A 144,179-nucleotide genomic window follows, 5' to 3' on the forward strand; every position below is an offset into this window, starting at 1 on the left:
TGATCCAGTTGCTGTAGAGACCTTTGTAAACCTTATCAAGGAACAAGAGTGGCAAGATGTTTATAGCGCTGATACAGTAGACGATAAATATAATGCTTTTCTCAAGACTTTTCTCGTGCTCTTTAAAAGTTGCTTTCCGTTAGAACGTTTAAAACAGGGTACTAGCACAAACAGGCAGCCTGGGTGGCTGACTAGAGGGATAAGAATATCTTGTAGAACAAAGTGGCAATTATATCAAAACGTTAGAAACAGTCAAAATCGAAATGCAGCAGCCCATTACAAACAGTATTGTAAGGTGCTTAAAAATGTTATTAGGAAGGCAAAAAGTATGTGGTATGCAGATAGAATAGCTAAGTCTCAGGATAAAATTAAAACCATATGGTCAGTCGTAAAGGAAGTTGCTTGTCTGCAGAGACAGGTCAAGGATATAGAATCAGTGCGTAGTGGGAATGTCCATGTTACTGATAAGTCGCATATATGTACAGTATTTAATAATCACTTTCTGAATATAGCAGGTGAACTAAATAGAAACCTAGTCCCAACAGGGAATCATATAGCGCTCTTAGAAAAAAGTGTTCCGAGACTGTTACCTGAAATGCTCCTCCATGATACTGACAAGAGGGAGATTGAGTTAATAATTAAATCACTAAAGACCAAGAACTCTCATGGATATGACGGGGTATCTAGCAGAATACTGAAGTATTGTTCTATGTATGTTAGCTCAGTTCTCAGCCATATCTGTAACTTTTCCTTTAGGAGTGGTCGGTTTCCTGACCGATTAAAGTACTCGGTAGTGAAGCCAGTTTATAAAAAGGGAGACATTGATAATGTTGACAATTTCAGACCTATTTCTATGCCATCGGTGTTTGCTAAAGTTATCGAGAAGGTTGTATATACAAGGTTACTGGAGCATTTAAATTCACATAATTTGCTGTCAAATGTTCAGTTTGGTTTTAGAAATGGTTTAACAACTTAAAATGCCATATTCTCTTTTCTCTGTGAGGTTTTGGACGGATTAAATAAAAGATTGCGAACGCTAGGTGTTTTCTTTGATTTAACGAAGGCTTTTGACTGTGTTGACCACAAAATATTACTGCAGAAGTTGGACCATTATGGAGTAAGGGGAGTAGCTTACAATTCGTTCGCCTCTTATTTTAAGAACAGAAAGCAGAGGGTAATTCTCCGCAATATTGAGAGTGGTAGTGATGTTCAGTCCCAATGGGGCACTGTTAAGTGGGGCGTTCCCCAAGGGTCGGTGCTGGGGCCACTGCTGTTTCTTATTTATATAAATGATATGCCTTCTAGTATTACAGGTGATTCAAAAATATTTCTGTTTACTGATGACACCAGCTTGATAGTGAAGGATCTTGTGTGTAATATTGAAACAGTAACAAATAATGTAGTTCATGAAATAAGTTCATGGCTTGTGGAAAATAATTTGATGCTAAATCACAGTTTTTACATTTTCTAACTCACAATTCAACAAGAACCGATATTTTGATCAGACAGAATGGGCATATTATAAGCGAGACGGAACAGTTCAAGTTCCTAGGCGTTCGGATAGATAGTAAGCTGTTGTGGAAAGCCCATGTCCAGGATCTTTTTCAGAAGCTAAATGCTGCTTCATTTACCATTAGAACAGTATCTGAAATAAGTGACACTTCAACACGAAAAGTAGTCTACTTCGCATATTTTCATACGCTTATGTCGTATGGTATTATTTTTTGAGGTAATTCTTCTGATTCAAAAAGGGTATTTTTGGATCAAAAACGGGCTGTTCGAGCTATATGTGGTGTAAGTTCGAGAACCTCTTGTCGACCCCTATTCAAAAATCTGGGAATTCTGACACTGCTCTCACAGTATATATTTTCTTTAATGTCGTTTGTTGTTAGCAATATTAGCCTATTCCCAAGAGTTAGCAGCTTTCACTCAGTTAATACTAGGCAGAAATCAAATCTGCGTGTAGAATGCACCTCCTTGACCCTTGTGCAGAAAGGAGTCCAGTATTCTGCTGCATCCATTTTCAATAAGCTACCACAAGAACTTAAAAATCTTAGCAGTAGCCCAAACTCTTTTAAGTCTAAACTGAAGAGTTTCCTCATGGCTCACTCCTTCTATTCTGTCGAGGAGCTCCTGGAAGAGCTAAAAAATTAAGCAAATTCCAGTGTTACATTGTTGATTTTCTTCATTTAAACTTACGACTTGCCACCTGAATGTGTTTTTATATATTTCATTTTATCTGTTTCTAATATCGTGTTATAATTTCATGTATTGACTCGTTCCATGACCATGGAGACTTCTCCTTAATTTGGTCCCACGGAACAATAAATAAATAAATACAATAAATAATAAAGTGAACAGGGGTCGACAAGAGGTTCGCGCACTTATACCACTTATTGCCCGAAATGTTCATTTCTGAGCCAAAAATATCGTTTTAGAATGGAAAGAGTTTCCCCAAAATATAATACCATGTGACATAAGCGAATGGAAATAAGCAAAGTAGACTAATTTTCTTTTCGAACGATCACTTACTACAGATACCGTTCGAATAGTGAAAATGGCAGCATTAAGTCTTTGAACAAGACCCTGAACGTGAGCTTTCCACTGCAGTTTACTGTCTATCCGAACACCTAGAAATTTGAACTGTTCAGCGTCACTAATCATATGCCCATTCTGTGAAATTAAAACATAGGGTTTTGTTAAATTGTATGTTAGAAACTGCAACAACTGAGTCTTACTGTGACTTAGCGTTAGTTTATTTTCTGCAAGCCATGAACTTATAAAATGACTTTTATCTTAATAATATGAATATTTATATATGTGTTTGGAGAGACACAGAGATTGATTTTTGATTGAGATTTTTGCTTTAAGTCGTAACTGTTACCTGATTATTGGTTGCTGCCTCCTTGAATGATCAGCTTCTGCACCAGTTGGTGACGTATTATAATTTGGAGGAAGTTATTGTTCTTTAAGGTTTAAAATACGACTCTGTTAGTTACTTGGCCGTACTGCGGATAGCTTTGAGCCCAAGTTTTCGTAGCTTTTCATGCCTAAGGGACCACTGTTGTAAGTAAATAAAATCAAGCAGCAATCTCCTTTTCATGAGGAAAAGATTCTCTAATACCATCTTCGCGGGGATTGCACGCTAAAAAGTTTCTTGCTGTCCAGCTGCGCTTCACTTCACTTCACGTACGTTTTGAATTACATTTACATTACCGTATTTACATACATTACTGAGCTTCTCAGAATAAAATCAGGCACAAATTAGTTGAAAAAAGCAGTGAGGCACACATAACGTTACAAACTTACGTCATGAACTGCACTGGCTGAAACAGTGCCAATGTTGCACACAACTTTCTTTTACTACCACGCTAGTGTCGTCAGCAGACAGAAATGTTTTAGAATTACCTGTAATACTAGAGGGCATATCATTTATATAAATAAGGAACAGGAGTGGCCCCAGAACTGATCCCTGGGGCACACCCCCCCCCCCCCCCCCCATTTGACTGTACCTCACTCAGACCCCACATCACAGCCATTCTCAACACTGTGAATAATGACATTTTGCTGTATGTCGTTAAAGTAAGAGGTGAACGAATTTTGAGCAGCTCCCCGTATTCCATAATGGTCCAACTTCTGGAACAATATTTTGTTATCAACACAATCAATAGCCTTTGTTAAATCAAAAATTATGCCTAGTTTTCGAAACCTTTTGTTTACAACCACATTAAAAATAGTAATGATTGCTACTGTATCAGACACAGTAAATCACTCGTCACTAAAGTAAAGTAGTTGCGTAGTGTAAACCAGTCCAAGGTGTCCCAACTTTTGTCGTTTGATATCAACGTGATGACGTTCACGCTTGTCCTTTCAGTTCTTCAGTTGGTCTTTAGAGGCTGGTAACGCGTCTTCGTGACCGCCTTCCCTTAAACGTTCGATAAGATGCCATTACTGGAGGTGAGGGCTGTATAGGCGAGTCCACCGTTCTCTCGTGAACAATGAGACGTATTAGGAGCAGGGCGATGCAGCTTGCGCGATCGCAGCGACCCAACCTGGGCTGTGCGGGGTCGTCGGCCGCGCTGCTACGAACAGGGCAGGCGGGTTGCGGGTTGCCGCGCTGCAGGCGACGCACGTCCGCGGGGCGGACCCGCGCAAGGAAAATGAGTGCGTGCTGCGCGCACGGCGGCTCCGTACGTGCTCTGCACTTCACAGCCGCGGCACGCTCGCTCTCCACTGCCCGCTCCCGCCTGGTGCTGGAGTCGGACTGTTGTGTCCGCACTATAACACAACAAATATTCCGTGATAACCAAATTTATTTGACCTTCTGTCACTCAAAACAAAACTTAAGTTCGACTACATAACACTTCGCTGGCTGTAGTGCCAAAGAGAAATCAGAGTCACTAGTAGAGAATACAAGTCTAAACCACTGTCAACCAGTCGATACCGACGCGTCGCAAGTTTCCAGCCAGGGAGGCCACAGCACGGTTCGGTCGTCGTGAATCCAGCAGCCGGGTAGTAAGACAGTCATCGGCGACTGCTCTCATCTATTACTTTCCCCTCTTTGGGGAAGTGTGAGGGGGAGTTTGTAGCCTTTCGGCTTTTACTCCCCTGTGTACTTGTGTGTGTGATTATTTCTGTACTTTTTGGTGTCTGTGAAATGTGATGATTGTTCTGTGTGTGTCTGGTACTTGCCTGAGGTTTGGCGAGATAATTGTAGTAATTTGGGTAGGAACAGGATTTGGGTTGGATCTTGGGATTTTCTCTTCGACTTAGTCGTCGAAGATCGTCATGGGGCGATTGTGCTTATCGCGGGACATGTCATACCGACGTAGGGAGTGGATGAGGGCGTTTCCTGACCTGGAAGAATCTTCATAGAAGGCCCTTGCCAGGTCTTGAAAACCCCCCACAAGACCAGATAGATGAGGGAGACATAGCTACTCTAGGGAAAATTGAAGGCAAACTCATAATAGGGGGCGACTTCAATGCCAAACATCCTGATTGGAATTCTAGAGTAACCTCCAGAGCAGGCGCCAGATTGCAACAACTAGCGCGCAACCACCATTTCGAAACATGGGGTCCAGTCGAGCCCACACATTTTCCAAAAAATGGAGGCAGGCCCGACGTGTTAGACATAGCTCTCACCAGGAGGATTACGGGGTTTGTGACCGCGAGTACAATCAACAGAATGTCCTCCGACCACAACCCAGTGATTCTAGAGGTCGACGTGGGAGAATGGGTAGCACTCCCACGGTACCAGACGTCTTACAAACGTACAAACTGGGAGCGATACCGAGAAACTGTCGCCCCTGATATCGCTCGCGCTCCGCCACCTACTGCCGAAACAGTAGAACAAGCGCTACAAGACCTAACAGGTACCATCCTGCAGGCAGCAGAAGAGGCCACCCCTCCACAAAGGGATGGCCCGCCGCCGCAAACACAGCTCCCGGAACACTTGCTAGCTCAAATTCGACATAAGAACAGAGAGGCAACAGAGAGGAAGATAACCAGAATCCAGGCCACAAGGAGGCTGCTCAATCGTCTACAGAGAGAGTTGAACGTAGCGCTCAATGAGCACAGAAACCAGCAATGGCAAAACCGCCTCACAACCCTTAAAGTAGACGATCACACACTTTGGCAACCAACCAAACAATTCACAAAAAGACGCGCTAGGATGCCTCCGCTGCACGGCGAGCGGGGTCTGGCCTACAGTCATGCTGAAAAGGTCAACGCCCTCGCCGACACTTTCGAGAAGCAGTTCCAAGTGGCAGAACCCCAGGATGATGAGCATGAAAGAGTGGTCCGTCGTCAACTGGCTGTCTTCCTCAATGCTGAGGAGGACCCAGAAGATGAACCCACAGTTTTTGCCCCTGAAGACGTGGCAAAAGTAATTAGGTCTCTCCCCTCCAAAAAGACGCCAGGACATGACAGTGTCACCAACCAGTTGGTCAAAAACCTCCCACCCATGGCGATCGAACACCTAGCGAACGTCTTCAACGAGATTACTCGTACCTGCGAGTTCCCAGCTTGCTGGAAGCACGCGGAAGTGGTCGCGATACACAAACCAGGGAAAGACCCTCTATTCCCGCAGCACTACAGGCCGACTAGCCTTTTGCCAACTTTCAGCAAGATCTATGAGCGCCTCCTGCTAAGACCCATACAGGAACATATTACCAGAGAGCAACTTCTGCCGGATTTCCAATTCGGATTCCGGCAGAACCACTCTGTCCCACAACAGATCATGAGTGTGGTTGAAGCAGCCACGGAGGGCTTCAACCACAGAGGCTACTGCAGGATAGTGCTACTAGACGTAGCCAAAGCCTTTGACTCAGTATGGCATAGAGGGCTACTCTACAAATTGTACACACAAGGGTACCCCGGGAGCATAGTTGAGCAGTCATCGGTGAAGATTGATATGGTTAAATGGGCTCAGGGAGCTCGCTTAAATCCGCAGGTCCGGCCAATAAGAGTGTCGGTAGATGGCGCCCTTATACGGTTGCTCACTCTGGTGGCAAGGGCAGCGCCGCCAGGGTAATCCGTATCGATAGTGGTGTGTACGCTGCCGCTAACCCCGCGACGACGCGTTCACTGGCGCCAGTTGTTGACATCGTGTGCGGCGCCAGCGGTACTCGCTGTGTTGTAACACGCCGTGCCGAGTTGACGGCTGCTGTGCGGCGGCCGATATGACACGGACGAAAATACAGAAACACCAAAAACACGGTGTAGGAAAACCGCTGGCATTCAAAACAGCTTCCGTCGCCTCGCACCGATTTCAATGGAACCTTAAACCATTCTTCCTGCAATACAGTGTGTTTCCCTAAGAGCGTGCAAAAATGTAACAGGACACAGAAACGCTCCACAGAAGAGTTTGAAGTAGGGAACCTGGGGTCCGAGAAGGCAGCTTAAGGGGAGTAGGACGTCAAATGGGCCGACTTGGAGCAGGAGACGCACCACAGGACATTTTAATTTCTACTGTCTGTACTTTTACAAATAAATTCATAAAACTTTGTCACCATGACCAGGAATGATTGAGGACTCACACTCATCGCAGTGGAAGTTCAAAAACGTAGCAAAATACCTTTTTTTATATGTGAAATTTCATCTCTTTCACTTATTACTGGCTGCAATTGTTTCTATAGGTACACTTTTCTTCCTAAGTAAGAGAGATTCTTCGATGAAGTTTTCATAGCATACAAACAGTAGTTACAGGTGTGTGAAACTCTAGAATTTTCCAAATCTATTAAAAAACTGTGGAAAAAATTGAGATAATTAACTATCAAACTTGAATTTTTTCTGAACATGAAGTTTAAAATGTAACAGTTCATTCGTTTTTTCATAAATTAAATAACTTCTAGAGCTTCATACACCTGTAACTATGGTTTGTATTCTGTGCAAAAGCCATCGAAGAATCTCTCTTACTTAGAAAGAAAAGTGTACCTATAGCAACAAATGCAGCCAGTAGTAAGTGAAAAAATGGTGAAATTTCACATGTAAAAAAATGTGTTTTGTTACGGTTTTGAGCTTCCACTGATATGAATATGAATCCTGAATCCTTCCTGGTCATGCTGTTAAAGTTTTATGAATTTATTTGTGAAAGTATAGACAGTGGAAATTAAAGTGTCCTGTGGTGCCTCTCCTGCTCCAAGTCGGCCCGTTTGAAGTCCTACCCCCCTTAAGGAGATATAGAAGTAAACATGTTGTAAGTGGGCTGCTTATGTGTTGGCAGCGCCGTGTAGCGTTTTGCATTGGATCTCTGACTACACTTTCTTCGTAAGAGACTCTGTGGCTGGTTGGACTCGTTGTCGGAAGTTAATCGCCAGTAGTGTTGGGCAGTTGGAAGTTAGTCGGCAGCAGTGATGGAAGTACTGTTAGGCAGTTGAAGGTGAACGCCCAGCAGTGATGGATGTTAGATGTGAGAAGTTAGCATTGATGGAGGGTACAGGTCTGAAGTGTTAGCGTAGGCTAATGATCTTACATGTTCGACTTTGAGATTGAATATTATTCATGATTATATACCTTTTTACTAGATGTCAATGACGATTTATAGCCGACCAGTGTGGCCGAGCGGTTATAGGCGCTACAGTCTGGAACCGCGCGACCGCTACGATCGCATGTTCGAATCCTGCCTCAGGCATGGATGTGTGTGATGTCCTTAGGTTAATTAGGTTTAAGTAGTTCTAAGTTCTAGGGGATTGATGACCTCAGAAGTTAAGTTCCATAGTGCTCAGAGCCATTTGAACCTGCCTATTAGTAGTTAGTGACTTTATTAATTAGAATCTTTTATTTAGCTGACAGTCTTGACACTTTCTGTATTGCAGTAGTTCTCGTAATGAAGATTTTTGTGAGGTAAGTGTAAGTACTTAATGAAATGTAGAGGTTATTGTTAGGATTTCTTTTTAGTCAGGGTCATTCTTTTGAATTAATTATTTGAAGTCAGATTATCCTTTTTTTTTTTTTTTTTTTTTTTTTTTTTTTTTTTTTTTTTTTTTTTTTTTTTTTTGAGCTGTCAGATTGCTTTGCGCTAGAATATTGTGGGTCAGAGTTGACATGATAAGAATAGGTGAAGACAAAGTAGGCTGAAACTGAAAGTAATGTTCAGTTTTACTCAGCAAGAAGCTTCAACTTCCCATTTCATTCAGTAATAGAAGCAGAAAATAATTTTAATAAAGAAGTTTCAATGTCGATCGCTTTGTCTAGCATTACTGTTCTCCAGCTTTTTTACAATTAACATGTGTACAAGTTTACACGTATTGTGCTTTTTATTTACATTTACATTCTTTATTTCTTGCAAGGAAACAAGGCCGAGCTTGATTACTAGGAAGTGATGACGCATGTTTTGTTTACTTTTCTTGTCCACAACGTGGCTCTGCTGTAACGTATTTACATTCCCCAGTGACAGAACGTGCTATAAATCGACGACAGACCCATTCATTATTCAGTGCTGTTCAGAGACGTGCATTACAATACAATGGCGCAGTACCGATACCGTCTCGCAGAGCTCACTGGCGTGCGCCTAGTGTGTGGGGGAGGTACGTTGCCATGCTCTCGCTGCTGAAAGGCTGTACAGGGAACGATTTCCTAACAGGCATCATCCGTCACGACGAGCGTTTATTTCTCTCGATCGATGAATGTGAGAGACTGGTTCGTTAGACAGAAGAAATGAGGGACCTGGCAACATGAGGACTACTCACACACCCGATTTTGAAGAGGAGGTGCTGGAACTCGTTGCAACAGATCCCACTACAAGTACTCGTCGTATTTCCCGTGAATGGGCGCTGCACGTACTAGGGTGTGCCGAGTACTCCACGAACAATAATTACACTCATATCCCCTACAAGGAGTCCATGCAATGCTTGTGACTGACTTTGCGACAAGGGTCGCATTGTGTCAGTCGTTGCTCCAAAAATGGATGGATCGACTAGATTTCCTCCAAATCACGCTGTGTACTGACAAGGACTCACTTGATCGTGATGGTACTTCGAACAGCAGGAATAGCCATGTGTGGTATGAGGAAAACCCTCACGCTATAGTGGAGTCACACCATCAAGCACGTTTTGCTGTGAATATCTGGGCCGGCACTGTAGGCGACATTCTCATTGGGCCATACCTTCTACTTGGCCGTCTGAATGGCCTTCTGTACTTGAGGTTCGTGCAAGCGGTTCTACCTGAGTTGTTGGAGAACGGACCCTTGGCTGATCGTGAGAGAATGTGTGCATGCCGCAGTTATCTCAGAGCTGTATCTCCTGGTCGTTCAATTGGAAGGGGAAGACCTATTCCATGGTCTGCGAGGTCACCTGACCTGTATTCCCTTCTTGTTTCGTATGGGGATATCTAAAATCACTTGTATATGAGACCCCAATGTATATGGAGATGGAATTAGTTTCGAGAATGTACGAGGGCTATCCACAAAGTACATTACGTTTTGGAATTAAAAATAAATAAAGTACTGGAAATTTTTTTATTATATACATATGAAAGCCACACTTAAATACTACTTTTCTACATAGTTGCCATTTAAATTAAGGCACTTATCGTATCGATGGACGAGCTTGGAAATTCCGTCGTGGTAAAATTCGGCCGCCTGCGCCTTCAACCACGTGGTTAATCAGTAACCCGGTAGAAATACGATTTTTGTGGATTTCCTGGAAAGAGGCACTACAATAAACTCTCAAAGGTATTGCCAAACTCTGCACAACCTCAGAAGACCAATACAAAACAAGCGCAGGGGAAAGTTGGGCTCAAAGATCTTGCTGATTCACGACAACGCCCGGGCCCACACGGCAAATGCCACTCGTGAAGTTCTCGAATCTTTTAAGTGGGAGTTGTTTCCTCATCCGCCGTACAGTCCCGACCTGGCACCGAGCGACTTCCACTTATTCCCAGCAGTGAAGAAGTGGTTGGCTATGCAGCGTTTTGATGACGACACACAGCTTCAAGAAGAGGTAACCACGTGACTGAAGGCGCAGGCGGCCGAATTTTACGACGAAGGAATCTCCAAGCTCGTCCATCACTACGATAAGTGCCTTAATTTAAATGGCAACTATGTATGGTTCAAATGGCTCTGAGCACTATGGGACTCAACTGCTGTGGTTATCAGTCCCCTAGAACTTAGAACTACTTAAACCTAACTAACCTAAGGACATCACACACATCCATACCCGAGGCAGGATTCGAACCTGCGACCGTAGCAGTCGCACGGTTCCGGACTGCGCGCCTAGAACCGCGAGACCACCGCGGCCGGCGGCAACTATGTAAAAAAGTAGTATTGAAGTGTGGCTTTCCTCTGTATATAATAAAAAAAATTTCCAATACTTTATTTATTTTTAATTACAAAACGTAATGTACTTTGTGGATAGCCCTCGTAGCTACTTGTGATGTGATGCGAAACACACCAGGGATATTTGTCAAGATGCTTCAGAATCTTGTTCGCCGATGTCACACTTGCACTGAGGCTGATTGCCATCAGCTTCAGCACATTTTTTGAGGTACGGTACAAATGGTACTTCCATTGCGTCAATCATGGTATTTGCAGTTAATTAATGTAAATAAAACAGTACAAGTGATGTGATTTTATTCCTATTATCTCCTTAAGCTGTATTCTCCCCCCCCCCCCCCCCCAGGCTCCCTACCTCAAACTGTTCAGTGGAGCACCCGCAATGTCCTCTTAAATTTTTGCACACTCTTACGGAAACACCCTGTTTAATTGAAAGTTCAAGTAACTATGATGCAGGTGGGTAGCGATTACGCATCCTTCTCTCCAAATTAGACCAAAAAAGCTCAATAATATTGAGATCTGATGACTGTAGTGGCCAGGGAAGACGCGACAATTCATCCTTGTGCTCACAAAACAAGTCCCGGACGTTACGAGCTGCGTGAACAGGAGCCCTGTCGTCTTGGAACACTGCATCGCCATTGGGGAACAAACACTATTCGTCGGATAGACATTATGAGCAGTAATGCCAGCTAGCAGAGTAATTTGGGCCCCATGCTGTAACACGATATGCCTGCCCGAATCATCTCCGAACCCCTCCCCCCCCCCCCCTCCCCCGCGTTCCACTGTTGCGAAGAAGTAAACTCAGCAGGAAATGGAAACAATATGAAACAAGTCTCATCCAACCACATGACATTCTTCCATTGTGAAACGCCTGGTTAAATCCGCAGGACAGGACAGGTAGTTGGAATTGTGGAAATGGGCAAAAATGAATGGCTGCCAGTTACACTCGAACACGTATAACTTTATTCAGTTGCCCAAACATTACAGTGCAAATTTTCGACCTTAACTGTCGACTGAATATGTCACACAATCTTATGGCTTAAGGGCACAACCTCTTTAATTTTTTAAACGTCTGAAGGCCCATGATTTAAAACACAACTACAATAAATTTTCAAAAGGCAGAAAGCGCAAGGTTTTACCCTTAAATGATATTTCAAATGAGGCTGAAGGCCCAAACAATGCAAGACTTGACAAGTAAGGAACTTTCAATTTTAAAACGGCTGAAGGCCTATTATTTAAAACCCAACTGAAAGCATACAAATTCAAACCATCGGCTATGAGCCATTAAAATACACAATCAAACACCGATAAGAAAAGGCAGTATAGCTAGCGGCGTTCAGAAGTTTCCGGGGGTCGGTCTGCACTTGAAATATTAACGTTCGCTTAGGGGAGGCAGGTAGTCGACCCAACTATATCCGATCCGCCGGCATCCCAACCAAGAGACAGTCAACGGACCCACCGACAAGACGGCTTGCTTTCCACCCGACCAGTACCCTAGGAATTCCAATTCCAAAACGTAAAAGGCGTAGCCGCCCACAACCAAGTATGCATAAGCTGTCAAAGCTACACACACGTGCTGGACAGCGACAACACAGTGAGGAAAGGACACTGCCTGAATTTTACGTCAGCGGCCAGGCCAGGTAACCGGAACGATAACGGCCACAATGCAGAAAATTTCGCTGGTGCACTTTGACTTCAAATAACCAAAACACAGTTAAACTCCACCGGATGGTGGCCAAACTTTCGCCAACTCGAACACTCGCTGTTGCTCACGGGAATACCCCCAACAGCCAACCATGAAAACCAACGGCACATTGTGAGCAGACTGGCGTCGGTAATTAAATCACCACTCAACTTTGATGTCCTGGGTAGGTGAGCCACCAACTTCGTAGCGATCGGAACAGCTCCCACACACTCCGACACTGCGTAGAGACCGCCAGCCTGCCCAGCCCACTGCACTGCGCGGAGATTTCCTGGCTGATCCACACCAACCGACCGACTGCCGCACACCGGCTAGCCGGAAAATATAAGCACCAGACCAAAGATAGTACAAGGTGCGAATATCGACACACACCGCTGCTGCCACACGTAGAAAGAGGAAGAACCACGAAATAACCGCAATAACCGCGGGAAACCAAAAGCAGAGTAACAGTCAAGGTTTAAACCATCGCTTAATCTGGGGCCAGCACGACTCACATTGGTCCATAGTCCAGGTTATATGGCTTCGACAGCACGTTTTCCTGTTACGGGCATTTGCATCACTGATGAGTGGCTTCGTAATGCCAGATTGCCCTGCGATTTCCTGCTTCCCTTCGTGTTGCTTTCATCTACATCTACATCATACGCCGCAAGCCACTTAATGGTATGTGGCGGAGGGTAGAACTATCTGATCCCTCCAACTGTGTTCCACTCGCGAATAGTGCGTGGGAAGAATGATTGTCGGTAAGCCTCTGTATTGGCTCTAATTTCTCGAATTTTCTCCTCGTGGTCAATACGCGAGATGTGTGTGGGAGGAAGTAATATGTTGTCCGACTCCTCCTCAAAAGTGCTGTCCCGAAATTGTAATAGTCAATCTCTCCGTGATGCACAACGCCTCTCTTGTAACGTCCGCCAGTGGAGTTCAGTTTAGCATCTCCGTAACGCTCTCTCGCCAGCTAAACGATCCTGTGACGAAACGCGCCGCTCTTTGTTGGATCTTCTCTATATTGGATTTTCCCTATCTCCTCTATCAGTCCTACCTGACAGGGATCCCAGATAGATTAACAATACTCAAGAATCGTGCGAACAAGTGCCTTACAAGACACTTCTTTCGTGGATGAGTTACATTTTCTTAAGATTCTTCCGATGAATCTGAGCCTGCTTTTCCCACTATCTGTTTTATGTGGTCATTCCACTTAAGGTCGCTCTGGATAGTTACGCCTAGATATTTTGCAGCAACGCTGTCTCAAGTTACAAAGGAAGCGGCTACACGGCTGAGTGGAAGGGACTAGGCGATTTTTTAGGTTAGAGGGTCTCAGGTAATCACAGAAAGGTCGTCCATATGAAAGGGGGCAGGTAAAACACAGTAAGATAGTTGTAGAAAAGATCAGTATTGTAGTTGTAAAGTGTCGCAGCTGTGTTGGGAAAGAACCAGACCTCCAAGCCCTAACAGAAAGCACTGAAGCTCCAATAGTTATATGTACGGAAAGCAGACTGACGCCGGAAATAAGTTCAGCCGAAATTTTTTCAAATGACCTAACAGTGTTCAGAAAGGATACATTAAATGCAGTTGATGGTGGAGTATTTGTTGCTGTCAGAAGTAGTTTACCTTGTAGTGAAATTGAAGTACACAGTTCCTGCGAAATAGTATGGGTAGAGATTGTACTTGACAATCGAACTAAACTATTAACTGGATCGTTTTATCAACCCCCTGACTCATAAAATACAGTTTCTGAACAGTTCAAAGAAAACTTAAGCCTCATTTCAAATATGTGCCCCAATCACACAATTATAGTCGGTGGTGTATTGTATTGTATTGTATGGAACTGGGGACCTAGAAACGACGGAGAGGCTCCGTCCCCGCCATAGCCCTCAGTGGTTGACAACCCCACCCCACCGCCGCCCCACACCGAATTCAGGGTTATGGTGCGGTTCGGCCCCCAGTGGAGCCCCCCGGGAACGTCTTACAACACACGACTGTAACCTCACTGTTAGTGTGGTAGAGTAATTATGGTGTATGCGTACATGGAGATAGTATAAACGCAGCAATCACCGACATATTGTAACTGAGGCGGAATAAGGGGCACCAGCCCGCATTCGCCGAGGCAGAGGGAAAACCGCCTGAAAAACCATCCAGAGACTGCCCGGCACACCGGACCTCGACACTAATCCGCCGGGCGGATTCGTGCCAGGGACCGGTAGGCCTTCCCGTCCGGAAAGCAACGCGTTAGACCGAACGGTTAAACGGGCGGGCACAAACGGTGGTGACTTCCATCTACCCTCGGAACGCTGGAAAAATTCTAAGTTTAAATTCGGCGCCAGGCATAATACGTCATCCGAAATTTTACTGAATCCTTACTCAGAAAATTTTTTTGAACAATTAGTTCGTGAGCCCACTCGAAGCGTAAATGCTTGCGAAAGCATACTTGACCTCTTGGCAACAAATAGGGAGTATCATGACGAATGCAGGGATTAGCGACCACAAGGCAGTTTCTGCTAGGCTGAATACCGTAACACCTACAACCACCAAAAAGGAACGCAAAGTACATCTATTTAAAAAAAGCTGATAAAAATGCTCTCAACGCCTTTTTAGACACAGTCTCCACTCCTTCCGATCTGATCACGTAATGATTTCAAAGAGATAGTAGTATCGACGACAACTGAGAGATATATACCACATAAATTAATAAGTGATGATAATGATCCCCCATGGTACACAAAACGGGTCAGATCGCTGTTGCAGAAGCAACGAAAAAAGCATGCCAAATTTAAAAGAACGCAAAACCCCAAGATTGGCAAACTTTAGCAGAAGTTCGCAATATAGCGCGTACTACAATGCGAGATGCTTTTACTAATTTCCACAACAAAAGTCTGTCTCGCAATCTGGCGGAAAACCACGGACCACGAAGGAGTTATCCGAAAGGAATACGAGGGTAATCCCAAAAGTAACGTCTCCTATTTTTATAAGTACATAGACCCGTTTATTTCTACAATAGTTTACATCAGTGTACAGCTTGAATATTTAGCTATTTTTCGACCTAATCACCATTTCTGTCGATGCATTTCTGTAGACGCTGTGGCAGTTTTTGTATGCACATGTCACACCACCTCGCCGCCATGCTGTTCAGAAAGTTATGAACCTCTTCTTTCACCTCGTCGTCGGAGCTGAATCGCTTTTCGGCCAAATGTTCTTTTAACCTAGGGAACAGGTGATAGTCACTGGGCGCCAAGTCAGGACTATAGGGTGGGTGGGTGATTATGTTCCACTGAAACTGTTGCAGGAGAGCAACGGTTTGCCGAGCGATGTTTGGGCGAGCGTTGTCATGGAGAATGTGCACGCCCTTGCTCAACATTCCTCTTCTCCTGTTCTGAATTATTTGAGTTTTTTCGGAGTATCACAGAACCTGTCAGCGTTAATTGTGGTCCCAGTGGGCATAAGTCGACCAACAATACCCCTTTCCGATCCCAAAAAACGGTTGTCATGACGAGCTGCAAACTCTCTACACCCCATTTTTGACATCCATGCCCGATTCACCATACACTTCCGTCAATTGGCGATGGATTTCAATCGGCACAGTGCTCTTTGCATTCAAAAACCGAATAACTGCGCTCAATTCGCACTTGGCGGTAACATCCAAGGGGAGCTCCATTCTCAACGGCAGCCCAAGCCAAGACTGAGCGCCTCAGCGCGGCGTGCGCGTGTTTGCACACAGCCCGTGAAGCACTCTTCATAACAGCGTGATCAACTGCCACACAAACAGAGTTCTGTACTTATAAAAAAATAGGAGACCTTAATTTTGGGATTACCCTCGTAGAAATCGATAGATGAGATGTACATGTGCAGACAACCGCATAATTACAATTTCAGAGAAACAGGATGTTTGTTCAGGAGAAAGAACTTCACAAATTAAGCCAGCCCATAATTCGTTGTTCCACCTCTGACCCTAATGCAAGCAGTTCTTCGGCTCCTGAGGGATTGGCACGTTAGATCGTCTAAACCCCGAACTGGTTGGAGGACCCCGTCCGTAATGCTCCAAACGTAGAAACTTTCACCGTGTGCGGACGGCCATTATCTTGCTTAAACGTAAGCCCGGGATGGTTTGTCACAAAGGGCAACAAAACGGGGGGATACAACATCATCGACGTACCACTGTGCTGTCGGGGTGCCGCGGATGAGCGGGGTTCTGCTATGGAAAAGACGGCACCTCAGACCATGACACCTGGTTGCTGGGCACACTGACAGCACAGCATTTGGTCGACGATATACTACGTCTCGTTTTGTTGCCCTTCATGGCAAGCCAGCCTTGGCTTACATTTCAGCAAGATAATTCCCGTCCGCACACCGCGAGAGTTTCCATTGGTTTTCTTCGTGCTTGCCAAACACTACCTTGGCCAGGTCTCTCCCCAGTTGAGAACGTTCGGAACATGGGCGGAATTTTCAAGATCTAAAGCACCAGTTGGACAGAATTGGGCCTGGTATCCCTCAGGAGGATATGCAACAACTCTATCAACCAATGCGAAGCCCAATCACTGGGCCAGAGATGGACCAACGAGGTATTGACTTGCTCAATTTGTGAAGCTCTTTATCTTGAATGAATCATCCAATTTTTCTGAAAGTCTACTCATTGGTTTCTGTACACGTACTTCGCATCCACCAAGTTCCGTCCAGTTCTGGTAATTCCTTGGTGTTGCGTCGTTTTCTTTTTTCTTAGAGTATATAATGCGAAGAATTTTTTAGTCAATGCAAAACTAAGACATTATGAGACAGTGATCGGTTCTGAACTTTAAAGATAGCAGAAAGTGCGAACGTCGTAAGAGAGTCAGTGTGTGGAACGAAGAATTCTCAGAAAGATATTGAGACCTTGAACAGAAGATGGTCAACAAAGAACTCTACACGCGGATACAGAGGATCCCGAACGCTGTGAGTAAAAGAAGAACCATATTATTCCAACACATCCTTGACATATCAGACAATGAAGCTTATTACCAACAAGGGAGCCCAACTATGGATTTTTTTAAATTTATTTATCGTAGTCAACTTCCTTTATTACAACAATTCACCCTTACAGTTAGCACGAGATGCGACATTGTCGCGAATAAATTTTTACGTCTATGGTCACAAATTTTTTTGTTAACAGATTACCGGTTTCGGTCTAGTAGTTCGGAGTAGTGCTACTGACAACATGACTCGTGCATATGATGTTATTTATATATATTTGACAATGCTGGTGCTGATGCTGCATTTAACATTAGGACTTTGTTTTTATAAAACAGATCTGATGATGGTCATTATAGACCGAAACCGGTAATCTGTTAACAAAAAATTTGTGACTATAGGCGTAAATTATAGGAAACTTATCTTACAGTTAGAATTACATGTGCGTGATTTTTCATGATAACCTACTTACTTTACTATCTCTTTTTTTCTGCTCTATGTCTACGACTAAGGATAGCCGCGCACTAGGACGTCGCTGCCGCTATTAGGGAAACGCGCTGGCTCCAGTTCGAATCAGCAAGGTGTATTAAAGACGACGAATGGTGTGCCGGCCAGCCTGTATGTGATTTTTAGGCGGTTTCCCACATTTGACCAGGTAAATACCAGGCAGTTACCCACAATTCACAATCATATAGAAAACCTTCTCACATTTTAACAGGGGATAACACCAGACAAAGGAAGATGGGGTACACAACATCCGCCAGGGGTTGTGGGGGGTTGTGGGAGAGGGGTGGAGGGGGGAGGGGGACGTTGATGGCGACAAAAACGACATACTTTCCAATATCAATAAAATTCACGGAAAGCAGTTTACTTAAGGTATTATATTTTATTCTGAAACCAACCAGTTTCGGCATTTCATACGAAGACGTGACAGATACTGACCAAGTCAGTATGAAGCAATTGTATAACGATTTGAATACACGATATCCAGTGATATATGGCGCTATACGACAAGTTCGTTTATTTGGATAGAAGCACATGGGGCCTGAAGATGGCAAAATGAAATGCTGAAACTTGTTGCTTTCAGAATAAAATAAAATATCTGGAAGTATACGGCTATCGGTGAATTTTATTGACATTGGAAATTACTTACCAGCCGATGTCCCCTGGCCATGATGGACCAACAGAGAACATATGGTCACCTCCGACCCTGCCAAATCGGGAATAATGTGACAGCCTCGAGTGGATACGGGGTAAGGCTAGGAAAAAGAAGAGGAATATGAATACCAGAAGAAAGGCAGCTGATCCGAATTAAAGTGGTCTTCAGCAGACCAAAACGACCACGACACGGAAAGCTTTGTCGTGCTGAATAGAGAACAAATTTGAGGGAGCTATACAGGACGGAGGAGAACGACCATATAACAGGGCCAGGGCAGATTAAGAAACGCCGAATCATGCAAAATTTTGCATTTAACTATGCATCGGTTCTGCTCCATTGTGGAGCTACGACCATAAACCGACATCCACTCCATTGCGGGCACTTTGAGCCACCGACAACGTTCGGCGGGGAGGGGGGGCGGGGGATTTTTCAGTGCGATTTTCTCTGAGTAAGGTGTTGCTGTGTTACGACTTGTCATTACCGTACTTACCTTAGTTATTTCAACAGTCGAGCTTTATTTAGTTGGTTTCTTTCGACTGTTTAGGGTCTCGGGTGACTCTGCAGTACGTCTTCTTCCTTCTCAATAACTCTTCATCGCCCGCATCTCGTGGTCGTGCGGTAGCGTTCTCGCTTCTCACGCCCGGGTTCCCGGGTTCGATTCCCGGCGGGGTTAGGGATTTTCTCTGCCTCGTGATGGCTGGGTGTTGTGTGATGTCGTTAGGTTTAAGTAGTTCTAAGTTCTAGGGGACTGATGACCATAGATGTTAAGTCCCATAGTGCTCAGAGCCATTTGAACCATTTTTTTAACTCTTCATCCTCTCGCTCCTCCTGCTTCACTCTGCTTCCTTGACCTTAATTTTGCTTCTGATATCAGTCCACCTGTGATCTCCCACTGTATTCCTGCACCTAGGTTTATTCTGCACTGCTGCGTACGGATTTGATTTCGTATATTCCCATTTTTTTCGAATTCCCGCTGTCTTGTTTCGTCCGACTCTGTACAGGTACATTTCTAAAACGCTCAAGATAGTCGGCTGGCTGGTACCGAGCGGCATTAGAGAGACCCTTTGCTGTTTTATTCACGCATGTGTCAATGTTGCACCCCCCCCCCCCCCTCCTGTGATCACACCACACAATGACGTGAAACGGGAGGGCTGAAAAAGTATCAACACTCTTTTCTCCTCCTAATCACTTCCGAACTACGTCGAATGGTTCTGAAAGGTCTCTACTGGTTCCATCGTGAACAACAGAGCAAAAATTGCTGTCGCTTTACACTCCAAAGGGGTGAGATCACGTTCATTGATATTGCAGGTTCTTAATGTCCTTTGAGAAGGGCTCAATCGTTCGGGGGGTGTCAGCACTGTCAAAGGTTACTCGTCACATAGTAAACTGCCATTTTCGATAGCGAAATGTGTGTGAATCAACGCCCCAAGGGAAGGTGTGATTTCATTGACGCCATTTATGCCACCACCTGAGGCGTTTCTGTGTCAGTTCTGAGTGGCGAGGTGTTTGAAATGTTTTCGTCGGCCACCGGTCAGAAAACTGTGTGATTTCAACAATGAGTGTCGTGGTTCTGTCCTCCCTTGCAGAGACGTCAAAAGAGCGGGTGAGATGTGCATAAGAAGGGGAGTGACGACCTTACCATCATGTGACGCGTCCACTGTGGCATTCTGGGCAGAATTATAGTGACTTTTGTTGCCAATGTAACATCATTAACCCACTTTACACCTCACATGCGCCGGCCGCTGTGATCGAGCGGTTCTAGGGGCTTCAGTACGGAACCACGTGACTACTACGATCGCAGATTATAATCCTGCCTCGGGCGTGGTTGTGTGTGATGTCCTTAGGTTAGTTAGGTTTAAGTACACTGCTGGCCACCGTAAATGCAACACCCTGAAGGAAGCATCCGAATCAAGTGAAATTTGCACCATGAGTTTGCAGCGATGAGATATGCAACTGATTAGAATTTCAGCGCAGACGCACATCACGCGCGCCTGTGGCGCCACCTCATAGCGCCATTTAAGGCTTGCCCATTTCGACGAGTGTACGTTCGGCACGTGTGTTTACCTTGTGGTTGTTTCACAAGACGATCAGTTATGCCTCGTAGACAACAGCGAACATCTTTTGATCAAGTATCCGAGTTCGACAGAGGAAGGATAGTGGCTTACCGAGATTGTGGATTATCATACAGAGAAATCGCTAGTCGTGTTGGACGAAACCAAACAACTGTAATGCGGATATGTGACCGTTGGATGCAGGAGGGTACGACGGACCGACGTGGTCGATCGCATTCACCTCGGTGCACCACTGCACGTGCTGATAGGTAAATTGTGCGCATGGCAGTGACGGATCGCTCAGTGACATCCCGAACCATAGCACAGCACATTGCGTCTGTAACGCATCATCCAGTGTCTGCGCGTACCATTCGACGCCGTTTACAGCAGAGTGGTATGTCCGCAAGGCGTCCATTGCTTCGTCTACCATTGACGCAGAACCACAGACGTCTCCGTCGCCAATGGTGGGATGACAGACGGATGTGGACGGCAGAATGGAATGACGTTGTCTTTACTGACGAGGCACGCTTCTGTCTGCAGCACCACGATGGTCGGATTCGAGTGTGGAGACACCGTGGAGAGAGGATGCTGGACAGCTGCATTATGCACCGCCACACTGGTCTTGCACCGGGTATTATGGTATGGGGCGGTATTGGATATTACTCTCGCACGCCTCTAGTACGCATTGCCGGCACTTTAAATAGCCGGCGCTACATATCCGAGGTGTTGGAGCCAGTTGTCCTTCCTTACCTTCAGGGCTCGGCCACAGCCATATTTCAACAGGATAATGCGCGACCACACGTGGCACGCATTGTCCAAAGGTTCTTCGTCAATAACCAGATTGAATTGCTTCCCTGGCCGGCTCGCTCTCCGGATCTTTCGCCGATAGAAAACATGTGGTCCATGGTTGCTCAACGAGTGACCCAGATTACATCCCCAGCTGCCACACCAGATGATCTTTGGCAACGTGTGGAAGCTGCTTGGGCTGCTGTACCCCAGGAACACATCCAACGTCTCTCTGACTTAATGCCGAGACGTGTGGCAGCGGTGATCTCCAACAATGGCGACTACTCCAGCTACTGATTCTGGCAGGAACCACATGTCACAGACGTCTGTAAACGTAATCATTTGATACTTGGTCAACATGTTATCTACAAAATAAATTTTGTTGTGCTACCTCTTGTCTTTCTTGGTGTTGCATTTACGGTGGCCAGCAGTGTAGTTCTAAGTCCAGGGGACTGATGACCTCAGGTGTTAAGTCCCATAGTGCTTAGAGTCATGTGAACCATTTGAACCTCACATGTACTTCTGAGGTCTGACCTTCTTTCGCATGTATGGATCCCCTGCTGTTTGCAGCGTCGGCGACGGCAATTGTGACGTCACAAGGCGCCTTGTTTTTTCACCATTCCAGACGAAGGTTGTAGGCGCCTTTGAGCCAAATTTTAAACTTCTGCCTCGCAATGGGAGGCAATTAAGGGGTTCCGAAAAAGTTACCCTTTAACTGTGTTGTATAGTGCAGTAATTAAGACAACAGAATTAATTACTATAGAGTAGTCACCTGAGTTGTCGATTCCATTTTGTGCACAATGTTTCGATGACCGATCCCATCTTCATCCTCACGTGCTGAGAGCTGAGTTATTTGCGCACTCTGTGTTTAGGTTCCTAACCAGAAAAACCTAAGAGATTACAAGACAACTGAAAACAAAAATACTAGAGGTAAAATAAACGCACGAGCTTGCGCTGCCGACATCGACCCCCGAGGTGGATATGCAGCGTGTGGAATTTGGAAATAAACCTCGGTAAAAATTTGTCCAGAAGAGTTTGCGTTCTCCGGGACGAAGCTATTGTCTGCGCGCCTCAGACATTGCGGAAACGACAGCAGGGGGACAAACGAGGAGAACATAACGCTCTGTGTTCGAGCGTATTGTTTGAGTGGGGCGGCTCTGTTACACAGATTCGGGCAGACCGCTTCCAAAGCAAACAGCGCGAGATGTGCTGTGTTGTTGGAACTCAACGCTCCCGGCCGGTACCCCCTCGACAGGAGCGCCGTGTGGCAGGAAACAGCCAGTCCGTGCCAAACAGTCGCCGCCCTAGGCGCGGGCTTAAAACGGCAGCTGCAGCAGCGGATGTGACACGTGAAGGTCCGCGTGTCGTTCACACCAGTGGCAACGCCTCGTTTACTTCCTCTGAGACTGGCTTGGTGGCGCGTCATTAATGACGAACGCAGTGTTTACGCTGTTCGGTTGTGACCGGAAGTGGCGTGCTTCATGACAGTGGCGATCATTTGTACGTTCCTTAAGGACAGTCTAAGGGCAAAATAGGAGTAGGTATTAAAATCCATGGAGAAGAAATAAAAACTTTGAGGTTCGCCAATGACATTGTAATTCTGTCAGAGACAGCAAAGGACTTGGAAGAGCAGTTGAACGGAATGGACAGTGTCTTGAAAGGAGGATATAAGATGAACATCAACAAAAGCAAAACGAAGATAGTGGAATGTAGTCGAATTAAGTCGGGTGATGCTGAGGGAATTAGATTAGGAAATGAGACACTTAAAGTAGTAAAGGAGTTTTGCTATTTGGGGAGCAAAATAACTGATGATGGTCGAAGTAGAGAGGATATAAAATGTAGGCTGGCAAAGACAAGAAAAGCGTTTCTGAAGAAGAGAAATTTGTGAACATCGAGTATAGATTTAAGTGTGAGGAAGTCGTTTCTGAAAGTATTTGTATGGAGTGTAGCCATGTATGGAAGTGAAACATGGACGATAAATAGTTTGGACAAGAAGAGAATAGAAGCTTTCGAAATGTGGTGCTACAGAAGAATGCTGAAGATTAGATGGGTAGATCACATAACTAATGAGGAGGTATTGAATAGAATTGGGGAGAAGAAGAGTTTGTGGCACAACTTGACGAGAAGACGGGATCGGTTGGTAGGACATGCCCTGAGGCATCAGGGGATCACAAATTTACCACTGGAAGGCAGTGTGGAGGGTAAAAATCGTAGAGGGAGACCAAGAGATGAATACACTAAGCAGATTCAGAAGGATGTAGGTTGCAGTAGGTACTGGGAGATGAAGAAGCTTGCACAGGATAAAGTAGCATGGAGAGCTGCATCAAACCAGTCTCATGACGGAAGACCACAACAACAACAACAACAAGGGCAAAATTCATTCTCGTACTTAAACCTATATTGAAACATGTACGTTTGAAGTAACGTTTGTGGCAGTAGCCTGCAACACATCTGTGACAAAACGGAATGGCATGCGGACGTGTATTTTATCTCGTCGCTTATGCGCTTTGCCCTGTCCTGAACTTTTCTGACTGCGAGAATGTAAACTGTCAATAAGTTTAAACCAAACCAAAACTGCATGAAATTACATAATACAAAAACTGAATCTGATGCAACGCCATTGATTTGAAATTGGCCATGGTAGTAAAGGAAAACTTGATCTATTCGAAAACAATGGTCCCTGTGCTTAATGAATGCTATCCGTGGAATAATAAAATTTCTTACCTTTATCTGCGTAACGGTAACGCTCTTCGCACTGCTGTCTGTTAGTACTTTAAATTGTACAGTTAGCATACATTATACATGGCTGTCGCTTAGCATACAGTTAAATTCACTCTAATATGCCTGAGACAATAACTTCTTGAACAAAATAGTTAACCAAAAACGACGTGAATCTGGGAACTGATATTGATTTGTAGTAAGTACCAATATGGCACTAACTTTAAAACTTGTATTCTGACTCTTTGAAAATTAATAATTCTTACAATTAACACGCAATAAACTGATTATACATTGATAATTAGTTTTATAAAATCATCAGATGTGAGTGCTATACGTTGTCTCAATCATCAATTATGAACACGCGCATTGTATTTCTAACAAAACAACTTTCTTTCAAAAATGTTCAAATGTGTGTGAAATCTTACGGGACTTAACTTCTAAGGTCATCAGTCCCTAAGCTTACACACTATTTAACCTAAATTATCCTAAGGACAAACACACACACTCATGCCCGAGGGAGGACTCGAACCTCCGCCGGGACCAGCCGCACAGTCCATGACTCCAGCGCCTGAGGCCGCTCGGCTAATCCCGCACGGCAACTTTCTTTATCTTAATTATTTTCAGTATGGTATCTTGCAAATAAAAATCATTGCTGGCCATAGCGAGTAAGTATATACCCAGTACACATCACATGCACATGTCTTTACACTTGAGAATCCTCCATACATCTCTCTATCTAAAGTTAGTCTAACACGTTACCCATAACGCCTTGAACCAGCGATCGCTTTTGGGCAGCGACGCTACTACACAATCGATACTACAGTTGACCGTCCCTGGTTCAAAATAAAATTTTCTTACAAAATTTTACCCTCTGTGTATATCTTTCAATATATTTCCAATAATATTACAGCTAAAATAGTAACTATTGTGTGCAATTTTTGTTTGAAAATGCACATCGACAGATTGGAATTTTTAATTACCGTCGTTTCTATAATGTAGCTATTCTCGTAAACTAATCGTACAATGAAACTGGAATTTCACAGTTTACATCTGTATAAGAAGCCAATAAAACGTGTGGAACAAATTTTTGTTTACGGTCATAGCTGCTTTGAAATTAATTTTTCAGTTTTGTGTTACAAGAGACTACTCTATTTTTCCTAAATTTTAAAAGAGAACATTTCTCAGGAAAAATATAACGGAAAAGTGCTGCACAGTATTATTCACTACGTAAATCTCAAGAACTATGGCAAATTTCAGGATGTTAGCTTTTATAGTTCCTGACAAAGGTACATTATAGCTCAAAAAAGCCTATTTGCCGCAATTCGCATTTAAAGATTTTATTTCCATTTTTGACAATATTGCTATACGTCTAGTGAGTAATGCTGTCCATATCCGTAATCTTTATTCTCTCTCTCTTCTTGCTGGAGTAATCTCTTCCCCTGCCTCGTTTGCCTAGCCAAATTTTGCATTTTTTCTTCTGCTGCCTGAGCTTTGTCCAGTCACAATTCATCGATGCTTCTAAATACCTTCAGTGTGAATGCACCTGGTTGGAAGCCTAGTCTCTGCAGGAGCTTAATCCTGCCTACATTTGCACTATTGAACACTAGATAGGCATCATATGCAGCTATCTTAACAGCAATTGTGGAGACAAATACCGTTATTGGACAACGGATCCATATAACGTGATTGTAGCTCTCATTTGTTCACATTTTTCAGCAGTTCAGGATTGGCTATATACCTGAAGGTTGGTTTTATAACATCTAAAACAGCAAGTGGCAAACCATGTTTGTGAATGTATGGCTTTCCACTGGTTTCTGCCTGAAGATATTTGCACCACGATATGTCACAAAGCGAATGTTGAGGATTATAATTTGCTGGGGGTTTGTGAAAGAATATTGCTCACACGGCTTGCTATATTGTTTTCAAAGTTTGTAAGTTATTCCTGATAGCTTTTCCATTATATATTTGTTAAGTTTGAATTTCCTTTTCCGTCAGTCTGTTAACACCTTTCAGTGGCTTTCCATCTTCTACTTTCTTGCCTCTCATTTCTTTCTTCAGTCTGAGAAGTCTACCTCCCATTCGGTTTTGACCATGCCCCACACATTCCAATTTTTCAGTTTTAGTTTGTGAGCCAGAAGGATTGGCACTGTACACAGCATCATCAATTCCTTCACTAATTTTCGTCTTCGATGAACTTAGTGACTTCGGCGAAAATTATTCTTCACACATAGGAACAGCATCTATAATACATTATTTAAATCTCCTGTACTTTTTCCGCGTGATATTGGACATTTCCTCAATTTTTTTAATAAACGTCCACTGTTACGACCTATTTCGAGCAAAGCGTTCTGTTAAAAAAACCACGTTGCAAACAAAGAAGCAAGCAAAGATAATCTTTCTCACAGCTTCCTAGACACATCTGCAGTTCCTTTACATTGCTGTTGTTGTTGTGGTCTTCAGTCCTGAGACTGGTTTGATGCAGCTCTCCATGCTATTCTATCCTGTGCAAGCCTCTTCATCTCCCAGTACCTACTGCAGCCTACATCCTTCTGAATCTGCTTAGTGTATTCGTCTCTTGGTCTCCCTCTGCGATTTTTACCCTCCACGCTGCCCTCCAGTACTAAATTGGTGATCCCTTAATGCCTCAGGACATATCCTACCAACCGATCCCTTCTTCTAGTCAAGTTGTGCCACAAACTCCTCTTCTCCCCAATTCTATTCAATACCTCCTTATTAGTTATGTGATCTACCCATCTAATCTTCAGCATTCTTCTGTAGCACCACATTTCGAAAGCTTCTATTCTCTTCTTGTCTAAACTATTTATCGTCCATGTTTCACTTCCATACATGGCTACACTCCATACAAATACTTCCAGAAACCACTTCCTGACACTTAAATCAATACTCGATCTTAACAAATTTCTCTTCTTTAGAAACGCTGTCCTTGCCATTGCCAGTCTACATTTTATATCCTCTCTATTTCGACCATCATCAGTTATTTTGCTCCCCAAATAGCAAAATTCCTTTACTACTTTAAGTGTCTAATTTCCTAATCTAATCCCTCAGCATCACCCGACTTAATTCGACTACATTCCATTATCCTCGTTTTGCTTTTGTTGATGTTCATCTTATATCCTACATTCAAGACACTGTCCATTCCGTTCAACTGCTCTTCTAGGTCCTTTGCTCTCTCTGACAGAATTACAATGTCATCAGCGAACCTCAAAGTTTTTATTTCTTCTCCATGGATTTTAATACTTACTCCGAACTTATCTTTCGTTTCCTTTACTGCTTGCTCAATATACAGATTGAATAGCATCAGGGAGAGGCTGCAACCCCGTCTCACTCCCTTCCCAACCACTGCTTCCCTTTCATGTCCCTCGAATCTTATAACTGCCATCTGCTTTCTGTACAAATTATAAATAGCCTTTCGCTGCCTGTATTTTACCCCTGCCACCTTCAGAATTTGAAAGAGAGTATTCCATTCAGCACTGTCAAAAGCTTTCTCTAAGTCTACAAATGTTAGAAACGTAGGTTTGCCTTTCCTTAATCTTTCTTCTAAGGTAAGTCGTAAGGTTAGTATTGTCTCACGTGTTCCAATATTTCTACAGAATCTAAACTTATCTTCCCCGAGGTCGGCTTCTACCAGTTTTTCCATTCGTCTGTAAAGAATTCGCGTTAGTATTTTGCAGCTGTGACTTATTAAACTGATAGTTCGGTAATTTTCACACCTGTCAACACCTGCTTTCTTTGGGATTGGAATTCTTATATTATTCTTGAAGTCTGAGGGAATTTCCCCTGTCTCATACATCTTGCTCACCAGATGGTAGAGTTTTGTCAGGACTGGCTCTCCCAAGGCTGTCAGTAGTTGTAATGGAATGTTGTCTACTCCCGGGGGCCTTGTTTCGACTTAGGTCTTTCAGTGCTCTGTCAAACTCTTGAGGCAGTATCATACCTCCCATTTCATCTTCATCTACATCCTCTTCCATTTCCATAATATTGTCCTCAAGAACATCGCCCCTGTATAGACCCTCTATATATTCCTTCCACCTTTCTGCTTTCCCATCTTTGCTTAGAACTGGCTTTCTATCTGAGCTCTTGATATTCATGCAAGTGGTTCTCTTTTCTCCAAAGTAGACAGTATCTATCTTACCCCTCATGAGATAAGCCTCTACATTCTTACATTTGTTCTCTAGCCATCCCTGCTTAGCCATTTTGCACTTCCTGTCGATCTCATTTTTGGGACGTTTGTATTCCTTTTTGCCTGCTTCACTTGCTGCATTTTTGTATTTTCTCCTTTCATCAGTTAAATTCAGTATCTCTTCTGTTACCCAAGGATTTCTACTAGCCCTCGTCTTTTTACCTACTTGATCGTCTGCTGCCTTCACTATTTCATTCCTCAAAGCTACCCATTCTTCTTCTACTGTATTTCTTTCCCCCATTCCTGTCAATTGTTCACTTATGCTCTTCCTGAAACTCTGTACAACCTCTGGTTCTTTCGGTTTATCCAGGTCCCATCTCCTTAAATTCCCACCTTTTTGCAGTTTCTTCAGTTTTAATCTACAGTTCATAACCAATAAATTGTGGTCAGAGTCCACATCTGCCCCTGAAAATGTCTTACAATTTAAAATCTGGTTCCTAAATCTCTGTCTTACCATTATATAATCTGTCTGAAACCTTTTAGTATCTCCAGGGTTCTTCTATGTATACAACCATCTTTTATGTTTCTTGAACCAAGTGTTAGCTATGATTAAGTTGTGCTCTGTGCAAAATTCTACCAGGCGGCTTCGTCTTTCATTACGTAGCCCCAATCCATATTCACCTACTACGTTTCCTTCTCTTCCTTTTCCTACTGTCGAATTCCAGTCACCCATGACTATTAAATTTTCATCGCCCTTCACTACCTTAATAATTTCTTCTATCTCATCATACATTTCATCAACTTCTTCATCATCTGCAGAGTTAGTTGGCATATAAACTTGTACTACTGTAGTAGGCATGGGCTTCGTGTCTATCTTGGTCACAATAATGCGTTCACTATGTGGTTTGTAGTAGCTTACCCGCACTCCAATTTTTTTATTCATTATTAAACCTACTCCTGCATTACCCCTATTTGATTTTGTGTTTATAACCCTGTATTCACCTGACCAAAAGTCTTGTTCCTCCTGCCACCAAACTTCAGTAATTTCCACTATATCTAACTTTAACCTATCCATTTCCCTTTTTAAATTTTCTAACCTACCTGCCAGATTAAGGGACCTGACATTCCAAGCTCGGAAGCGTAGAATGCCAGTTTTCTTTCTCCTGATAACGATGTCCTCTTGAGTAGTCCCCGCCCGGAGATCCGAATGGGGGACTATTTTACCTCCGGAATATTTTACCCAAGAGGATGCCATCATCATTTAATCATACAGTAAAGCTGCATGCCCTTGGGAAAAATTACGGCTGTGGTTTCCCCTTGCTTTCAGCCGTTCGCAGTACCAAAACAGCAAGGCCGTTTTCGTTATTGTTACAGGGCCAGATCACTCAATCATCCAGACTGTTGCCCCTGCAACTACTAAGAAGGCTGCTGCCCCTCTTCAGGAACTACAGGGTTATTACAAATGATTGAAGCGATTTCACAGCTCTACAATAAATTTATTATTTGAGATATTTTCACAATGCTTTTCACACACATACAAAAACTCAAAACGTTTTTTTAGACATTCACAAATGTTCGATATGTGCCCCTTTAGTGACTCGGCAGACATCAAGCCGATAATCAAGTTCCTCCTGCACTCGGCGCAGCATGTCCCCATCAATGAGTTCGAAAGCATGGTTGATGCGAGCTCGCAGTTCTGGCACGTTTCTTGGTAGAGTAGGTTTAAACACTGAATCTTTCACATAACCCCACAGAAAGAAATCGCATGGGGTTAAGTCGGGAGAGCGTGGAGGCCATGACATGAATTGTTGATCATGATCTCCACCACGTCCGATCCATCGGCTTTCCAATCTCCTGTTTAGAAATGCTTCTGCCTTAGCCTTTTCCGTAAGATTTTCCAAACTGTCAGCTGTGGTACGTTTAGCTCCCTGCTTGCTTTATTCGTCGACTTCCGCGGGCTACGCATGAAACTTGCCCGCACGCGTTCAACCGTTTCTTCGCTCACTGCAGGCCGACCCGTTCATTTCCCCTTACAGACGCATCCAGAAGCTTTAAACTGCGCATACCATCGCCGAATGGAGTTAGCAGTTGGTGGATCTTTGTTGAACTTCGTCCTGAAGTGTCGTTGCACTGTTATGACTGACTGATGTGAGTGCATTTCAAGCACGACATACGCTTTCTCGGCTCCTGTCGCCATTTTGTCTCACTGCGCTCTCGAGCGCTCTGGCGGCAGAAACCTGAAGTGCGGCTTCAGCCGAACAAAACTTTATGAGTTTTTCTACGTATCTGTAGTGTGTCGTGACCATATGTCAATGAATGGAGCTACAGTGAATTTATGAAATCGCTTCAGTCATTTGTAATAACCCTGTACATGTTTATCTGGCCTCTCAACAGATACCCCTCCATTGTGGTTGCACCTACGGTACGGCTATCTGTATCGTTGAGGCACGCAAGCCTCCCCACCAACGGCAAGGTCCATGGTTCATGGGGGGTCGTTTACATTATGTGAACGAAAATGTAACACACAAAATATTTCTAGCTTAGAGAAGGTGTGAACCACAGCATAGAAAGTGGAGGAATGGCAGGCGCAGAAGCACAAATAATCTTTTTTAAAGTATCTTTCTAGTCAGAATTAGATTATGAAACTTTGCGATGTTATTCTTAAAGAATTAATCTAATAAATTACGCAATAAAAAATTCGAATTATTTCGCAATTTTCGTCCTATATCAACCCTTAAAGTTCGCAACAAAGCGTGCTGAAGCCTGGCTCACAACTAACGCCGGCGAACAGGAATTCTCTCCGGTGTAAACGGTACCCGAGCGGGAGCGAATTGCAGTCAGTTATGTTCGGTTCGCATTCGGTAGGGTACTCTCGTGTTCCGGTAGTTCGAGTTCTCTCCACTTCGGCGCTAGCAGTACAGAAAGCTTTCGTTTGCTGTCTTATCTAATTTTGCTGTTGTTGGTATGAGCTGCGTAAGCAATGGAGTGCCCGAAGGGAATTTAATTTTGCTGACAGGGGAATGTAGAATTCAAGCGTGCTTCTCGGATCCAAGAGATCGACAGCACAGTTTCGGAATGAAAACAAAGTGTTTCGGTAGTTCGCGTCCTCTCCACTTCGGCGCTAGCAGTACAGAAAGCTTTCGTTTGCTTTCTTGCCTACTTTTGCTGTCGTTGGTATGAGCTGCGTGAGAGATGGAGTGTTCGAAGGGAATTTAATTTTGCTGACAGAAGGATGAAGAATTCATGCGTCCTTCTCGGATCCAAGAGATCGACAGCAGAGTTTTTGAATGAAAACAAAGTCACTGCCAGAAAAAAGTTAGTTCACCCGGAAAGACGACGTCGATTTTGATCCGATGACGAAATATGTAGCTTGGGGAATAGAGATGTATTGACAATGGTTTCAACGTCGTTTGCCAACAGTACAGCCTAGTGGCATAGTTACCAGAGCACTATCTGTGTCTGACCTCTAGCAGAGAATACTCACAGCCAGAAGACTCAGTGTGGTGCAGACGTCTGAAGCAAGCAGGCGACGATGCCACAGAGAGGCACTCGAGCTTCTTACAGCCAACTGAGCGAGTTTGAAAGGGGTCAAAATGTGGCCTTCCGAGTGGGAGATGCTTCTTCCGGAGAATATCCACACAACGTGGACGTGCTGCGTCAGTTGAGGAACTCTGCTGCTATGAGTGGTCACCTGAACGTTCTCAGGCGTACAGAGGAGGTTCTGGACGTCTGCATAGCACAGACGCCTGCCAGAATCGTCGTTTTGTAACGGCAGCTGTGGCAAATCGTACAGCTTCTACAATAATGATAAGGAGGCTTATGAGCCCAAACGTGTCAGCACGATCTGTTGCAAATCGGTTATTAGCAGTGAGACTACTGGCACGCTCACCTCTAGCCACAGCATCAACGTACACAGCACGACTGATGCCGTCAAAGCATCGTTTGGAAAACGGAGTGGCACGCAGTGGTCTTCAGCGATGAGAGCAGATTCTGCCTGCACACAGGTGATGGTCATCTGCGCTTGTGATGCAGACCTGGTGAGTGCTGTCTCGTAGATTGCATTCATCCAAAACACACTGATCGCACAGTGACGGAATTAACTGTTTTTTGCCAGTGGTGTACTTTACATACGACCAGAATCTCTTTGGGTTTTGACACCATGTAACATTGTGGAAACTATTAAAAGCACCTCGCATTGACGTCCGCACTAAATTTCGAGCTTCCGTGAAACTTAGCCAGTCTTGGGGATTTTGCGTTCTTCTGAATTTGGCATGCTTTTTTCGTTGCTTCTGCAACAGTGTTCTGACGTGTTCTGTCTACCACGGTGGATCAGTCCCGTCTCTTATTAACTTATGTGGTATGAATCTCTCTATTGTTGTTGATACTGTATCTTTGAATTTGAGCCATATCTCGTCTACACTTACATAATTAGCTTGGAAGGAATGTAGACTCTCAAATTCGCATCAAGCGATTTTTTATCGACTATTTTAAACAGATAAATTTTGCGTTTATTTTCAGTGCATTTGGTTGATATGGTTTTGAACCTCGCTACAATGACATTGTGTTCACTAATTCCTGTATCCGTCATGACGCTTTCTATTAGATCTTGATTATTTGTGGCTAAGAGATCAAGTGTGTTTTCGCAACCATTTACAATTCGTATGGGCTCATAAACTAACTGTTGAAAGTAATTCTCAGAGAAAGCATTTAGTACAACTTCGGAAGATGTTTTCTGTCTACCACCGGCTTTGAACATGTATTTTCGCCAACAAATCGAGGGTAGATTGAAGTCTCTGCCAATTATAACTATATGAGTGGGGTGCTTATTTGTAATGTGATTCAAGTTTTCCTTGAACCGTTCAGCTATTATATCATCTCAGTCGGGAGGTCAGTTGAAAGAGCCAATTATTATTTTGGTAGGGCTGTTGAGTATAACCACTACCCATTGCAATATGCAGAAACTATCTATTTCAACTTCACTACAAGATAAACTACTACCAACAGACATATACACACCACCATCTACTTTATTTAATCCATCCTTTCTGAACACTGTTTACGCATCTGTAAAAATTTCGGCAGAATTTATCTCCGGCTTCAGCCAGTTTTCTGTTCCTATAACGATTTCAGCTTCAGTGCTTTCTATCAGCGCTTGAAGCTCTTGTACTTTCCCAACACAGCTACGACAATTTACAACTACAATACCGACTGTTGCTTGGTCGATTCTCGTCGTTTCTTTGCCCTGTTCCCTTTGAGACTGGAGCCCTTTTTGATCTTTCCACGCCACACGGCCCCTGCTGCCCGTGTAGCCGCCTCCTGGGTGTTGTGGACATCTGAACTATTTAGCGGAACCCGAAACCCCACCACCACAAGTCGAGGAATCTGCAGCCTACACGGTCACAGAACTGACTGAGCCTCTGATTCAGACCCTCCACTCGACTCTGTACCAAAGGTTCGCAATCGGTGCTGCCGACGATGCTGCAAATGGTGAGCTCTGCCTTCATCTCGCTAGCAAGACCGGCAGTCTTCACCAAGCCGCCGGAAACCAGAGAGAATCTCTTTCGATCAATAGCGACCCACGTCATTAGAGCCGACATGAGCCACCATCTGCAGTTGGCAGCACCCTGTACCCTCCATGGCGTCCGGAAGGACCTTTTCTACATCTTGGATGACTCCCCCCGGTATGCACACGGAGCGCACGTTGGCTTTCTTCCCGTCCTTAGCTGCCATATTCCTAAGGGGCTTCATCACCCGCCTAACATTGGAGCTCCCAATGACAAGCAATCCCACCCTCTGCGCTTGTCCGGACCTCTCAGGAAGACCGACCACTGACGCAACAGGCGAGGCTCTTGTTCACCTTTGGTGTTTCTGAAGGAACACTAACCAGCGCCCGGTACGTTATGAATGTCACTAGAGCCGTTCTTTTGCGGTTCTTAGAACAGGAAGGCGATGTGTTGTTCCAACAGCATAATGCTAGCCTACACACTGCCCTGTAAGGCGTGCAGCAAGTTCCCTGACCAGCACAGTTTCCGGACCTGTCTCCAATGGAGCACATGTAGGATATGGTGGGACGCGATGTGACCCGTGCGACCTTGTGGGGCAGCGGGTGGTGAATTTTGTCTAATATAATGTTGCCGTTCTCAACACAGGCTCTCTATCTACAATGTTGGCAACCAGAAAGTGATTAGAAAAAACGTGATGCCTGTAATTAAAGTTCACTGTGCCCACTTTGATGGAGAAATAAAATTATTGATCATTACGCTGAGGATTTAGGATGATGTCTGGGATTCACGGAAAATGCAGTTTACTACAACAATTGTCACTATATTCTGGAAAAGATAAAGTGTAAAGTTTCAGACAAATGTTTATCCAAGCAATGCTACTATCAGCTATTGTACTATCAGAGCTGTTCAGAGTCTACTGCGCAGATCTTATTGTCCCTAGATAACGAAACTGTTCAATAATCGTTATCGATGTAAATGTTCAAAGTAAGTGCTCGCCAAAATTTGATGTTAATACTCATCAAACGCCACGCTAGTAATGGTAAAACGTCTGTCCTACGGCAACACGTGAAAATACGACGTATGCAAACTAAGAATAAATCACTGAAGTCGTTCCGCAATTAACACTTTACCACAATGCGAACTCATTGTTATGTGCATACCGAGTTACATAATACGGCATCCAAGGCTGTTTCTTGCAACTGCACAGACGCGACGCGGCTTCAGACACGGAGTGAGCGCTGATACGAATCTGGAAGAGAACTGGGGTCTGACTCTAGCTCGCAGCGCTCTTATTTATACAGGGTGTTACAAAAAGGCACGGCAAAACTTGCAGGAAACATTCCTCACACACAAATAAAGAAAAGATGTTATGTGGACGTGTATCCGCAAACGCTTAATTTACATGTTAGAGCTCATTTAAGTTTCGTCAGTATGTACTGTACTTCCTCGATTCACCGCCAGTTGGCCCAATTGAAGGAAGGTAATGTTGACTTCGGTGCTTGTGTTGACATGCGACTCATTGCTCTACAGTACTAGCATCAAGCACATCAGTACGTAGCATCAACAGGTTAGTGTTCATCACGAACGTGGTTTTGCAGTCAGTGCAATGTTTACAAATGCGGAGTTGGCAGATACCCATTTGATGTATGGATTAGCACGGGGCAATAGCCGTGGTGCGGTACGTTTATATAGAGACAGATTTCCAGAACGAAGGTGTCCCGACAGGAAGACGTTCGAAGCAATTGATCGGCGTCTTAGGGAGCACGGAAAATTCCAGCCCATGATTCGCGACTGGGAAAGACCTAGAACGACGAGGACACCTGCAATGGACGAGGAAATTCTTCGTGCAGTTGCAATAACCCTAATGTCAGCGTCAGAGAAGTTGCTGCTGTAGAAAGTTACGTTGACCACGTCACTGTATGGAGAGTGCTACGGGAGAAACAGTTGTTTCCGTACATGTACAGCGTGTGCAGGCACTATCAGCAGCTGATTGGCCTCCACGAGTACACTTCTGCGAATGGTTCATCCAACAATGTGTCAATCCTCATTTCAGTACAAATGTTCTCTTTACGGATGAGGCTTCATTCCAACATGATCAAATTTTAAATTTTCACAATCAACATGTGTGGGCTGACGAGAATCCGCACGCAATTGTGCAATCACGTCATCAACACAGATTTTCTGTGAACGTATGGGCAGGCATTGCTGGTGATGTCTTGATTGGGCCCCATGTTCTTCCACCTACGCTCAATGGAGCACGTTATCATGATTTCATACGGGATACTCTACCTGTGCTGCTAGAACATGTGCCTTTACAAGTACGATACAACATGTGGTTCATGCACGATGGAGCTCCTGCACATTTCAATCGAAGTGTTCGTACGCTTCTCAACAAAAGATTCGGTGACTGATGGATTGGTAGAGGCGGACCAATTCCATGGCCTCCACGCTCTCCTGACCTCAACCCTCTTGACTTTCATTTATGGGGGCATTTGAAAGCTCTTGTCTACGCAACCCAGGTACCAAATGAAGAGACTCTTCGTGCTCGTATTGTGGGCGGCTGTGATACAATACGCCATTCTCCAGGGCTGCATCAGCGCATCAGGGATTCCATGCGACGGAGGGTGGATGCATGTATCCTCGCTGACGGAGGACATTTTGAACATTTCCTGTAACAAAGTGTTTGAAGTCACGCTGGTACGTTCTGTTGCTGTGTGCTTCTATTCCATGATTAATGTGATTTGAAGAGAAGTAATAAAATGAGCTCTAATGTGGAAAGTAAGCGTTTCCGGACACATGTCCACATAACATATTTTCTTTCTTTGTGTGTCAGGAATGTTTCCTGAAAGTTTGGCCGTATCTTTTTGTAACACCCTGTATAGCCGCGGTGCGGACCGCCGAAGGCGCAGCCGAAAACATTTGCCCTACTGACTAGCCGCTGGGGCTAGCAGAACACTTCAAGTTACTAAATAATTAATTGCTTCATTCGCTAAAGGCCAATGAAGCTCCCAATTTAATTGTGCTATCAGCACACAGGTCAGTATCTGTAGTACAATTCTGATGTGGCAAGGTTAAATACTTTTGGAGAGAGAATAATTTTAGTTGCACTGCACGCAATAGATGAGCTCTGAACTTGCCCTTTGGAGAGACGCTACAGCTATAGTTTTATAGCTACCTTTTGGAAACTTCTCACATCTCTTTTACTATAGCGTATCTCCACTATACCATGAATTTTAGCCAAAATATTACTTTGTGAGATCCAGCATACTGTTTCCATTAAATTACAATGAAAAAGGAATCCGAATATAAATTTTGAAGTTTCTATCTCCTTCTTGTTGCGTCGATGATTTTTACGTAAAACGTCCAAATTTCGAAAACCGTTGAAGTTACTAAACTGAAACTTAATACATTATTATTTTAGCATCACTCCTGACATGCTATTAACTTTTCAGATTATTTACTTTACTTTTAAGGTATTGTGCAACATTCGTGATGTCATAGCTAGTTAGAGTGTACTAGGCTGGCACACAATGGAAAGCATATGAATTCTATATGACGTGAGTACGCTGCTTCCCTACAACTCGTCAACCAACAACTGTTCAGAATTACGTGAACAGGTGGATCAGGCGATCCATACAGTGTCTCAGAACAGTATTAGCCATCTGCGCGACCGACTGGACGCCAGAGTCAGCACCTGCATTGCTGCCCATGGGAGCTACACCAGGTACTGGTATGGGTCAATACCTGGTACATCAGAACCGCTTGTGCTATTGATCTGTAAAGGTAACCATTTCAGGTACTCCATATGCACTGTTGCAACAACACATCTTGAATGAATTGGAAACAGTAAAAGAGTGTACTTTTTTTCTCTGGCAGTGTATGACTGGTATGAAAACTGCCAACGCACTGAACTGTTGTAGTGGTATGAAATGGAATGGATTCATTAGCTGCTTCCATCAGGTGGGAACCGAATGAATAACCACAGGCTTTGTGAATCTTTTTATTGAAAAAGAGAATTGCAGTAAATTTCCTTGAAAGTAAAGAAGTGTGAATAGCTGTCTATTATGCGCATGAAAAATAAAAGTGTACAAAAGATTTGATCGTACTCTTTGCTTATGTTGGCAGCTGTGATTGCACGGCTTAAGTGTCACTGTTATGTTTGATATCTTTTGATGACAAATGAGGATGGTTTACCTGGGATCACTTTGTCTGCTCTCTTAACAAGCTTTACAGTAGATTTTATTAAAACATGCAAGACTAATAACGCGGTGTAAGATAGTACTTGAGTATCGCTATTGTGGTTACAGAAGACAGTGGTCTCAACATAACACACAGAAACGTGCCGTGATGAGCACAGCATCGGTCCGTTGCTGCCTGCACGGCATTCAAATCTCTGCGGCTGCGTCAAATGACACCGCCGAGCCACATAAAGCAGGGCTTCCACACGCAACAACAGAGACTTCATTTAGCCGCCACTCGAGTGGTGTCACTGCAGTTGCACATCAAAACACTCAAATTCCTGTGGTGTCACTCGAGTGACGACACTTTTGACCATGCCACAAAAGTTAAAGTCGCCCTAACTTCGTTACGCCACTACCATCTCCCACTGACGACTAGAGTCAGAAACAAAACAAGCAGCCGCCATCTTGATTTCAAGGCTTTAGAAGCTATTGTGGTAACTGATGTTTTTCGTATTAAACCCTGCACATTACGAAAATATGCAGTTTGGGTGATACGCCGCAATAAAGATCTCTCAATAAAGGTTTTTTGTGCTACAGTGGCAGGAAATGGACTTCGGCATACGAAACCTCTATCATTATTAAAGGTTAATTTATGTGGTGAATGTATGTGGTGTTTTTATTATATGATGCTTGCATAAGATTTGTGTGTGAGTACACATTATTGTGTGATTACTGAAAGGTAATTTGCACTTGCACGGCAACTTACTTGATTCTAGAAATGGTGAAACTAATGTAATGCTGCCAGTATATTACGATTCCAGTGCTAGCATCTTAAATATTTGCCCGGTGGATTTGATAAAGAAAGTATGAAGGTTTCCGTTAGCAGTATAATTTCGGATTGACTGTAGCTCTTAATGCAGAACATCAACTATATTACAGTGTGTTTTACTGCATTCGCATGAAGCATAATTGCGAAATTAGGTATAAAATATTTCCTCGTATTTAACTGATGTGGGATGCAAGTGTGAAAATATTAACTTTCAAATGAGACTCCAGGGCGCTTCAAATAGTGCCTCAGACATCGGACAAGAACACTGAAATTGTAGTTTTTGGGGATGTGGCATAACTATAGGTGAGATGACAGGTAATTGCCAGATATCAAATATCAAAGTGTCAGTTGTGCGAGGGTTGACTGAAAAGTAATGCCTCCACATTCGTAACTCTTCAACAGTTGACAGCACTGGTATGCGGCAGGTACTGGCTTGTTCCGTAGCCTCTTCTCTACTGCTCCAGCTGGCGGGAAGCCTTAGCATTGAACGGTTGTGATGATACAGTGTAAAGTATGGAACCCTGCGCAGAAGGTCGGTCAATGCGATTTAAGCAACGTGCAGTCATTGAATTCTTGACAGCAGAAGGTGGCACCCCAAAGGAGATTCATCAGAGAATGAAAGCAGTTTATGGTGAATGTAATGATGTGGTCGACTATGTTTAAAGATGTTGAGGCGGGAACATCTTACCTGTCTGACAAACAAAGAGTTGGACGTCTTGTGACAGCAACCACCGAGTGTCACAAGAAAAATGTTGATGATTGATTCAGGACGATCGTCGTATCACTCAGAGAGAAATTACAAGCACAATCGGTATTTCACAAGAACGTGTGGGTCACATTATTGCTTTGCTTGGCTATCGGAAGATCTATGCGCGATGGGTACCCCAGATGCTGACTCCTGAAATGAAAGCGCACAGACTTGAAATTTTCCAGGAACTCCTCTCACGTTACGAGAATGAAGATGATGACTTTCTCCATTCAGTTGTGACAGGAGACGAAAAGTGGTTACACCATTACGACCCGGAGACGAAACGTCAGTCTATGGAGTGTCGACACAAAGACTCGCCCCAAAAAAATAAATTCAAGACGCAGCCCTCAGCTGGAAAAATCATGGCCAGGGTGTTTTGGGACGCAGATGGTGTTATCCATATTGATTTCCTTGATCGAGGAACAACAACAAGTTCAGAACGTTACATCACAACGCTGCGAACTCTGAAACGACGGCTAACAAGAGGCCGAAAGGAAAAGTGAAATGTTTTCCTGCAACATGACAAAGCCAAACCACACACTTCACGTGCCACTACAGCAGAACTTCAAAGACTGAATCTCACCACATTACGGCATCCTCCACACAGTCCAGATTTATCACCGTCTGACTTCCATCTGTTCGCAATAGTGAAAGACGATCTGCGGAGACATCATTATGCTTCTGATGAGGACGTGGAGAGAACTGTGCAACTGTGGTCGCGGAAACAGAGTGTCGACTTCTTCCGTGACGGCTTCAGGAAAATTGTTCATTGTTGCAAAAATGTATCCAATTGGCTGGTGATTATGTGGAAAAGTGAATATTGGTAACTAAAGATCGCATTCTAAGGATTATTTCTGCGTTTGATTTATTTAACTTTTCCCATTCAAATCCAATTAACGAAGGTGGACCCATTACTTTTCATTCAACCTTCGTAGTTTCACTAGAGCAAGTACTGCCTCTCTAATGCGAGTATCGGATTATTTAATAGAGTTCGATAAGCAGATCAACAGTTACTCGAAATTTACTTCTGCTACGGTCGCAGGTTCGAATCCTGCCTCGGGCATGGATGTGTGTGATGTCTTTAGGTTAGTTAGGTTTAAGTAGTTCTAAGTTCTAGGGGACTGATGACCACAGATGTTAAGTCCCACAGTGCTCAGAACCATTTTTGAAATTTACTTTTGTTATCCAAAATTAGTTCCAGAAAAACTTTGTTTATACGTGTTTTTGATGCAACCGTGCTATTCCTGCACAATGCCCACTTCCAATTTCAACAGTTGCGCTTTCTTATCTTCTTACTGAATTCTTGGATCAGTTCTCACGCCATAAGCTAAACGACACAACACCAATGTCTATTCGAATAATCTCGGTTGACGCCACATTGAAAGCTTTGCAGCTACAGTTCCGACAGGAACGTGTGGAAGCAGCAGCACACTGCGCCACTGCTGTACTAGACGTCAAGTGACTTCCTGCGACGTCATTTTACTTCAAATGGTTCAAATGGCTCTGAGCACCATGGGACTTAACATCTGAGGTCATCAGTCCCCTAGAACTTAGAACTACTTAAACCTAACTAACCTAAGGACACAACAAACATCCATGCCCGAGGCAGGATTCGAACCTGCGACCGTAGCGGTCGCGCGGTTCCAGACTGTAGCGCCTAGAACCGCTCGGCCACCCTGGCCGGCTCATTTTACTTGCTCATGGAGATCCGGCTTAAGATGCAAGGCACCAGGACACACGCAGCTTGGGAGGCTCCTGTTTTATTCTCATGTCAGAAACATACATAGGAGCACAGTTAACACGTCAAATAGTCTTTGACCAAAATTTGGCTACTTCCAGCCCATTTTCTATCGCTAGATGGAGGTCTTCTGCAATACCTTAGGCTGGACACAGCCGACAATGAAGCATGTGCTGTACAGTCTGGACTTCTCCACTATCAGACTTAATATTGTTTTCTGTACTCTAGCCCCATCTTGCCAGATTAAACCTTGATCTACCCACTTATGATCTCAGCCTATTCAGAGATTTGCAGGTCATCCATTCCTCATCACGTCCTGGAGGCAGAGTTTCAGAAACTCTTTGCCAACGAGAGGGAAAGGAAGTCTTATCCCTCCAAAGTTGTAAAATGGTTCAAATGGCTCTGAGCACTATGGGACTTATCATCTGAGGTCATCAGTCCCCTAGAACTTAGAACTACTTAAACCTAACCAACCTGACATCACACACATCAATGCCCGAGGCAGAATTCGAACCTGCGACCGTAGCGGTAGCTCGGTTCCAGACTGACGCGCCTAGAACCGCTCGGCCACAACGCAAAGTAGTAACTTGACATTTTTAGCGTTCGTAGTAAGTACCTTTGATGTTCTAAGGAAACTATTCCTTGACTTAAATCGCTGCGAAGGCGGTTTGTGCCCATACAGGGGATAAGTTTGTTCTTTTTCCACTTTCTTTCCTTGTTTTCAAATTTACTTGACTTCAGTACAGTAGTGAAGCAATAAATTACAGAAAGTTAGGTGACTAGTTTCGGTCAAGCTCAGTCACCATTATCAAATGTAACAAGTATGAAATAATTCTGCTATTAATTATGTTATCATATGACTGACCTACATGATGGATGCTGCCTCCAACCTCGGGTGTATGCGTGTCGTCCAAACGAACAGTTGTTTGCTGCGCACAGTGCTACTGACTGGTGGGTTCAAGATTACAAGACATGTATTTTCAACTTTAAGACTTTGAGATATGGAGATTTTTGTCTCAGAGTTGACCATTTGGTTTGGAGACAATATATGCAGATGATAATATACAGTATTCATGCATAGATGTTGTTATTTCATGAACTTCATAAGGTGCGTTCTGATACTTCAGTTAACGGTTCCACCTCATATTTCAGCGATGTATGTTTCTGGATAACAGCAGAATGTCTAAGATTAATAAGACAAGATTTTCGCTTGTCAGGTTCGTTATGCAAGTAGTTGGACAACGCCCATCATAAACCAACCTATACGACGTCAAAATTTTAATGTTGTATATAGATAAAGGCTTCACAGCGATCAATTGCATTGTGGTGGTGTTTCTGTGCCATTACTGTACAACAGGGTTTAATTTAATATGATATATTCACAGTATTGATTCCTATGAAAAATATGTTGTGATTAGATGTTACTTATATTTCAGGTTCTCATAATTACGTTTCTCTTTTTTTGGTCATCAGTCTTCTGACTGGTTTGATGCGGCCCGCCACGAATTCCTCTCCTGTGACAACCTCTTCACCATAGAGTAGCACTTGCAACCTACATCCTCAATTATTTGCTGGACATATTCCAATCTCTGTCTTTCTCTATAGTTTTTGCCCTCTACAGCTCCCTCTAGTACAATGGAAGTCATTCCCTCATGTCTTAACAGATGTTCTATCATCCTGTCCCTTCTCCTTATCAGTGTTTTGCACATATTCGTTTCCTCTCCGATTCTGCGCAGAACTTCCTCATTCCCTATCTCACCAATCCACCTAATTTTTAACGTTCGCCTGTAGCACCACATCTCAAATGCTTCGATTCTCTTCCGTTCCGGTTTTCCCACAGTCCATGTTTCACTACCATACAATGCTGTACTCCAGACGTGCATTCTCAGAAATTTCTTCCTCAAATTAAGGCCAATATTTGATATTAGTAGACTTCTCTTGGCCAGGAATTCCCTTTTTGCCATTGTTAGTCTGCTTTTGATGACCTCCTAGCTCCGTCCGTAATTGGTTATTTTACTGCCTAGGTACCAGAATTCCTTAACTTCATCTAATTCGTGACCATCAATCCCGTTGTTAAGTTTCTCGCTGTTCTCATTTCTACTACTTCTCATTACCTTCGTCTTTCTTCCATTTACTCTCGATCCATACTTTGTACTCAATAGATTGTTCATTCAGTTGATCAGATCATGTAGTCCTTCTTCACTTTCACTTAGGATAGCAATGTCATCAGCGAATCGTATCATTGATACCCTTTCACCTTGAATTTTAATACCACTCCTGAACGTTTCTTTTATTTCCATCATTACTTCCTCGATGTACAGATTGAACAATAGGGGCGAAAGGCTACATCCTTGTCTTACACCCTTTTTAATATGAGCACTTCGTTCTTGGTCGTCCACTCTTATTGTTCCCTCTTGTCTGTTGTACATATTGCATATGACCCCTCTCTCCCTGTAGCTTACCACTACTTTTCTCAGAATTTCGAACATCTTGCGCCATTTTATATTGTCGAACGCTTTTTCCAGGTCGACAAATCCTATGAACGTTTCTTGATTTTTCTTTAGTCTTGCTTCCATTATTAACTGCAACGTCAGAATTCCTCTCTCGTGCCTTTACCTTTCACAAAGCCAAACTGATCGTCATCTAGCACATCCTCAATTTTCTTTTCCATTCTTCTGTATATTATTCTTGTAAGCAATTTGGATGCATGAGGTATTGAGCTGATTGTGCAATAATTGTCGCACTTGTCAGCTCTTTCTGGCTTCGGAATTGTGTGGATGGTGCCTTTCTGGAGGTCACGCGATATGTCGCCAGACTCATACATTCTACACACGAAAGTCAGTCGTTTTGTTGCCACTTCCCCCAACGATTTTAGAAACTCTGATGGAAGATTATCTACCCCTTCTGCCTTATTTGATCTTAAGTCCTCCAAAGCTCTTTTAATTTCTAATTCTAATACTGGATCCCCTATCTCTTCTTCATCGATTTCTGTTTCTACTTTTATCACATCAGACAAATCTTCCCCCTCATAGAGGCTTTCAGTGTATTCTTTCCACCTATCTGCTCTCTAGTCTGCTTTTAACAGTGCAATTGCCGTTGCACTCTTTATATTATCAACCTTGTTTTTAATGTCACCGAAGGTTGTTTTGACTTTCCTGTATACTGAGTTTGTCATTTCGACAACCATTTCTTTTTCGATGTCTTCACATTTTTCCTGCAGCCATTTCGTCTTAGCTTCCCTGCATTTCCTATTTATTTCATTCCTCGGCGATTTGTATTTCTGTATTCTTGTGTTTCCCAGAACATTTTTGTACTTCCTCCTTTCATCGATCAGTTGAAGTATTTCTTCTGTTGCCCATGGCTTCTTCAAAAAAATGGCTCTGAGCACTATGGGACTTAACTACTGTGATCATCAGTCCCCTAGAACTTAGAACTACTTAAACCTAACTAACCTAAGGACATCACACACATCCATGCCCGAGGCCGCTCTCGAACCTGCGACCGTAGCGGTCGCGCGGTTCCAGACTGTAGCGCCTAGAACCGCTCGGCCACCTCGGCCGGCGCAGCTGTACTGCCAGTACACCTGAAACAGATACCAGCTATCTGCAGCGAGCAGTTTCCTGCAGGCAAACTGTAAGTTGTTTACAGGCCTGTTCAAATAATTCAAATGGCTCTAAGCGCTATGGGACTGAACATCTGAGGTCATCAGTCCCCTAGACGTAGAACTACTTAAACTTAACTATCCTAAGGACGTCACACACATCCATGCCCGAGGCAGGATTCGAACCTGCGACAGCAGCAGTAGCGCGTTTCCAGACTGAGGCACCTAGAACCGCACGGCCACAACGGCCGGCTTACAGGCCTATTATGTCATTTGTAATTTGCAGAAAACTTGTCATGAACCTTGATTTTGTATTTTTCAACTTTTTAATAGTTGGTGGCACTTGATTTTATTCTGCTTTTAACTGGGCCGTGGTGTCTTTAATTATCGTGTAATTTTTTTTTCTTGTACATACTGCGAAGGACAACCTCCATAATCAATACAGTCCTTCCATTCATCTGTCGCTCCACTGAAACAATCACCGGTAGCTAATGCAGCAGTGTGCTAAATACTGTCTGAAAGATATGGCGGTAACTGCGTTTCTCTGAGCCTCTTCTGTGTCAGATTCGTTATGTTTTTATTTCATTTATGAGAATCAGGACTAAACCTTTTATCTAGATTGTAAAGAATGTCTTAGAAACTAAAAAAGACAACTAGTCACATAGAACGTTGCAAGGGAATATCAGTCAACTGAATAACGTAGACTGTTACAGGTTTTTGACTGAGGGAAACTTGTTCCCTCTGATCTGTTCTTTGGCGGTAAGAAGACAGGAGAACCCCCTAGTATATTTGATGGGGTAGGACTCGTAGCATTCACCAAAAGTAGACAGTTCTGTCTGCTGCTTAGACTAGTGCGAGTCGAAAGGCAGAAAACTTCATTAGAAGTATCATGGAGATTGTTTTCTTTCTAGTATTCGTGAATAATTAGGCAAAAGTATTGTAGCAACAGTTGCCATGGCTTTCTGCTTTGCCGGCCGGAGTTGCCATGCGGTTCTAGGCGCTACAGTCTGGAACCGAGCGACCGCTACGATCGCAGGTTCGAATCCTGCCTCGGGCACGGATGTGTGTGATGTCCTTAGGTTAGTTAGGATTAAGTAGTTCTAAGTTCTAGGTGACTGATGACCTCAGGAGTTAAGTTCCACAGTGCTCAGAGCCATTTGAACCATTTGAACCAACCTTTCTGCTTTGATGGACCGTCTCCACCAAGTGACCACCAAACATGTTGATAGACGTTCATCCTCCTTCCATAAGGCATAACGCAATCTCCTCGCAAACACTTACCATTCGAATGCGATTTCTGGATGAGTAATCTGTAGCGTTTTCTTTTAATTATTGTTTCAGTTACCCATGAAGGTGGTCAGCTGGCAGAGGATGAAACCACTAGCAGAAAGATGTAAACCCTTGGTGGGACCTGCTAGTAGTTTTGGTCAGTTTCAAGCTTTGCTTTGCGTGCTGAAGAGTTGAGCATCCCATGTCAGTTTTCTGTGCAGAGTTAGTCGCAAATACTTTACAGAGTTTAACTGACAGATGGGTTGGTTTTAGATGGAGAGGTAGAGATCTGGACGAAGGGAAAGCCAAGATGTGCGACCAAAGAAACTGGCTTGGCTTTTCTGTGGATTTATTTTAAAATTTACACGTGTTACACCACTCGACCAGGAGATTCAAGTGGCGCTGAAGGAAGGCATGAGAGAATTGAAGGGTGTGGCCGGTAGACTGCTCCGTAAGTTTTCGCTACTTATAGAATGTGGATGGCGTCAGTTTTATCTGCTTTGAGTGGCTGCACTGGAATTCCAATCATCTGCGTAACCACACATGTAGCACACTTAATGACAGTTTGGTGCTTTTTGCCTGCTACCTTCGTGGTAGTGTAACTGTAATGGCCAGTTTAAGCTTAAGATATAATTTATGACAAACACTTCAAATTATGTGACAAAACATGCGATGTATTTGTTCTAGCTGTAGTGTTCGCCTGTTATTACAAAGAGCATGTGCTCAAAGGTCCTTGGTATTGGTTTCTGAACCATCTCTGAAAGACTGCTGTTTTGTACGACTACATTGATTGTTTATGTGCTAAAGAACATCACTGCAGAACTAAAAAATTACGAGGGAGGAAGAAAGATTAGGTTATTATGTCCTGTCGATGATGATGCCATTAAAGACGGAGCAGAAGCTAAAACTGGGTAAGGACGGAGGCCATCCCCTTTCGAAGGAACTGTCGCGGCATTCACCTTAAGCTGTTCAGGGAATACATTGGCAACCTGAATGACCGGAGCTGGATCTGAACCCCCTCCTGCCAAATGCCAGTCCAGTGCTCCACCACTTTTCCTCGCTCGCCTACAGACAGTGTACAACAAAGACGACCACAGCGTGCCGCACCGCACGTGAACCAGATCTGCAGGGTGCGTGTAGGCCGAGGCATTGCTCGGTCCTACGGGAAAGCAACAGGCACAGTGCGACATTTCATTTAGTATTGATGTGTGGCACTTTCTGTCCGTCGCAACTCTCTTCATTTCGGCAGGATGGTGGTATCAGAGCTGTTTACCCTTCGCTGTTTCTTCGTGGTACGAAGGATGTTCACAGGTCCAGTGCAGTGACTGTTTCAAGTCTAGCGATCTAGCGTCGCAAGCTTTTAAAGATGAATAGGGATGACATGAGAGAGTGAGGAGAATTCTCAATATGTTATGCACTCGCATAATCGTTGGGTGTTGCAAAGTTGTTATGAAACGATATAGAATCCCAAGCACAAAGAATTTAAGTATTTAGTTGACAATGAGAGAGCAAAACTTAGAACGATTGACAGACGAGATTCATTATTCGGTGCATCTAGAAGCACTTTTGCTGAATTTGCAGCCGTAGAACAAGTGAAGAAATTGGTTGTATGAATAGTACAATTTCTGAAGTCGTGCACATTATTACAGTGTCAGTTGCAGTAGTTTTCAATGGAACTGAACAATGAATACGGACACACTAAATATTACCGCAAACTACGTCTGTTAAGTCAAGGAACATGCCTGAAACGATTTTGTCGATTTAAAACCAGCTATTCTTGAATCTATGAAGAAGAAAGGAGCGCAGGAATCAAAATTAGAACATCCAGAATTGCTTGCAAACCTTGCATTTTAAGTGGACTTGAGTGCACTCTGCTCACAGTACGACACTGCAAGGTGTTGTAAGTAGGCTGTTTATGTTTTCTTTATGTAAGTAGGCTGTTTATGTTTTCTCTATGTAAGTTGGCTGTTTATGTTTTCTCTATGTAAGTAGGCTGTTTAGGTTTTTTATTGGTAACGCCACCTCTGTATGACAATCACTGGCTGTGCTGTGTGCAGTCTGTGGCTGCTTTGCATTGTTGTAATACTCGCCATTGTAGTGTTAGGCAGTTGGAGGTGAGCCGCCAGCAGTGGTGGATGTGGGGAGAGAGATGGCGGTGTTTTGTAATTTGTCATGAACTGCTATATTTATATATGATGATATCAAGGTAAATACATTGTTTGTTCTCTATTAATATCTTTCATTTGCTAACTATCCCTATCAGTAGTTAGTGCCTTCAGTAGTTTGAATCTTTTATTTAGCTGGCAGTAGTGGCGCTCGCTGTATTGCAGTAGCTTGAGCAGCGAAGATTTTTGTGAGGTAAGTGATTTGTGAAAGGTATAGTTTAATGTTAGTCAGGGCCATTCTTTTGTAGGGAATTTTGAAAGTCAGATTGCGTTGCGCTAACAAAATATTGTGTGTCAGTTTAAGCACAGTCTCGTGTAGAATTGTTCAAAGGGGACGTTTCATATGTCGACCCTTAGCCTAGGATACCTCACTGGAATCTTCTAATTTTTTCTTGTAGTTTGTGTAATTAGTGTAGATTTTGTTTATTGCTAGCGCGTAATTGTAGAGAGAATCTCCTTTGTAGTTGTAGCCTTTCATTGTTGTACAGTAAAACAGTTGTGGCATGCATGTAGATTTGCACCAAGTATTTCGCAGCGGCGCTGGCAATTAAGTAGACATTATTTCCATTGCTATGTTATTTTATTTTTGCTCTTCAAATTGTGTTTTTCTGTGTTGTCGTGTGAAATACTGTAACAATAATGGCGTGTGAAAAACGTAATACTAGGCTCCAAAGTAAACTGAGAAATGACAGTGAAAATGAAAGCAGTGTGTTAGCGCCACCGAGTAATGAATTAACTGATGTTCAAAGTAGTAATTTGATAATTGTGCATAGGGAAATGGAGCGGGCGGCAAACAATGGCACGGACAGTGAAACAATTAGTGAAGAGGGAAGCATTATCGATCGATCGGTCGGCAACAGCTCGCCTCAGGAATCCGAAATGACAGGACACAATTTCGCAAATACTGTAGATTCAGGTTTTGGGTTATCACCGTTTTCTCAAATAAGTCAAGACACATTTTCTGCTTGTCAAAATGTGAATGTTGTCGGTGCAAATGCACTGCCGAAAAGCGTAGAGAAACAGATTCCAGACACTAATACATTATTATTGCAATTAATGCAACAAATGGAACAAAATCAGAGACAAATGGGACAAAATCTTAAAAAGTTAGACACAGTGGAACAAAATCTCAAAAAGTTAGACACAATGGAACAAAATCAGAGACAAACACAGCAAAAGCTTCAAAAGTTAGACACAATGGAACAAAATCTTAAAAAGTTAGACTCATTGGAGCAAACTCTTGTCTGAACACGTGAGGATTTAACTGCTGAGTTACATCACATTGAATCGAAATGTCAAAAAGTCTGTAATGACGTAAAAACACAAATTTGTGAGCATTTCCAACCTATTTTTTCGCGTCATGAAAATGCACTACAGAATCACGAAGCAGCTATAAAAGAACTGCAAACTATTGTTCATGAAAATCATGAGACCTTGCAAGCAAAATTTGACTCAGTTGCATCTACCGATACGGTTATGCAACTTGCAAAAACTCAGGAAAACTTAAAGGTCACAGTAGACACGATTGCAACACAAATGGACACTCTGAAACTTGGTTCAGAAAAACATAGAGAGGAAATGATTTCACTATCGGATAAAGTAGCCGAACTTTCAGATCAGTTCACTAACTTATCTACAAAGGTAGATGATGATCTGAATGACACAACACCTGTAGCTTTCATGGACACTGAAGAGTATGAACAAATTAGAAAATTCAAACAAAATCAAAATCAAATCAATACACAGTAGAGAAATCCGGGAAGTGCAAGATCAGTTGGCACAAGTAGTACAAGAATTACGTATTTCAGAGGACACTCGCGCCCCAATACGGGAAGAGGGACATACAAATACGGAACAGACACAAAATAATAACACAGGGCATTTCGGAAGTTATGAAAGAAATTGGCAATGTGCACCGAATTTTGAGATGGAACGGCCGACACGACCTAACAATGACCGATATGCGACTCGCCGACATGATGATTTTGACTATAAGCTGTTCATTACTACACGTAAATTCAAAACATTTAAGAATTCTGGCAACGACATTCATCCACAAGCATGGCTCCATCAATTCTCTCATTGTTTTCCTCCCAACTGGTCGTTAGAACACAGATTAGAATTTATGTGTGGCTACTTAGAGAATGAACCAGGTGTAAGAATGCGATCGGTCATTCACGATTGTCACAGTGAAGGAGATTTTTATCATGCCTTCCTCTCAGCGTATTGGTCTCAAGCGACACAAGACCGTGTAAAACATAGCATCATGATGATGAAACACTTTGAACAATCTGAATTTTCCAGTCTTGTCAAATATTTTGAAGACATGTTGCATAAGAATCAATATCTTTCAAACCCATACAGCCCCTCAGAACTCATCCGCATTTGCTTAATCAAACTGCCTAAACATTTACGACATATTATTTTAGCAGGACGTTGCAAAGACGACATTGAAGCTTTTCAGGGACTGTTACAAGAATTAGAAATTGACACTGACAATCGCGGAACGCGAAAGCAGGAACACAACAATTACAGGTCACATCCGTCGCAATTCCGCGATGAAAGAAGCAATAACTTGACACGACAAGGCTATTCTCACAACACAAATCGTTACCAAAACAGACACCACCCGTATGACAACCACTGGCAGAGTAATAATAGTTACAGAGAAAGATCGCATTTCCGTAGTAATGAATATGACAGAGATAACCATAGAAACAGACAATATGGGAACCAAAACAATTATTACCAGGGGAGACAGAATAACTTCAGACGCAACAGTTCAGCGCGGAGTTACGATTCAGGGAGAAATTCTCCACCACGTGACCGACAAGGAAGAAACTACGGATTCTACCGAAATGACGACAGACGATATGATCATAACGACAGACGTCAATTGCATCAGAACTGGCGGGATTCAAACAGAGCAGGGCCCTCTCGGCAAGGCGAATTTGTAGAAGTTAGGTCTCCTAATCCCAATAACGACGCGCGCCAACAAAGAGACAGACAATGACTCGCACAGCAGGCAGCCGCGTGCGGCCGCTGGCTCAGGGAAAAATAACATAGACGCTAACCTTGAGAAAAATTCCAGTATTCTTTACCGACGTATACTGCATGATAATTGTATTCCAGCGAAACTGTGAGTACTATGAAGAGTAAAGGTTTACACCACATTTCTCATGTAAAACCATTTATTGACAGATAATCTGCCTTTTAACTTTGTCTTTGCCATAAAACGTTTCACTTCACGTTACTAGTATGCTTTAGAAACTGTTACAATGCAACAATGTTTGAAGTTAAATATCCAGCCAAGAACCAAGAGAAATTATTTAAACAGAAATTACGAATGCATTGTTATTGCGAACAGACGACACAGTGTAATTGTGTGTGTACATTCTTGCTTGTTAGTTGCACGATTAGAACATTTACCAGTACTGCTAATGAGATTTTAATGCAACATTTTGGTTTATTTGAAAATACATTCTGAATTTAAAGTGCTTTCTGAGAGATACCAGATGACACAGAGGTTAGTTTATGTGACAGCTACACGATTTTTATCACGACGCTACTAATGAGTGACAATTTACAATGTTGCTTTTGCGGTGTATCTGTTTTATATCTGCACAGTTTTCTGAATTCTTCTGGAAATCAAAACATGTTTTATTAGTAACTTTTGTGGTATAGCTACAAGGAGACAGCCTTTTCCATAGCACAACAATACGTTACAGCACAGTACTTTCATCATCACAACAATAAGCGTAATAACTAAGATATCTCTACGCAAAGCATTTCACTTTTGTTTATCATGAGGTAAGTACATTGGCTTCTGCAGAACTTAGCTTTTGGAGGAAAATAACTACGACACTTTCACAGAGATTATCTTACAACAATATGCACATTTAGCGCTACAGGACACGCATTTCAGTGATTAATTTTGTACTTAAAACATTTATTTTTAAAGATTTTTGAATTACAAAGAAAGTTTTCAGTGATACATTTCATTTCATTGCTGTAATCTGTAACACCTGAGGGTATAATTACATTAATCCTCAGGGGGGTACACGCTTACTTTGTGTACCATGTGTTTGGCAAGCACAAGGAGCCCTAGCTAATATGGTATTTGCTTATACAACTTTACACATCGGTACCATATTTCTCTAACACACAAATTACACAGCTATCTGATCATTTAACTGAGAGATAAACATGTTTTTTACTACGTCAGTGACACATGTTTACGTAATTACACCGTTGGATAACTTCACACTTATGAAACTGTATTTTGTCTGTACTTTGTAAACTGTTCATATTTTTTCGGAATCATTGTGATACTATGAGAGCTTTGAATGATGTATTTGGTATGAGATCATGATTTTTAAAGTACGTTTGAGGCAGCAGACACTTTTGACATGAGCAGAGAATTTTTTTAGGCTTAGAAATTATTGGAGGAAGCTACGACGATTTTGAGATTTGACTGAGGTGTTATGATGTTATTTTTACGACGACGATGTGTATTATGCTGCTGAGGTATGTTTATGATTAATAGGCTGATGCTATATGAGTTATTTGATTATGATACTTATCTGTTATGATGCAATACTGAAGAAGTGTCGACGAATAAGGTAAGGAATAATGAGTAGCGTTTAGGGACTCTGATTTGTGGAAAAGGTTGTTGGAAACCAAGAATCGTACTTTAAGAGTTATGAAATGTGTGAGTCATGTGTGAATGTATCACAATGCCACTGAAAATTTTTTTTGGACACTGTTATATTCATAGGATTTTGTTTCTACAGATTTGCAACGCTAATTCTTGACCTGTGAAATATTTTTATATGAGACTACCACGGTAGTGCTGTCGTAAATATTTCCGTACGAAAGTTAAGTGACCACCTGCACGTAATGCGTCGCGGGCACCCAGCTGTGTCAGACGCCTGGAGAAAAAGCCATTATTGCGAGCCCTTTTCAGCGGCACAGGTAGAAAAAAAAGGGGACGCCATTAACCACATATGATTTTTGTAATGCGTTGTGGGCACACAGCTGTGTCAAACACCTGGAGAACAAGCCATTAGGGTGTGCCTTTCATCGCTAATGCGACACCCTCGTTACTTGAAAACATATGATTACTCGCACTTTGTGCTAATTACTGAAATGCTTATGAATTGATGGGAAATATTCGTACATCTGCACACCTGATTACGACAAGCGTCTTTCTACGAGAGTTGAGAGAATTTCTACTAACTTATGAAATGTCACATGACTATTGAATGATATTTTTATGCTTTGGTTTGCGTAATTGCTTATTTCATTTGATACCTGTTTTTCAGCTGTGTTGCAGCATTGCTTTTATAAAATGAAATGCATTTGCTAATGTGAACACTTTCTGTCAACAGATCTATTAAATAATTATTTTTTGATCCACATTCTTTAAAAAAAGGAGCACTTGGAAAGGAAAGAACAATAAGAAGGAACTAATAATAGTAACACATAATTTTCTTTTCAAGTACTTGGTAATTTCTTTTGTAGAATAAATTGTGATGCATCACTCTAGTGTTAAGATGTGACATAGGTATTAGACATGGCCATTTTTAGTGTAATATTTTTTCTGCTTGCGCTATGTCATGTTTAGGTATAAGTTGCTGCTGTTTGCCAGGCATAGAGTTATTGAATTTGACTTTTGCTCATTTATGCTGCTAGCTTTGCCAATTTGCATTTTTTGCATTGCTGTTTGTGTTGATTTGTTATGTGATGCTGCATTGCCTCGTCCCTTAGTTTAGCATCTGAGCTCAGTAGATTTAAGTTAGCTTAAGAGGGGGTAGCCTCTAAGAGAATGAGTTGCGATGAATTGGAAGAAATGCATTGAGAAAACAGGTTTAGGTAGGATTTTCTTGGAAATAAATGTTGAGGTAAGAAATGTGTGAACATATAAATACAGAAAGCATGCTTAGATAGAATTTTTTTGGTGGAACAAAGGATGAAATAAGAGGAAAGATATATGAAGTTTTGGGTTGGACTGCAGTACCAAATGTTACACTGAAAACGAACCCTGTCCTTTCCTATTGGTGTTATCCCACTATGTGTTTGTGTACCCTTGTGTATTTGTTTTCTTCCTGTCTCTGTGTAGTTTCATAGAATTTTTTCTTCTTTTAATATTAAGCTACATTCACTATGATGAGGACTTGTAAGTTCCATTTCACTGCACACGTTTCTGTTGGTCATAGTATATGGACAATATGTGAGAAGTAGGGACTGTTAGTGTTTGCACGTGTGTTACTAATTCAGCAAGGGACTGGATAACAGCATTGCTGGTTCTAAGGACAATTCCAAATACTTTGTGAGTGCACAAGTGGTGGTTTATGGTCTTGCTATATTGTCCGCAAGACTCTTCGATGGTGATTGTGCACCTGCACAGTCGCAACAGATGGCTGCTGGCCGTCTATACCAGGACTACAGTGGGTCTGCACCTCTGGTGGCCCACCAATACCATTATCTCTACAAGGACTACAGTGGGTCTGCATCTATGATGACCTACCAACGCCATTATTTCTACAAGGACTGCAGTGGGTCTGCACCTCTGGTGGCCCACCAATATCGTAATCTCTACCAGGACTACGGTGGGTCTGCTCTGTGATGACCTACCTATCAATATTCGTCAGAACTTCGAATGACTCTGCTGTGGGTTTGCTCTGTTGTGGACCATTACCTGTATGCATGTCAAGAGTCAGCACTGTTTTTCCGTTGGAAGGACAACACTACTTCTTCAAGACTGCATGGAAATCCACTACTTCTGTGTGCAATTTCTTTTACTAATGAGACTTTGTGAAAAAAAACCTGTCATTACTGTTATGATGAATGATCAGGACTGTCTTTATGGACTGTGAGAAATTTTGATCTTTTGACCAACATAATATTAATAAGTGTGTGCATTTTATATCTTTGTTACTGTAATTGTGAAAAATTTTTGTCAAATCTGTATTGGCCAGTGCCCAACACCATTTGTAAAAATTTTTGTGGGGAGCATGGGGGCTATGTAAGTAGGCTGTTTATGTTTTCTTTATGTAAGTAGGCTGTTTATGTTTTCTCTATGTAAGTAGGCTGTTTATGTTTTCTCTATGTAAGTAGGCTGTTTAGGTTTTTTATTGGTAACGCCACCTCTGTATGACAATCACTGGCTGTGCTGTGTGCAGTCTGTGGCTGCTTTGCATTGTTGTAATACTCGCCATTGTAGTGTTAGGCAGTTGGAGGTGAGCCGCCAGCAGTGGTGGATGTGGGGAGAGAGATGGCGGAGTTTTGTAATTTGTCATGAACTGCTATATTTATATATGATGATATCAAGGTAAATACATTGTTTGTTCTCTATTAATATCTTTCATTTGCTAACTATCCCTATCAGTAGTTAGTGCCTTCAGTAGTTTGAATCTTTTATTTAGCTGGCAGTAGTGGCGCTCGCTGTATTGCAGTAGCTTGAGCAGCAAAGATTTTTGTGAGGTAAGTGATTTGTGAAAGGTATAGTTTAATGTTAGTCAGGGCCATTCTTTTGTAGGGAATTTTGAAAGTCAGATTGCGTTGCGCTAACAAAATATTGTGTGTCAGTTTAAGCACAGTCATATATAAATTGTTCAAAGGGGACGTTTCAGTGTGAAAATGCTTGTTTCTGATTTGATGGGGGTGCATTTGAAAAGAAAATAGTATTCTAAAAGGGAGAAATTGTGAAAAATACAGTCCAGTTCCTTACACTCTCAGGCGTTAAAGAAAACGAGATGTTTGAAGAATTCATTGTGGGCTTGAAAGAATTCCAAGGACAGTGTTCTAATCGTTTTGGCAACACTGGCAATAGAGACCGTTGCCGTTTCAGTAGGAAATCCCCTGTGCAGGTGCAGATGGTTCAAATGGCTCTGAGCACTATGGGACTTAACATCTGAGGTCATCAGTCCCCTAGGACTTAGAACTACTTAAACCTAACTAAACCTAATGACTCCACACACATCCATGCCCGAGGCAGGATTCGAACCTGTGACTGTAGCTTCGTGCGGTTCCAGACTGAAGCGTTTAGAACCGCTCGGCCACGCCGGCCGGCGCAGGTGCAGATGTAACGGATTGACTCATAGTCGTATTCCCATTCTAAAGACAAATCCTTTTACATTAAAAGTGTCCAGGACGTCTACATTGTTTTTCTCAAATAGAATTTCCACACCTCCATAGTGGGGTTGCGAAAGTGCCACAATATTTCGATCATCATACGTGTGTGAAACACCTGATTATTGTTATGTAGCTAAATATATCATGATAAGTGCAAAAAATATCTCAAATTTTCTGCATCTGTCTCTTTGCCGACAGTTTGTACCAGATAAAAAATCTTTTTTTTCAGTGAGGCAAAAATATTTTAATAATACTGAAAATTTTGTTTGTTATCCATTTTGTTGAAAATTACGAAGTATGAAACCAAGTCGTATGCAGTTTGACGCATTGTCACCTAAATATGATACGTTCAGTTTCCTCCTCTTCCCCCTTCTCCCACTCAGACAGCACGGAGTGGCGAAGGAGGAGGGGGGACGGGTAGTGTATGGTGCTGAGCGCTATGGCAGGTGAGCTATGGCACCACTAGCGAGACGAGTTCTTGGCCACCTGGTGCGCAATAATATTATGCAACAGGACGGTGTGGTAGAGACGCTACCCACTCTGCAATTCTCTGCAGACCTGTCTTGCTAAGCTCTGCCCTTTTTAATAACTGACCTTTTGCTCTGCAGAGATTTGTTGTCAAAATTAAGTAACCTCCTGGGGGACGGTATTTTTCTAGCAAGATTTACTGAACATAAGTTATGAGATATAGGACTGATCAGCAGAACAACTGAAAATTCTCAGGGCTTTATTTAAACATAAGACAATATAGGAGATTAATGACAGCAGGATGGTTCCTTGACAATGATATAGAGAAGACAAATACGTACGTGTTATCTCTAAGTTGGCCAACTGGCAGAGGGAGTTACGGGGAGCTGATGAAACAAGCCCGACCCCACACGAAGATCGCCGAGCCGTGCGGAGAATGTCTGGTAGGCCGGGGGGGGGGGGGGGGGGGGTGTTGACAGGCAGTAAGCTTCCCCTGCTTCCCGCGGTGTGGACACATTAACCTATACTCCGTGCTGCTGTGAAAGCAGAGGTGAGGAACGGAGGTAAAAATCGCTTAATTGTTGTCCGTAATCGAAATGGAGTCGTCTTGAACACCGACATGTTCAATGAATGTCGTAACTGCAACAACTGCATACACTTATCACACTGAAAGGAAACAGTACGACACACAGTGAAGTGCAACACGGAAACACAACAGACAACAAACAATGGCTACCTCGCACAGTAGTGTCAGCAAGCTAACATCGGCTGCAACCAAAAACAAAAGACTGGCAGGCGAATCTTCTGATGTCTGCCGACTTCAACTGATTAAGGGCTTGTGACATACAGGGCGTTTCCGTAAGAGCGTGGAAAAAATTTTACAGGTGATAGAGGATGCTCCACTTAACAATTTGAAGCAGGGAACCTGGGTTCAGGGAAGCCATATTAAGGAGATCATAGGAAAAAAATCACATTACTATGTACTTTTTTATTTACATTAGCTACAGTTAACTGCAAATACCATCACTGACGCAGTGAATGTACCATGTGTACTGTACCTTACAAAATGTGCTGGATCTGACGGCCCTAACTTCAATGCAAGCATGACATCGGCGAAAAAGTATCTGACGTATCCTGACAAATATCCCTGGTGTGTTTCGTATTATATCACAGACAGCTACAATTCTGGCAACTAATTGCCCTCAGTATCCACTGGGGTCTCATACGCAAGTGACTTTAGATGCTCCCAAAAATCGATAAATAATAAAGGGGATTCAGGTAAGGTGACGTCACAGGCCGTGGTGTAGGACCTCCACTTCCAATCCAGCAACTAGGAAATACTGTACTGGTACTCCTCTATCATATTGTACTGTACGTCTCTAATTAGCACTGATTACTATAGCAGTCTGTCGTTGAAGCATAGCACGTTCTCTCATGGGACACTCTAAAAGCGATACAAGTGGACAAGTAAAATTAACAAAACCTGCGTCATGACTTCTTAGTAATCAGGCTCTTCTCCCAGTTTCCTTGCAGGAAATAAAGAATATACAGTGTAAATAAACAGCACAGTACGTGTAAACTTGTACGCATGTTAGTTGTAAATAAGCTGGGAAACAGTAATGCTAGACAAAGTGGTAGACAAGTTTACTTCCGTATCTCCTTAAGTTGCGTTCTCCGACCACAGGTTCCCTGCTTCAAATTCTACAGCGGAGCATTCTCTATGTGCTGTCAAATTTTTGAACACTCTTAAGTAAACAGCCTCTATAGCTCTTTTAACTCACCGCACTTTTCATAAATCCGGGATCGTTCGCAACTAGTCGATCTATTTCAAACCTACAGAACGAGATTTTCACTCTGCAGCGGAGTGTGCGCTGATATGAAACTTCCTGGCAGATTAAAACTGTGTGCCGGACCGAGATTCGAACTCGGGACCTTTGTCTTTCGTGGGCAAGTGCTCTACCATCTGAGCTACCCAAGCACAACTCAGTCCCCGTCCTCACAGCTTTACTTTTGCCAGTACCTCGTCTCCTACCTTCCAAACTTTACAGAAGCTCTCCTTTCGCCCGCGAAAGGCAAAGGTCCCGAGTTCGAATCTCGGTCTGGCACACAGTTGTAATCTGCCAGGAAGTTTTATTTCAAATCTATTTGCTACACACGAAACTGTTTTGTTTGGCCAATATACAAAATTGCTTGAATTATCCGTCCCTTTTCACATTGATCCATTTACTTGTTTTTACTTCATCAGCTTCGTACATGCGGTCAAAGTTTTCCTAACTGGTTTCTCTTTTAGAAATTATCCCAAGATTTACTAACACGTAGTTGAAGCCAGAAGCCTTTCTTATTCGCAGTGACATAAAAGGTTGTGTGGTAGATTGCCTCTAACAAATAACCCGGCAAAGTCTGAAATGGGAACACTGCTCATCGTAATTTTGACCCCCTTTTACAAAAGTCTTTTGAAGCAACTGATCTATTTTAGTCGAAGCACGAGGCAAAATTACTCTTTCTGACAAATAGTTTCACTTAAAAGACTATGTTTTAGTTACTATTAGTTAATTAAAGCATTGATACAGACACATCAATAACTTTCATAACACTTTGCCTAGACGAAGTCCTCCGATCAAAAGGAATCGTTTCAAATTTTGTACATGGCTGGAGCAGCAACCGTAGAATGAAATCTCCTTGTAGATATACTAAATAGCCAACTACAAACATCAAAAATGTGTTGCATCACCCCGGTTTGGCGACGAGGATGGGATCATAATACATATGTATTATGTTTTCATTTTAATATTATTGCATATTGTTTACGAATAAATTGAGCGCGATAGGTGCCATTGCAGACCTTTGAGGCACAATATACACACATCAAAAAACGTTTTGCATCACCCCGGTTCACAGAATCCCTGAAGGTAGACGTTGACTGTGAATATTGTATCACAGTCCCTTTGGCTGTTCAGAAATGTTACTAAAGCCGCCAAAAGATGTAAACACCCATGCATTAGCAGCGCCTATTAGACGGAGGGGGACGGCAGCCGATCAGTTCCAGGCATTCCACCAAGGAGGAGGTACACGGCTCGTATTGTCTGTAGTTCAACCATGCCTAAACGGTCAATACCGCGGTTCGATCGCGTTCGCATTGTTACTTTGTGCCAGGAAGGGCTCTCAACAAGGGAAGTGTCCAGGCGTCTCGGAGTCAACTAAAGCGATGTTGTTCGGACATGGAGGAGATACAGAGTGACGGAACTGTCGATGACATGCCTCGCTCAGGTCGCCCAAGGGCTACTACTGCAGCGCTACGGATTATAGATCGGAGGAACCCTGACAGCAATCACACCATGTTGAATAGTGCTTTTCGTGAAGCCACAGGACGTCGTGTTAGGACCCACACTGTGCGCAATAGGCTGCATGATGTCCAACTTCACTCCCGACGTCCATGGCGAGGTCTATCTTTGCAACCACGACACCATGAAGCGCGGTACAGATGGGCCCACCAACATGCCGAATGGACCGCTCAGGATTGGCATCACGTTCTCTTCACCGATGAGTGTCGCGTATGTCTTCAATCAGACAATCGTCGGAAACGTCTTAGGAGGCAACCCGGTCAGGCTGAACGCCTTAGACACACTGTCCAGCGAGAGCAGCAAGGTGGAGGTTCCGTGATGTTTTGGGGTGGCATTATGTGGGGCCTTCGCACGCCGCTGGTGGTCATAGAAGGCGCCATAACGAGTGTACGATACGTGAATACCATCCTCCGACCGATAGTGCAACCATAGGGGCAGCATATTGGCGATGCATTCGTCTTCATGAACGGCCATCGTGCACATCTTGTGAATGATTTCCTTCAGGATAACGACATCGCTCGACTAGAGTGGGCAGCACGTTCTCCAGACATGAACCCTACCGAACATGCCTGGGATAGATTGAAAAGGGCTGTTTATGGACGACGTGACCCACCAATCATTCTGAGGGATCTACGTCGAATCGCCGTTGAGGACTGGGACAATCTGGACCAACAGTGCTTTGTGAACTTTTGGATAGTATGCTCCGCGAATACAGGCATGCCTCAATGCAAAAGGACGTGCTACTGGGTATTAGAGGTACCGTTGTGTACAGCAATCTGAATCACCACCTCTGAAAGTCTCGCTGTATTGTGGTACAACATGTAATGTGTGGTTTTCATGAGCAATAGAAGGGGTGGAAATGATGTTTATGTTGATGTCTATTCCAGTTTTCTGTACAGTTTTCGGAATCCCTTTAAGGTGTTTTAATAATCCTTCCAATCTGCAATTTAAGGGGTTATAATAAACCTTTCAATTTGCAACTGATCAGCTGTTTTACTGTTTCTACAAGAAGAATAGTTTGATGTACACCACCCATCACAAACATGACTTGCATTTAGCAGAACGGCAGTTTGTGAGGGACACTCAGTATGGTTCGGATGCACTGAACTATCTGTTTTATTAATCAAAATATCCACGGGTATGCTGCCGGTCTATAGTGTCCAACGGGCACAATATTTCGGCGATCATTCATGTCGCCATCATCAGGTGAACTGACGGACTGAGCTCCTGTGAACGTGCCGGCACGGAGATCCGTACGGTATGGCTGCTCAGAGGGAACTGGGTTCGGTCGCGACGGCGCACTCTCGGGGAAAATCGCCCGCATTCTGAAGAAACACCGGGTCGGAACTGTGTTTTGTCCTCCAAATAAAACTCGTGCACTGGTGGGGAGCGCCAAAGTTGACCTCGGTTTGAGGAAGGCCGGCGTGTACCAGATTCCGTGTCAATGTGGAAAGTCGTATATTGGTCAGACGATGCGTACCGTCGAGGATCGATGCCGTGAACACCAGAGGCACACTCGACTGATGTATCCGAGCAAGTCGGCGGTCGCTGAACATTGTTTGTCGGAAAATCACGCCATGGAGTATGACCGCACGAGGATTCTGGTACAGACGTCGAGATACTGGGACAGCGTTGTTAGAGAGGCCATCGAAATTCGCACCAATGACGACCTCATAAACCGTGACTGTGGCTATAATCTTAGCAAGGCTTGGGAACCAGCGATCGGATTAATCAAGAGTAAATCGAGCAAACGTATAGTTGTGACGACCACGGCGGACAGAGCCATCACACCGACGTCATCTCAGACGCCGTCGCAATCTGTTCCACCGCGCGACCGTGGTGCGGGGCGCGGACGGCGGGGGGAGCGCGCCGCGGGCGGAGGGCATTTAAAACGGCCGCCGTCGTGACCGAACCCAGTTCCTTCTGAGCAGCCATAGCGTACGGATCTCAAGTGCCGGCACGTTCACAGGAGCTCAGTCCGTCAGTTCACCTGATGATGGCGACATGTATGATCGCCGAAATATTGTGCCCGTTGGACACTATAGACCGGCAGCATACCCGTGGATATTTTGATTATCAAATACGCCGGGAGAAACTCAAGAATCATATCTGTTTTATTAGCTATCACGTTAGTTTAAATTTACACAATACTTAGTTTCAGCCATTAGATATGTCATAATTCTGATGTACGGATGATCTGGGGCTGTGGGAATGCTGTCACCAGCCGCTAGAAACAAAGCTTTAGCCTCAGCTGAAGATGGGTCGTCTCTGGCAGTAGCAGTTGCGTGAGAAGTTGTGGTCAGGTGGTAGATGGCCACATGCTCACTAGATGAAGTCACATTGTTTCGCGTACCTTGCAGATGACAATGCTGACTCACAAATCGTTCATATTATCGATTTCATGTTGCTTATAACCAGAACTGAAATATCTTCGATAACGATAGAAGCTGATGCAATGACTTAAATTTGTACCACGGCCTGGATTTGAACCCTGGTCTCCTACTTACTAAGCAGATGGGCTAGCCATTGCACCACCGTGGCGTTGCGGCTACCACTTCTGCAAGGACTGCGGAAGAGTTGTAATAGCTAGGCCATCTGTCTCGTAAGCAAGAGACTAGGGTTCAAATCCTGGCCATGGCACAAATTTTAATTCATTGCTTCAGCTTCCATCCTTATCAAATATAAAACTGGGACTCATATTTCTCCAGAAAGGTATTATTCTATCAGATCAACGGAACTGAAATAAACGAAGATTATTCGAAGTTTTTGTTTTTAATTTATAATGCCTAAAAATAACAACAAATATTCGTATGAAACCTTGGACCAGCAGCCCTGGACAACAAACGACTACAGTCAAATTCCCGTACTTGGGACAGCATCCTAACTTCGGAGATTTTCTTACCTTTCACAGTTGGCACATCTGTAAGGGAGATTCCAATATAAACAGTTTGTGAAGTGATCCTGCAATGAAGGTGACCCATTCGGTCTAAAATACTTGTTAAAAAATGAAAATTTTTGTATACGTGATAACTTTGTATCTATATGTTACCTCGTACGCATGTAAGTCAAATCAGTACATGATTCCTATCCCTTATGTATTGTAGTGAAGGTCTATCCATGATTTTTTGTTTAAATCTATTTGTGTTTGACATGTATATACTTTTACACTAAAAGTCACACACACTATAGGTTTTCAGAAAGTGACTGCAACAGATCACTCCATGACAGCAATTCTTTGTTTGGTAGAGATTTTTTTATATTATTTAGAGAAAATTTATGTCAATAATTAGAAATGGAAACTCAGCTTGAGTAAAAATTTTTATATGGCTAAGATAGTCACATGAAATGGACGGAGCTGTAAGTGGGTCTATCAATAAAGCTGACACCGTGGTACTTAAGTTCACCTGCACTCAAGGAAAGAAGACAGACCATGAAAAGGTCTTTATATGCAAAATCCTAGATAAGGAAAACAGCGAGTATAAGATTAGTTGTTTAAGAGATTATTAGGGATCAAAAAATATCTTTATCTTTGAAGAAAACGTTCCACTTAAGAGAATTAAAATAACTGACAAGCATGTTAGTGAGTTCAGGGGACGTTATACGTTTAAATTCAATTAGTTTTTACATTTTCCTGTACTGTACTAAAAGTAATTCAGGTTCAGACTAAATGTGTTTAAATAATATTTTACTGAATGCAGTGCAACGTCTGCAAAATGCAGGATGCACATATAACTATGTCTTAACATCCTTTTTTGTGTGTATGTACAGTAATTTGTTTGTTTAACAAGGAGATTAAACCTTTTTAAAAAGTCAACAGTGTCGCAAGTAATTTGAAAGCGTTTCTTATTTGTGACAAAATATGAAATTAAAAACGTCCCAAGTAAGAGGGGGTCCCTAACTTGGGGCAATATAGTTTTTTAATATGTAGAAGGAAAATGGTAACTGAAAAAAAATGTTTATTATTTCATAAAATATTAGACTCATCATAAAAAAGTATGTCATCATATAACACATAAAGTGTGTTATTAATACAGTAATTTTGAAGTTGAAAAGTGTTCCATGTTACGGCATTTGACTGTAGAAGCGAAGTACATTCACAGGAGTTGTGGGCTTGGAGTCACTACGTAATCAACGGGAGTTAGAGTTCATGCCAGTTATAATAAACAATAGGTAGATTCCAGACTAGGGAGCTGATCGGCCAAGTTACAATACCGTGTACCGTGTAAAGAGCTATGTATTCCTCTAAGAGCTACGGGTGTCAGTTTGGCATAGCAGTTATGCCAGGGACACTTAGTAAGGAATGTGCATGGCCGGACTGCAGCGTGTATCTTCCCGAGTCCCACTGGTTGAGAACTATTTCTGGCTTCCTGTAGGCGATTTGTTGTTTCTTCCTCTCTCTCTGCTCCACACAGAAATACGCGGTCGTCGGTATTTATAACCGGCTGTCGGTACTCGAGGAACGCCAAACATTTACTCTGGAGAGCCCAGCCAGGCAGCCAGTTTCTCTGTATTTCTTCGCCCTCCCTCTCACCTCAGTCCCCATCATTGGGTGCCAACCACGCGGCGCCGTTCCCAACGAGGCGTGGAGCACCTAGCTGCAGCCTTGTTGAAACAGGTATTACCTCGGCGTAGCATAAAATTCCCAAAGGACTTAGCGGAAGGACTGGACCTCAGGGGAGGGGAGCATTCACGTTTTATTGTTCACAGTATTTATTAAAGTAAATGAACAGGAATAACAGTTTCATAAACTTCAAGTGAGAACATATGTACATGAAGCCCATCAGTTAGCTTTCAATACCCAACCTCATAAATTAAGGATAATTGCAGAATGTGGTGCCACACAACGTGGCACTGCGCAGAACTGGCGCTAATAGCATAGGCACATAGGGAACACACACGACACAGATCTGTAAGTCCACGGTATTGGTGATAAGTTGAGAAAAACACATGTGCTCCAAAACGCCACTGTTCCTGCGCATGTAACCCGACATAGATATGGGATATGATCACAATACACACGTACACAGACCTCACATCGGGTTGGCATACTCTGATTCAGGTGGTCGAGCAGCTGCTGGGTAATAGCCTCCCATTCTTGCACCAGTGCCTGTCGGAGCTCCTGAAGTGTCGTAGGGGTTTGAAGACGTGCAGCGATACGTCGACCGAGAGCATACCAGACGTGCCCGATGGGGTTTAAATCTGGAGAACAGGCAGGCCACTCCATTCGCCTGATCATCTTCTGTTTCAAGGTACTCCTCCACGATGGCAGTTCGGTGGGGCCGTGCGTTATCATCCATCAGGAGGAAGGTGGGACCCACTGCACACCTGAAAAGGCAGACATCTTGGTGCAAAATGACGTCCCGATACTCCTAACCTATTACAGTTTCTCTGTCAAAGACAAGCAGGGGTGTACGAGCACCAAATCATAATCGCACCCCACACCATCAAACCACGACTTCCATACAGGTCCCTTTCAAGGACATTAAGGGGTTGGTATCTGATTCCAGGTACGCGTCAGATGAAAACCCGGCGAGAATCACTGTTCAGACTATACCTGGACTCGTCGGTGAACATAACCTGGGACCACTGTTCCAATGACCATGTACTATGTTCTTGACACCAGGATTTACGGGCTCTCCTGTGACCAGGGGTCAGTGAAATGAACCTTGCAGTTCCCCGGGCGAATAAACCATGTCTGTTCAGTCGTCTGTAGACTGTGTGTCTGGAGTCAACTGTTCCAGCGGCTGCGGTAAGGTCCCGAGCAAGGCTACCTGCAGTACTCCGTTGCCATCTGCGGGCACTGATGGTAAGATATCAGCCTTCTTGTGGTGTTGTACACTGTGGACTTCCCGTACTGTAGCGCCTGGACATGTTTCCTGTCTGCTGGAATCGTTGCCATAATCTTGAGATCACACTTGGTGGCACACGGAGGGCCCGTGTTACGACCTGCTGTGTTTGACCAGCCTCCAGTCGCCCTAGTATTATACCCCTCATAACGTCATCAATATGTGTTCTTTGAGCCATTTTCAACACACAGTCACCAGTAGCACGTCCGAAAACGTTTACACACTCACTCGCTGCACCGTACTCTGACATGCACCAACACACCTCTGCGTATGTGGACTGCTGCCAGCGCCACCGTGCGACGACCGCAGGTCAAATGCACCGCATGGTTATACCCCGATGTGATTTAAACCCGCAAACCGCCCACCAGAGCGTTGTTTCACCATGTATCAGCGTTATCCTTAATTTATGAGCATGAATGTATAACATTTCTTCAAATGAGAAAGACAATACCATAAAAAAGGTTAACTTTACACATGAACTGTGAATAACTGTATTTTGTATTAACAAAGAGTGAAGAAACACATTTAAAATAATAAACTCACAGTCAGAGAACATTCATACATAAAGCCCATCAGTTTGCTTTAGTTACTAACAAATGTATAACAACTTTTCAAATGAGACAGATAATACCTTTTTATAGAAAAAAACTGCACGCCCGAAGAGCTATGGTAAGTTTGCTTACAGATAGTTTTAGAACCTTGCCCAAATATATTCATTTAAAAGAAAGAGTAAGTTTACATACGGATTCCCAACTACACAGGAAATAATCTACATCAGACACTTCTCTTACAAATAGTTCCCAGCTCATGGCATCTGCCAAGTGCGGACATGAACGTCCTCTGAGCGGCCAACACGGGCCACACCTGGTTGTGCCGTTCGGACCCGGTTTATCGGCCCGGCCGACGGCGCAGAGTACAACAGGTGCGTCCGACTTCACTTCCAAAAAATGTTCAAATGTGTGTGAAATCTTATGGGACTTAACTGCTAAGGTCATCAGTCCCTAAGCTTACACACTACTTAACCTCAATTATCCTAAGGACAAACACACCCATGCCCGAGGGAGGACTCGAACCTCCGCCGGGACCAGCCGAACAGCCCATGACTGCAGCGCCTGAGACCGCTCGGCTAATCCCGCGCGGCACTTCACTTCCCGTATAAATAAAAAATATAAAATAATGACGTGTAACCTTCCTGAAAAGAAAATAAAAATAATGAAATTTTTGTAAATAAATTCGTATGAAAACTGATAAATCTTAACTCATGAAAAACATAAATTTTGACGTAAGCAGCGCTACGCCATGGCCCTGAAGCTCTCCGTCAGAAATAAACTGAAAAATTCTTATCTCGTGATGGTGTCGCTGTCTATATATCTGCTCTTAAATGGCACAGCTTAGTACAATGTTGGCCTATCTAGTAATACTGGATAACATTTGTCTAAGATCTCAGTTACCAGAAAAACTGACTTTGCTTAATGACACAGCTGCACAGCTGGTCGTCTGATTACTAAAGAAAACATGACTATGATCTGACCAAAATTCTGGAATATTTTAATTTAGATAAATAACTGGATCGGGACTGGCAGTGACTTAAGGGGAAATAATACTTTTATAGTTTACTGGTAAAAACAATTATATTCTGAAAAATTCTTTTACGTTATTGATAAACATCTACAATCCATTAAATGGGAAAATTTTATATATTACAAATCTGGGTCAACTGGTGCTGACGATTCACAAAAGAAAAGATTGAAACAAATTCATATTAACATCGGAGACAAGTGACTTATCTACGCGCATGCCAATAAAAATAATAAAATTTACCTTAAAATAGATCGTTGACTTAATTACACTATTGATTTTTCATTATATTAACAAATATTCATTTGTTCATCATCATCTCATTCCGTGGTATCATTTAGCTCCCCCCCATGAACCATGGACCTTGCCGTTGGTGGGGAGGCTTGCGTGCCTCAGCGATACAGATAGCCGTACCGTAGGTGCAACCACAACGGAGGGGTATCTGTTGAGAGGCCAGACAAACGTGTGGTTCCTGAAGAGGGGCAGCAGCCTTTTCAGTAGTTGCAAGGGCAACAGTCTGGATGATTGACTGATCTGGCCTTGTAACAATAACCAAAACGGCCTTGCTGTGCTGGTACTGCGAACGGCTGAAAGCAAGGGGAAACTACAGCCGTAATTTTTCCCGAGGGCATGCAGCTTTACTGTATGATTAAATGATGATGGCGTCCTCTTGGGTAAAATATTCCGGAGGTAAAATAGTTCCCCATTCGGATCTCCGGGCGGGGACTACTCAAGAGGATGTCGTTATCAGGAGAAAGAAAACTGGCGTTCTACGGATCGGAGCGTGGAATGTCAGATCCCTTAATCGGGCAGGTAGGTTAGAAAATTTAAAAAGGGAAATGGATAGGTTGAAGTTAGATATAATGGAAATTAGTGAAGTTCGGTGGCAGGAGGAACAAGACTTCTGGTCAAGTGACTACAGGGTTATAAACACAAAATCAAATAGGGGTAATGCAGGAGTAGGTTTAATAATGAATAGGAAAATAGGAATGCGGGTAAGCTACTACAAACAGCATAGTGAACGCATTATTGTGGCCAAGATAGATACGAAGCCCACACCTACTACAGTAGTACAAGTTTATATGCCAACTAGCTCTGCAGATGACGAAGAAATTGAAGAAATGTATGATGAAATAAAAGAAATTATTCAGATTGTGAAGGGAGACGAAAATTTAATAGTCATGGGTGACTGTAATTCGAGTGTAGGAAAAGGAAGAGAAGGAAACATAGTAGGTGAATATGGATTGGGGGACAGAAATGAAAGAGGAAGCCGCCTGGTAGAATTTTGCACAGAGCACAACATAATCATAACTAACACTTGGTTTAAGAATCATGAAAGAAGGTTGTATACATGGAAGAACCCTGGAGATACTAAAAGGTATCAGATAGAGTATATAATGGTAAGACAGAGATTTAGGAACCAGGTTTTAAATTGTAAGACATTTCCAGGGGCAGATGTGGACTCTGACCACAATCTATTGGTTATGACCTGTAGATTAAAACTGAAGAAACTGCAAAAAGGTGGGTATTTAAGGAGATGGGACCTGGATAAACTAAAAGAACCAGAGGTTGTACACAGATTCAGGGAGAGCATAAGGGAGCAATTGACTGGAATGGGGGAAATAAATACAGTAGAAGAAGAATGGGTAGCTTTGAGGGATGAAGTAGTGAAGGCAGCAGAGGATCAAGTAGGTAAAAAGACGAGGGCTAGTAGAAATCCTTGGGTAACAGAAGAAATATTGAATTTAATTGATGAAAGGAGAAAATATAAAAATGCAGTAAGTGAAACAGGCAAAAAGGAATACAAACGTCTCAAAAATGAGATCGACAGGAACTGCAAAATGGCTAAGCAGGGATGGCTAGAGGACAAATGTAAGGGTGTAGAGGCCTATCTCACTAGGGGTAAGATAGATACCGCCTACAGGAAAATTAAAGAGACCTTTGGAGATAAGAGAACGACTTGTATGAATATCAAGAGCTCAGATGGAAACCCAGTTCTAAGCAAAGAAAGGAAAGCAGAAAGGTGGAAGGAGTATATAGAGGGTCTATACAAGGGCGATGTACTTGAGGACAATATTATGGAAATGGAAGAGGATGTAGATGAAGATGAAATGGGAGATACGATACTGCGTGAAGAGTTTGACAGAGCACTGAAAGACCTGAGTCGAAACAAGGCCCCCGGAGTAGACAATATTCCATTGGAACTACTGACGGCCGTGCGAGAGCCAGTCCTGACAAAACTCTACCATCTGGTGAGCAAGATGTATGAAACAGGCGAAATACCCTCAGACTTCAAGAAGAATATAATAATTCCAATCCCAAAGAAAGCAGGTGTTGACAGATGTGAAAATTACCGAACTATCAGCTTAATAAGTCACAGATGCAAAATACTAACACGAATTCTTTACAGACGAATGGAAAAACTAGTAGAAGCCAACCTCGGGGAAGATCAGTTTGGATTCCGTAGAAACACTGGAACACGTGAGGCAATACTGACCTTACGACTTATCTTAGAAGAAAGATTAAGAAAAGGCAAACCTACGTTTCTAGCATTTGTAGACTTAGAGAAAGCTTTTGACAATGTTGACTGGAATACTCTGTTTCAAATTCTAAAGGTGGCAGGGGTAAAATACAGGGAGCGAAAGGCTATTTACAATTTGTACAGAAACCAGATAGCAGATATAAGAGTCGAGGGACATGAAAGGGAAGCAGTTGTTGGGAAGGGAGTAAGACAGGGTTGTAGCCTCTCCCCGATGTTGTTCAATCTGTATATTGAGCAAGCAGTAAAGGAAACAAAAGAAAAATTCGGAGTAGGTATTAAAATTCATGGAGAAGAAATAAAAACTTTGAGATTCGCCGATGACATTGTAATTCTGTCAGAGACAGCAAAGGACTTGGAAGAGCAGTTGAATGGAATGGACAGTGTCTTGAAAGGAGGATATAAGATGAACATCAACAAAAGCAAAACAAGGATAATGGAATGTAGTCTAATTAAGTCGGGTGATGCTGAGGGAATTAGATTAGGAAATGAGGCACTTAAAGTAGTAAAGGAGTTTTGCTATTTGGGGAGCAAAATAACTGATGATGGTCGAAGTAGAGAGGATATAAAATGTAGGCTGGCAATGGCAAGGAAAGCGTTTCTGAAGAAGAGAAATTTGTTAACATCCAGTATTGATTTAAGTGTCAGGAAGTCATTTCTGAAAGTATTCGTATGGAGTGTAGCCATGTATGGAAGTGAAACATGGACGATAAATAGTTTGGACAAGAAGAGAATAGAAGCTTTCGAAATGTGGTGCTACAGAAGAATGCTGAAGATTAGATGGGTAGATCACCTAACTAATGAGGAAGTATTGAATAGGATTGGGGAGAAGAGAAGTTTGTGGCACAACTTGACCAGGTGAAGGGATCGGTTGGTAGGACATGTTCTGAGGCATCAAGGGATCACCAATTTAGTATTGGAGGGCAGCGTGGAGGGTAAAAATCGTAGAGGGAGACCAAGAGATGAATACACTAAGCAGATTCAGAAGGATGTAGGTTGCAGTAGGTACTGGGAGATGAAAAAGCTTGCACAGGATAGAGTAGCATGGAGAGCTGCATCAAACCAGTCTCAGGACTGAAGACCACAACAACAACAACATCATTTAGCTCTGCGGCTGACCACAATTATTATTCAGTTCCATATAATACAATTTTACAATTTGTTCTGCATTGTGACTTTAACAGCTACTAACTGTAAAGCTGCACTGTACCAGAGACAAACTACAACTACACTGTGGCAGCGAGCGACTGCAACTGCGGGAGAGACATCTCTGACCTGCGACTCTATTGCAGCTCTCTTCTGACAGGGGCAAAAATATTTTATGTCTCAGGCAGCGCCTGTGAGTTGTCGTTCTAGCAAGTGAGCAACATATGGAGATTATGTTTGCCCCAGCAGGGTGGTGAACCCCTTACACCGGATGCTCCTCCCCTCAAGCCGATGATTCAGACGCCTGTTACTGGGTGCTCCTGGGTCTCAACGGATCGTTCAATTCCCTCAGGTTCAAGAACAAGCGAGAACCACACCCACACCCTAGGCACAGGTGTAGAACATCACAGTTACAGTCCAACAAATCGCGTGTGCTGACGCAGCAACAACACGCTACAGTCAAATGCCTCAAACACTGCTATGTTAATAAAACCAAAGTCAATCACTTAAAAGAACTTTAAATAAAAGGGCATAGCAGCAGTATCGCAAGAGTTAAAACAAATTGCGACTGGGCGCTCGGTTTAGGACGCCGTGTCACGGATTGCGCGGCCCCTCCCGCCGGAGGTTCGAGTCCTCCCTCGGTCATGGGTGTGTGTGTCGTTCTTAGCACAAGTTAGGTTAAGTTTGTTTAAGCAGTGTGTAAGTCTAGAGACCGATGACCTCAGCAGTTTCGTCCCTTACGAATTCACACACATTTGAACATTCATTTTCAAATTGTGACTGCTAAATTTACAAAAATTCGAAGTAGGTATTAAAATCCATGGAGAAGAAATAAAAACTTTGAGGTTCGCCGATGACATTCTAATTCTGTCAGAGACAGTAAAGGACTTGGAAGAGCAGTTGAAAGGAATGGACAGTGTCTTGAAAGTAGGATATAAGATGAACATCAACAAAAGCAAAACGAGGATAATGGAATGTAGTCGAATTAAGTCGGGTGATGATGAGGGAATTAGATTAGGAAACGAGACACTTAAAGTAGTAAAGGAGTTTTGCTGTTTGGTGAGCAAAATAACTGATGATGGTCTAAGAAGAGAGGATATAAAATGTAGACTGGCAATGGCAAGGAAAACGTTTCTGAAGAAGAGAAATTTATTAACATCGAGTGTAGATTTAAGTTTCAGGAAGTCGTTTCTGAGAATATTTGTATGGCGTGTAGCCACGTATGGAAGTGAAACATGGACGATAGATATCTTGGACAAGAAGAGAATAATTCTGAAGATTAGATGGGTAGATCACATAAATAATGAGGAGGTATTGAATAGAATTGGGGAGAAGAGGAGTTTGTGGCACAACTTGACTAGAAGAAGGGATCGGTTGGTAGGACATGTTCTGAGGCATCAAGGGATCACCAATATAGTATTGGAGGGCAGCGTGGAGGGAAAAAATCGTAGAGAGAGATAAATACACTAAGCAGATTCAGAAGGCTGTAGATTGCACTGGGTACTGGGAGATCAAGAAGCTTGCACAGGATATAGTAGCATGGAGAACTGCATCAAACCAGTCTCAGGACTGAAGACCACAACAGCAACAACAAATTTAGCTTACAAGTAACAACTAAGCAAACTCAGGATTGAGATATTTTAAGTAACCGAGTGAGCTACCTTCCAAACGTGATGCCCCAGACAAAAAAACCAAATGATAGTTTATCCTTACAATACTCGACTCCTTGGTGGATGCCGACATTCAAACCTCCGCACAAGTGCCTCACGGAGTTAGCGTTCCTTGCTACATCATACAGTCCAATCCACCAGACTATCTGGAACAAACTAAACACCCAGTTTTTAAACATTATACACAATAAGCCCCACGGCTGGGATGGTAAGGCAGAATGCCGACGCTGCTAGACACCAAGCAACAAGAGTTCCATCAAAATGGTACAACAAACTGCGTAGTGTTCGACCACACATGGATTACTAACAGATTTTTCATAACTCACCATTCGCTACTAGTTTGCCTCAGGTGAGGTACACTTGCAATACGGGAGGCAGACGTTGCATAGCCAGTGAAAAACATGAATAGAACGACGTCGCCTTATCAGTCCATCGAAATAGTCGTCCAACAGCATCAGAGAAGCAGGTGGCCACTACAGTCTCCCAATAAGATGTAATCGGTTAACCGCCACCAACTGCTTGCCTGCGCAGACCATCTCCAGACACAGCCGTTACAACCATCGCCAGTACAATCCTATTCAAAACACCGCCGACCGGCTTACCTCCCCTCCTCGGGCAATCGCACCGACTTCTCTCCACCTGCCAACTAAACTCATTCGCGTTCGCCTCTCTATCCGCTCCCTGCCGCGCCACCTGGCGACCAAATCAAGCGCCGGCATGACTCATTTGTCGTTGTCAGTCCACACGCAACACGCGGACATGTTGTATGTCTTCTCGTTTTGGATCTTTGGCTCTGCATTCTACTAAATAATATTTTCAGCAGGTGATGACGCACTGTTCAACCAGCATAGCGTGGGCTTGAATTACCTTCAGAGAAGACTTTTTACAATTGGTTTGCAGAATTCTGTTATGATCGCACTTCCGTCAGCTAGAAGTTTCCTTAAGATCGACCAACATCGCCTGTAGTTCTAAAAGACATCCATCTTGTGCGCATCTCGTTTGGAGAAAATCGGCACGTGACTAACATCGTGATGAAGGCATCGTCAGCCCTGTCGAAGACAACAGGGCATTCGATTTTGCTTGAACATTTAGATTCGGAGTTCATCTGTTCCCGATGGATTCAGTACAGTTTGAGAGAACTTGAAAAACGAACTCGTGCCGGTTAGCATAAGAAAATGCTCAAAAAGTTAGACCTGGATTAATGAAACTAATCAGTGGCTCATCTTTCTTCACGTGCTGTACTTACCGATAAGTTTAAAGAAATGTATTGGTCGATATACTCTATAAATTTACTATACGATACAGGCAGGTTAAAAAATTGCAACTTTCTGGCAGATTAAAACTGTGTGTCAGACCGAAACTAGAACTCGGGACCTTTGCCTTTCATGGGCAAGTGCTCTACAATCTGAGATACCCAAGCACGATTCAGCACCCGTCCTCACATCTGCCTGCCTTCCAAACTTCGCAGAAGCTCTCCTGTGAATGTTGCAGAACTAGTACTCCTGGAAGAAGGGTTATTGCGGAGACATGGCTCACTCACAGCCTGGGGATGTTCCCAGAATGAAATTTTCACTCTGCAAGGTTCTCAGGAGAGCTTCTGTGAAGTTTGGAAGGTAGCAGACGAGATACTGGCGGAATTAAATCTGTGAGGACGGATCCTAAGTCGTGCTCGGGTAGCTCAGATGGTGGAGCACTTGCCCACGAAAGGCAAAGGTCCCGAGTTCGAGTTTCGGCCGGCACACAGTTTTAATCTGCCAGGAAGTTTCAAATCAGCACACACTCCGCTGCAGAGCGAAAATTTAATTCTGGGAACATCCCCTAGGCTGTGCCTACGCTATGTCTCTGCAATATCCTTTCTTCCAGGAGTGCTAGTTCTCCAAGATTCGCAGGAGAGCTTCTGTGAAGATTGGAAGGCAGGATACTGAGTACTGGCGGAATTAAATCTCTGAGGAGAGGTTGTGAGTCGTGCTTGAGTAGCTCAGATGGTAGAGCACTTGCTTGTGAAAGGCAAAGGTCCCGAATTCGAGTCACGGTCAGGCACACAGTTTTAATCTGCCAGGAAGTTTCATATCAGCGCTCACTCCACTGCAGAGTGAAAATTTCATTCTAAAAAATTGTGATCTCGCATTTGGTATAGTTTCAATGACGTCAGTAAAATATTTGTGCTGACGTTTACCCAGAACATGTGTTCAAATATGAATCTAACACAAATGACACTTATTTTTCAATAAATTTAATTATTTTTATATACACGATTTATTCCAAAATTTGGTTATCCATTTTTAATTTCATTTGGAGTCATTTATATTGAAACTTTGCATTATAAATTTCCAAAACAACTTCAAAAAAGGATTATCGGTAAATAACTCATTTGTTATGTATTACTGTTCCTTCGATAGATGTATTATCTTTGTACTTCTTGGTTATAAGTTAGAAGCCGTAGTTGAGAGGAAGTGAGATTTAAAAGCTCGTTTTTGTATTACGCACATGTTGTACTGTGTCTCTAATTGTTTGTTGGGAGGGATAACCATGTGAAGATATGGAATCAAATGTGTCAACAGTGAATGTCAAAACATCTGCTACTTTTATGTGCTGACGAGAAAAAAATCACAACATCAAGAAACAATGTGAGTGTAGAGTAATGAAATTTCAACAATACATTCGTCTAGGTAACACATTTAAGTGATTAACGTTGCAAGATCACAGTTAAAAGTAAGCGGGAGAAAAGTCATTGCAAATGTGAAATGCTGGTACATCAATAATCGTATAGTCGTCAAAATGTCGAATGCAAGCAAGCAAACGTGCATGCGCTGTGTTGTACATGTACCGAATGTCAGATTGAGGGATGGAGCTCCATGCCTGTTGCACTTCGTCTGTCAATATAGGGGCGGTTAATGCTGTTTGGGGATGACGCTGGAGTTATCCGATGACGTCCCACACTTCCTCGATTGGAGACAGATCTGGTAATCGAGCAGGGCAAGGCAACATGTCGAAACTCCGTGGACCATGTTGGATTGCAACAGCGGAATGTGGGCGAGCGTTATCCTGTTGGAACACACCCCCTGGAATGTTGTTCATGAATGGTAGCCCAAGAGATCAAATCAGCAGAATGACGTCTAAATTTGTAGTCGGGCTGCGTGGAATAACCACGAGAGTGCTCCTGCTGTTTTACGAGATCTCACTCCTGAGTGTAACTCCAGTAGTATCTCCAGTGTGTCCAGCATGCAGACAGGTTGGTTGCAGGCTCTCAACTGGTCTTCTTCAAACCAACACACGGCCATCACTGACACCGAGGCAGAAACTTCTTTCATCAGAAAACAGAACAAGCACACTACAGGGCATCTGGCTCGGAACTGTCCTTGACGTAACCGATTTGTAACAGTTCGTTGTGTCACTATGGGGATTGAGGAACGCTCTCGGCTGGCTATTGCTCCGGTAACAGGTTGGTGTCAGAAGACCAAAATGTCTATTGCGCCACAAAAATCACTATATATGCTTATGAAAGGCAAGATAAACAGGGACCCAATAGTCAAAATTAATGGGCAGATAGTATCGCGTCAGAAATATGCCCGCTACTTGGGGGTATGTCTAGATGAGACATGCATTCCGCATATCGAGCAAATGACATCTAATTCCTTAGCTTTGTTCAACAAATTAATATCAATTGGACAAAGAAGATTCCATCTGCCGTCAAAGGCAATCAATATTTATCATAACAGTATATTGGCTCCAATAGTAGGCCACGCATCCAGTGTGTGGGCCCACAGGTTAGCTCTGTGCGGGCAGCCGCTGCTGGCAGGCGAATACAGAGGAATGTTTTGATGAGATGTATTGGGGCATTTAACACAAGTCCCACAGATGCACTATTGGTAATCATGGGGCTATGCCCACAAGACTTGATAATAAGGGCCGGCCACTGTGGCCGCGCGTTTCTAGGCGCTTCAGTCCGGAACCGTGCGACTGCTACGATCACAGGTTCGAATCCTGCCTCGGGCATGGATGTGTGTGATGTCCTTAGGTTAGTTCGGTTTAAGTAGTTCTAAGTTCTAAGGGACTGATGACCTCAGATGTTAAGTCCCATAGTGCTCAGAGCCATTTGAACCATTTGATAATAAGGCAGCACGCAGCCTTCTATTGGCTGCATAAACAAAACACTGACAAAGTGCAAAATATTATGGGCATTCCTCTGATAAGTGTTAAAGCTATTAAAGAAAGAATGCTTGACATTTGGCAGGGAGAATGGGATAGGTCTAATACGGGCCGTAGAGTCCATACGTTTCTACCTACCGTAAGGGAAAGACTAACGGACAAGGTATTGTAGCCCTCGCAGGGCCTAGTTAATTTCCTTACAGGCCATGGCCCCTATCCCACGTACCTACATCGAATATGGAAAAGGCCAACACCAGAGTCTGACTGTGATGCCCGCGAGGGATCGCCTGAACATACAGTGTTTGTCTGTCCAATATACGAACAGGCTGTCTCAGTAGAAAGGCAGCTTTTACAAACAAGAAATGTTGAGGAAATGATGAGGAATGGTGAATTGTTCAACAATTTAGAAAAACTGATGAATAAAATCTCAAAGTAGGCTTAGCGAGCCTACCTTGGGGGACGTTAAATAGCGTGTGCGCGCTCAAGATCTACAGTGCAAAATGTAAATACGCATATATATTATTTGTTTAAGTCTCTGACTTGTAGTAGATTGTAGTTGTAGTGTTGTGGTGGAGGTACGAAAAGAATGTTATAAATGTAGTGGCTTCCTGTTAGTAGCGGCCCGCCTCCCCGTAATTAGGGATGGGCAACTCTCTGGGAAGATTCCAGAGAGGCTAACAGGCCGTTCATTTGATACACATTACTATTTAGCTTATTTGTTCATATTAATAAACCACTTTCGAAAAGCCAGTAGCAAAGTATAGTGTTAATACACGCACTTCAAAGTGTTAGAAAGTGGGATATGTATGTATCAATAGTTGTAGGAAAAAAAAAATTCTTCTCTCACTGAGGTGTCAACTACAAGGTTAGTGTCACGACACGCTGCATTGTTGCCAAATTTATTCAAGATGGCGGCGATGACGCCATCCAAGATGGCAACAGTGCATGACATCATCCAAGATAGTGGCTTTGGGCGGGAAAATAGGCCAATTGTGCTACATCCACTAACCTAATATCAACAAAATATGGCGGGAATTTTAAATTTTGGTGGTAAAATAGACCAATTGTGCTACGTCCACTAACTTTAGCCTCCAGAAGAAAAATTGTCCGGAAGTTTGAATTCCAACACGATAATGCATGCAAAAACCGTACTTGTCTTTATTATTACTGATTATCATTTATTAACATTCATTATCATTTATTATTATTTATTATTATTTATATCATGCATGTGTGTATGCAATCCAACTGTGTTAGTTCATACCCCTGCCACCAGAGAGCGCCACCGTGACGTCATTGAAGCTGAACTACCATTACCGTTCTCCTGGACACTGAGCCTTTGCTGAGCTGTCGTTGCCATGTGTTCGATCATAGAGATGGATGTGGGTGATAGAGCAGCCTTCAATAACTGCATTTCATGTAGACATTCAAGGGAGGACTGTAGCCACAGTTCACTAATGAGGTGTGGAAGCGTATGATTATGCAGGAGTGTCAGAGCAATAAGTACAAGAATTCTGTTTAGCAGATTTCGGAAATGCAGAGGGATGGAGCCAGGATGCATCCCGTAACTAGCATATGCTCATGCGCATGCACAAACTGCAGGCTTATTTACCATCAAACATTCACTCTTCCAAAACGCAAGAGACGTTCAGTTGACACCAATTTGCTTCAGCGTAAGCATATTCGTATACAACGTATATACCATTGAAGACCATCCTGCAGAATGTGTTCAATCGACGAGTTATTGGTGTTTGACTGCGATGAGTTTAACAGCAGTGTAGTTTGCAAGCATACAGCCGAGGACTGCCCCCATAACCTCCTACATGCTGAATGGAAACATGCATTAATCCTGGAACATATGAATAAGAACAAGAACATAGTCCTTCAAATAAACTCCCTCCAACGAAATGCTTTAAAAATGCATTAACCATCTCATGGAAACATCTGCTACTGTCAGAACTGTCTACCTTTTCTAAAGCCCACATATGAGCTCCCAGTCCACAAGAGACGACTGCCCCCGATCCAGCAGAGCGACGAACTGATCTAGTTCACGAGTTCTCCGCTAGGGGGTACTTCGATAGGTCACATGTTCACCTCATTCAACCAATAGCAGCACAGCATCATGATGACGTAGTTGGCTTCTGTATAAGGAGCACTCAGCAGCTCCTCCATCTCTGTTCCAGTCAGTCAAGATGAAGCGTCAGTCACCAGTACAGCAGAATAGGAGGAGGAGCAAGCAGCACCAGAAAAGTAAGTCCCCATTTTATTATTATTTCTTTAATTTCTCAGACGTTAAACTGGTTAAAAATGGAAAGTGACGCGGATCGTGATCAAGCATCACTTCCTTTTAACTGTACGGTATATGTTATATTGCATTTAGGAACTTTCGGGTAATTGAACATGTATGAATAATTACGGATATCTGTAGTTGTATATATAAGTTTGGATGTAGCTGTATTGCATTGATGTACTGGTGGATGTTGTGTGGTATGACTCCTGTAGTTGATAGTATAATTGGTATAATGTCAACTTTATCCTGATGCCACATGTCCTTGACTTCCTCAGCCAGTTGGATGTATTTTTCAATTTTTTCTCCTGTTTTCTTTTGTATATTTGTTGTATTGGGTATGGATATTTCGATTAGTTGTGTTAATTTCTTCTTTTTATTGGTGAGTATGATGTCAGGTTTGTTATGTGGTGTTGTTTTATCTGTTATAATAGTTCTGTTCCAGTATAATTCGTATTCATCAGTCTCCAGTACATTTAGTGGTGCATACTTGTATGTGGGAACGTGTTGTTTTATTAGTTTATATTGTATGGCAAGTTGCTGGTGAATTATTTTTGCTACATTGTCATGTCTTCTGGGGTATTTGTATTTGCTAATATTGTACATCCGCTTGTGATGTGATCTACTGTTTCTACTTGTTGTTTTCAAAGTCTGCATTTATCTGTTGTGGTATTGGGATCTTTAATAATATGCTTGCTGTAATATCTGGTGTTTATTGTTTGATCCCGTATTGCAAACATGAATCCTTCTGTCTCACTGTATATATTGCCTTTTCTTAGCCATGTGTTGGATGCGTCTTGATCGATGTGTGGCTGTGTTAGATGATACAGGTGCTTGCCATGTAGTGTTTTCTTTTTCCAATTTACTTTCTTCGTATCTGTTGATGTTATTTGATCTAAAGGGTTGTAGAAATGGTTATGAAGTTGCAGTGGTGTAGCCGATGTATTTATATGAGTGATTGCTTTGTGTATTTTGCTAGTTTCTGCTTGTTCTAGAAAGAATTTTCTTAAATTGTCTACCTGTCCGTAATGTAGGTTTTTTATGTCGATGAATCCCCTTCCTCCTTCCTTTCTGCTTAATGTGAATCTTTCTGTTGCTGAATGTATGTGATGTATTCTATATTTGTGGCATTGTGATCGTGTTAGTGTATTGAGTGCTTCTAGGTCTGTGTTACTCCATTTCACTACTCCAAATGAGTAGGTCAATATTGGTATATCATAAGTATTTATAGCTCTTGTCTTGTTTCTTGCTGTCAATTCTGTTTTCAGTATTTTTGTTAGTCTTTGTCTATATTTTTCTTTTAGTTCTTCTTTAATATTTGTATTATCTATTCCTATTTTTTGTCTGTATCCTAAATCTTACATTTGTCTGTTCCAAAAGCCATATTTATATCATTGATGAATACTTCTGTTATCTTTAGTAATTGGTTGAGTTGTTGATTTGTTGCTGCCAGTAGTTTTAGATCATCCATGTATAGCAAATGTGTGATTTTGTGTGGGTATGTTCCAGTAATATTGAATCCATAAATTGTATTATTTAGCATGTTGGATAGTGGATTCAGAGCAAGGCAGAATCAGAAGCGACTTAATGAGTCTCCTTGGTATATTCCACGCTTAATCTGTATTGGCTGTGATGTGATATTATTTGAATTTGTTTGAATATTAAGTGTGGTTTTCCAATTTTTCACTACTATGTTTAGGAACTGTATCAATTTAGGATCTACTTTGTATATTTCCAATTTTGTAGTAACCATGAGTGGGGTACACTATCAAAAGCTTTTTGGTAATCAATGTATGCGTAGTGTAGCGACCTTTGTTTAGTTTTAGCTTGATATGTCACCTCTGCATCTATTATCATTGCTCTTTACACCCTTGTGCTCCTTTGCAACAGCCTTTTTGTTCTTCATTTATAATTTTGTTCTGTGTTGTATGTGTCATTAATTTCTGTGTAATGACTGAAGTTAATATTTTGTATATTGTTGGTAGACATGTTATGGGGCGATTTTTAGCTGGGTTTGCTGTGTCTGCTCGATCTTTAGGTTTCAGATAAGTCATTCCATGTGTAAGTGTATCAGGGAATGTGTACGGGTCTGCAATGTAACTGTTAAATAATTTAGTTAGATGTGAATATGTTGAGGTGAACTTTTTTAGCCAGAAATTTGCTATTTTATCTTTTCCAGGGGCTTTCCAATTGTGAGTAGAATTAATTGCTTGGGTGACTTCATGTTGCAAAATTATCACTTCAGGCATTTGTGGTATCATCTTGTATATGTCTGTTTCTGCTTGTATCCACCATGCATGCCTGTTATGTTGTACAGGGTTTGACCATATGTTGCTCCAGAAGTGTTCCATGTCTGTTATGTTTGCTGGATTGTCTATTTTAATGTGTGTGTTATCTATTGTCTGGTAAAATCTCTTTTGGTTTGTGTTGAATGTTTGGTTTTGTTTCCTTCTATTATCTTCTAAGTCGTTTGACCAATGCTTGTAATTTCTGCTTCTTTTCATCTAATTGCTCTATCGCTTCTTGTTGTGAGATTTTACCTAACCTTTTTCTTTTTTTTATGACATTTCATTTCTTATAAATTGTGTTGGCTGTCCGATGTCTTTTCTCAGTTTTTCTATTCTGATCTGTAGCCTGTGTTGCCATGCTGGTTTTGTGGGTTTCTTCTGTGTGTTTGTTGGTTCTGATCTCTGCCTAGTGTGTATATTTAGTGTAGTGAGTGCTCCTATATAAACAAGTAGTTGTAACTCTTTCATAGTTGTGTTTCCATTTATTTTGTTGTGTATGATTGTGTTGATAGTTTTTATTGTTGTTTCGACTTGTGGGTTATTTGGCGGTCTACGCAAGAATGGTCTAATGTCTGTATTCGTGTCTTTGTATTCTATATTTGTCAGCTGAAATTTTTCTTCTATATCTAACATGTGTGTCACTTCGTGTTCTATTTGTGCTTGTTCTAGTGGCTGTCTTAAGATTTCGTTTTCCTCTGATTGTTTAATTGATGCGTGTTGTTCTTTGTTTGTTTGCTCTGGGATGATTGTGTCCATTACTGTATTTTCTTCTTCTTCTTCTTCTTCTTCTTCTGATTGCACATTATTTTGTTCCAGTATCTGTTGTAATTGTTGTTTGATGTTTTCTAATTCTGACTGGGGTATCCTGTTATTTTTGATTATTACACGAATCTGATCAGCTAGTCGTTGTTCTGTTAAAAATTTTAATTCTGGGTATCTGGTAATAAATGTTGTGTATACTTGTGATCGGTATCCAGTTGAGTTGATTCCTAGGTTTGTTGCTTGGTAATAACAGAACATGAGGTGTCGATTAACTTCATCTGACCATCTCATCCTCTGTCTTTGTTTTCCTTCTAGGGTGGTCGCAGGAAGCATATCCAGCAAAACACCTCTATTTGGATTTAAATCATTTTCCAGTTGGCTAGCAATGTCGTTACCATTGTGGGCGGGCATAGGGTTCAAGCGTCGTCCCCGACCATGACGGCGCTTGTCCGAAGCTTCTTTAGTTCTGTCCTGAACCAACTAATCACACCAAAAGGGGGGTTAACCCAATTAGTGGTTTGTTCTTTTCGTCGCCTTTTACGACTGGCAGAACATACCGGAGGCCTATTCTTTTCCCGGGCCTCCACGGGGTAATTATTATTATTATTTCTCTACCAACATCACATCATTTCTTATGAATATTCATCTTGGTCCTCCAGCAGCTCCACCCATGGCGCCAGCATCAGCAGGTCCCAGCATGTCCCGGTCCACGCATGTGAAGGCCTCAGACTCGTCCACGCAGGATCCTGTAGCTCAGCTTCTCAACATGCTGGAGCAGGATAGCCAGGTGTTAATGTCGGTGCCAGAGGCTGAGCTTGACAGGGCTTCACAGTACTGGGATCCTTCGTACGCACCATCCACTGATCATAATCTCACAAGGGACATCCCACCATCAGTGCAAGAACAGCAGGCTAACAGCGCTGGTGTGGATGTCGTGGATGAGAAGATACCGACCGCCGCTTCACCTCAACCTTTACTATTCGCCTCAAGCTATGTGTTAACAGTTAGTGGTTCAAAACGTATCCATGTAGGACTTGAAGTTTCACAATACGGTAGCCTCTCAACTGTGTTAGTGCTGGAAAATGTGCTCAAAAATATTAAAGTGAAATTTTCTGACTATGAGTGGTATGAACTGTGTCGTTTAAAAACACACATCAGGAATCATATGACTACCGAATATTATCTATTCCACTCCTACCAGGACATGTACTGTGGCAGTCTAACTGTGAGTATTCTATCAATGTACGATGATGCTACACTAATAATTAAAAGTGCTGATGGTTATAGTATTTTCATACATCACCCCACTGTTGATAACTTGTTTAATTTAGACATGGCTCTAACTAGTACGATAGAGAGACTAAATAGATGGTGCCCATATGTTCATGGTGTATACACCGACATCATTAACTGGCTTCACACATGTAGCATCCACATAGATGATATAGAACATTGTTTTAGTATGTGTATAACACCAGTGCCCAAGTCTTGTGCTGTTCCTCGAATAACTGATGGAAATGTCGAACTCAAATTTACTGACGGAATACCGGACTATTGTAATTCACCCACAACATTACGAGATATACGTGCTGAATTTCAAGCATACAAGAAGCAGCTATTTTCCAAATACTGTACTTCTGCTGCACAGCTTAAAAAAGAATGTACTGATTTTTTCTCATGCTGATCATATTTGTAAATATTTTAATAAATAAATATATTATTTTATAATATTAAATTTGTCATTGCGTGTTATTTGTCAAGACAAAATGTCACCTATGTTAATCTATATGACAGCCTTCCCTTTAAATGTACCACCTGGAGTTCATTCTCTTATGTAGCCGTTGTAGCTCAGTTGGTAAGGTGACTGCGCTTTAGTGACTACACACAAACACGTATTTTTAATCATATAAAAGCGTATTCCACACCTTGACCTACCACAGTAGGTATCGTGGCGGGCTGGGTGAAACACCCTCGCCTCAAGGGCTTTGTTGTAGGTGACTGGTCCTGTGATGATCACCAAGACCAGAATACCAACAAGAATGGACCACTCCTTCCTGACAGCATACGAGCTATAATTGTAGGTCCATCCAGCTGTGGTAAGACAAATGTCCTCATGGTTCTGTTAACGCACATAGACGGAGTCCGCTTCGAGCACCTTTTCGTCTTCTCCAAAACACTCTTTCAGCCCAAGTACCAGTTACTGAAGAAAATATTAGATGGAGTAGACGGTGTAACGTACAGAGCCTTCAATGAAAGCGACGACGTCTCCCCACCTGAAGAGGTAAAGCCTAACACTGCCTTCATATTTGACGATGTCGCTGTTAAAAAGCAAGATCAAATCCGTAAATATTTCTGCTTTGGCCGTCATATGGGTGGGTGTTGATGTATTTTATCTGAGTCAAACGTATTCCAGGATCGCAAAACAGCTGGTGAGGGACAACGCAAATCTCATTATAGCATTCAAACAAGACAACCTCAATTTAAAGCACAATTACTATGCTCACGTAGGGACCGACATGTCATACAATGAATTTGTAAAGATATGTGCTGATTGCTGGAATCACTCACAATACTGCTTTCTCGTTATTGATAAAACCCGTAAACTGAATGACGGTAGGTATAGCCGGAACTTCCAAGACCTTCTCCATATATAAACCTACGAAAATACCTTACCCCATCAGTTAACACTTCACCATGGACAAATTCGCACGCATGGCGGACGCTCAGTCTGAGAGATTAGGTGTACAAAGACAGAATGCCCGAATGTATACCGATATCAAATTTAAAAATCTTGAGTTCAGACTAGTTAAAGTTGCAAGGGAATTAAAGGACACCCATAAACTTCTTTCCATTAACCAAAACCGGATAGAGAACAGAATTAGCGCAATTTAGGGCCAGATAGAAGCCGAGGCCGTTGTTATTGAAGAAGGTCGTCTAGGAAAAAAGGAGAAGAAGAAGAAGTACAACAAAGCACATATAAAACCACGTGATATTCAGAGCTCTGATTAGAATCCTTCGAGATGTGGACAAAGCATAAAGTCATTCAGGCGCGCAAAGCAGTTCGAGAGAAATTACGTTTGCTGAAGTTGGAACATATAGATCGCGAGAAAACACTAAATGAAACTTTTAAACCTGTTACCGAATCTATCGCCAAGATAGCTTTGCATAATAATGACCCCATCGCAGAATTCACCAACCAGTATCCGACCGTTAAGATAGATAGAACATTTGGTGTCAGCACGGCGAGACCGTACATGCTAGGCTCTCAAACTATAACTTTATCCGATAGCACAATACGCATCGGGGATACAGAGTTTAAAAGAACACCTGGCTTAATGAACCTAATCTTCCTAAAGCCATCAAAAAACTTAAAATACTCTGCCGATGATCGCAAAGTCTATCGGGAAATACTTAATTTGACTGATCTGTATAAAAATCCCGTCGGAACACTGAAAAAGCCTGAAAACTCTAAATACACTTCCATTATACAACCTTTACTCAATGAGCAAGCTAAAAGCGTCGGTGAGGGTGAAGACTTTAAGCATAAAGGAGTGAGCAATTAAGTCCCGCAGTATATATATTACGATGCCCCAGATGAACAAATAGACAGACTTCGACTGTTGATGGCTTCGGCTGCTGCGGGCAATACAGCTCATTCGAATGAGGTTGTATCCATAATCTCCGAGCTTCAAGAGAGAGGTATCATCGAATAAGTATGGAGACCGTGGTTCGAGAACTGCACAAGCCAGCACGCAAAACATACCCTCGTAGGCACGTCATGATTAAAGGGCTGGATGACCTGTGGCAAGCTGATCTTGTAGATATGAATCGATATCCACCTCATATTAATGGATTCAAATACATTTTAATGGTTATTGATACATACTCTAAATTCGCATGGGCATTACCTGTGAAAACGAAAACCAGTAGAGATGTTGCTGTGGTGTTTGAGCGTTTGCTGCAGACAGGAACGAATCGATGCCCGGCCAATCTTCAAACCGATCATGGTGGAGAGTTTTACAATGAACATTTGACCACTGTGATGGAGCGGTATGGCACAGACCACTACTCCACATTTACCCACCTTAAAGCTAGTATCATCGAGCGGTTGAACAGAACAGCCAAAGCTCAAATGTGGATACAGTTTAATCTTCGCGGTTCGTACAAGTGGGTAGATATCCTCCCACAGATAATTGCAAAGTATAATCGAACCAAACATAGTACAATAAAAACGAGACCGATCGATGTTCGCGATAATTCACTCATGGACACAGTATATTTCTGGATTAAAATGCTCGACCCTCGCAAACAGAGGTTCAATCCGACCGTACGTATTTCGAAACACAAGACAGCGTTCGAGAAATCGTACTTACCAAATTGGTCGGCTGAGATATTCACAATATTCAAAGTGCAGCGAACCAACCCTAGGACGTATATCTTAAAGGACGGCAAGGGCGAAGAAACTGCAGGATGCTTTTACACGGAGGAATTGCAGAAGAGTTTTGAACCAGATGTATTTCTCATCGAGCGCGTGATAAGACGTCGTGGGAATAGAGCACTGGTTAAATGGCTAGGATTTCCATCATCATCAGAAAACAGTTGGTTCGAAGCTGACATGTTAGTATATAACAGGGAGAGTAGACCTCTATCTCCTCAGTAGCGCACCATGCACGATGGGAGGCACATCATAATAAGAGGTGGAGGTGGTGTTCTCGACAAGTTGCCTGTTGAATTGCACATTCCCGGATATAACTTCTGTGGGCCTGGAACAAAGCTTCAGAAGCGCCCAGCATGAGGCGATAAAGGTATTAACCTACTAGACGAAGCCTGCCTTGAGCACGACCTCGCATACGCAGCAAATAAGGATCTCCCAGCACGCCACGTCACCGACCTGATATTAGCAGATAAAGCCAAGCAAATAAGGCGGAGAAAAGATCTCCCAATAGGCCAACGCGTTGCTGCATTCGTGGTTGATACAACCATGCGTGGAAAAATTAAGTTGGGCTTGGGTGTGATGAATTTCAAACGAATTATGAAAGCAGCGCGAACAGCTTTGCGAGCGAAGAAGAACAGGAAGAAGAACAACAAACCCGGTTGTTTGAAAAACTGTATTCTCACCTCGATGTCTGCAGCTAAACGTGTGTTGAATGGTGGGAACAAGAAGAAAAACGCGACTTCAATTAGCCCACCTAGGGTCCTACCACTACCAAAGACTTCGGGCGGAATTATCCCGTTCCTCGTTCCAGCCCTTGCAGCCCTGTCCGCTGTAGGTTCACTCACAGGCGGGGCCGCAGCTGTCGCCAAAACGGTCAAAAACGCACAGAATGCACAAGCCCATCTAGAGGAAGCCAGAAGACATAATCGCGCTATGGAGGCAGCAGCTATTGGAACTGTAAATTTAGATGTTGCTGGCGGTCCAGGGACCCATTGCGTTGCGTATGCTAAGAAAAGTCCAAATACAGTTCAATATTTCGATTCATTCGGTTATTTACAGCCGCCTGAAGAATTACAACGCTACTTCACCAGCAAAAGACGCATCTTCTACAATTTCCGGCGATATCAGGACTTTAACACGTATCTCTGTGGTCATCTCTGCGTTATGTTCCTCATCACAGCGACGGCGAACCCCCCCTAGAATGCGTCATCGTCAGATCATGTGCGCGATATATAAAAGAGCTGTCATTCAACACATGACCAACATTTGATGTTTAGATACAATCTCGTATACTCTGACTTTAAAAGAGCGAGGATCAGTATTACGCGCAGATTACTTTCCGCCGATTGATTTAAGTGCAGGGGACTGGAGTATTGCACTGATTGGTCTAGAGACGTATAACAGCATTCCAAATATTACACAGAGCAACAATAAACTACATCTTGAAATTGACGGCCGGAAGGAGATTCTACAAATACAACCTGGTGCCTACGATATTGATGATTTAAACGAACTCTTAAAACAGTCAGGAAAAGATATTGAACTACGGGCAAACATTAATACCCTTAAATCTGAAATACGGACAGAGAGTGCTACGACGCGTGCGTGCCACTAAAAATGCTTATGGGTTAAAATGGTTCAAATGGCTCTGAGCACTATGGGACTCAACTGCTGAGGTCATTAGTCCCCTAGAACTTAGAACTACTTAAACCTAACTAACCTAAGGACATCACAAACATCCATGCCCGAGGCAGGATTCGAACCTGCGACCGTAGCGGTCTTGCGGTTCCAGACTGCAGCGCCTTTAACCGCACGGCCACTTCGGCCGGCCTTATGGGTTATTTTGAGGATATGCAGCGAATAATTATCAACGCTAAACAGGAACCTATTTTGATGAGAAGTGCAAGTGACGCGAATTCATTCTCTCAAACAGCTGCAGATAATGTTCAAATCAAGATTAATAGTATATCATGGAAAATGCCTCACATCACCGTTGCCGACGAGGAGCGCTTGAAGCTCTTAAAAGTTCTGAATGCTGGCCCCTACCTACCACTAACTTTCCGATCATGGGAGCTTTTTGAATATGCAGTTCTACCTACAGCGTCCACATATACTTGGGCTATTAAAACATCACTCAAAGGCGTGCTAATGTATCAAAGGACTCAACTGAATTTGACCACTGCAAGTTAACTAACGCCAGAGTCTACTTGAATTCAGAATACTACCCATATGAGAATCTACATCTACAGTGGGACAGCAATGTATACAGTCTGGCATTTGACATGTATGCGAGATTCTGAGCATTTTACTACAAAGGTGTTGAAAATGAAGGATGCCTACTCAGCTCACAGAATGTCAAGAAGCCAGCGCCAATAATCGTGATTGACTGTTCAGAACAGAATGAGATAATTAAATCAGGGCCTATAGATGTACGGATTGAATTTGAATCTTCAGCAAACTTCCCCGATCTGATTTCGGCATATGCTCTCATTCTGCATGATCATCTCGTTAACTACTGTCTGCTCACTGGTGTAATGCAACGAGTTGTATAAATTAATACGCACTCTGCTAGCTCTAGCGTAGATCACGGTGTTACCTGAAGGTGTGAGGATCGTAGCTGACGTTCAAGGATTTTACTAAGATGAGTGCAGGCGTTTCATAACTAAAGACTGTGCATTAATAGCATTCACGCAAAGTGATGGAGTAATAGGAACATTTGTATCAAGAGTTGAATCGCCAAAACCATTTAAAGACATCAAGTGCAACAAGACAGTCAGAAGCGCGATGTGGCTAACAAAATTCTATCAATGGCTTATGTGGGATGGCCCTGGCATCTCTTATAAACATTTGCTGCAATTGCTGAGAGTATTTGATCACAAGGAGACAATAATCTACGTTAAAGGCGATGAGAAGAGTAGCTGGCTGCGTCGAATCTTCAAATATGCGGCTATCCAGAACCTGGAATACTACGATTGTCCACCTATCCATCAACTTAGACAGCGAACGTGTGAAGAAGAAAAAAATAGTTTTGTGTCTGCATCTGAAAAAGTAAAATTACTTTTAAAATGGCTCACAAATAAATAATTTTTTTTTCTCCATAAGGATTCTTGTTGTTTTCTTTCTGTGACACCTACTTCCATAGAAGTAAGTGTATTGGTGATACTGTGCGTGAAGCGCGTTCCACTGGAGCTGTCAGAGCCAGTTTACCTGCTTCCACCTCGCCGGCGCGGCAATGAGTCAACTGTTGAAAGTGACAGGACCTGAAAGAGAGAGTGCTACGGCCGGCTTCGCCAGATGCCCGGGGTCTGTTTGTGACCGACAGACGAAGTCCAGCACGTGTGATTCAGATTTCATCTCTGTCTTTAAATCAGTAAAAACCTTATAGGTCTCTCTCTGTGCCAGTGCAACGTATATGAATCATCACTGAGGGTGAAATAATAACAAACTCGGGCAATTTTTTTTACAATAAAATAATTGAATTTATTATTCAGTCCAGATTTTTTTTAAACGTTGTTTGCGGCATATCAGTTTACAGTAAAATGATTCACCCTTTTTTTCACATTATATGAGATTACAGATACATTATTTGTCTTCAAGTAAAAATATGAAAGTTCTGATCTTTACAGATAAGTGTTTTTACATTATTCATAAATATATAAGCATTGTGCAGATATATATATATATATATATATATATATATATATATATATATATATATATATATAACTAAAGCAGAGGTACTAGAACGTAATTATAGTATCTTACAAGGTAAATAATATCTCAAGTGAAGTTCCACCGGAAACACTTTTTTAATGGCAAACGTATTTTTAGTTCAAGATAGCGGCTTTATATATGTATTAGCTATATATATTTAATTGGTGGAACTTGCATTCTTAAAAAACTAGTTCTGACTGGATGGCTAGCGGCGGGTGAAACTTACAACTACTAAGATCAAAGCAGACACAAGCTGCGAAAATTGTATTTTCGTCTTCTTCTATTTGATTATAAGAGGTGTAAAATTTTTATCTGTTTTCAGTCATATAGCCATTGACTAGTAATAGTAGCGAAAAAATATACAAATATATATAAAGACTTTTTTTATAAATGGGTTTATTTTAGTTTTCTCTGTTTTTTATGATTTTTTGTTTTTTCTTTGATAGAATAAATAATATTTACACACATGTACACATAACACAGGCTCGCACACATTCACACACACTCAGACATACACGGAAGTATGCAAGCTAATACACACTACAAAACACTCTCATCCAGTATTTACACTACGATAAAAGGGTCATACTACTACTCTGCAGACACTCTCGCCGTCTCTCTGTCTCTCTCTCTCACTCTCTATCACTATCTCTCTCTCCCTCTCAATCAGAGTCCCCCACCCCTTCTCTCGCTACAAGTGAGTAGTGTGAGTACGGGCGAGTTTCAATGCTGTCATCACAGATGACCCTTTTATCGTCATGTGCTGACAGACCGATTTTAAACTGCAGCACAGTGTACACCTCGTGCGCTATCGATCGAATGCTAGTTTGCCGCACCATATGCGGTGGCTGCAGCTCAGCACGGCGAACACCGCCACGTAGGCACTGCAAATAGTCTTAGATAGACAGAGCTCGTGATGCCATCCGTCGTACCCCCTTAGCCCGTCTCTGAGTGGGACCTTCCAATGTGCGATATGCATACATCTTGGACCGAAGACCTACAAGCTCCACAATCGGCAATCCATTCGACTCGTCTTTCATGAGACCGATAACCTTCTTGTTTTGCGGAACAATACCATAAGGATTATCGGCCGCATAAGAAGACGTGTTGAATTCATTGGCATGGTACCTAATTACTTCATATGGATCGCAGTTATTCGCCCAATAGATGAAACTATCTGTATCCATATAAAGTAATTTATGATCTGCAAAATGAGTTTTCGCGAACTCATAATGAAAGCGGTACATGTGGAGTTTGGATAGGTCTAGTATGCACATCCCCACATAGATAGGTTTAGTAAACTCTACTGCAGTTTTAGCCATCTCCACAGCAACAAAATTCTAATTGAAAATGGTGACCCATTTAAATTTTGGTCTGGCAATCCATTTTCGTTCGCCGCAACGACCATCCCAATGTGTTACAATAAAAATTTCACGTCGTTCCCTCAAATTCTCCATAGTTTTTCCGAAAACTGAATTATTCATTAATTTATAAAAATCTTACTCAAAGTCACACGACGCGGAAGTTCTCTGTCTCGTATTCAGATCAATATACTCCTTCAACCAGGGGGACTGCTTGAAGGAGATGGCCTGGGTGGTTTTAACCAGCTCCATACCCAAGCTGAGGCATTGCTGGAGGTTAAGATAGTGAATGATGTACCTCTGCTTGTCCCCCAGCGTTGTCATCAGTTTCGGTGTGCAACCTCCTCGTGGAACTAGTTGCTCTGGACACAGCACCAAATTGGCATGCGCGTCATGCAAACCAATAGGGTATTTGAGTTCTGCCTCCACAACATCCCCTACATCAGAATCGGCGGCCATGCCCCCCCCTGATTTTTCCACCTAATCCATCCCTTGCATTCGTCTTCGGACAGCCACGTAAACTCGCCAATGGGCAGACATTGCTTCATAGCGTGCCTGTATAAGTTATTCACATCGAGATACAACATATAACTTAAATCAAGGGATGCGTTAAACCTGTCACCCATCCGGGGATTATTTGCTTTCGCGTGTCTATGATTACATTGGCAGAGCCCCCCACGGCTACCCCGCTCAAAGAAAAGAAGCATGTCAGGATCGGTCAATAATTCGATACTGCACTTCGTTTTCTTGAGCATCGCATCGCAAGACAACCCAGGTGCTGTGTAATAAAAGGCAGGGTCCAGAGAATATGTGGTCATACATAGACTCCTGAACGTCTCGAAAACGTCCGCAAGCAAGCGCACGTCTGTGTCCATGTAAAGACGTGCGTACTCTCCTAAATTAGAAATATTGAATTCCCGCCAGACATTCACGGCATGCTCATACTCTGCATTCGTTATCGTGTCGGCTGTGAGGTTGCTGGAGAATGCAGTTATGTCGAGTAGCCTGGTTTCGTCGAGTTTGGCCCTACTATTCACATACTCGTATGGAAAATCCCCTTTCCTAGTCACAAGTTGAAACTTTTCCTCGTCGAGAAATGCAGCTCGAGTGTTATGCATATCCGCCAGAGGTAGAGTTTCAACAAGTTTCTGTAGTGGTGTCTGCATAAAACATAGTGTATCGAGGAATCGCAGCGTAATTCTTGGCGTCATTCGTTTCGAGAGTGATATGTACTTCTCGACGCTCTCAGGTAGGACACTGACCTGATTTTTCTCCCAACCGAAATCTGCCAAGTGCTCAACTAGAAAATAAGCGTCATATCCACTTAAATTATGAAAGAAAACTGGTATGTACCTAGGTAATTGGTACTTCAAATTGCACGCATTGTGAGCAGCGCCACAGAATTTCCCTGTAAGATGACAGTGGTCCCTACGAGGAGTTTCCGCTTTTCTGTTCAAATGTCTCTAAGCACTATTGGACTTAACATCTGAGGTCATCAGTCCTCTAGAACATAGAACTACTTAAACCTAACTAACCTAAGGACATCACACACATCCATGCCCGAGGCAGGATTCGAACCTGCGACCGTAGCGGTCGCGCGGTTCCAGACTGAAGCGCCTAGAACCGCTCGGCCACACCGGCCGGCCCGGCTTTTCTGTCCAACGGCAGCCCACAAATATGACACTCGGTGGCTTTATTATAGAAATCTTCATTCTCCTTCGATCTGGTCATTGGAACGTTGCCGCTGTACAGCTTATCAACTTCCAGTGAAAATTTTTCAAGCTCAGAGAGCCATCAAATCAATGGATTATTGCCGACGTAAGATTTGTATCGGTTAAGGTTGGTGTCATATGACAATTTGGTACGCTGCCGCGTAAGGTATGTGTTTTTCTGTAAAGGTGGTGTGGGAGGTCGTAGGATCACCTTCACAACGGGTCACAGGAGCGAGGAGGCACTCAAAGTCGGCGCACACAACAAACGGACACCACTCCTGGTGGTGAGCATTCCTAAACTTTATGAATTTGTTTTCATGGGTAGGCATAACAACACGTACCCCATCCTTGGAAGTACAGTCTACTAGATGCGTAGCTAATAACTGTTCAGAGGAGAAATAATTGAGACACCTTAAACAAATATGTTTTACATTATGTTTAGCTGATAGTTGAGAGGAAAGGAGTCGGGACATGTCCTTGATCCAGACATAGTGATAATTGTCACCTTCAGAAAAGAGAAGCATATTTACATGCAGCTCACGCTCACCGGCAAATTTTGAGAAATGGGGGGTGCTGAATACAACATGCTTGTCTTGCTCGTCTGACTTGCTTTTCTTCTTCTCCAGGCCATAAACGTGTACTGATATTCCTGTATTTTGTGCCTCGAATTTAGGTATGTCCTGGATCTTGACGGGGAACTCAATACTATCAAAGTTATAATATGTGTTAATATGACTGACTTTGTATGTACCCGGACGATGAGGGCAATCTCTATAATTATACTTTCTTTCGCAAGCCAGGATTGACCATGCAAAACAAGCGTGATCTTTTGTATTTTGGTCATTAATGCAAGCCTTCTTGTAAGCTATATCTTGAGGGAGATTAATATAGCTAGATCCTCCATTTAACGGATCGCGGACATGTATATGGATGTCCAGGTGTAGAACTCTGCTGAGTGCCTTAGCTGAGCCGTCGACTTCCATCTCGGAAAACCGGCCCAATATGACACTCAAAGAGGATTTACGAAACCACTCGGCGATTGATGTGCTCCGCGTTATCACGTCATTATCCCCCCAAAGATAGTGGATGCTAGTCTCTCCATCACCAGACTGATCTTTGGGAGGGTGCGATAACTCAATGCATAGCACTGCACTGCACTTAACAGCGGGGTAACGCGGATTATCGACTACCTTGAGGAGCTCGGTTTCCAGGACAGGGAGGCACGCGTTTAAAAATCCAACAGGTTCGCGGTACCCTCCGGCCAGGTTTTCGATCCTAGTGACCGAGATTCGCTCCTCAAAGGCGTCGGCAATCGCCGAGTACTGTAACTGCGGTATGGTGTCACCGACCTGATCTACTTGACTAAAAGGGCGGGAGAGAGAACTGCCTCTAGCCACAGAGTGATCACAAATACTATTGCTATAACTACGCGAGGCGTGGTGTACCTCGCACGATGGTGAGGGGGCGGTGCGCATGCCCCAGTGTGAGCAGCCGGGGGTGGGGTCCGTGACGGCGGCTTACGCACGTAGTGGCCTGGGCGAAGCCGCCGCGACACGCACGCGTGCAACAGGGTGCTGAGGGTATCTCTGTAGAGATAAGGTAAATAAGTACATTGTATACCTACGTGAATTCTAACGATCACACACATGGTTATAAGGAGAGGGACTAATAACCTTTGTGGCACTGCCCTCAAGGCGAGAACAATTCATCGGGGCAGTCTACTGCAACCTCAAAAAACTAATCGAGCCCATCGTCCATTAATTGTGTATAATATTCTAGAACAAACAAACAAGATATTTTATAAATAGAATTTTTTTTTTTTTTTGGTCATCAGTCTACTGACTGGTTTGATGCGGCCCGCCACAAATTCCTTTCCTGTGCTAAACTCTTCATCTCAGAGTAGCACTTGCAACCTACGTCCTCAATTATTTGCTTGACGTATTCCAATCTCTGTCTTCCTCTACAGTTCTTGCCCTCTACAGCTCCCTCTAGCACCATGGAAGTCATGCCCTCATGTCTTAGCAGATGTCCTATCATCCTGTCCCTTCTCCTTATCAGTGTTTTCCACATATTCCTTTCCTCTCCGATTCTGCGTAGAACCTCCTCATTCCTTATCTTATCAGTCCACCTAATTTTCAACATTCGTCTATAGCACCACATCTCAAATGCTTCGATTCTCTTCTGTTCCGGTTTTCCCACAGTCCATGTTTCACTACCATACAATGCTGTACTCCAGACGTACATCCTCAGAAATTTCTTCCTCAAATTAAGGCCGCTATTTGATATTAGTAGACTTCTCTTGGCCAGAAATGCCTTTCTTGCCATAGCGAGTCTGCTTTTGTTGTCCTCCTTGCTCCGTCCGTCATTGGTTATTTTACTGCCTAGGTAGCAGAATTCCTTGACTTCATTGACTTCATGGCCATCAATCCTGATTTTAAGTTTCTCGCTGTTCTCATTTCTAATACTTCTCATTACCTTCGTCTTTCTCCGATTTACTCTCAAACCATACTGTGTACTCATTAGGCTGTTCATTCCGTTCAGCAGATCATTTAATTCTTCTTCACTTTCACTCAGGATAGCAATGTCATCAGCGAATCGTATCATTGATATCCTTTCACCTTGCATTTTAATTCCACTCCTGAACCTTTCTTTTATTTCCATCATTGCTTCCTCGATGTACAGTTTGAAGAGTGGGGGCGAAAGGCTACAGCCTTGTCTTACACCCTTCTTAATACCAGCGCTTCGTTCTTGATCGAATTGTTAGAGAAAAAGAAATAATTATATTAATATTATTATTAAAGATAGGTATTTTAAAAAAATAAAACTGACGAGTGGGCTGTTGTTGTTGTTGTTCTATTTGCCGTTGAATGGCCTCGATCTCACAATCAACGGCCAAAAGATCATCAATCGCGCTTGCTGTAAGAGAAGAAGATAAAAATTTTAGTTATTTTTTTTTAAAAAAAAGGATAGATTTATTTTTCAGTATACTCACGTGAGTGGCGGTGTTTTGGAGCTGGGGGCTGAACCCAATCATGTAGGGGGCTACGTGGGACAGCCCCGAGCTCTGCTTCGAACTCGAGCTGGAATTGCCTTAAGTGATCTAGAAAGAAAGAAAAAATAATAAGAGTTATGAAATAAGAAAATATATATATTTTTAAATGGTTAATATAAATGAGTAGCATATTAAATATTATACTCAAATGGCAATTCCGGCTGTGGCTGGAGCACGGGGGTCTGTTGGACTCCAGCCCGCTCCTCAGACTCGATGATAAAGTCCACGAGTTCAGCTATAACAATGAAATATATAATTAATAAGGAGAATATATAAGATATAAAGGAAAAAGATAATGAAAAATAAAAATTATTTACTTACTTGATAATGGCGAATCGTGGAGTCTAAGTTTCTTCGCAGCAAACTCCTGAGTGTTGTTAACTCGCTTCATCTTAACAAAACAGATACAGCACACACACACGAGAACAAACGCATGATGCGGCTGGCAACTGAAGAGTGAGAAAGATGACCAGGAGGTGACAGAGGAGTCTACCCCCTCCCCAAAGCTGCACGTTGAAACCTGCACATCTCTACAAAAGAAAGAAAGCCATCCCACACGTTGCCCGCCAATTTTCTTCCTGAAGGACACGTTGCACCCTGTCCATACCTACCTCACAACCGCCCTTGTAAAAACTTGTTTTGCTCACAGATGCTGTCTACACGTTGCCCGCCAAAATTCTTTTTTCCTAGCACATTAGTACCTGCCAAGACCAACCGTTCACCATCTACCAGTGTGTTTCTCGGACAAAGAACGCACTGCCACGCTTTTCGCGCCAAAAGCTATTTCCTTAAGACTGGAAACTTCCACAACAGCAAGTGTGTTTGGCCCCAACTTAACTGATCACCCTGTTCTCATTATTCAAACAATATCCTTCCATTACTAACACCTTCCTGTATACATGAGCGATCGCACATCCCTAGTCGAGTGCGCAATCAATTTAATGTAACACAAATTGCCCATCACAACTTAATTAAATCGACCAATTAATTAACCTCTCTCGTCCGAAAATGCAAAGTCCACATCGACCTCGAATCAATTTTTGTCCACCTGGACTTCGAATGAAATAGTTAACCTCTCTACCGACCACTACATCCCCTTACTGATCCATGTTTATTCGCTAACATGTACTAATGTGTACTCCACTTCTAGCAAACAAAGATCCTAACCTAAGTCACCTTTGGCTCTCTCTCTCGTGCCATGAGCTCGAGGCCGCCCACATCACAGTCTCCACCTTTATACTCTCGTCCGACATACTCCTATGTAAATATTCTAACTATGAACCGAATACGGTTGTTCAATCCACGCCATCTAGGACATGGCTAGAGCACGCCTTCCAGTACCTAAGCCGACAAGATCGCTCGCTCCACATGTAGTTAACCGTGACTACTGCAATCCATCGCTCTCTCCTAGCTACTCCCCTCTGCAAATCGATCTAATGCGAAGTTTTCAACTCAAATCCCCATCTGCACACAATAAGAACTCAACCAAATTCTATATATCTGCTCACAAATACTTAACCTTCTCTTTACCAAGATAAAAAAACAGCTAACAATATTCATCTCCAAAAACGTTTCCTTCAGCGCCACTCTTAATACCACCAACATCCAATTACACCCATATAACATACTTTTAATAATAAATCACCCATCCTAACACACTTTATGTGTTGTTGTTGACGAGAACGCTGGACCGGCCGTGACGTGGGGGTATGCAATCGCTCCCTTACCTGCGGCGACCATGGTGGGCAGGAGTAGGTCCCTCTGCTGGCGATGATTTCAACTAAACCAGTTCTTGTGTGAACATCGTGGTGAGCACACTGGGTGCAGCTGCCATCTCCAAGATGTGTGTACCAAGTGACATGCAGAACAAGTGATGACCGTACTTATTGAAATAAAGACTTCCATCCTCTTTTCCTGCCAATTCACAGGAGATGACTTACGTTAGTACAAGTGCAATTTATTATTATTTGACGCGATTTTGATAGGTTAGCAGTGAAAAAAGAAAGTGAATGGGAATGTTAGCAGTGAAAAAAGAAAGTGAATGGGAATGTGGGCTATTTCATACGTGTGATAGATTAGGGTGTTGGAATTTGAAGTTGGGACAGATTTTTGTTGTGGGTGTAAAGGAAATGGTTTTCTGACTGCGGAAATCGATCTTGATTCTGTGTTAGTGGAGGCAGGCTAATAATAATAAATGATAAATAATAATAAAAGAGAAGTACGGTTTTACATGCATTATCCTGTTGGAATTTGAATTTGGCGCCTATTTTTTTTGGAGGGTTAGGTTAGTGGACATAGCCCAATTGGCCTATTTAAATAATAATAAATGTTAGCGAATGTTAATAGATGATAATCAATAATAATAAAGACAAGTGTGGTTTTTGCATGCATTATCGTGTTGGAATTCAAACTTCTCGCCATTTTTTCTTCTGGAGGTTTAGGTTAGTGGATGTAGCACAACTGGTCTATTTTCCCGCCAAAATTCAAAATTCCCGCCATTTTTTGTTGAGGTTAGGTTAGTGGATGTAGCACAATTGGCCTATTTTCCCGGCAAAAGCCGCCGTCTTTGATGACGTCATCACCGCCATCTTGAATAAATTTGGCAACAATGCAGCGTGTCGTGACACGAACCTTGTCCTACTACTAACTGCTGCTCAAATTGCTGCTGCTGCTGCTGCTGATGCAGTACGATGCGTCACAGCCATATGCCAAAAACGGCTGTCTTCCCTCTCGTATTGTGACCGTACCTTCCCGTCACCACCGCTACCAGCAAACATGTACATTGTCGACATTCCTACCAAGTCTTTCTGCATTATCACGGAAGGAACTTCAAGTTTCTCGTAGCCGCACTGCACGTCCTAGTTCAAGCTCAGTGAGTTGTTGATGATGGCGTCTTCATAGTCTTAAAGGTATTCTTGACTAACATCGACTCATTAGTCCAGCCTCGAAGACAAATCACGCTCACGACGCTACAGCACGTATTTGGAGCAAAACCTGATTTACATCCTCATAGTGGCACTACTGGCGTCGCTCTTAGGCTACTGGCATGAGTTATGAATAGACGGCAGCTTTCAGATGGAGAAACACGCCTACCAACAGTCGTTTCGTTGTTGTGGTCGTCAGTCCAGAGACTGCTTTGATGCAGCTCTCCATGCTACTCTATCCTGTGCAAGCTTCTTCATCTCCCAGTACCTACTGCAACCTGCATCCTTCTGAATGTGCTTCGTGTATTCATCTCTTGGTCTCCCTCTACCTGGACTCGCATTCGGGAGGACGACGGTTCAATCCCGCGTCCGGCCATCCTGATTTAGGTTTTTCGTGATTTTCCTAAATCGCTTCAGGTAAACGCCGGGATGGTTCCTTTGACAGGGCACAGCCGACTTCCTTCCTCATCCTTCCCTAATCCGATGAGACCGATGACCTCGCTGTTTGGTCTCTTCCCCCAAATCAACCCAACCAAACCCTGTCCCTCTACATTTTTACCCTCCATGCTGCCCTCCAATACTAAATTGGTGATCCCTTGATGCCTCAGAATATGTGCTACCAAGCGATCTCTTCTTCTAGTCAAGTTGTGCCACAGATTTCTCTTCTCCCTAATTCTATTCAATACCTCCTCATTAGTTATGTCATCTACCCATCCAATCTTCAGCAATCTTCTGTAGCACCACATATCGAGAGTTTCTATTCTCTTCTTGTCTAAACTATTTATCGTCCACGTTTCACTTCCATACATGGCTACACTCCATACAAATACTTTCAGATACGACTTCCTGACACCTAAACTTTATGTCGCACAAATCGTTCTTCGTGTTGCGCCAGTGTATTTCGTATTAACACCCAACATTAGATGATCCCAATATATTTCTGTATCAATTAGGTATCTAATGCACGTCAAGACTGTTGTACTGATAACGGCAAGAAAATGTACAGACTGTAAGACACAAGACAGTGGAAGTAATTACTTTTCGATTTTGCTGCCAGAAATGATATACAGTTTTTAATATGTTACCTCTATCCTTCAATTCTTTAGGAGGTTGAAGAAAAATGACGTGAGCCAGTTCGCTGCAAAACCGGAGTTAGAAAGACACTTTGGTTTTCGGTAATATTTAGTACATTTAGAGATGGCAGGCTTTAGAGGAGGAAATGCAAAACCCATAACAGAAGACGAAACTTGGATTCATTCGTTCGAGCCAGAAATACGAACGCAATCGTGCGTTTTCGTTTTTGTTATTCTTCCACCTGTAAAACGTGTAAAACTTTCACGAGTAAAACTGTGAGGGACGGGAAAAACCCACTGTGGTACAACAACAAAGTTAGGAAACTACTGCGAAAGCAAAGAGAGCTTCACTGCAAGTTTAAACGCAGCCAAAACCTCTCTGACAAACAGAAGCTAAACGATGCCAAAGTTAGCGTAAGGAGTGCTATGCGTGAAGCGTTCAGTGAATTCGAAAGTAAAATTCTATGTACCGACTTGACAGAAAATCCTAGGAAGTTTTGGTCTTACGTTAAATCAGTAAGTGGCTCGAAACAGCATATCCAGACACTCCAGGATGATGATGGCATTGAAACAGAGGATGACACGCGTAAAGCTGAAATACTAAACACCTTTTTCCAAAGCTGTTTCACAGAGGAAGACCGCACTGCAGTTCCTTCTCTAAATCCTCGAACAAACGAAAAAATGACTGACATCGAAATAAGTGTCCAAGGAATAGAAAAGCAACTGGAACCACTCAACAGAGGAGAGTCCACTGGACCTGACGGGATACCAATTCGAAAGTACGCGAAAGAACTTGCCCCCCTTCTAACAGCCGTGTGCCGCAAGTCTCTAGAGGAACGGAAGGTTCCAAATGATTGGAAAAGAGCACGGGTAGTCCCAGTCTTCAAGAAGGGCCGTCGAGCAGATGCGCAAAACTATAGACCTATATCTCTGACGTCGATCTCTTGTAGAATTTTAGAACATGTTTTTTGCTCGCGTATCATGTCGTTTCTGGAAACCCAGAATCTACGCTGTAGCCCGCATCTCGTGGTCGTGCGGTAGCGTTCTCGCTTCCCACGCCCGGGTTCCCGGGTTCGATTCCCGGTGGGGTCAGGGATTTTCTCTGCCTCGTGATGGCTGGGTGTTGTGTGCTGTCCTTAGGTTAGTTAGGTTTAAGTAGTTCTAAGTTCTAGGGGACTGATGACCACAGATGTTAAGTCCCATAGTGCTCAGAGCCATTTGAACCATTTTTTCTACGCTGTAGGAATCAACATGGATTCCGGAAACAGCGATCGTGTGAGACCCAACTCGCTTTATTTGTTCATGACACCCAGAAAATTTTAGATACAGGCTCCCAGGTAGATGCTATTTTCCTTGAACTCCGGAAGGCGTTCAATACAATTCCGCACTGTCGCCTGATAAACAAAGTAAGAGCCTACGGATTATCAGACCAGCTGTGAGACTGGATTGAAGAGTTTTTAGGAAACAGAACACAGCACGTTGTTCTCAATGGAGAGACGTCTACAGACGTTAAAGTAACATCTGGCGTGCCACAGGGGAGTGTTATGGGACCATTGCTTTTCACAATATATATAAATGAACTAGTAGGTAGTGTCTGAAATTCCTTGCGGCTTTTCGCGGATGATGCTGGAGTATACAGAGAGGTTGCAGCATTTGAAAATTGCATCGAAATGCAGGAAGATCTGCAGCGGATAGGCACTTGGTGCAGGGAGTGGTAACTGAACCTTAACATAGACAAATGTAATGTATTGCGAATACATAGAAAGAAGGATCCTTTATTATATGATTTTATGATAGCGGAACAAACACTGGTAGCAGTTACTTCTGTAAAATATCTGGGAGTATGCGTGCGGAACGATTTGAAGTGGAATGATCATATAAAATTAATTGTTGGTAAGGCGGGTGCCAGGATGAGAGTCATCGGGAGAGTCCTTAGAAGATGCAGTCCATCAACAAAGGAGGTGGCTTACAAAACACTCGTTCGACCTGTACTTGAGTATTGCTCATCAGTGTGGGATCCGTACCAGGTCGGGTTGACGGAGGAGACAGAGAAGATCCAAAGAAGAGCGGCGCGTTTCGTCACAGGGTTATGTGGTAAGCGTGATAGCGTTACGGAGATGTTTAGCAAACTCAAGTGGCAGACTCTGCAAGAGAAGCGCTCTGCATCGCGGTGTAGCTTGCTTTCCAGGTTTCGAGAGGGTGCGTTTCTGGATGAGGTATCGAATATATTGCTTCCTCTTACTTATACCTCCCGAGGAGATCACGAATGTTAAATTAGAGAGATTCGAGCGCGCACGGAGGCTTTCTAGCAGTCGTTCTTCCCGCGAACCATACGCGACTGGAACAGAAAAGGGAGGTAACGACAGTGGCACGTAAAGTGCTTGCGGAGCATAAATGTAGAAGTAGATGTTCCTGCAGCTGGGAAGTCACCCGCGCCCGACAGCTAATTGGCTGCTAGCGCACGTAGCGCAAGCTGCCTGAGAACTGCATTCGCGTTGCTGCAGCTGATGGCTGGCAAACCAGCTGAGGGCTGGTGCCATGCCGGCGGCTCGGTCCCCGCAGCGTTTACGGCACCGCGTCGGGAACTTCTGCGGAGCCATAATGCCGCTTGCACTTAATCTCGGTTTTATTTGTGGCGCCCCGCGGCCGCAGATGCGGGCCCTGCGGCAATAAACAGTGAAAGCGGGCCGCTGCCGGCCGCCGACGCTCTATATTTAACGCCTCTCGACCGCCTCCCCACCACCAATACGCCTCCGGTATTTATAATGGGACGGCGGGCCGTTGTTACGGTAACAAACAGCAGGCCGCGCCTACCCGTTCGTCTGAGGGACGCCGCTCCGTAGTAAACAATGGACTCCGACTCTCCTGGAAGTGGTTTACCAGTCACTCCGTGTCCAAACAGTAACGGATACAGTCTCGACGCACACTGCTACGCAAGTAGTTACAGCGACACTAGCGCACCTATCGGAGAGAAAGCCTGCCGCCTTCTACTAACCCTAGGACGCCCAAGCCTTTTTTTCTAACTTGGATGCCTAAGGAGGGGGTTCGGTGAGCCCACAGGTATTAAGTAAGTTTACTGACGAAAAATTACAACTTTCAAAATGGTTTATGTATTTTAACTAAGGCATCGGTTTATAAATGGTGTTAATTGTTATAAATATTGGATTGAGTGAATAAAAAATCTACATATTACAATACAAAATACAGATGTGTTCATATACAATAGTTTACTCTGAGTCCTCAACTTCAAGGCAAGAGGCACACTTCACAATTTTTTCTGAATGTGTGTTACATACATGTTTACGACACTGTCCACAATACCGTTTTCGTTTAACTAGATTGTTGTACTTCTGCTTCTTTGTTTTAGCTTTTCTTACACAAATATGGCACCGAACTTCCCCTGCAGGAGGCTGACGTGTTTCTGTTGTCACCTCTTTGATTTTCTTTTGTAGAATAGTCTCCATTGATTGAACAATTTCTTTCGAAAACCCTCTTGCATTGGAACTTCTTTCTTCTACGTGCAATTTCACTAGTTCCATCCCAGCTTGCAGAAGATGAACTTTCCGTTTGGTGTGTTTCTTTTCATTCCATCTTGGATGTTGCTGGATGAATATGGTGGTTGCATTGATAGCACAAATGTCGATGAGAGAGTAAAATACATATACAGGCCATCTCTTTGTTCCCCTCTTGCAGGTGTAGGCCTACATACGCGCCATTTGATCAATGGTATCAATTCCACCTTTAGAGGAATTATGATATGCATTTATCTCGGTTTTATTCTTCTCTCCTCCAACAGTGCCTTTATCTTGGTGCATTGTTGACAATATGAGTAAGTTTTTACTTGGTTTCGTTTTTGCTGTGTAGGACACCAAAGTTACTGGAGGCCTATATGTTGGGAACTGCACTAACTCACTGCAAGTTTACAAGATAAATAACAGCTGACTGTCATCAACAATCACTTCCCCTGAAAGTAAACCGATTGTTGTGAATATCAAGAATACCAACCAACAAGAAACTAACTTGCATTGTTGTAGAGATGAGAAATACGAAATCCTACTAAGGGAAATTTTCTATAGCATGGAATAAGTTTATTTATTTTTTCTTTCAAAGCAGGAATTTACTGTAAAATATATTGACACTAATGTTTCATAAAATAGCCAACAAACAATAACTCAAAGGGAATATGTAGTATGAAAGTTACTTGGGCAAAAGCAGGGGACATAAAAAAATTGTGGATTCAACAACCCCCCCCCCCCCTTAGGCGTCCTAGGGTTCAAGTCGTATGGGCCGTAAGAATTATTTTCGATTTTATTCTTCTTCTATAGAACTTACGCAGCAGTTATCATACATTGTCGAGTAAAACTAATGTGACCACCTGTCAAGAGACTGAATAATCACTTTTTTAGGGCGGATTGCTGCGATACATGCAGGGAGTCACTGATGTGCCGACAGGGATGTGGAACCATGTCGACTTCAATGCAGTGGCTAGTTGCGCTAGGAATCGTTTCACCCGCAACAAGTCCCGCCCACTTACCCCCGGTTTTCCCGGTCTTTGTTCAGCGCCTGGGCATCGTTTCAGTTGACCCACGTGGTTTACCGCGTCCGGCTACACTTGGAGTGAGTGTTACATTAATATCTTGCTAGGTCTTAAATTTATCCTTTGCTCTATATGTGACATCAATTAGTCGTATGAAAATCTGGTTGTTTCTAACCAAAAATGGTTCAAATGGCTCTGAGCACTATGGGACTTAACATCTGTGGTCATCAGTCCCCTAGAACTTAGAACTACTTAAACCTAACTAACCTAAGGACATCACACGCATCCATGCCCGAGGCAGGATTCGAACCTGCGACCGTAGCGGTCACGCGGTTCCAGACTGAAGCGCCTAGAACCGCACGGCCACACCGACCGGCGTTTCTAACCATATCCTCAGTATACGCTAGAATGTTCAGACATGCTGACCTACAAACACTGCCTCCACCAGGTGCTTGCAAACATGAAATACACAAATAAGTAAATAATAAAATGACAAAGGAAAGTACTAGCTATGAAATGATACACTCAGTAGTGTTAAATTCTTTACTCTTTCGCAATTCACTCTATTCAAGATTACACAGTACGAGCAACATTATAGTTCTGCCTATTCACATTTGGTAATCGCTCTGTCTGGCACTGTCCTGTGATATATTCACGGTCGTTAATTCGAGCGCGGAATACTGACATCAGCTATGGCAATTGCAATTATATTTAGAACTACACTCGCGACTAGCAACGTGAAGCCTCAGCATAGAACGAAAAAGACACGTGATCAGCAATTTACTTTACTTCCCTAACCGCCGTTGCGAATGCACGACCACTACAGTGATCTAACGCTTATCGCAGCAAAGGTTCTCGGCTCAGCGAGATAACATAAATTCTACCTCACCAAAAGCTTCCGTTGGCACCTCCACGGCTGCCGTGGAACACCAGACGATCCTCAGGCTCTCGCCACAAGTACATTGTCCCAGTAACGAGGTCGCACACCTCGCCAGGACCAACCTCTCTCCTCGACGCCCCAGGAACAAGTGTTTCCTAGTCGCTACGCTTTTTCGTAGCTCCTGTTCTTTTTTCTTCCCCCCTTTAATGTGTGTGGCCAATCATGTTGCTGGAAGGCGTTTGTTTCCGAGCGCCGACCAATCTCAGTTTTGCAACCGACCGAAGCTTCTAGAAGCTTCCAGACTGTCCATTATAATTATCCGGGCTGTTATGCCGTGGTCGGTTGATGAATTCTGAGGTGATTCCCAACGTTTCGTCTCCGACTGCGGGAGACATCTTCAAGGGGGTCCGTAGCTTGATGGAAGGTCCAACACAAACACTGGCTCGCTACTGACAGTCAGCAGCGAGCCAGTGTTTGTGTTGGACCTTCCATCAAGCTACGGACCCCCTTGAAGATGTCTCCCGCAGTCGGAGACGAAACGTTGGGAATCACCTCAGAATTCATCAACCGACCACGGCATAACAGCCCGGATAATTATAATGGACATGATATTTCCGGCCGTGAAAGTTTACATTTTAGTAGCTTCCAGACTGTTCCAGAAGCTTTCGCTCCGTCCGTTCGGAAAACCACCTACACGCTGCCACGCGTTTTGTGAGCGAGCCCTTGTGTCTCCTCCTTGTCCTGGGCCACGTGGCTCCCGCTAAGCCGCGGTCCACCCGCCTGTGGTTTCCAGAGTAGCTTACGGGCGCTGTTGTCTTCAGCTCCCAGGCCTGCCTGCCACGCTTGTGTCTTTCCCGTTCTCCTGCCAGCCTCCCATCTCCGTCCGCTTCACTATCGCCCAACGTGCAGATATTCTGCTACAAATTAAGATCCCTAGCCGATGTCAGTATCGTTAATGGTTTCCTGTCTCGATGTTTATACTATTAAAGGTTCTTCTTTCCGGAGTGGTAGTTGTAATGTCGCTCAAAATGATGCCACCTTACAAGTTAAAAGACACGTTACAAAAAACGTGCACAATTGGTCTCAGCTGTGCCAGGTACTTCCACAGCAAACATAAGAGAAAACAATTTAGCACTGAATTCTTTAAATACGAGAACTCAGTGTACAGATGAATAGCCTATGAAGAAACATACTCCTATGTGAGAAAAAGCACCCAAAGCTGAAACAGGAAAAACGTAACCTCAAAGAATAATTCGCTAGGAGAAAGAGGAACCATAGTATACTTGACACTTACGTTTCACAACTCAGACAGTATATGCGAAACAAGCACCAATGTTCACTATACTTCCAGAGAGCATCAAAATTACTTTGACCTTGCTAGATCGATCCAAGCTGTTTTTGCGTGTTTTTCACTGAATAGTTTTGCTGAAAAGTTTTAGGGGTGGAAGAAGAGCTAGCACAGCATGAAGGACGTTTTACAGCCGTGAAACACTGCAGCATATATTTCCTTCATAACTGCTCTGTGACAAACATACACATCATCATTATTGTTTTTAAAAAATGATTTGAATGACATTTACGTAACTGATAAATCTTTTGGTTAAAAACAGAAAGGACAAGGAATTACGACAGATTATTTTCCTGAGACGTTTGCAACAGCACATAGGACACTAATCACACGAAACAGCCACAATTCTGTATAACCTCGTTTATAATGCGCAAGTATGGCACTGGAAGAATTTACAAGTTAAAATTCACCCATTACCCATGCAAATACTAACGAAATATGTCATATAATCAAATATCTTACTGCTTTCATGAGGTATTTACTACTTTATGGCATCCTTATATTCTTTAATTTTCGTGAGCTACTATGAGGGCCGTCGTAAACAAAACGACCTTCCCTTATTTCTATATAACGTTGATTTTAGACAACAGAGTTATTCGACTGTATCCGTGGCTTCACTACCGACATGACAGATTCCAGACCATTATTTTCGCATTCTATGTTTACTCTGCTGTTTCCCTCAAATAAACGTATTATAATAGATGATATGGTTAATAAAAATTTGTCCTTATTGCCCTTAAATAACATCATGTTATTTTTTGTTTTCTATTGCTGGCGATGCTTTCAGTTCTCTATAAATATCTTTATTTCTTTAATAATGCACATTCATATTATATTACTATCCAGAAAAACTTAATTTTCTTATCATTACTGAATTTCACCACAGTGTAACATGTGTTGGACTGTGACGATAACAACTTTGATGCAGCTTCCAGTTTGCGTAACTGGAGGCTGTTTAGGGTAGGGCCTTACACTATGGATGGGCGTGGAGGGGGGTGAATGGGCGGGACTTGTTCCGGGTGAAATTCTAGCGCTAAAGGCACGTAGCTGCGCTAGGTTTCGCGGTTGAGGATCCATCGCGCGAACAACCCGATTGAGGTGGTGCCACAGATCCGAGAGCTTGGTGACTTGGGGATCAAGGAAAACTCGTCCTGGTGTTGATCGAACCACGCACGTACACGTTGCATTGTCCTGCTGGCACATGCCATCGTGCCGAGGAAAAGCGAACTTCATCTAACGTTGGACACGGTATCCAAAAATAGAAGTATACTTGAGTTGATTCACTGCGTCTTCCAAAATGACGGTTTCACCGAACCATGTAAACATTCCCAAGACAATAACACTCCGTTCACGCCAACTGCAATCTGTCCAGTGGAGCATAAAATGTCATTCACCTAAAAATGCCACCTTTCAACACTGAGTCGACGTCCAGTTACGGTATTAGCGTGCAAATCCGGGCCTTCGTCGCCGATCAACTTCCGTCAGCATGGGTGCATGCTGCAGAGGCCCATAGGCAGCAACGTTCGCTGAACGGTCGTTGAGGAGACGCTGTTCGTAGCCCCTTGGTTCATCTGGATGGTCAGTTGCTCAACAGGTGCACGTCTACTTGATACTACACACCTTCGCAGCCCGTCGTGCACTTGCCTCGGTGTCGGTTTTGCATAGGACCATGTACGCTCTACTGTACCCATGGCGCCGGCCGGTCGGCCGAAGTGGCCGTGCGGTTCTAGGCGCTGCAGTCTGGAACCGCGAGACCGCTACGGTCGCAGGTTCGAACCCTGCCTCGGGCATGGACGTGTGTGATGTCCTTAGGTTAGTTAAGTTTAAGTAGTTCTAAGTTCTAGGGGACTCATGACCTCAGAAGTTGAGTCCCATAGCGCTCAGAGCCATTTGACCATTATTTTGGCGCCGGCCGGAGTGGCCGAGCGGTTCTAGGCGCTACAGTCTGGAACCGTGCGACAGCTACGGTCGCAGGTTCGAATCCTGCCTCGGGTATGGATGTGTGTGATGCCTTAGGTTAGTTAGGTTTAACTAGTTCTAAGTTCTAGGGGACTGATGACCTCAGAAGTGAAGTCTCATAGTGCTCAGAGCGTTTTGATTTTTTACCCATGGCGGCACGCAAACAATTTACAAATTTATCTGTTTCGGAAATGCTTCGACCCTTGGTCCGAAAGCCATTGATCGTGCCCTTTTGGACATCATACGAGGGTGAGTCAAATGAAAACCTTAAATATTTTTTTTAAAATATTTTTGTTACTGTGCAGAAGTCGTACAAAGCTGAATCACTTTTCAACATAATCTCCCCTACGCTCAATGCAAGTCCTCTAACGCGTACAAAGTGCATACATTCCTTTAGAACAAAATTCTTTTGGCAGTCTGCGCAACCACTCATGCACCACGTGGCGTACCTCTTCATCAGAACGGAACTTCTTTCCCCCCATTGCGTCTGTGAGTGGTCCAAACATATTGAAATCACTTGGGGAAAGGTCTGGTGAGTATGGTGGATGAGGAAGACACTCAAAATGCAGGTCTTTTATTGTTGCAACTGTTGTACGGGCAGTGTGGGGCCTTGCATTGTCGGCCGGCCGGTGTGGCCGCGCGGTTAAAGGCGCTTCAGTCTGGAACCGCATGACCGCTACGGTCGCAGGTTCGAATCCTGCCTCGGGCATGGATGTATGTGATGTCCTTAAGTTAGTTAGGTTTAATTAGTTCTAAGTTCTAGGCGACTGATGACCTCAGAAGTTGAGTCGCATAGTGCTCAGAGCCATTTGAACCTTGCATTGTCGTGTTGCAAAAGGACGCCTGCTGACAGCAATCCACGTCGCTTTGATTTGATTGCAGGCCGCAGATGATTTTTTAGGAGATCTGTGTATGATGCACTGGTGACAGTGGTCCATCTAGGCATGTAATGCTCCAAAATGACGCCTTTTTCGTCCCAAAAGAGAGTCAGCATAACATTCCCTGCTGATGGTTCTGTTCGAAACTTCTTTGGTTTTGGTGATAAGGAATGGCGCCATTCCTTGCTCGCTCTCTTCGTTTCCGGTTGATGGAAGTGAACCCAGGTTTCGTCCCCAGTAACGATTCTTGCAAGGGAGACATCACCCCTTCGTTCAAAGCGCCAAAGAAGTTCTTCACAAGCATCAACAAGACGTTCTCTCATTTCAGGAGTCAGCTGCCGTGGCATCCATCTTGCAGACACTTTGTGAAACTGGAGCACATCATGCACAATGTGGTGTGCTGACCTATGACCAATCTGTAAAAATGCTGCTATTTCATTCACTGTCACTCGGCGGTTTTCCTTCGCTATAGCTTCAACTGCTGCAATGTTCTGTGGAGTCACAACTCGTTGTGCCTGACCTGGACGAGGAGCATCTTCCACTAATGTCACACCATTTGCGAACTTCCTACTCCATTCGTAGACTTGCTGCCGTGACAAACATGCATCTCCGTACTGAACCTTCATATCGTCGATGAATTTCAATAGATTTCACACCTTCACTACGCAAAACCCGAATAACGGAACGCTGTTCTTCCCTGGTGCAAGTCGCAAGTGGGGGCGTCCATCTTTATACTGATACTGCGACGGTATGTGTGCATCTGCACTATGCTGCCATCTACAGGCCATTCTGCACGCTGTTTATAGCACGCTTACCAACTTACAGGATAATGGCGCGAAATTTCGATTTGTTATTACACATTTAATGTTTTCATTTTACTCACCCTCGTATAAATGTCTCCGTTTTCGCATTACGACAAAGACTGCAGTCTTTTTAGCGTCCCCCCCCCCTCCTGCACCCCCGACACGCCGTATACACTCTCCATTACAAGCGTTGCCACTTTCTGTGAGTGCTTATTGCATTTATGTGACTAACGCCTATGTTCGACATCAACGTGCAATAAGCGTCACATAAACGCAATTGGTCCGTGGATTTACGCGTCCCGAGCTGTACTAAGATATCAAGAGATATGATTGCTTGTAAAACAAGTGAAAACATACCAAAAAATTGTAAATGAAACGACCGTCATCCGAAATTGCATCTGTGCAGCCACACTGATGCGACTATTTTACGCGACAATAGCGCTCCCAGCGGCAGACTCAGGAACCGAAACTCGCCATCATGGGAACTTAATGAGTTTTTCAACACACCAAGAACAAAATATCGTAGACATCTGGCGTAAGTAAATAGCAGTAGCTGTTTATAATCATCGTAAACATTCTGGGACAAGCGGTATTTTCCGGTTCTTCTGTGTGTTGTGGATGCGGACAAATACAAATATTTTGAGGTAAATACACTCCTGGAAATGGAAAAAAGAACACATTGACACCGGTGTGTCAGACCCACCATACTTGCTCCAGACACTGCGAGAGGGCTGTACAAGCAATGATCACACGCACGGCACAGCGGACACACCAGGAACCGCGGTGTTGGCCGTCGAATGGCGCTAGCTGCGCAGCATTTGTGCACCGCCGCCGTCAGTGTCAGCCAGTTTGCAGTGACATACGGAGCTCCATCGCAGTCTTTAACACTGGTAGTATGCCGCGACAGCGTGGACGTGAACCGTATGTGCAGTTGACGGACTTTGAGCGAGGGCGTATAGTGGGCATGCGGGAGGCCGGGTGGACGTACCGCCGAATTGCTCAACACGTGGGGCGTGAGGTCTCCACAGTACATCGATGTTGTCGCCAGTGGTCGGCGGAAGGTGCACGTGCCCGTCGACCTGGGACCGGACCGCAGCGACGCACGGATGCACGCCAAGACCGTAGGATCCTACGCAGTGCCGTAGGGGACCGCACCGCCACTTCCAAGCAAATTAGGGACACTGTTGCTCCTGGGGTATCGGCGAGGACCATTCGCAACCGTCTCCATGAAGCTGGGCTACGGTCCCACACACCGTTAGGCCGTCTTCCGCTCACGCCCCAACATCGTGCAGCCCGCCTCCAGTGGTGTCGCGACAGGTGTGAATGGAGGGACGAATGGAGACGTGTCGTCTTCAGCGATGAGAGTCGCTTCTGCCTTGGTGCCAATGATGGTCGTATGCGTGTTTGGCGCCGTGCAGGTGAGCGCCACAATCAGGACTGCATACGACCGAGGCACACAGGGCCAACACCCGGCATCATGGTGTGGGGAGCGATCTCCTACACTGGCCGTACACCACTGGTGATCGTCGAGGGGACACTGAATAGTGCACGGTACATCCAAACCGTCATCGAACCCATCGTTCTACCATTCCTAGACCGGCAAGGGAACTTGCTGTTCCAACAGGACAATGCACGTCCGCATGTATCCCGTGCCACCCAACGTGCTCTAGAAGGTGTAAGTCAACTACCCTGGCCAGCAAGATCTCCGGATCTGTCCCCCATTGAGCATGTTTGGGACTGGATGAAGCGTCGTCTCACGCGGTCTGCACGTCCAGCACGAACGCTGGTCCAACTGAGGCGCCAGGTGGAAATGGCATGGCAAGCCGTTCCACAGGGCTACATCCAGCATCTCTACGATCGTCTCCATGGGAGAATAGCAGCCTGCATTGCTGCGAAAGGTGGATATACACTGTACTAGCGCCGACATTGTGCATGCTCTGTTGCCTGTGTCTATGTGCCTGTGGTTCTGTCAGTGTGATCATGTGATGTATCTGACCCCAGGAATGTGTCAATAAAGTTTCCCCTTCCTGGAACAATGAATTCACGGTGTTCTTATTTCAATTTCCAGGAGTGTAGATGATAACGTCTCATCTCAAGAACTGTTGACAAGACGATATTTCGAGTATATGCTAAGGAAAGTAAATCTGCATCATAAAAAACGTATTACAGGTCGAAAAATATGTCGGTAACATTCTAAGGTGAATTTAGAGCTCATAATGAAGAGGAAATACGAATAAACAAATCAACACGTAAAATGTTCAAGAAGAAAACGCTACTATAAAATCGAAATAGTTATTAATCCTGGTATCAGTCATTCCGATAAGTGGTTTCCAGTCTGCCACTTTACAGTGTTTTACAGTAACTCTGTGCCTTGGACTTCAACACTGTGGTTGAAGTCAGATGTCACAAGAGTCGATAATTCTCCACCTCAGCGTGTATAAAGCGCTGTTAACCCTTACAGAGCCGGTGCTAGCACGGATTAGAAGAAGGTGTAACGTGGGTGTGCAAATACGACACACTTCCGTCGTGTGAGCGAGGTCCGCCGATCGGGACTGAATTACGAGAAAACGTGCTACGAAAAGTGTGCAACGGAAACCTTCCTTATGATCCGATCCGACTACACGAGTATGTGGCGTGCATTACAAGTTATGTAAAAACATTATTCTCTTTCACATAGGATCTGACTATCTTTCTCATTAATTTTTTTTTTCGCGGGGGGGGGGGGGGGGGAGTAAATATAGGAAGTGGGAAAACGTGATGTAAGATGGAAAGGAGACCAACGAAGAAGGGAAGCAGCTAAGATGAGGTTTCGTTCAAAATGGTTCAAATGTCTCTGAGCACTATGGGACTTCACATCTGAGGTCATCAGTCCCCTAGACTTAGAATTACTAAAACCTAATCAGCCTAAGGGCATCACACACATCCACGCCCGAGGCAGGATTCGAACCTGCGACCGTAGCAGCAGCGCAGTTCCGGACTGAAGCGCCTAGAACCGCTCGGCCACAGCGGCCGCCTAAGATGAGGTTTCTGAGGTTACTTCTTGGACTGACACTAAGAGACAGAGTGCGGAGATATGAGGCAAAAAAAAAAAAAAAAAAAAGAAAAGAAAAACGAGGGAACGTTGCATCGTAATTCTGAACAACACAGCCACTGCAGTATCTTATTTATTCACCGAAAGCGGGCAAGCGATTTTCAATTAAAATGACTCCCCTGGACGGGAATATACATAATGAATGTACAAGTGCCGGTTGTAGACACATGGTTGACGACATTGGAAGTTTGGGTTTCGCCATCGAGCGTGCTCGGATAGCCTGAAGGTAAAGCGACCACTCGCAATGAGCGGGAAATCCGGGTTCGAGTCCCGACACGACACAAAGTTTCAGTGTCGTCATTCCATTATAAGGTTGCTGGTTGTCCATATTCGCAATTGCGAAACATTTCGTGTAACCGAGAAGCATTACTCGAAAAGGCGTCTCCTCTGAGCATGCATTTCACATGAAAATAAACTTCAAAAATTAAATTCGAATGATATAATTTTCTCATTCTTATTGAACACCTGACCACAGTAACCGAAGTAAAGTCATCATAAACCATATTCTGAGGGACAATCAGGTCTTGTCAAGGCAGCATCTGGAACCCGAATGCCGGTTTAAAACGGCAGTCGGAGGCACTGGGCTCTGGGGAGCGGTTTTTAAGGAGGCGGGAGGTTTTGGGGTTGAAGAGGTCTGGATATCTCGAAACGGCCATTGCGAAAATCCAGGAAGCGCTCTGATTCGTGAAGAAACAAACTTGTTAGACTCCTCAGGGGAAAGCTATAAAGCTATCGGTATCGATACTGTACAGCTTAGGGCTCAAAAGACAACCTCTGCTGCCCTCCAAAAATGGTTCAAATCGCTCTGAGCACTATGGGACTAGTGGTGGGGAGCTCGTGAATGAGTCGTTCAAATGAACGCTTCACTCCAGTGAAGTGTGAACTAACCACTCAATTTCAATGAACTGGTACTTCAAACTCTCCACAGATAGCACACTCCACACTTTTTTTCTAGTTCGTTCACTCACTCTCTTCCCCTCTCCCTCTCCCACTACATTGGCGCTACGTCACTCATTCTCCCTTCACTTCAGTCCTCCCTCTACTGCCTGTCGACGAATCGCGCGGTGAAATACACTTACAACAACAGTTGCACTTTGCTTTCCCATCACCTAAATCGGCGAAGAAACCCCAAATTTCACTACTTCTACGCGATCGCGAGTTGCTAGCCATTGTATAAGCGTGAACAGGCACAAAAATTGCTTTCCGAATAAAATAAAGAGGGATTTTACCTGAAATCGTACCAATGACTACAGGTGACAGTTTACGTTTTGAATTTAGAGGGTTATTATTCTCAACAAAAATAAAATCTACAGGAAAACTTCTGAATAATTACTTAACGTAGGTATATAAACTTTGTGACAGTGGTAAACATACTCATTCTATTTTGGATTAAATTTTAAAAGGAACATAAAATTGGACTTAATTTCGTTAGTAGCCCTAGTTTTCAGTCCATAAACACAACAAATAAGGTTTCACTTGGCAGATGAAGACTCTTTTTGGCGCTTCATGAAAAAATGTCGAGCAAGGTTATACGTAATACCTTCTTTATATGTGACAGGCTTCTCTATTTATCTTTCCTTTGTCCCCTTCGACCATGCTGTATTTAAGTTACCTCAGACGCTGTAAGACGCAAAACGTTACGTGGACGTTACTTCATAGTTCGGCCATCTGTTGGTAAAATTATGAAGTATTACGAAGCTTTATTGTACGAGCGAGGCGAAGCGAGCGTAGCCGCGGCTGAGCGGCGAACTGGACAACTTCGCCAGGCTTCCGTACTTCATGAATGAACTACTTCATTTGAACGCTTCACGGCAAAGAGTGAAATGAATGAAGTACTTCACGGGAATGAACGAGTTCGACCCATCTCTATATGGGACTTAACATCTGAGGTCATCAGTCCCCTAGAACTTAGAACTAGTTAAACCTAACTAACCTAAGGACATCACACACATCCATGCCCAAGGCAGAATTCGAACCTGCGACCGTAGCGGTCGCGCGGTTCCAGACTGAAGCGCCTAGAACCGCTCGTCCACTGCGGCCGGCTTGCTGCCCTCCCCTGTAGATTTAAACACACATGCTCACAGATTCTAATTAGGCAGAGATTATCTGTGTAAATTGAGAGAGGCTGGAAATGAATATGCTTTACACACTAAAAAAAATAAACTGAAGAGCGAAAGGAAGTGGTACACCTGCCTAATATCGTGTAGGGCCCCGCGAGAACGCATGATTGCCGCAACAAGGCGTGGCATGGACTCGACTAGTGCTTGAAGTAGTGCTGGAGGGAAATCACACCATGAATCCTGAAGGGATGTCCATAAATCCGTAAGAGTACGAGGGCGTGGAGATCTCTCCTGTACAGCACGTTGCAAGGCATCCCAGATATGCTCAATAATGCTCATGTCTGGGGAGTCTGGTGGCCAGCGGAAGTATTTAAACTCAGAGGGGTGTTCTTGGAGCCACTCTGTAGCAATTCTGGACGTGTGGGGTCTCGCATTGTCTAGATGGAATTGCCCAAGTCCTTCGGAATGGACAACGGACATGAATGGGTTCAGGTGATCAGATAGGATGCTTACGCACTGTCAGGTCTCAGAGTCGTATCTAGACATATCAGGAGTCCCATATCGCTCCAACTACGCACGCCCCACACCATTACAGAGCCTCCATCAGCTTTAACAATCCCCTGATGGCACGCAGGGTCCACGGATTCATGAGGTTGTCTTCTTACCATACAATCTGAAACGAGACTCGTCCGACCAGGCAACATGTTTCCAGTCATCGTCAGTCCAACGTTGGCTCTGACGGGCCCAGGCGAGGCGTAAAGATTGTGTCGTGCAGTCATCAAGGGTACACGAGTGGGCCCTCAGCTCCGAAAGACCATATCGATGATGTTTCGTTGAATGGTTCTCACGCTGACACTTGTTGATGGCCCAGCACTGAAGTCTGCAGCAATTTGCGAAAGGGTCGCACTTCTGTCACGTTCAACGATTTTCTTCAGTCGTCGTTGGTCCCGTTCTTGCAGGATCTTTTTCCTGCCGCAGCGATGTCGGAGATTTGATGTTTTACCGGATTCCTGATATTCACGGTACACACGTGAAGTGGTCGTACGGGAAAATCCCCACTTTATCGCTATCTCGGAGATGCTGTGTCCCATCGCTCCTGTGCCAACTATATCATCAAGTTCAAACTCACTTAAACTTTGATAACATGCCATTGTAGCAGCAGTAACCGATCTCATAACTGCGCCAGATACTTGTTGTCTTATATAGGAGTTGCCGAACTCAGCGCCATATCCTGCCTGTTTACATATCTCTGTATTTGAAAACATATGTCTGTACCAGTTTCTTTGGCGCTTCGGTGCAAATATCCATTCGCACGCTGCGTATTCTCTTCACAGAATAGGAGGTCTCAGAGAAGTTATCTGTGTCATTTATACATCAAGCAATCAGGAATGAATGTTTGTTCGTACAGCCACCTTTCAAAGCCATTAAATAAATATTACTGTCATATTGACATAAGTTTTGTGCAGGCTTTGAATGTCCGAACCAGATTACGTTTCGGTATTTGATTCTTCCCTTGAAATTTCTGTTGTGTCGCCGTCCTGCGGCACGTACTAACGAGAGAGGAGCGTTAAAAAAAATGGCTCTGAGCACTATGGGACTTAACATCTATGGTCATCAGTCCCCTAGAACTTAGAACTACTTAAACCTAATCAACCTAAGGACATCACATAACACCCAGTCATCACGAGGCAGAGAAAATCCCTGACTCCGCTGGAAATCGAACCCGGGAACCCGGGCGTGGGAAGCAAGAACAGGAGCGTTTCAGGATGGCGCACATAGAGGTGCGCATAAATTAGAGATGCGAGGTTTGTTCAAAAGTCTGAGGGAATTTTATAACATCACAGCTTTTGCTCGTCCGATTCGCGCGAATTTTTGTTGTTGTCTTGGTAAACATGACTGGAAAGTCTCTGTACACTGTTAACCATATCGGATATCTAGCCTGTTGTAGCTGTCAAAAAGGTTACATGTATTTTCGTAGTATCACTGATTATTTATTTTGCATAAAAATAGTACAGAGAATTGGTACACTACCGTTTGTGGAAATTGCAACACTCAGAACGAAGAGCGTGAATCACTCCAAAGTCGGAGGACGTGTAGAAGAGTGTAGCGATAATAAGTGATCGAGACAGCAGAGATATGGCGTACACGTAGGGCCAGCAGCGCCTTCTTTTGTGTTAGCGGACAGGTCGGTGTGACGTTACACTGAGTCGGTTCGAGGCCTATGAGAAAGACAGGCTGTGGCGCACACGTCACACCACGTGACACTACAGGTGTTACAAGCGCCAGCAGCCTTCTCCGATAGTGTGTGAGTAACTACTTCAGACAAGTATAATAATTCTTGAATGCACTTTTTAATGCACTCAAGCTGTCAATAGCACACGACAAAGTCAAGAGACTTAGTGGACAACTTTTTAATCACATACTGACCCGGGGTTCCTGCTCGGAGCCGAGTGATCGCGAAGTGCGGCGGACAAGCCGACTAGTGTGACGTCATAAGTTCGTTGCGAGGCCCGTATTTTTCGTAGGCCCCACAGTCGGTGCAGACACTTAAACCAAATGGAAGCGTGCAGGCGTCAGCTGACCTTCTGCACATCAAAGAGATCAATATCAGCACTAACGCAGTTGATAAAATATCGATATATATCAGTAGACTGTTAAGAGAATTGGGTATGTTCCTTTCACTGGCATATCGATATATCTATACCGTTTACAAAATGCATTGATATATGTCGTCGATATCTCTTCCGCAGACGTATCGATATCGGAATTGCAGTAGCAGGTACCGACAATTTTATTTTATATTACATTTCCTTCGCAATTTTCGGTAAATATTTGAAACTGTTCTTTTGAAACTGTAGGAGAACACAATTTTACTTTCACTGTGTGAAGGAGTCTTACTACTTTTTGAGCTTTCATCACGGCCTGTCTTTCTCTTTGACTGTGTGGAGCAGATATAGGTTGCAAAAAGTAATTTTTAACGCAACTAGTGTGCTATTCCTTCACATTGGCAATCTTTCAAAAACAGTTGATGAAAATAAAGTACAAAAATCTAAGTGTCAAGACTGGTCTTTGCGTTGGTCGGAGACGTGTGACGGGAAATGCTGACGTAATGGGCGCTCGGCGCTACCAGAATGAACTGCAACGTTTAACTCCGCAACGTAATTTTGACACAATTGTTAGGTCGCTGGCGTTTGGAGAAATGAAAAAAACATGGAAGTCGACGCGAAGTGTTCCAGAGAACTCCGATACGTGACGAAACCGAACGACGGAACCATCGCACCTTTTACTGTGCCATTTACGTGCAGTTAGCATTGTTAGAAAAGTGGTTATCGCCAAGCGTGAATGTGCATCGTTTTCCACTCAAGTCTTGCTCTACGGCGGAATAAGCACGCTGCTAGGCTCTGAGCACTATGGGACTCAACTGCTGTGGTCATCAGTCCCCTAGAACTTAGAACTAATTAAACCTAACTAACCTAAGGACATCACACACATCAATGCCCGAGGCAGGATTCGAACCTGCGACCGTAGCAGTCGCACGGTTCCGGACTGCGCGCCTAGAACCGCGAGACCACCGCGGCCGGCCACGCTGCTAGCTTGTTCATGTTCAGAATATCTAATAAATAATAATAATGAGCGTATGGCGGTTCGGCCGCCGCACCACAACTTCTATAACGCCACTTCGACGACTTGCGGATGAATGATGATGACAGGCACACAACAACCGGTCATCTCGAGGCAGAGAAAATCTCTGACCCCGCCGGGAGTCGAACCCGGGACCCGGTGCGCGGGAAGCGAGAACGCCACCGCGAGACCACGAGCCGCGGACAGAATATCTACTAATAGGTCTATACTTAAATACACAGGTCTAAATCCGGCAGTAAATTTACAACGTGCGGCCGATATTTTTGTAGGCCGGTACATCTATATTTTTTTCTGTCGATATACTGTTATATCGATTATTTCGGTATGTCGAGCACTAATAAGGACATTTTCTAAATAACGATTTATCGGACTCCCGATATTTTTAAAAATATCAACAGTCCTACTCAGCACGTGAATGAGTTAGAGTGGGACAGGATGTCTGGTCTCCATGAAACGGGCTAAACGTACCGCGACGTTGCGACTCGTACAGGCACGCTGCTACGAGAGTGATGTTCCTATGGAAACAGTGAATAGAAGTGGGACACACACAGCGACGAGCGGCTAGTGGACTACACAATGTGACCACAGCGTGCAGTCCGCCATCTTGTCCGCACTGCTGTAACCGGCAGAACAGCTTCATCCATAGGGTTGGTTCGACATTCGAGCAGTGTAACACGTGTTGACACCTCTGCGCCTACGATCCGACGTCTTGCGCTGAACAAGGTTAGACTGTTGCCACTGAAGCCACTGCGTCAGCTTCCACTGACCAGAAGCCACTAACGTCTCAGAATCCAATTCGGCGAGCGTACGTCGCCTGGCTGAGTGACAAAATGTAGTGTTTTCGGGCGACCCCGCTTCAGCTGGACACACGGTGATGACGCGACTGTACCATACGGAGTCGGGCAGAGTGCGTTGTTGAGCGGTCTAGTGACAAACGGCAAGCGTGATTGTTGAGGCGCAATTGGTTATAACATGTGATCCCGCATCCTACGTGTTGAAGGCAAGCCGGCGGCGGTGGCCGAGCGGTTCCAGGCGCTTCAGTCCGGAACCGCGCGACTGCTACGGTCGCAGATTCGAATCCTGCCTCGGGCATAGAAGTGTGTGACGTTCTTAGGTTAGTTAGGTTTAAGTAGTTCTAAGTTCTAGGGGACTGATCACCTCGGATGTTAAGTCCCATAGTGCTTAGAGCCATTTTTTTTGTTGTTGAAGGCAATCTGAACAGCAAGCACTACATGAGACAGTTTTATAGAGGCCAAGGTACTGCCAAACGGTGCATGAGATCTTGGGTACTTTTCATGAGAGACGTATCAGTGTTCTTCCACTTTTATTAAATGAGCACATTCATTTCTAGTACGGTTAATATTAGATGAGTTTCCTGTTCGTTGCAAAGGCTTCCTTTCATGTGGAAGTAATTGAGCAATTATTGATAGCAAGGATATTTCTGACTTTATGGCACGTCAGGTGGAGGCGATTAACGTTAGACTGATAATACTGTGCTGTTTTTGGAGATGATGGGAACAAGGAGGCTGATAAAAGCAGCCCGACAGGAGGGCGGTTTTCTCGAGAACGGAGATACAGTCTAGTGTTGGGACTTGAGTTTACGGAAAATGTAGGACAGGCGAAGGTGTTCTAGCTGTGTGGAGAGGTGTGGAAACTTTAAGTGGTGGTGTAGTATGTGGGTGACAGAAGGTAGTCATGTACTGAAAGTGAGGCAGAGTGCATATCATTGTATGGTTTTGAGATAGTGGTGAAATGTAGGGACCGAGGGTCATGCACCACGTTCATTCGTGAAGATGGGTTCGACGCAGATCTTATATGCATGGATGATGATCGTAGGATTTTGTCCCTATGTTTGGTGGTTAGCAGTTTTTTGTCTGGCTAAAAGGCGGTGATTCCAGGTTGCTTTTTGAATGAGCGTTTGTGCAAGGTATAAGTGCGTCTCATGGCAGATGGATCGGATGGTTGTTGGCGGTGCAGTGGCACTTTAAATAGCGATAGAGTTTAGAAACAGCTCTTGTCCAATACAGTCCGCTATGGATACTACCCGACCTTCCCCCATTGACTCTGTTCCTTATTTGTATTCTTTTAGTTGTGTAAGACATGCACAGTAAGGCACAATAAAAATCCAAATATATGCCATGCGCGGGGACTGAAGCCTCGACTTTCACTTCCCAAGGTTATGACGTAATTCCAAAGCGACGGAGGGCTTAGTACAGCCTGTGACAGCTCCATGATATAAACTAGCGCTGTTTGCAGTCATGCCGCCAGTGAATGTAGAAGACGTCTAGGTGACAGTACTTACCTTTCAGTTCCTATAGACGAAAATTTTACACAGAATCCACTAAAAGCTTCCTTAAAAGCGGGAGAAGTCTTCGCCTTCGATGACTGTACAGGTTTCTGAGCACATGTAAAGCTGTTGTCTCTCGACATTGAAAACATTTTTGGTTGGTTCAAATGGCTCTGGGCACTATGGGACTCAACATCTGTGGTCATCAGTCCCCTAGAACTTAGAGAACTACTTAAACCTAACTAACCTAAGGACATCACACACATCCATGCCCGAGGCAGGATTCGAACCTGCGACCGTAGCGGTCACGCGGTTCCAGACTGACGCGCCTAGAACCGCACGGCCACACCGGCCGGCGAAAACATTTTTCGGCGTATCACTTGTCATTCATGCAGCAATGATTCAAACTGAGTTAAGCTTCGGTTTCCTTTTTGTTGTTGACATTTTATTTCCATAACGAATGATCGAGAACCTTTTAAGTGCTACAAATGAGCTTTTTTGAAGCTGATACACTGCGCAGAAACATTATTCCTGGATCATTTTCCCTGGAATAATCAATTGCCTTCCAAGGTCGTTAATTTTCATCGCAGCAAGCATCATCTGCCTGTTCTGTCGCTAATAAACTGTGTGCCCACCTATACAGTGATCGATGTCTTCTGGCATTTCTCTTGACACCTGTGGCATTTCAAAGCCGTGACATTTTCTAACACAGATACTCGACGAAACAACGCGTGAAGGGACAAAGGCTAGGAAGGCTTTACACGAAACAGACACGACTTTTAGTGCTCTACATTAAATACGTATATGTCGTAACGTGATACAGGTCTTCCCGCAGGGGAAAAAAATCAGGTGTAGGATCAACTGCTGTTATCATTCACAAAATGTTACATTTTATAATAGTCTCCATTTCTTTCGTAAAGCAAGCAGTTTAATCTGCAATACCTGAACTGAAATTTATGAACGCTGCCGCGCGGGATAGCCGAGCGGTCTCAAGCGCCTTGTCACGGTCCGCGCGGCTCCCCCTGTCGGAGGTTCGAGTCCTCCCTCGGGCATGGGTGTGTGTGTGTTGTCCTTAGCGCAAGTTCGTTTGCGTTAGATTAAGTAGTGTGTAAGCTTAGGGACCGATGACCTCAGCAGTTTGGTCCCATAAGACCTTACCACAAATTTCCAAATGTTATCAATGTTGCTGCATACAAGAATCATGAGCGCGGTGGCAGAGTGGTTAAGAACTGCACTATCTGATCAAAAACATCCGAACACCTATTTCTGGGCATTAATATTGAGTGTGTCCACCCTTCGCCTTTGTGATGGCTTGAACTCTGCTGAAAACAGCGAGGTGTCTGAATGTCTGCAGAGCAATGGCAGTCCATTCTTCCTCAAGAGCTGAAACCAGACAAAATAATGATGTTGGACACTGGGGTCTGGAGAGTAGATGACGTTCTAATGGCCCCAAAGATGCCACGCCTGTCTATTGCAGGAATGTCATTGTTCACAAAACATAGCCTCGCTCATGGCGATTTACGACAGGGTGCATTGTCGTGCTGAAACGATCATCGTCTCCGACCTGTTATCCTGTTGTACTCGGTACACAATGCTGAAAATGGGTTCATATCCTTCCGTATTTAGCTTCCTCTTAAGCACCATAAGTAGACCGCACCATAACAACGAAAAGCACTGTCGTACCGTAACATCACCTCCTCCCTACATTAGCCGGCCGTGGTGGCCAAGCGGTTCTAGGCGCTTCAGTCTGGAACCGCGCGACCGCTACGGTCGCAGGTTCGAATCCTGCCTCGGGCATGGATGTCTGTGATGTCCTTAGGTTAGTTAGGTTTAAGTAGTTATAAGTTCTAGGGGACTGATGACCTCAGATGTTAAGTCCCATAGTGCTCAGGAGCCATTTGAACCATCCCTACATTACACAGGTAACGTTCTACAGGCATCCGCCAAATCCAAACACTTCCATAGGATTGGCGTAGGGTGATCCATCACTCCAGATCACTCGTTTCCAGCCATCCACTGCCCAGAGGTAGAGAGCCTGTATAGGGAGAAAGTGGCCAACCGGACGATACGGCGGCCATTTTTCTGCCAAACTGCGGACGGGACTTTTAAATGGCGAGTAGTGGAGTACACACTCACCGAATCAAAAGCACAAGGCAATATGGCGAAATCATTCGTTAAATGCCTTTCTTTATAGCTATAATAGAATCATAGTAGCCTACTACATACAGCACAGGAAAATTTGATACAGTGGCTGTAAAAATTATTCGTTACTTGCACTTATCTCCTTTAAAGTTCGTTTACTAGACATATTGCAATGAAAGTAACGTAAATTAAAAAAATATATAGTGTATCGCATTTGTTTTGTATCGGAAGTGCATAACGCTAAAGATTTAACGTACCTGTATTACATCAGATGAATGAAAGTCGTAAGCAGTTGTTTACTTGTGACATGCAAAAAGTGTGAGACGTATTAGTACTTCTTGTCACGTCTTCAAATTTTTTGCATGTCACAAGTAAACAACTGCTTAAAACTTTCTTTTCTGGTTTTTGTAATATATATACATATACATATACATATATATATATATATATATATATATATATATATATATATATATATATATATATATATTACAAAACCAGGTAATGTTAAATGTATGTAGGCTACTGTAATAACGACCAAATATAACAAGAAAACTACCGTGTCCCTTCTACCCCACAGTAAGTAAGCCTATCAAAAACTGTCTTCAAGAGTACCTACAATTATTTACTACGAATAATGTTTCAGCAACCACGACAATTGCGGGAAACGTGCTTACAACTTGCCTGCGTCAACAGTCAGGCAATAACACTGAAACCAAAATAATGCCTAGTGTCTGCAGAACGAATTACAGATGTTAAAAACAGTACTGTACAATTACCAGCGTGTTTACTTCAAACATGTAGGCCTACCGACTTCATCACAAAATGCTTCATTGTTTCAACTCGTATTTAAGATCGCAAACGCTAATTACGTACTAAAAACGATATACAACTAAATAGAACATGCTTGCACAACGCATAACAAGTCTCTCAATAATTCAAATACCTTTTAATCGTTTGCAACAGTCCTCTGAGCTTCAAATCAACTCGAAAGCTCGGCGAACATAGGAGGCGCGAGACACGTTTGGCAGAAAAATGGCGCCAAAGCTAATCAACCAATCACGGGCACCTTCACCTATGGCCCCTCTCTCTGTGTACAGGCTCTCTACCCAGAGGCGCCCCTCCGTAACACCATCTCGAGCGTCGCTTAGCTCTGGCCACAGAAATGTGAGCTGCTTGCCTTGCACTCTACCCATTCTTTTTAACGCCTCACACACAGTAATTGTGCTAGTAGGACTGCTGGTAACACTTCCCAACTCACGGGCTGTTCCTTCCGGTGATCCTACGCGATCTTTTACAACCGTCCTTCGCAATGTTCGATGGTCCCCATCCGTCAGCACATCAGATCTGCCTGGTCTTCGTTTAGATGTGGGTGGTTATTCCTTCGAGCTTCCGCTCCACAATGACGTCACCAGCAGCCGATATGCACAGCTTCAAAAAATGGTTCAAATGGCTCTGAGCACTATGGGACTTAACAGCTGTGGTCATCAGTCCCCTAGAACTTAGAACTACTTAAACCTAACTAACCTAAGGACATCACACACATCCATGCCCGAGGCAGGATTCGAACCTGCGACCGTAGCAGTCGCGCGGTTCCTGACTGCGCGCCTAGAACCGCGAGACCACCGCGGCCGCACAGCTTCAGAAGGGTTGAAATGTCGCTGATGGGTCTTTTACTCAGCTGACATCCAGTGGCTAGCCTATTTCGAAGTCACTTAGCTTTTCTTCTCCGACCCTCTCTGCTATTCCTACTTCTCTACTGTCAACACAATACTTCGCACCAGCTGGCTCACTTCAGACGAATTTCGATGCCTAGTGTGCTGCATGAAAGTTGTTACTAATTCTCGAGACGATTCTCCTAATTGTTCAAGTCTGTCGCCATTCACCTACTCGGCACGCCTCTGTACGATTTATTGCAGTCCGTACTCAACGATATTACAAGGGTTGCCCAGAAAGTAATGTTCAAATGTGTGTGAAATCTTATGGGACTTAACTGCTAAGGTCATCAGTCCCTAAGATTACACACTACTTAACCTAAACTATCCTAAGGACAAACACAGACACCCATGCCCGAGGGAGCACTCGAACCTCCGCCGGGACCAGCCGCACAGTCTATGACTGCAGCACCTTAGACCGCTCGGCTAATCCACGCGGCTGGAAAGTAATTCACGGCCTTTTATTTTTCCTCAGCCACTCGAAAACAATGCAACGAATACGAAACGTTACGTATGTATTACTTGAAGACTTTTGAGTTGGCGCGCCAAGTTTACTTCACTTCCGACAGATAGCGTAGTTGCAGGACATTTTCAAAGTGGCGTCTGTAGGTGATGTACGTCACAAGCAACGTGCCGTCTTTCAATCTCTCACTGCAGAGAAAGAAACTATGCGGAATATTCACAAACGCTCGTGCAAAGTCTATGGAGCGTCTGCTGTCGACAGAAGTACAGTTAGTCGCTGGGCACGGAGGGTGGGGTCATCAGAAGGCGGTTTGGCGGAGCTCCACGATTTGCGGCTGTCACACCTGACCTAGCCTCTCGGACTTCCACTTGTTTGGGCCATTAAAGGATGCCATTCGTGGAAGACGTTTTGAGGACGATGAGGAGGTGATTCACACAATGAAGCACTGGCTCTGCCATCAGGACATGAATTGGTACCGACAGGGCATACACGCCCTTGTTTCGCGCTGAAGGAAGGCCATAGAACGGGATGGAGATTACTTAGTGAAATAGGATGTGTAGATAAAACTCCATTCCTTCGTGTGTGAAATTCTCAATATGTTCAGTAAAGAATTATTGAAGACTAAAAATTCAGTGCATTACTTTCTGGACAACCCTTGTATTTCTCATTCCTTTCCCTGTTCAATCTCCTAATTGAATGCGATCAAATTGCCTGGTATCCGATAGTGATTCGCATTCCTCGCCAAAACGTAGTGTCGATGTGGAGTCCGAGGTACTGCGGTTAGCAACTAATAACAGTTCCACACAGACAATGCAAGCAGAAGTGCAGTGGGCACGCCGTCAACTAAAAAAAAAAAATTGGGAATTTTTGTTTTTTTTCGTGTAGTTGGTTGTAAATCCCTTCAGAATAGACGCCATATTATCATTCTGTTTTTTTTTTATGCAACCCTACTTCACTGTTACTAATTCACATAATTTTCTGTACTTACTGAATTTCATTTATAACAGAGAGAATTTTATCTATACTTTACTCAAAACATATTTACTCACTTCCACCTTCCTTTGCCACAAAGAGAGTAATAACATCAAATTAGCCGAGCGGTCTAGAGGGCGCTGCAGTCATGGACTGAGCGGCTGGTCCCGGCGGAAGTTCAAGTCCTCCCTCGGGCATGGGTGTGTGTGTTTGTCCTTAGGATAATTTAGGTTAAGTAGTGTGTAAGCTTAGGGGCTGATGACCTTAGCAGTTAAGTCCCACACGATTTCACACACATTTGAACATTTGAACAATAACATCAAAATCGTTAAGTTTGTCTGAAAATATCTACTTCTATACTTAAGCAAAATTTCATTTCAGCACTTCTACTACATAAATCACACAGTACTCTTGTACTGTATGGAACTGGGGACCAGGAAACGATGGAGAGGCTTTGTGGCCGCCATCGCCTTCAGTGGTTCACAACCCCACAACAGGCTACAGCAGTCCACTCAGCCCACCCCCGCCTCATACCGAACCCAGGGTTATTGTGCGGTTCGGCCCTCAGTGGACCGCCCCCCCTCCCCTCCCCCACTTGCCCCAAGTGGGCAAGATGTTCGAAATTCTGAGAGAAATAGGGGTAATCTATAGGGAGGGATGGGTAATATACAATATGTAAGCCAAGAGGGAATAATAAGAGTAGACGACCAAGAACGAAATAAGGGTGTAAGAGATGTAGCCCTTCTCCCCTACTGTTCCATCTGTACATCGAATAAGCAAGGATGGAAATTAAAGAAATGTTCGGGAGCGGAATTAAAAATCAAGGTGAAAGGATATCAAGTGTTAAGTCTCGCTGATGAAATTGCTATCCTGACTGAAAGTGAAGAAGAATTATATGAACTGCTGAATGGAATGAACAGTTTAATGATTACAGAATAGGGATTGAGAGTAAATTGCAGGAAGATGAAAGTTATGAGAAGCAGCAGAAATGAGAACCGGAAGAATCTTAACGTCAGGATTGATGATAACGAACTAAATGAAATTAAGGAAGTCTGTTACCTAGGCAGCAAAATAACCCATGACGATCAGAGCAAGGAGGACATAAAAACCAGACTAGCACTGGCTATACACTAGTATCAGGCACAGGCCTTAACTTGGGGGAGAAACATTTGGAATTGTATGTTTGGAGCACAGCACTGTCTGGTAGTGTAACATGGACTGTGAGAAAATAGGAAAGAGTTGTTCTGCTAGAGACGAATGTTGCAAATTAGACTGATAACGTAAGGAATGAGGAGGTCCTGCGTAGAATCGGCGAGGAAAGGAATACAAGGTGTGACAATAAACTCAGGAGACTGATTTTCTTTGCAATATATGGCAGCCCTGCAGGCTTGGGTAGGCACAATATCTTTGACCTTGGTCTATAAGCTGCTTCTAGTCCAAGCGGCACATCGATACAACTGCTCAGTCGTGAGCTGTGCTGTAATAACTTACACATGTTTGTGTCTCTCGTCACAGAAATGGAACCGCTTAATATTGCGCAACGGTATGCCATTTCTTTTTGCGTTAAAATGGGTGAAAACGCAACGACAACTTACGGTAACCTTCAGAAGGTTTTTGGGGAGGAGGTTATGTCAAGAACTCAAGTTTTTCGTTGGCATAAAATGTTTAGTGAAGGCAGAACGAATGTTGAAGATGAAGACCGCAGTAGACGACCATCTGCCTCACAGACAGATGTCAACTTGACCAGGTTGCGTGAACTCGTACCAAGGTCAAAGATATTGTGCCTATGCAAGCCTGCAGGGTTGCCACATCTCGCAAAGAAAATCGGTCTCATTACTTTATTGTCGCACCTCGTATATGGAAAACGATGACAAGGAGCGGGGACAGGATGATAAGACATCTGTTACTACATCAGGGAATATCTTTTGTGGTACTAGCGAGAGCGATAGAGGAAGACAGAGATTGGAATACATCCAGCAAATAATTGAGAACGTTGGTTGCAAGTGCTGCTCAGAGATGAAGAGGTTTGTCACAGGAGAGGAATTCGTGATGGGCCGCATCAAACCAGACGAAAGACTGATGACTCAGAGAAAAAGTTTACCCGTTCCTGAGAAAAAGGTTTTTTAACAATGTGGCGGACAGACAGACAGACAGACGCACAAGAAAGTGATCCTATAAGGGTACTGTTTATACTGACTGAGGTGAGGAATCCTATAAGTCGGTTTACCCGTTGTAATATTTCTGACTTAGTCAGCCATCACATTAGGCTCCAAGAAGCTGTTCCCAGAGCAGTGGAGATGCAAGAAGTATATAGATGACGAACTGTGGTGTGAGGTACCTGTGACAGATGTTAGATTCGGTACCATTCCCGTGAGAAAGACCGCCTGCTCTGTGATTGGCTGCTGTGTTCGGAGCAAGGGCGCCAAAACGTTATAGTTATTATTATTAGTTAAACTACTTATCGGAATGACTTCACTTTTTTAAATATAAATATCTCTCAACAGCTGGCTATCAATCAGTTATTAAAAACAATTTAAATCAAAAACAAAAGTCTGATGAAATTTCAGACGAAGCACTTCGGAAGCTTTCGGGTCACGCCTTTTCTGGTATGGCGCGCGAAGTGTTTCGGGCTGTTCGTCACTCTGGATTAGGCAGTCGAGAAGAACAGACATGTTGTCTGTCGTAGGATGTGTTTCCAATTTTTATTTAAGTTCCTGTTCGTCACTCTGGATTAGGCAGTGGAGATGCACAGTCATGTTGTCTGTGGCAGGATGTGTTTGCAGTATTCAGTATTAAAACACTCGCTCCGGTAGTCATGAGGCACAGACACGTGCCACAAATAGTGTAAAGATGCTTTTTCGTAAACATTGTGTTTGATCATATGCTTTACTGTATCAGAAGGTGTTGTATTAAGATCATGTAGTCTTCTCGTGTGGCTATATTAAAATACGCGAGTTGCATCCCAAAGAAGTGATACATTATTTCAGAAGAGAACCTCGCTAAAAGTCAGTTTCAGCCTCAAGATACAGAACCTACGACCTGCGTGCTGTTTTCTGCGCTGGGGACATCAACTTGAAGACAGCAGGTTAGTGAACTATAACAGAACCTTCGTATTCCACACAGTGCAGTGGAAACAACTAGGCGCCTCACGTGTACTGCATGCGCAGAACAAATGTGCTGAGTGACGCGTCATCTGCAGTAATGCAGAGGAGGTAAAGGAGGATGATCGTTATTAACACCAACAATCAATTCATTCTTCCTTTCTTGCCGTAAGGGTTTCACTTTTAGTAGTCTGAGGCGAGCTTTCCCTTTAAAGTCCCCCTTGTAGGGATCTCAAATCCAGAAGGCCTTGGCTTGTTATCCAACGGCGTTAGTAAAAATAATAAAAAAAATAAGACGAGTGGAGAATAATGGGGCCGGCAGAGCAGCACGGTTGGGTAGTCTGCCAGGCCAACGCGGGGTCGATGGCCGCCGGCGAGTTTACACACTGCAGCTCCGTGCCGCGTACGATTTTCCGAGCCGCTGGCAACTGCAGACAGCCCTTCTGGCTTCGTTCCCGGCGGCTGTTCTTTGCTAGCACGACTGCACTGCTGTGGAATACGTTTTGCGTGAAAGTCGCAAGTCTTGTGGTGGAAAGGCGTCCCGGTCGACGCAACAATTCTTGAAATGCCTACGTGTTATTGGGTGGTAGTCGTCTATACCTACAGGAGTTGGACAAAAATAAGGAAACACCACCAGAAATGCAGAAGCTAGTCAAGCTTGCAGGTTGCGCTGTTATATTTAACAATGAACGGCAACGAAATTTTTCGCGACGGCACTTAAATGTAAAACATTCCCGGAATTCTTGCCGCGTCAGTTCTGGATAAAATCTCGAGCTTTCGACGATTACCTCCATCGTCATCGTCAGGAGCAACTAACTGTCTTCACTGCTGCTGTGGTAGCCTTTTTTTTATAGTCCGTGGACGGCTTCTGATTGGTCGGCTGTTATCTACAGTTCTCTCGCCGTTTGACTGGGAGTGGGTCGATATGACGACGGCTGCTCATGAAAGAGCTCATCTTAGCAATACATCGGCTAGACAAGTTAAGAAATTTGAGCGTCTTGCAGCTATGCAAAGATCAGTGCCATCGTACGAAACAGCACGCACGGTCGTCAACCTGTCGGGCAAGAACCTGGACAAAGGAGCCATCTCGGCCCTTAATAAAGGTTTGAATTTTGCTCCTACACCACGTACCATACCCATCGTGGACCTTATCAGTGGAGTAGAACAGGCGGTGCGGCATCTTGCACAGGACGACGCCGACGAAGTGAGACTTGTTACCAGTCGCTTTTTGGCCTCAGCTAAGCCTCCCAGATCTAACAGCAGTAGAGAGGAGAGGGAGGGGCTCCGTTTACTTCGGAAGGATGAAGATCTTGTCATATTACCAGCTGATGAAGGAAATGCCACCGTGGTCCTTAATACTACCGAATATCATAGCAAAATGACATCACTGTTGGAGGACAGTACGTATAAATGTCTTAAATGGGACCCAACTTTGACATACAGCTGAAAAACCGTGAAGTTACTTAAGAATTCCGGGCTGCCAGACGATGTTACAAAAAATATCAAAGTCCGAGCTCCTAGACCGCCCAGGTTGTACAAACTACCGAAGATCCACAAGGATAATGTTCCCATGAGACCTATTGTCAGTGCAGTTGGTTCTCCTACTTATAAGCTGGCCAAATACCTAACAAGGTTGATGACTCCCATAATCGTCCGGTGTGAACTTCACATCAAAAACTCCCAGATGTTCATTGAGAAAATCAAACAGATTAGAGTTGGTCCAAATGACATTTTAGTCAGCCTGGGTGTGGTATCGCTGTTCACAAAAGATCCTGTGGAGGACACTTTGAAAATTCTGGCGGATCTTTTTCCTCCTGAAACTATAAAGTTGTTCCGGCACGTGATGACGACCACCTACTTCTTGTATGGAAATAAATTTTATGATTCCCGGCGGGGTCAGGGATTTTCTCTGCCTCGTGATGACTGGGTGTTGTGTGATGTCCTTAGGTTAGTTAGGTTTAAGTAGTTCTAAGATGTTAAGTCCCATAGTGCTCAGAGCCAAATTTTATGAAATGATGGACTGTATGGCGATGGGGTCTTCGTTGTCTCCATCACTGGCTAACTTTTTTATGGAGAATTTTGAGCAACGTGCATTAAATTCGGCTCCCCTCCGTCCATCCTTAATTTATCATTACGTTGACGGTACATTTATGATCTGGCCACACGGCGCAGAAGCTCTCGAACAGTTCATGGAACACATGACCAGCATACATTCGAACATATCAGTTCACTGTCGAGATGGAGAAGGAAGGTAGACTACCTTTCTTAGACGTTTTAGTACAACGACAGGCGGACGGGCGTCTTGGCCACTCTGTGTACCGTAAGCCGACGCATACCGATTTATACCTGAATGCACAGAGTTTCCATCATCCTGCTCAGAAGAGAGCCGTTTTGAACACGTTGGTATATAGAGCAAAAACTGTTTCTGACGAGGACCACTTAAGGTCCGAGATTAACCATCTGAAGTACGTGTTCCGAAAGAATGGCTATGGTGCACGCGATATAAAGGTAGCGTTCTCCAAAAAAAGGAAACTTGAAAATGCTGCACACTCACAGGATGAAACACCGATTGCGGTTCTTCCTTTTTGTGGCGCAATTTCCAGCAAAATAGGAAGAGTCCTCCTAAGAAAATTAATGTGATGATGCACCCTGTTAAGGACAATCTCGGTCTCAGGGTCCGTGGAGTTTATAATATCCCCTGTGCGTGTGGAAGCAATTATATAGGTCAGACGATTCGTACCGTTTCCGATCGCTGTGCAGAACACCATCGCCATATTAAAAATAGAGAACTGGAGAAATCGGCAATTGCGGAGCACAGCCTCACGAACAAACATAAAATGTTGTTCGATGAAACAAAAATTCTGTCTCATGCCTCCACGTACTGGGATTCTGTTATTAAGGAGGCTGTTGAAATAAGAATGAGCCAAAAGAACTTTAACCGCGATAGCGGATACCATCTGAGCTGTGCGTGGAAACGAGCGCTTGATGCAGAGAAGCAGCAGAGACGTTCCTTCCGAGGTTTACGTTCCAACGGAAGCGGTGGCGCCACCGGCGCACACTGTGACACCGTCTGCGATAGCAATACGTAATCGCTGACCAATCGTAAGCCGACCAATCAGAAGCCGTCCACGGGCTATAAATAAGGCTACCACAGCAACAGTGAACCTCCCGCCACTTTGATCCCCCTCACTCTCTGGTTGCTCCTCTCCTCTCCCATCCCCGCCCCCTGCCATGCCTTCACTGTTGTGTCCCCCCAACCCTCCATCTCTACACCCCTCATCTCCTTTCCCAAGGGGCTTACATCAACTCCCCCTCCTGGATGATGCCTTCTCTCCCTCCATTTATCCCTCCTATCAATTCTGATCCTCCCTCCCCCTCCCTTCCTCCGTCCTTTTCCTGGGCTCCCTCTCCCCCCCCTACCATCCTCTTTTTTCCCCACTTACCCTCTCTCTGCCCCCCTTCTCTCCCTCGAGTCCTCTTGCATTTCCCTCTTCTGCCTTTTCCCATTCCCTCTCGCGTCTGCCCTGCCCCTCCCCCCTTATGAGTCCTCTCCCTCCTTTGGTTCCCCCCTTTGGTTTTTCCTCTCCTCCCTCCTGTCCCCCCCCCCATCTGTCCAGGTCCCCCCCCCATCTGCCCTTGACTATGGTGTGTCATCTTTGTGCCGACATTTTAGTGCAGTGTTTACAGTGAGTGTTCAGTGTTGTGTGTCTTGTCCGAAGTCGCTGGGTGTGATTTTTATATCTCTTGCGAACAGAAACCAGACTGTCGTCATGTTTTTTTAATTGTCTGTCTACTATGTTCCCTGTCTGCTTCCTGTATATTTCATTAGCTTTGCCAACCCTTTGCTTTATGTTTTAACTTTCCACAATTTTCTGCCGTTTTACAATTTAAGTCACCGTTTTATCTACTTCTTACGTCTTAAAAAGTCTTAGGCTGTAACCGTGGTTTAGGGGTAGTGTCTTTGATTCATAATCAAAACGTCTTCGGTCCCGGGTTCGATTCCGGCCACTGCCTAAATTTTGATAAATAATCAGCATTAGCAGCCGAAGACTTCCGGCATAAGAAGTCAGCCTCATTCTGCCAATGGCCTTGTCAAAGAGGGCGGAGGAGCGGATAGAGGTTCAGGGCACTCTCTTGTCCTAGGGATGGGAAATTGCCCCTAAAGGCGGAAGAATCAGCAATGATCAACGACATGAGGATGCAGAAGGCAATGGAAACCACTGCATTAAAGACACGTAACGTGTATCCACAGGACATGTGGCCTGTAATTGAAGAAGTATCATGATGATCTCTCCATTGGCAAAAGATTTCGGAATAGTCCCCCATTCGGATCTCCGGGAGGGGACTGCCAAGGGGGAGGTTACCATGAGAAAAAGATTGAATAATGAACGAAAGGATAACGTTCTACGAGTCGGGGCGTGGAATGTCAGAAGCTTGAACGTGGTAGGGAAACTAGAAAATCTGAAAAGGAAAATGCAAAGGCTCAATCTAGATATAGTAGGGGTCAGTGAAGTGAAGTGGAAGGAAGACAAGGATTTCTGGTCAGATGAGTATCGGGTAATATCAACAGCAGCAGAAAATGGTATAACAGGTGTAGGATTCGTTATGAATAGGAAGGTAGGGCAGAGGGTGTGTTACTGTGAACAGTTCAGTGACCAGGTTGTTCTAATCAGAATTGACACCAGACAAACACCGACAACGATAGTTCAGGTATACATGCCGACATCGCAAGCTGAAGATGATCAGATAGAGAAAGTGTATGAGGATATTGAAAGGGTAATGCAGTATGTAAAGGGGGACGAAAATCTAATTGTCATGGGCGACTGGAATGCAGTTGTAGGGGAAGGAGTAGAAGAAAAGGTTACACGAGAATATGGGCTTGGGACAAGGAATGAAAGAGGAGAAAGACTAATTGAGTTCTGTAACAAGTTTCAGCTAGTAACAGCGAATACCCTGTTCAAGAATCACAAGAGGAGGAAGTATACTTGGAAAAGGCCGGGAGATACGGGAAGATTTCAATGAGATTACATCATGGTCAGACAGAGATTCCGAAATCAGATACTGGATTGTAAGGCGTACCCAGGAGCAGATATAGACTCAGATCACAATACAGTAGTGATGAAGAGTAGGCTGAAGTTCAAGACGTTAGTCAGGAAGAATCAATACGCAAAGAAGTGGGATACGGAAGTACTAAGAATGACGAGATACGTTTGAAGTTCTCTAACGCTATAGATACAGCAATAAGGAATAGCGCAGTAGGCAGTACAGTTGAAGAGGAATGGACATCTCTAAAAAGGGCCATCACAGAAGTTAGGAAGGAAAACATAGGTACAAAGAAGGTAGCTGCGAAGAAACCATGGGTAACAGAAGAAATACTTCAGTTGATTGATGAAAGGAGTAAGTACAAACATGTTCCGGGAAAATCAGGAATACAGAAATACAAGTCGCTGAGGAATGAAATAAATAGGAAGTGCAGGGAAGCTAAGACGAAATGGCTGCAGGAAAAATGTGAAGACATCGAAAAAGATATGATTGTCGGAAGGACAGACTCAGCATACAGGAAAGTCAAAACAACCTTTGGTGACATTAAAAGCAACGGTGGTAACATTAAGAGTGCAACGGGAATTCCACTGTTAAATGCAGAGGAGAGAGTAGATAGGTGGAAAGAATACATTGAAAGCCTCTATGAGGGTGAAGATTTGTCTGATGTGATAGAAGAAGAAACAGGAGTCGATTTAGAAGAGATAGGGGATCCAGTATTAGAATCGGAATTTAAAAGAGCTTTGGAGGACTTACGGTCAAATAAGGCAGAAGGGATAGATAACATTCCATCAGAATTTCTAAAATCATTGGGGGAAGTGGCAACAAAACGACTATTCACGTTGGTGTGTAGAATATATGAGTCTGGCGACATACCATCTGACTTTCGGAAAAGCATCATCCACACAATTCCGAAGACGGCAAGAGCTGACAAGTGCGAGAATTATCGCACAATCAGCTTAACAGCTCATGCATCAAAGCTGCTTACAAGAATAATATACAGAAGAATGGAAAAGAAAATTGATAATGCGCTAGGTGACGATCAGTTTGGCTTTAGGAAAAGTAAAGGGACGAGAGAGGCAATTCTGACGTTACGGCTAATAATGGAAGCAAGGCTAAAGAAAAATCAAGACACTTTCATAGGAAGTTCGACAATATAAAATGGTGCAAGCTGTTCGAGATTCTGAAAAAGTAGGGGTAAGCTATAGGGAGAGACGGGTGATATACAATATGTACAATAACCAAGAGGGAATAATAAGAGTGGACGATCAAGAACGAAGTGCTCGTATTAAGAAGGGTGTAAGACAAGGCTGTAGCCTTTCGCCCCCACTCTTCAATCTGTACATCGAGGAAGCAATGATGGAAATAAAAGAAAGGTTCAGGAGTGGAATTAAAATACAAGGTGAAAGGATATTAATGACACGATTCGCTGATGACATTGCTATCCTGAGTGAAAGTGAAGAAGAATTAAATGATCTGCTGAACGGAATGAACAGTCTAACGAGTACACAGTATGGTTTGAGAGTAAATCGGAGAAAGACGAAGGTAATGAGAAGTAGTAGAAATGAGAACAGCGAGAAACTTAACATCAGGATTGATGGTCACGAAGTCAATGAAGTCAAGGAATTCTGCTACCTAGGCAGCAAAATAATCAATGACGGACGGAGCAAGGAGCACATCAAAAGCAGACTCGCTACGGCAAAAAAGGCATTTCTGGCCAAGAGAAGTCTACTAATATCAAATACCGGCCTTAATTTGAGGAAGAAATTTCTGAGGGTGTACGTCTGGAGTACAGTATTGTATGGTAGTGAAATATGGACTGTGGGAAAACCGGAACAGAAGAGAATCGAAGCATTTGAGATGTGGTGCTATAGACGAATGTTGAAAATTAGGTGGACTGATAAGGTAAGGAATGAGGAGGTTCTACGCAGAATCGGAGAGGAAAGGAATATGTGGAAAACACTGATAAGGAGAAGGGACAGGATGATAGGACATCTGCTAAGACATGAGGGAATGACTTCCATGGTACTAGAGGGAGCTGTAGAGGGCAAGAACTGTAGAGGAAGACAGAGATTGGAATACGTCAAGCAAATAATTGAGGACGTAGGTTGTAAGTGCTACTCTGAGATGAAGAGGTTAGCACAGGAAAGGAATTTGTGGCGGGCCGCATCAAACCAGTCAGTAGTCAGTAGACTGCAGTATACTGATGACCAAAAAAAAAAAAAAAAGGCTGCAGAGCAGCGTAATAAGCTGCTGCCAGCCCGCCCCCCTTCGGGGGGAATCGAAATTCAATAAAGGAAAAAAAAGAAAAAAAAATCTGCAGTGAAGACAGTCAGCTCCTGACGAAGACGATGGAGGTAATCGTCGAAAGCTCGAGTTTTATCCAAAACTGACGAGGCAAGAATACCGAGAATGTTCTACATACAATGAACAGCACCTGTGCTGTGCCCTCAATACATCGGTCGTGGTCAGAACAGTAATACGAGTCGTCGTGAGGGCGTTATGTCGTAGCTAAACGCGGTGCCGAAGCCATAATACCTGGAATATGGAGCAATGGAAGAAAGTCATATCATCGTATTAATCTTGTATCACATTGTTTTCAAGGGAATCTTATACAGTTCTTCTTGCAAAATAGCGCCAAGTTCCGCTAACAATGATGGAGACGGAAAGCGATCGCGTACCCTTCTCTGCAAGGTAGATCTGAAAGGCTCAATAATATTGAGATCTGGGGAGCGTGGTGGCCAGGGGAAACGCGACAGTTCATCCTCGTGCTCACCAAAGCAATCCTGGACGATGCGAACTGTATGAACAGGAGTCGTGTCACCTTGGAACACAGTGTTACCATTCGGCAACAAACACTGTACAACGGGGTGGAATTGATCCCCACAGTCGTTTAATGAACAAAGTAAGAGCATATAGACTATCAGACCAATTTTGTGATTGGATTGAAGAGTTCCTAGATAACAGAACGCAGCATGTCATTCTCAATAGAAAGAAGACTTTCGAAGTAAGAGTGATTTCAGGTGTGCCGCAGGGGAGTGTCATAGGACCGTTGCTTTTCACAATATATATAAACGACCTTGTGGATAGCATCGGAAGTTCACTGAGGCTTTTTGCGTTTGTATATCGAGAGGCTGTAACAATGGAAAATTGTACTGAAATGCAGGAGGATCTGCAACGAATTGACGCATGTTGCAGGGAATGGCAACTGAATCTCAATGTAGACAAGTGTAATGCGCTGCGAATACATAGAAAGAAAGATCCCTTATCATTTAGCTACAATATAGCAGGTCAGCAACTGGAAGCAGTTAATTCCATAAATTATCTGGGAGTACGCATTAGGAGTGATTTAAATTGGAATGATCATATAAAGCTGATCGTCGGTAAAGCAGATGCCAGACTCAGATTCATTGGAAGAATCCTAAAGAAATGCAATCCGAAAACGAAGGAAGTAGGTTACATTACGCTTGTTCGCCCACTGCTTGAATATTGCTCACCCGTGTGGGATCCGTACCAGATAGGGTTGATAGAAGAGATAGAGAAGATCCAACGGAAAGCAGCGCGCTTCGTTACAGGATCATTTAGATAAACTCCAGTGGAAGACTCTACAGGAGAGATGCTCAGTAGCTCGGTACGGGCTTTTGTTGAAGTTTCGAGAACATACCTTCACCGAGGAGTCAAGCAGTATATTGCTCCCTCCTACGTATACCTCGCGAAGAGACCATTAGGATATAATCAGAGAGATTAGAGCCCACACAAAGGCATACCGATAATCTTTCTTTCCACGAACAATACGAGACTGGAATAGAAGAGAGAACCGATAGAGGTACTCAAAGTATCCTCCGCCACACACAGTCAGGTGGCTTGCGGAGTATGGATGTAGATGTAGATGAAATGGTCACATAATCCTTGCCAATTCTCTTTTTTTTCTTATACTTGTAACGATGTACTTTATGGTTTACGTTTTATTACATCCTTCTTAATACGTCTTGTTTTTTGAACATTTTTGTATCTATATTTGTTCTGCCGATCTCCTCCAGCGGTACTTCGTGATACTATCGACAGACACCACCTCGTGGCCATTTTTGTTACCTTGCACGCAACGCTGAATTCGCTTACTCAGTTTTACTCTGAAAATGGTTAATTGTACGTGACGACGTACCTTGTGTATGAAACCCCTTACATCCTCTAGTATGTTCAGTTTAATTCGTGTTCTTTTAAACTTTTATAAATTTATTATTTGGTAACTGTTTTAACTAAACGTGTTATTCATGACTTTTGTACCCTTTCTGCAGATATTCTGGAGATGAGTTTACTCGAAACGCGCTTATAAAGCTTAGTTGCCGGACATTAAGTGATTAAATTTTTCTGTAGTGACCATAAAAGAAGTTTTTTGTAACTATGTGTTCTGCCTGACGGCACGTCTTGTCATGTGGTAAGCCTCGTCAGAGAGGTCCACCACATGGGCGCCTGGGAAGTGGTTCCAGTGGTGCTTTCCGATTGCCTTCCACTGATAATGATGAAATAATAATGAGGACAACACAACACCCAGTCCCTGAGCGGGGGAAATCTGCAACCTAACCGGGAATCGAAACCGGGCCCCTTAGCGTGACAGACCGCCGCGCTCACCACTTAGCTATCGGGGCGGACATGAAACAAGTACATAAATGAAATTTCAAATTTATAAAATGGCCACATGCCTTTTACGTGATTTTATGTCATACCTGAAACGAATGTTTTATACCGGCATTATTCTGTTCACTCATCGGAAACACACTCATACGCTGAGTTGAAACGCTCACATTACGCAGGAAGAAGCTGTGCATAACCGGAATTGGACAATGTCGATAAAAATAGAGTAGGGTTTCATCAACCTGAAATAAGTCGTACGGTTAGTATTGCCTCGAGTGTTCCCACATTTCTCTTTAAACTGGTCTTCCCTGACGACAGCTTCTACCAGTTTTTCCATTTTCTGTGAATAAGTTTCTTCCGTAATTAACAAAACTGATGATTCTGTAGTATTCAACCTGTTAGCACCTCACTTCTTTGGAATTATTATACTGTTCTTGAGGTCAGAGTGTATTTCGCCTGTCTCATACATACTGCACATCAGATGGAAGAGTTTTGTGATGGCTGGCTCTCCCAAAGCTATCAATAATTCTGAGGGAATGTCGTCTACTCCCGGAGCCTGCACGGAGATCATTGGCGGAGAAAAACATCCTCACACCGCGAAAGAGTTGTGCGAGATAAATCAAAGGCGGTAGGCGTCTTTCTACGTCTGAAAGATGACGTCTATTCAGATTTCGCCCCAGTCGCATAAGACTTATCAACAGCTCATTGACTTTGAACGCGGTCGAACAACAGGTCTACAAGAAGCGGGATGTACTGCAGAAAGATTTGGCAGAAACGTAGCCACTTACACGGCTGCTGGCAGAGGCGGTCATGGGAAGCTACGGTCGCAAGAAGACCGGGCTGCGGACGGCCACGTGACACAGCCGAGAGAGAAGACCGTCGTGTTCAGCGTATGGCTGCAGAGATTGGGCCCCTCCACGCCCGCACCAACGTGGTGACCAAACCAAAAGTCCTACTGTCACCTCCGTAAACACGTTAGTTGTCTAGTAAGTGGATCACAGGATGCTGCGCTGGGATGTTGTCCGTGCGTCTGGGTAAGGCTGCGCATTAACACGGTCCATCAGGTGATAGATAGTGGACGAAACGCGAGTGAGGGTAGCGATTTGAAGAGCAGAGGAAAAAAAGTGCCATGGCTCGTGCCGTGGGAAAAAAACCTCTGCGACAGTGGGATGGGTAGTAAGAGCAGTAGTGGCTTACTAGCTGCGATAGTTCATGCAAGGTTGGCTTTGTTAGTATGGGCATCATGCATCATTACCGTGGCAAGCGATGGGGATGTGTCCCAGTTGTTGCTGCTGCTGCATTCCTGGAACAATCAAGATCGTTATACAGTAGTGGGAGATCGGCCATAGATCATCTCACTGTGTGGGGGATGTGTGGAGCTTGTTTGCATGCAGTGTACGGTACGGCTTCCCTGTGTGGTGCCAGTTATTCGGCAGTGTATTCCAGCTGGATATCCAGTAATGGCGTCTGATTAACAGGGGCTCGCCTGTGCCGTTATGTTTGCGTATGCTTGGCCATAGATGTTATGTCCTTACAAGTATGTCTTTTGGTCTTTTATGTTTCCATCTATGGTTGTGGTCGTAGTTCCCCAGATTCAGAATAAACGGGTTCTGCGAATGTCTGGAGTCTCTGTATAGTCTTGTGGTGAGTTTGTGGATTACCTCCGTGAGAGTCTCAAGTCGGTATTCCCGGTGAAGGTCCGCGATGCGTGTGTATCGTGGAGCATTGCTTATGATTTTGAGTACTTTGTTTTTTATGAGCTGCAGACGGCGCAGGCGTGTAGGCGCAGCGTATCCCCAGACAGGAGCTGCGTACGTCATCAGGGGTCGGATAAGTGTCATGTACATGGACCTCGACACCCTTCTGTTCAGTGTGCTACGCCTGTTGAGCATAGGATAGAGCTGTTTGAGCCTCGCGCTAGCTCGGTTGGTCATGTGTTGTATGTGGTCCCCCCAGAGTAATTTCCGGTCCAGCCAGACACCGAGGTATTTGACTTTCTCACGGAAACGTATTGGGCGTGCATGTAGAGTTATTGGCCTGCAGTAGCGGTGTTTGCGCAGTTGCTTCGGTCTTCTAGTGAACAGAACGGCTTCGCACTTGTCTACGTTTACTCTAACACGCCATTTCTCCAACCAAGGCTCGGCCACTCTGAGTGCAGTCTGTAGGCGTGACGTAATGTTTGATGGTTTCCAATCTTGCGCAAGGATGGCTGTGTCATCCGCGTAGATTGCCATCATTGTGTTGTGTGTGATTGGGAGATCGTTTATGTAGAGGTTAAACAGTAGGGGCCCTAGGATGCTTCCCTGGGGTACTCCCGCGTGTATACCGTGTTGTGTTGATTGTTTTCCCTGCACGTCAGTGTTGAAACTCCTGTCTGTGAGGTATGAGCGTATGGCTGTGGCGCATTGCAGCGGCAATTCCAGCAGCAGTTGGCAGCACAATGACACAACTAACTGTTACAAATTCGTCATTTCAAGGACAACTCCGAGGCGGATGCCCTGCAGCGTGCATATCACTGATCCCAAATTACCGCCATTTGAGAATATAGCGCTGTGGCCGAGCAGTTCTAGGCGCTTCGGTCCGGAACGCGCTGCTGCTACGGTCGCAGGTTCGAATCCTGCCTCGGGCATGCATGTGTGTGATGTCCTTAGGTTAGTTAGGTTTAAGTAGTTCTCAGTCTAGGGGACTGATGACCTCAGATGTTGGGTCCCATAGTGCTCAGAGCCATTTGAACCATATGAGACTACAGTGGTGGCAAGAGAGGCCTCATTGGAGAGCATGATGGAGATCTGTTGTGTTTTCTGGTGAAAGCTGGTTCTGCCTCGGTGCCAGTGATGGCCTGCAACCGACCTGGTTGCGTGCTAGACATACTGGACCTATACCTGGAGTTTCGGTCAGGGGTGAGATTTCGTACGACAGCAGGAGCACTCTGGTGGTTATCCCACGCACCCTGACTGCAAATTTGTACGTCAGTCTAGTAATACGACCTGTTGTGCTGCTATTCGCAAACAGCTTTCCAGGATGTGCTTTCCAACAGGAAAACACTCGGCGACATACTGTTGTTGTAACTCAACAAACTCTACAGAATATCGACGTGTTGCCTCGCCCTGCTCGACCGTAAGACCTGTCTCCAATCGAGCACATATAGCATAAATAGGATAACATCGTACGAGAACTCCAGAATCATCCACGAACAGTATTAACCTTCCCCGTACTGACCGACCAATTGGAACAGATATGGAACTCCTTACCACAAACTCCTGCACCTGCAGAACGCAAAGCATGAACGTTTCTATGCTTTCATTCAACATTCTGGCGATTATACCTGTTATTAATGTACGAGCATTTCACATTTGCAATGGCTTATCTTGCGCTTACATTAACTTGTGATCTTGCACCGTCAGTCACTTAAATATGTTACCTAGACAAATGTATTCCGGAAAATTCATTACTCTACATTAATTATATCTTGGCGGTGGGATATTTGTATTAAGATGTTTAAACCCGCCCGGTTAGCCGAGCGGTCTAACGCACGGCTTTCCGGAGTGGGAAGGAGCGCCTGGTCCCCGCCATGAATCCGCCCGGCGCACTTGTGTCGAGGTCCGGTGAGCGGGCCAGTCTGTGGATGGTTTTTAGACGGTTTTCCATCTGCCTCGGCGAATGCGGGCTGGTTCCCCTTATCCCGCCTCAGCTACACTATGTCGGCGATTGCTGCGCAAATAAGTTCTCCGCGTACGAGTACACTACCATTCCATTACTCTACCACGCAAACATAGGGGTTACACTCGTCTGGTGTGAGGCGTTGAGGTGTTCCATGAGGGGGGGGGGGGCGTGAGGGGTGCCCGTCGGG

This window comes from Schistocerca serialis, chromosome 1 (assembly GCF_023864345.2).
Source record: "Schistocerca serialis cubense isolate TAMUIC-IGC-003099 chromosome 1, iqSchSeri2.2, whole genome shotgun sequence".
In the NCBI taxonomy this organism is placed as follows: Eukaryota; Metazoa; Arthropoda; class Insecta; order Orthoptera; family Acrididae; genus Schistocerca; species Schistocerca serialis.